Raw genomic sequence first — 121,896 nt, 5'->3', positions numbered from 1 at the left:
AGCTGAGACGCGACCGTGCCTCTTCTGAGTGCAAGCTCACAGTCTCCTGTGCCGTACCAGCCTAGACCTTTGGAAACTTTGTACTTAGAGTATTCTTCCAAAAAGTAGCAGAAACCTTGCCTTTTCCCAACTCTACAGGCCTTTTAAGCTATATGAAACCCATTAAAAGATTTTTTTATTAAATCATAGCTGTATACATTAATGCAATCATGGCCATTAAAAGATTTTTTTTTTAAGTTAAAAATTGATTGGTACTGGTGCTTCAAAAATATGTGTTTAATATTCACCTGTATGGGATCCTTAAACCTGAGGGAAACTTAAATGACATTCTCAAAGGACTGAGAAGTATGGTACAATGAGGATGTATCTGTCAGCGACAAAGGAGTTCCGTGAGGCTACTAGTGAGGCATGGAAACAGCACTTTAGCAAGAGCCATAACATTGCAAAATGATGAAGTGCTGGCAAAGGCTTTCCCAAGTCACCTCTGGGACTGCACATGCAGAAAACAGGTGCACACAGGTCCAGGCCCAAGACAAAATCTTCATGTCTATTTGTGTGGCAGGTAAAAGCTCTCACTCAGATTTGCTCAGTTAATCGTCACAGAAATTCTGCAATGTAGGTAATGTTTTCAAATTGCAAAATTAAGTTCAGACAGGCTTAAAAAACTCGCTAAGGTCACAAAGCCAGAAAGAGGTGGAGTCCCACCCATCTTCCACCAGCCTGTGCTCCTTGGATTGAACTGAATCCAGAAGCGGGACTGTCAGAAACAGCCTTGCCCTCGCGTTCAGAGTTTATTTGCTCAGGGACACCCTTTCAGGCGGCGTGGCCTCCCACTCCTGGAGGTTCCCAGAAAGGAGGAGGGGCTCGCTCGTCAGGCAGCTCGCCCAGTCCCGGGGCAGTGAGAGGGAGGGAGCGCAGTCCCCGGGAGTGGGATGGAGACCAGTAGCCCGCAGCCCCCGCCGCCCAGCCCCAACCCGGGGCTGAGCCTGGACGCCCGGCTGGGCGTGGACACGCGCCTCTGGGCCAAGGTGCTGCTCACCGCGCTCTACGCGCTGATCTTGGCCCTGGCTGCAGTGGGCAATGCGCTGTCCGTGCACGTGGTGCTGAAGGGGCGGCCCGGTTGCCCCGGACACCTGCGCTACCACGTGCTCAGCCTGGCGCTCTCAGCGCTGCTGCTGCTGCTGGTCTGCATGCCCATGGAGCTCTACAACTTCGTGTGGTTCCACTACCCCTGGGTCTTCGGCGACCTGGGCTGTCGCGGCTACTACTTCGTGCGCGAGCTGTGCGCCTACGCCACGGTGCTCAGCGTGACCCGCCTGAGCGCAGAGCGCTGCCTGGCGGTGTGCCAGCCGCTGCGCTCCCGCCGCTGGCTCTCCCCGCGCCGGACCCGCCGCCTGCTGGCATTCGTCTGGGCCGCCTCGCTCGGCCTCGCCCTGCCCACAGCTGTAATCATGGGGCAGAAGCGCGAGCTGAAGACGCCCGGCGGCGAGCCGGAGCCCGCCTCGCGCGTGTGCACCGCGCTGGTGAGCCGCGCCGCGCTGCAGGTGTTAATCCAGGTAGGTCTGGGGGGTGGGGGAGAAAGGGCGCCGCCCCTGCCCCGGGAGCGGACATTTCAGCTCTGATGCTACCCACCTCCCAGAAAGTTGAGTCTGTCCTCCCTTTTTACAAAAGACTTGGCCAAGGTGAAGCATTGACAGAAGGCGCCATTTGAATTCAAAATTAACTACAAAGCCTGTGTTCCTCCCACTCAAAGGTGCCCAAATGTTAATGAGTATAAAATTGCAGAGTCTCACTATGTCACCCTCGGTACCGTGCTGTGGCATCACAGCTCACAGCAACCTCAAATTCTTGAGCTTAAGCAATTCTCTTGCCTCAGCCTCCCAAGTAGCTGGGACTACAGTTGCCCACCACAATGCCCGGCTATTTTGTTGTTGTTGTTGCAGTTGTCAACAACAACTGTAAAAAAAATACAGATTTTGTGACACCTCCGGTCACAGCTCTGGAGGGCACCTCCCTGGAGGCGAGGTGAGGATGGAGGTAGTGTCCTGGGCCTCCCTTCCCATCTCCTGATTAGGCTCTGACCTCATTTCCTATTACACGCCCTGAGACTTGCCTCCCCCAGGCCACTGGCTGCCCTGTTGCACCCCACCACCACCCTGTGCCTAACCTCTGGCTTAAAAAAAAAAAAAAGAGAACTTTTTTCTTCTGCTCTCTCCCCTCCAACCCTTCTTATCCCTCAAAATGCTGCTGCACCCTCATCGCTCCCTAGTGCCTTCTCTCAACAACCCAACTCCTGGCATGCTCTCCCCATCTCTTCTGAACTCATACAGCGTGTGACGGACTTGTGGCACTTTGTAAAGCATTTTTTGAAAGTGATACTTTCCAGAGTGTGTGTCTCAGGTTCTGTGTGTTTCTATAAGCCAGTGCCTTCTGGTCACACAGGACTGTGATCACATGTGTTCAGCACTCGGGGAAAGTGGGGAAGGCTGAGGCAGCACAGCCCTCTCCAGCCCCTTTCTGGCTCCCCAGGAAACCTAAAGGAGCCAAGCGGGGCCAACCAGGACCCCTTCTGCCGCGGACCGCCAGTCGAATGAGTCTCAGTCCGAGGGCTTTTCAGGGCGAACGGCTCAGGTTGATTGGAAGGTCGACGCAGGATGGTTTGACAGACTACTAGACACCACAAGTGATGATGAAAGTAGCTGCAACTTTACTGAATTTTAAGAGTGTCTTTTATACATTTTTGACAAAGCATTACAAATCACAAAAGACATTTTTATGACTTGCAGGTGGTCACAAGTTCTTATCTTGTCTTACAAACGTAGGCATTCAACCATCTATCTTACACAGTGTTTTGCCCGCAAGGGGGAACAAATGGCAGCTGTGAGGTAGCTGATAAGCAGTAGTTACTTTTCAGCTTCCTTTATCTAAAGTTGAATGTGTTTTTTAACATATAACACTACTTTCTTTCATAGTTTTAGTTTCATGATTATATATAGTTGTTATGATTAGAGGTGTATTATGAATCATATAAGTGATTAAAGTGTGAAGGAAACATGAGAAATAAAAGGATATTGTATGAAAACTAAACTATATTGAAAGTGAGGTTAGGAAAGACAAGGTTAGAGATAGGGGGAAAGGGTGGGTGGATATCAGGTTGGAAACATCTTGTTTATGGTATTTACATTCTTTTGATGCACTGTATATTTTTAAGGTTTTTGTTCTAAGGAAGTGGTTTCATTAGTAACACCTGGTTGCTTCCCCTTATCTAGGAATGTCAAGGCTTGTAACTTCTCTTAGTTCTGTAATTGTTCTCAGTTTCTTATGATCTCTTTTAAAAACAGCTGAACATATTCTTTTATGTATAATACTTGACTACTACTATATATTTTTACTCTAATTAGTAACTATATTCTGATTCATAGTTAATTGTTTATTAAACATTAAACTACTCTATTGATTTGTGTTACATATGAAAATTAGTGAAGTAAGACATTTTTCTAAGTAAAGTTTTACTGCAGGAGGTGTCATGTTGGAACATCTTGTTTGCCGTGCCTGCATTCTCTCGATGTACTATTTCAATTCACTGACATTTATGGTGGGGACGTGCTGTTGTACAGGCTCTCTTGGAGCCACTGAGTCCGGCACAGCCATACTTGCTGTGTTTAATTGTGGATCAGTAAGTCACTGTGTTTATTCTTAGTTTCTCAAAACAATTAGGCAATAATCAGTCATTCAACTGAACAGACAGGTTTCAGGGTAAAAGTTTCTTAGGCTTTTATGCCGCACCTCATGACTTCCTACGTTCACTAAAAGGCATGCTAGGCAACTTATGCGCTGCTGTCGCAAGCCAGGGGGACTGGGGGCAACGCTCCGAAGAGCACTCACCGCCTTACCACAGTTTTTACAACGCGGACAGAGCCATCCCGCCACGGCTTGATGCCGGGGGTGCGGCATTTCCCCCTTTTTTGTTAATGAAACGTAGTTCAAAGAGGTCTTGGCGAACAGCCTTTAAGGAGGAAAAGACACAACGAAGGAGATAAGGTAACAGTAAAACAACACAGAATATCAGGCATCCAATAATAACAATAAACACAATGTACTGAATTCAAGATATAGGATTTAAAGACTTAAGATTGTCAGAGAGTGATTGAGCCAGAGCATCGAGAGATGTACTAGGTAGATGAGCTTCACTGATGGCAGTGATATCCTTTTGAAGGGTATGTAAGTCATGTGTAATATCATTATCCTTCCACACACCTTGTAAGTGTGCCTTTGTTTTGTTCCAAGAGGTGGAGAGGTTATAAGGTAGAGGAGTGACACAGATAGCTGGAAAAGCAGAGTGACATCTAGTTTGAAGTTTATGTTGTATGAACTTTATATCTTGTCCTAGAGCTAACACTACTTCTTCCAGGATGTTGAGTTTAGTTTTAAGTTTATTATCTATACTAGCCTGAGTCATTAAAGTTAGAGTAATGTTACTGTTTAAAGAGTTGACAAAGTGAGCCGTATGTATTTCTTGTACCAAGGTAGTTGTAGCCACTGTAAATGTAGTGACTATAGAAATTAAAGCTAAAATACCTAAAATTAATGCTGCTATAAATCTTTTAGGTCTAATTAATTCATTAACAGTATGTAAAACTTGTAAGGTAGAGTTATCATACTATGGATTGTCTTACAGATTTACAGGTAACATTACATATGAAGGTTTTTTTACAATTAACATAACATTCAGCAATCTATTATTTACATGAAATATACCAGAAGAAGCAATACAATTGGTTATTTTTACAAGTTAAAAGATTTTAAAGGAAATATATAGTTAACTGGATCACATGTAAATTCTTTCACAAATTCTCTTTTATAAGTTTCATTTAACTTGCACAGACCATCTACAAACATTCTAAACTTTCTTGAACTTTTGTTCTGCCTTTTACTTTCTTACATAACTATTCTGCTTCAGGACAAAATTTATCACACAAGATTCTTTCTTTACACAATGTCATTCTCTTTTCTGCTTAATTTCTCTTACTCTCAAAAACTCACTTTCCATCAAACAGGATTCCAGTTTACCATGAAGTTACTTATTCACTTAGCCAAACTGATAATTAGAAGGTTTAAAAGACAAGAATTTTATCCGTTGACAAAGATTCAGTTTGTAAAAATATTTTTCTTATTTATATAAATTACTAGTGGCAAAGAGTCAATAATAAAGGTTCTAAACCTCACCCTTGGGATTTCGTCAGTGCTGCTGTTTGGGGGCTGTAACACTTGGGAGGCAGGCCCGCCCCACGAAGGGCAGGGGGGCCCTTAGCTTCCTTCCCCGCTGGGTCTTTTCAGCCGTCTTGGAGTCAGTGGAAATGTGCCGGGTGCCGGTGGTTTTGTTTGCTATCGGCGAGTGTACTTTCATTTTCTCTAAGCGGCGGGTGAGATCTTGCAGCAGCCGCTGGCGTCTCCTTCTGCGTTGTCTTTTCTGAATCTGAGTTAACTACTCCTGGAATAACTTCAAAGTTTTTAGTATAATTTGAACTTTTCCCAATTATAATTCCAACTGTCCCCGGTAAGAGTTGCCCTTTTACTGCAGTGGGGATTAAAGTAACACCATCCCATTTGGATAATAAGACATTCTTTTCACTTGCTAAATTTAAACCTGCACTTCCAGGAGCGCCCCGTGAAAGGTCATGAATAGTAAATTCAGGGGTTTGAGGATTCAAAGTAGATGAGGGCTGTGTTTTACAAGCTACAGCCTGCTCTCCCTTGGGGCCTGGGCTGGGAGAATGCCCCTTTTACTAGTTTTTTGATCTCCGTACGTCCTGATCCTCAGGATCAGTGTCACCCTTGTCATTCAAGGGGGTTCCATCCTTATGAAATTTTGATTTACATTTATTTTTCCAGTGTCTGCCCTTCTTACAGCGAGGGCATAAGCCGGGTGGGTCCCCCCTCGGCTTATTGGCATGGGACTGTTTACAGTCCTTCTGCATATGTCCTGGCTTGCCACAATTGTAGCAAGTGTTAGTAGGAGCTGTTGGCCCCTTGCCTCCTTTATTGAAGGAGTTTTTCACATATGAGCTAAATTTCTGCCCTTGCATTGCTGCAGCATAAGCCATACCCTGGGCTATAGCTGGTGAGGCATCCATGCATGCTTCTAACTGTTTGAGCAACAGTGATGTGCCCTCAGACGGGGGGAGCATTCTGTTAATGGCTTCTTCCAGCCTTGAAATAAAGTCTTGGTACGGCTCCTCCGCACCTTGTTTAATAAGAAAATGTATAAGCTCCTCCAACCATTTGAGGGACACATTGAACCCATTTTTAACTAACAAATGCTGTAACATGACACTGAATATACGTTCCTCTTTGATCAATGCGTGCCTCATGGTACCTGTTGATTACTCACACTTAACCGGTCAGCCTTTACCGGCGGGACTGCAGCTCCCTGGTGAGAGTCGCCTTCAATCTGAAAAGAGAGAAAGAAAGAAAAAGAAAGATCACCTGTCCTTCAGGTCCCTGTTCGGGCGCCAGCTGCCGCGGACCGCCAGTCGAATGAGTCTCAGTCCGAGGGCTTTTCAGGGCGAACGGCTCAGGTTGATTGGAAGGTCGACGCAGGATGGTTTGACAGACTACTAGACACCACAAGTGATGATGAAAGTAGCTGCAACTTTACTGAATTTTAAGAGTGTCTTTTATACATTTTTGACAAAGCATTACAAATCACAAAAGACATTTTTATGACTTGCAGGTGGTCACAAGTTCTTATCTTGTCTTACAAACGTAGGCATTCAACCATCTATCTTACACAGTGTTTTGCCCGCAAGGGGGAACAAATGGCAGCTGTGAGGTAGCTGATAAGCAGTAGTTACTTTTCAGCTTCCTTTATCTAAAGTTGAATGTGTTTTTTAACATATAACACTACTTTCTTTCATAGTTTTAGTTTCATGATTATATATAGTTGTTATGATTAGAGGTGTATTATGAATCATATAAGTGATTAAAGTGTGAAGGAAACATGAGAAATAAAAGGATATTGTATGAAAACTAAACTATATTGAAAGTGAGGTTAGGAAAGACAAGGTTAGAGATAGGGGGAAAGGGTGGGTGGATATCAGGTTGGAAACATCTTGTTTATGGTATTTACATTCTTTTGATGCACTGTATATTTTTAAGGTTTTTGTTCTAAGGAAGTGGTTTCATTAGTAACACCTGGTTGCTTCCCCTTATCTAGGAATGTCAAGGCTTGTAACTTCTCTTAGTTCTGTAATTGTTCTCAGTTTCTTATGATCTCTTTTAAAAACAGCTGAACATATTCTTTTATGTATAATACTTGACTACTACTATATATTTTTACTCTAATTAGTAACTATATTCTGATTCATAGTTAATTGTTTATTAAACATTAAACTACTCTATTGATTTGTGTTACATATGAAAATTAGTGAAGTAAGACATTTTTCTAAGTAAAGTTTTACTGCAGGAGGTGTCATGTTGGAACATCTTGTTTGCCGTGCCTGCATTCTCTCGATGTACTATTTCAATTCACTGACATTTATGGTGGGGACGTGCTGTTGTACAGGCTCTCTTGGAGCCACTGAGTCCGGCACAGCCATACTTGCTGTGTTTAATTGTGGATCAGTAAGTCACTGTGTTTATTCTTAGTTTCTCAAAACAATTAGGCAATAATCAGTCATTCAACTGAACAGACAGGTTTCAGGGTAAAAGTTTCTTAGGCTTTTATGCCGCACCTCATGACTTCCTACGTTCACTAAAAGGCATGCTAGGCAACTTATGCGCTGCTGTCGCAAGCCAGGGGGACTGGGGGCAACGCTCCGAAGAGCACTCACCGCCTTACCACAGTTTTTACAACGCGGACAGAGCCATCCCGCCACGGCTTGATGCCGGGGGTGCGGCACCCTTCTCTGCCCACAAGCTTGTGAAAGCACATGGGGGGCACTGTGCCAGCAGGTTGAGATATACAGGGGGCAGTGGCTTCATGGGGGACACACATGCCACCCTAAGTGGGGCTCCTCCTCTTCCTGATTCAAAGCTTCCTCCCAGCTGGAAGCCTGGCCTGCCCACAGGGTCCCAGGGCCCCTCCCTTATGGTGTTTTGCTTGTTTTCCTGCTGGGCAGGCACAGAGGATGGAAGGGCCTCACGGGAGGTGTCCCCTCACCAACCTGGGTTGCAGTCCTGAGAAACCAGGAGAAAGCCGTGGGCACAAGCAACATCTTAATGTTTTGTGGGATTTCATTGGAGCCACTTTGTCCCCATTCAATCCTAGCATTCCTGGATATGTTGGGGGGGTTCTCCTGGGGGTAACCATGGCCAGGCTCCTCTCAGGTCCTGTACTCATGGCTCCTCTGGTTGTCCTGGGTCAACTAAGGCCACAGAGTCATCTCAGAAGTGGATCTCTGTACAGCAGCTTTCCAGGAAGTGGGACCTTCTTTCTACTGAACGTGTCACCTCTTACTTCCTTAAACGATCCCTCCCAGGTCCTCCCTGGCAAGCTCAGCCAGAGCCCCCGGCCCATCACCTGGAATCACCATGAGCGACAGTCTGCTGTTACTTTCTTAGGGGCCTGAGTTTCCCTATGGTCACCAGGGAGCTGGCCTCAGGTCCCCCATGGATGGGGGAGATCAAGGGCTGGGACACGAGGGAGGGGTCAAGGGGGCCAAATGCCTGGCGAAGGTTTATCAGTTTCTTTATCTAGAAAAGGAGATTGGCATTTGTTTTCCAAACTAAAGAATTTAGTCATTGTGGAGGTGATACAAAGAGGCTGGAGAGGGCTTTCATCAGAGCTCCTCTTGTTGCAAATGATAGATACCCAACTGGAAATAGTGTCAACCATAATGAAGATGTGAAGCCAGGATGTTGGGGCTGCCTGGGGACCTTGAGTCAGGGGCTCAGGGCTCCCAGGAGTCCTGGTGTCTGTTGTTCATCGTTGACTCAAAAAAGGGCATCCTGGTGTCTGTGGGTAGGGTACACACACCCAGGTTTGTCCAGGGGGCACGAGGATCGCTAATGGCATCCTCTGTGGTAATTAAATGAGCTCATGTGGGAATGCCCAGGATGTGGCGTCCTCAGTAAATGCTCACCTTCTAGTAAACGCTACAGGTCCTCAAATGGCTTCACTCACTGGACAGCTTCTCTTTAAAGTCACAGTCCATTGTTCCAGCCTCAGGGGCCAGGGAACCAGGTCAGGGGACCGTGGGAAGGCCCTCAGGCAGCTGCAGCCCTTTAGCTCACATCTACAAAACCGGGAGGACAGATGGAAAGATGGTTTCTTCACAAGCTTCAGCTTCCGAACGTCCTCTGTCTTCAGAAAGCATTCTGCCTTGTGCTGATACGGCTTCTGTATGAACTCTGGACCATAATCTAGTGTCACAGAGCTTTTAATTCAAACAAAAAGCCACCTTGGGGGATAGTGAACTCATCATTACCTTGATGTGATTTGCTGCCTATGTGCCAACTGACGGTCCCAAGTGAAGAAGGAAAAAAACTGCTGGTCTGGGCTATACCCAGAATTTTGGTTCCCTTGGAAGCCTACATTGGATCTAGCAGTTGTAACATTCTGGAGCAAGACATTGTCCCAAAGCTGCTGACATATGGGCCACAGGTTATGTATTTGGAGAACTAATAACGTTACTGGGGGAACATGCAGCTTAATGGGATGTTTGGACAGATATATTAATAATGAAAAGGCCTGGACATTCAGAAGAAGCTCACAGGCCAACTGTAGCCCCAGGAAGAACTGGGGAGAAAACGTACACTTGAGCCCACGAGACAGCATCCTGCTTATGTCAGACTTTGCTCACGACGGCCCCTGTAAAGATAATTACTCAGAACTAGCTAGGAAGGATCCCTGATTTTTAGAAGATCCACTTAGTATATCTGACATTTTTTCAGGTTTTCAAATTCTTTATCCAAATCCTTACCTAATGACAAAGGAGATAAAAACAAACCAAAAAACAACCAGCAGCAGAGCAGTACCCAGGTGAATGGAACCGGGGGACTCAGGACGGCAGCACTGCCACTAAGTCAGGCAGACTAATCCTGGCCTCCGGCCTCAGCGTGCAGTGCGCATGCTGCCTGTCCCAACGCTGGCCCAGGCCCAGCACAGCAAAGCCACAGAGCAGCAGGGGATGCTCATCTACCTCCCAGCAGCCGCATGTGGTTCTGGGCTACAGTGGAAGAGTCAGTGCACTGCAGCTCCCACCAGCCCCTGGCGTGGCTGTGACAGTGAATCAGTCGGACAGCCATATGCCCAAAGTGCCTGCGAGCCAAGTCCCACCACTTGTCATAGTGACTATCTGACTATTTTAGAGTCAGGCTTTGAAAAAAAAATAGAAAGCTCCAGGAGGGTTTGCCTCACCTATATGATACACAGTTTCCTTGACGTTTAAACTGTTCAAGGCAATGAAGCTGGGAATTACAGCAGGGCAAGCTTTTGGCATCACAGTTAATGAAGTCGTTCAGTGTAACAAAGTTATTTGACAAATAGTTTGGGTTTTTTTAATTTACCTTTTTTTTTCTCTTTGAAACAGAGTCTCAAGCTGTCACCCTGGGTAGTAGTACCGTGGCGTCATAGCTCACGGCAGCCTCCAATTCTTGAGCTCATGCAATCCTCTTGGTTCAGTTTTTCTATTTTTAGTAGAGACGGGGGTCTTGCTTTTGCTCAGGCTGGTCTTGAATTCCTGAGCTCAAGCAATCCACCCACCTCAGCCTCCCAGAGTGCTCGGATTACCATCGTGAGCCACCACGCCCAGCCTTGTTTAACAAATAGTATATAAAATAATGTTTAACTTGAAACATAAAGCATACATTAACAAAATGATCAGACTCCAGTCAGGATTGTTTGGATCCTAATTTCTTTTTAATGACACAGTGAGTTGATTCACTGTTGATATTAATCAGTGTTTTTGGTCCAAGAAAATTGCTCATAGTTTCTGAAGTTCAAGAAACTGTGTACAGTTCTCACCAAGATTTCAAAACTCCAAAGATGAATTCCTAACTTATGAATATGTTTTTCTTTCCATCTATCTTGACTAATATTAAAGCTACAACTTGATAGTAATTGTGTTGTTACTTTATAAACCTTCTTGATTCCTCAAAAAACTGAAATGATTGTCACGCGCGTCATTTGTCTTTTGCTGTTGCTGATTTGTGAGGACACACGAAGTTAAAAAAGCATGAACGATAATTCCCTGAAAAAGGGAGAACCCAACTCAAATCGTACTGATTTTAAAGTGGTATCAAAATATTGGATTTTTTTTAAATGTTTACAAAGGATAAGGAATAAAATAGCCTTAGAACTGATAAAGAAAAATGTTGTAACACATATATTTTGAATTTTTTTTTTTTTTTTGGAGACAGAGTCTCACTATGTCGCCCTGGTCGTAGAGTGCTGTGGCATCACAGCTCACAGCAACCTCCAACTCTTGGGTTTAAGCCATTCTCTTGCCTCAGCCTCCCAAGTAGCTGGGACTACAGGCGCCCACCACAATACCTGGCTATTTTTTGGTAGTAGCTGTCATTGTTGTTTGGCAGGCCTGGGCTGGATTCAAACCTGCCAGCTCCGGCGAATGTGGCTGGCGCCCTAGCTGCTGAGCTACAGGCACCAAGCCTATATTTTAAATTTTTAATATAAAACATTTAGGCCAGGCACAGAGGCTCATGCCTGTAATCTCAGCACTCTGGGAGGCCAAGCTGGAAGATCACTTGAGCCCAGGAGTTCAAGACTAGCCTGGGTAACATAGCAAACCTGCATCTCTACAAAAAATAAAAATAACTTAACTAGGTATAGTGGCATACAACTATAGTCCCAGCTACTCAGGAGACTGAGGTAGGAAGATTGCTCCAGCCCAGGAGTTCAAGGTTGCAGTAAGCTATGATTGTGCCACTGCACTGCAGCCTGGGTGACAGAGCAAGATCCTGTCTCTTAAAAAGTAAATAAATAAACAAACATTTAAAACACAGGGTATTATATAATAAACTCATTTTTCTAAGTCAAGTAATACCAAATAATAATACTACAAGGTTTGTCATGTAAAACAGCAGCCCCACACCTGCCCCTTCATATCCGATTCGCATTCCCTGGTTGGGAGACAAAGCCGCCCACTCTCAGCCCCTTGCCCTCTTTCCCTACATAATCCCACCCTTGCTTTAGTTTCCAATTTCACATTGTGTCCACTATCTTCTACCTATAGAAAACCAGCATTTCCCTCTATTCCTATCTCTGCCCCCCATATCCTTCAGGTTTAATTCTATTTCTGTGTTTGGTTAAATTTATGCTCAGTATGTACACAATTGTGACTATGTAAAGAGACTTCACTGGGGAGCCATGTTGTATATTTTTATTGTGTTTTCTTTCCAATACGACTTTTGTTTTCGTTGCAGTTAATAATGCATAATCTTGTTTTCATTTGCTTAGCTTTCTACTACCAACTTCTAATTTATCTCCAACTTCTCTACCTAAAGTGTAAATTCTGTCTCAGTATGTTCAGACGCATCCAATAACCTACCACTTCCATCTTTTGTTTTTCAATCCTCAGAGCCTCCAGCCTCCTGCTCCAACCCCACTGGCTGCTCTCCGGTGCACAGGGGACCCTCTGGGAACTCTCCTCCATCTGCTCAGGGCCCCCTGGAAGCCCTGCCATTGCTCCCCAGCTCCCCTGTTGGGTACCCTATTTTTGAAGCCCAGGTTTTCCTCTTTTATTGGCTTATAACTTTATTTGGCTGGAACATCTATTCTCATAACCTCTTGAGACCTGAGAAAAGGTCCACAGAACATAAAAAAGTTGAGAATTTGCATACGAAATTTTCTTTTATCCTCCTATTTGTCATAAAATGGCTGGATATAGGCCAGGTGTGGTGGCTCATGCCTGTAATCCCAGCACTCTGGGAGGCCTAGCAGGGTGGATTGCCTGAGCTCAGGAGTTCAAGACCAGCCTGAGCAAGAGCAAGACCCCATCTCTAAAAAATAACCGGGCGTGTGGCAGGTGCCTGTAGTCCCAGCTGCTCGGGAGGCTGAGGCAAGAGAATCACTTAAGCCCAACAGTTTGAGATTGCATCCTCTACTGAGGATGACAATGTGAGATTCTATTTAAAAAAAAAAAAAGAAAGGCTCTATATAAAATTCTAAGATGGAAGCCATTTTCCCACACACACATTGTAAAGCATTTCTCGTTATATTCCAGCTTCCACCGTTGTCATTAAGAAGTTCAGGTTTTCCATTATTTCTGTGTGATCTGTGTTATTTCCTTGGACGCTGTCAAGATCTTCTCTTTATCCCCAGGGTATTAACTATCATAAGAACGAGACTGGGGGGAATCTATTTTCAGCCATTGCTCCAGGCACCCAAGGAGACTTCAGATCTAGAAGCTCAGAACTCTCAATTTGGGGAAAATTTTCTTAAATGTGTTTTAGGCTTTTTTCATAAAATTTTGTTTTTTTTCCCCCAATTTTCTTTGCTCTCCTATTTTCTTCACTTGCTTCCTACTTTCTGAGAATTTTCTCTCTCTTACCTTTAAGCCCTTCTGTTGCTCCCTCTGCTGGTGCACAAGCCTGGGGCACAGCCCTTGGATCTGCTCCACAGCCCTCGGAATTACCTCCACAGGTGAACGTGCTGGTATCCTTCGTGCTCCCCTTGGCACTAACCGCCTTCCTGAATGGGGTCACAGTGAGCCACCTGCTGGCCCTCTACTCCCAGGTGCCATCCACCTCTGGCCCAGGCATCACTGTCCCCAGCCACCTGGAGCTGCTGAGTGAGGAGGGTCTCATTGGCTTCATTGCGTGGAGGAAGACCCTGTCCCTGAGAGGCCAGGCCGGCCTGGTGAGACACAAGGACACAAGCCAGATCCACAGCCTCCAGCACAGCATCTGGCTTCTCAGTTAAGTCCTCACTAACCCTGTCCAGCAGACAGGGGTCAGATGCCAGGGCTACCGCCACTCATCCCTGGCCTGATGACCTCAGCACGTCACCGCCTCCCTCTCGGTTTCCTGAATCCTGTGTCTCAGGGGAACCGTATGATCAACAGGGTTCCTGTAGGGTGCGGTGGGCTAACCGAAGGAAGGACTGGGAGTTCTGTACATGGACCCCCAATCTGCCTCAGGAGGTAGCACAGACAAGCAGACACCTGGCCACTTTTCAGGAAGTCTGGCCGTGTGGGTGAGCACAAGAAGTTACTACTGAGGACTGCAGATGGAAACTGCAGACTCTCAGACGGGGTGGGTCTCCAAGTCCAGTTCTCTTCTGACTCTCCACTTCCTGCTATAACATTGATCTATTGGTTTGCTTGTTTTTGAAAGTATCTGGGAAAGTGTGGCCTTGCAAGGGAAATGAAAAGGCAACAAGAAAGCAGGGGTCTCTTCAAGCACCTACTGCAGCCAGACACTTCACAGGGCCTGGGAGGAATAAGTATAAGACAGGTCCCTGCCCTCATCAACATCACGTCTGTGCATAGACAGAGACGTAAGAGTTAAGTGTGAAGTGCTGCGATAAGTTAACACAAAGTCAGCACTCGAGGTGCTGGACTTCTTTTATAGACAGTGCATGGTCATCAAAGAGTCCGTGTCCAGAGATTTGCTCTTCAGAGCTGTTGTACTCATAAGATCTTTGGAGAAGGGGTTAAATAGTACTCCTCAAATTCAAAAGCACACAGAATGATCTGCAGCGTTGTGAAACACAGACTGCAGGGCCCAATATTCTGCACTTCTCCCAGGCTCCTGCTGCCACAGGGGTCACACTGGGCTAGAAGATGCATTTGCCAGTTGTGACAAAGCAGGAGTGACAGAGAGAAGGGGCAGAAGGTCAGGAGCCTGTGGTCATAGGCCAGTGGGAAAGAGGTAGGAGCCTCTTGCCTCTTAGGACAATGGCGGTGGGGACAGGAAGGAATGGAGACACGTCAGGAGGAGGCCTTTAATAGGTTGGATGCAGGGGAACAGAGAAGTATGACCTCTGGGCTTATGTCTGGCATGTCTGGTGGATGGTGCTGCCATCGGCAATCAGAAACAGGACTGGGGGAAGGAGAGGCTTCCTGAGGCAGGAAAGACACAGTTCTGTGTATGTGGTTGGACAACCAGGTGGGAATACCTAGCCCTGAGTAATGGCCCAAAGTAATCCTGCAAGCATGCCACATCCAGGTCATGGTCAAAGCAGACAGTCACAGACAGGACAAAGCAAGTTTGTGAACAGATTCAGACGGGGTGCACCAAATGACCTCAAAGCCCCTTTCCGACCTTTGACTCTAGGAACAAGTTACAGGGAAATGCTGTTGTCACCTTGGCATCCTCCTCACTCAGAGATGGCACACCCGAGGATGTGTCTGATCTCTGGGGCTGTCTCTCCCATTGTTCTTCAGGGGCCATCGTGGCTGTGTACATCATCTGCTAGCTGCCGTACCACGTCCGCAGGCTCATGTACTGCTACGTCCCCAATGACCAGTGGACTGAGTGTGACACACACGGAGGACCCCCAGGGCTGGGCCTGTGGTCTCTGGTCTCCTTTGCTCTTCAGGGGGGACTCTCAGCTGTTGGGTCCCAGGGAACTCCAGGCTACATTCCAGCTGCCCTGCTCTGTCTGCATCCTCATAATTTCCCAGCAGGGGGTTCCCTGGGAACAAGGCATTCTCTGGGAACGTCTTTGAGCTGGTCAGGCCACATGGATGGTAGTCGGGACCATGGGCCTCCTGACGTCGGCTAGAGAGAAGCCCACGGAGGAGTGCAGGCCATGTTGTTACAGAAAGAGAGGGAGGAAGGCTCAGAGCTGTGACCCTATGACCTGACAGAGGCCCCATGACAGACGCCAGGATGTGCACCCCCTTTAATGATACGGTGAGAGAAGGGGAGAGAATCTATTACCTTCCTCATGGAAATCGCCATGCCCCTAATCTCCACAGGACCCAAACATCCAAGAGAATGGAGAGCCCGTTAAATGGCCTCCGAGGAAACAGCCATGCAGATAGATGCCTCCAGCTCGGGAGCCGTGACCAGCCCCTGTGCACGTGTGCAGCACGAGCTCATGGCAGGCCCCTCCCCTGCAGAGGGCTCTGTGACGAGGAGCACGGCCTCTCAGGAGAACCCGCTCCTCTGAGTGCAGACACGTCTCCCTGATCGCACAGGCAGCTCAGGGCTCCTGCATCTTAGCGGCCCGGGTGGACAGCCCCTGTTAATCAGTCATGTCACTTTTACCGTGCAAGCGACCGGGAAGCACGGCCAAGGCTGGCTGATCATGGAGGCTGAGTGGAGGGTTCGCCCAGGGCAGCCGGCAGGGACACAGCAGTGTCGAATTCACACTGCACTTCCTGACAACAGAAAACAGGCTTCTCACCTGCTCGTCAGAGGAGAGAGGCATCTCCAGCAGAAAGGGGACACCGGGGAGGTGGCCGGTCCTCTAACCAGGCCTTCTGGGTTTCTCTTGCAGCACACTCTATGATTTCTATCACTACTTCTACATGGTGACCAACACACTTTTCTACATTAGCTCAGCTGTGACACCTGTCCTCTACAACGCCTCGTCCTCCTCCTTCAGAAGACTCTTCCTGGAATCCCTTGACTCCCTGTGTCGAGGGCACCGCCCTGTGAAGCCATTGCCCCCAGAAGCCCCGGAGTCCCGCATTAATGGGCACAGTTTTAGGCTTTGGGGAAACCCTAGAAACCCTGGCCTGGATGAAATACAAGAATGAGGGAATACCCAGGGTGACTTTCTGCTCAGTCACCCAGCAGTGGTAATGCTCAGCAACATTGTCACTAATCACGGGAGCACTGTGGTCAGGTGGGTGCCATCACCCAGCTCTGCCACTTACTCGCCCATTTAACTGCAGACAAGTCATATAATCCTCTCAGCCTGGATTCCTTCATCCGTACAGCAGAGATAAAGAACGGTAGCCATATCTTAGTGCTGCCTGAGATTAATGTGCTTAGCATAAGAAATGCCTGGTGCATAATAAATGCTCAATATCTTTTTGCTGGTATTATTTTTGTTGTCATTGTTGTTGCATTATTATTATCACTGCTGTCCTGGAAGTCACCACATTCTTCTAGAGTTTCATTCTTAGACAACCTATGAATTTCCTCAAATGACTCAGACTCATATAAATCTCCTCAGATGACAAGTCAACTGCCCCAGAAGTTGGCCCCATTGCTGCATCCCATGAGCTGTAGTAAAATTCTCTAGTCCCTCCCCGTAAGGAGCAGCTGTTCACACAGTGTTCACCAACAGAAGCTCCTGTGGACTCTGGAAAGCTGTAGGCCACCAGCTTCCCCATCCTGCCTCTGTCTGTGTGATGCCTGACCAATGGTGGCCAGCCTGGGTGCTACAGAGCTGGGTGCTGGGTGCTGCAGAGCAAGTAACCTATGGTGGCCAGCCTGACCCATGCGGCTGACGGGGACACAGTGGTATGCTCAGTGCCACAGAGCAGGCAGGGCCCAGACACTTTGGCTAGAACAGCTGGACAAGCTGAACCTCAGTTCTTGCTGTCAGGGCAGGCTCTGCCTGCTTCACCGAAGGCCTCAGGCCCGAGCTGCCCAAACAGGGCCAGGCCCCACTCACATTGTCAGCCCTGTGCCTGGAGGCCATGGTGCTAGAGCTGAGAGAGAGAGAGAGAGAGAGACGTGTGCCGAGTCCTGAGCATGCAGGACACAGTGTGGGAGGTGGGTGAGCAAGGTGAGGCACAGGCCAATGAGGCTCAGGTCTGTGGGGCAGGGTCATGGGGAAGGTAGGCACAGCATGGGGACCAGGAAGAGGCTCACTCTGACAAACTGTGTCAATTCTTCCTGGACTCTGCCCACCACCTCCAGGGCCCATCACTCACCCTCCCACTGCAGTGAGAAGCACTGTGCATACTCATGCCACAGGACACACATGCACACTCATTGGACACTGTCGGCCCCCTCACGTTCTAGCAAAAGCGTCACATAGCTCTGCCAAGTTACAAAGAGCTAGAAGCAGCCCACAGTGCAGACGCTGGCGCAGCTGTGAGCTGGAGCTCAGGGAGCTGCGCTGGCAGGGTGGGTGGCTCTGAGCTGGCCCTGGGCTTCATCACTCAACATTAGGCTCCCCAGGGCCTGTCTCTGCATCTGAAAACTGGTGGCGGCAAAAAGCTCTTAAACCATTTAAAAATAAAAAAAATAATTCCACTCAGCAAAAACAGATTTGCGTTTAAAGCAACTTACAATCTTTGTTCATCCCTCTTCATATAAATGGACATGGGCTTGGTTATGAAGATTCTCCCCAAGCCTGCTAAGGGTTACGTAACGTGTGGAGTTTGCCTCATATTACTTTTTTAGAATGGGGAAAGCCCTGAATTGAAAACTATGACTGGTCCCAAGAGTTGTGGATAAAGGATTGCCAATCTGCAGTACTTAATAAGTTTACAATCATTAAATGAAAGAAAGAATGTAACCTCCTGACCACGGTGCCTGACACATAGTAAATGCTCAAAAAATACTAGCTGTCATTATTGTCATCGTCATCCTGGACCCCAAACTGGGCAAAAGTTCTTCACAGGAGCTGCATGACTGACGCACACCCTCTCTGCTGCAGGTCACCCAAGCACAGTGAAAAACAATAGAACCAAAACTTAAGGAATAACAGCTTGAGAGCCTGATAGATGCCCTACTTACATAGTATCCCAACATTTCCTGCAAACCATTAAACAAAACACCACGACCCCAAGAGCCAAGAAAGGCACAAGAGGAAACAGGATCAGCCTCCTTAGTTCCTAAAGGATTGACACTTCAAACAATGATGCAACATTTTATGGCCATTATGTCAACAAAATGTGTCAAGACAAGAACAAACATTGCTGTAACTGTGTGACACCCATGTACTCCTGCCTTAGAGAGGAAACTGAATAACCCAACTGGAAAGCCAATGGGCAATATACTATTTTGAAAGCCATAAAATGCTCAAAAACTTAGATCCTATAATTCAACCTCTGGAATTTTACTTTAAGGTAATTTGCTAAAGTAGAAGAGGCCTCTCTCTGGTGCACAGGGGTTTGTGGGTTTATCTGCAGTGTTCTCTGGTGCTCAGGGGTTTGTGGGTTTATCAGGTTTATCTGCAGCGTTCTTCATCTGGGCATTTACAAGCAGGCTCTGACAAACCCTGCCTAATCCTCACAGTAGCCCCCAACTGTAAATACTATTGTTACCATCAACTTTCACACATGGGGTCATAACAACAAAGAGAAGGTAAGTAAGGTTTTTATCCCACTGCTTAGAAACCCAGGGATTGGAACCCAGGCCCAGGACTTGGAAGCTCAGTGTTCAAACCATGCTGCTCGAGAGCTTAATGGCAAAAGGTAACAGATTGAAGGATCAACATCATGGAACTGGGCAAGTCATACATTTGATCAAATGAATCCTATCTGTTAGGCTGCTCTTAACAAATACAAAGGGTACGGAAACCTTATTTAGCCACATAAACATACTGCGATGATACCATGAACTAGAAAATGGAAGACAAAATCACATTATGACATTATGTACAAATCGTACAGATACGGAGAAAGGTCAGAAGGAAGAGCTTGAAAATGAAAATGGGTCTGCTGAGCAGGCACACGTGACCCCAGTGCAGGGCTGTCACTGTCACTCACTATTGAGCGTGGTGATGCTCAGAAAGGCAGCAGACACTCAGAAACGTTCGGAGAAAAAAGTAACATGTAACCTTAATTAGTTGATATAATCTAGTTTGTTTAATCTTGAGGTAAGTGACAGAAATTCAGCTCCCCTTGCTGCGGTCCCAGGACAGGAGACTGCCTCTGCCACTTATTAGCGGGGTGATTTCAGCAGTTCCGTCACTCGCGTGGGCCCCAGTTCCACATCTGTGACATAGACATCATGATAACTACCCCTAAGTTTAAAGAATTAAATGATATCATGAATATGACAAACGGCTTAGTGTTCTACCTAGGACCCAAAAGTCCAGAAATGTGGAAGACTTTTGTGACCGCGGGAAGGAGGCCTGGGAGGGAGTTTGGTTACGATGTGTGGCCTGGGGGAGTCTTGCACTAATGGAATTGTACTGTATCTTATCAACATCAGGGTGCTCATAAAGGTACACAGAATCTTTTTTGTATTCTTTCTTACAGTTGTGTGTGAATCTATAATTATCTCAGAATTTTTTTAAAGGAAGAAAGGAAAGAAGAAGTAAGATACACAGATAATCATCATTGCATTTTTGGTATACGCCTCTGGGAAAAAAACTTTTAATAGTAGCTGCCATTATTAAAAGGGGATGCTCTAGGCTCCTGAGTATAATTATCTTTATAGTTCTACATTTAAAAATGCGAAGCCATATATTTCTTTGTGTGCTTGGTTGCCTTGACTGCATGTGCGCTGCCTACTCACTCACCCAGATCAAGAGAGAGACCCCCCAAGCTCAGTCGCTGAGCCCTGAGCTCACCAGTATCTGCACCCTTGGAGGCTGTGGCTAAACTCTGAAGGATGAAACTGGCATTGCCTATCCATAACAAAGGGACACAAACTGTGCATCTTAAAACTACAGAAATTTACTCTCTCACCAGTCTGGGAGCTACAAATCTGAGATCAAGGTGTAGGCAGGGCCCTGCTCTCTAAGACTCTAGGGGAGGGTCCCTTGCTTCTCCCAGCTTCAAATGGTTCTCTCAGTAACCTCATCTTAATGTAGCTAATTACATCCATAAGGACTCCATTTATAAATAAGCTCCCATTCTGTGGTGCTGGAGCTTAGGATTTCAACATACATTTATTTTTTTTCAGGACATAGTTCACCCCCTAACACCACCCAAACTCCCCATTCTTAGCGGGCTGGATCACCACCCCTGGAAAAGACCCTTTGATAGAGTGAGAAGTGGAGTTAGATGGGCCTGAAATCCCAAACACGCAAAACAAGTGCTTGCCAAAGTTTTAGAAAAGAGAGGAAAAACTGGGCCAGTATATTCTGCAAATGACAAAAGCAGTCATAGAATTCTTGTTTCTCCTCTAGACATGGAAGCCTTTAAAATTTTGTTCTGGCCATTCCAACTGTTTTGTTAATTAAAATGCTAATTCCCTCTGAGCTGGGAGGCCTGCCTAAACAACGAGGCTAAAAAAGAAATGAAAGCCACACTGGATGCACTCTTGGTTCATGGTCTTTTCCTTAAACAAAACTGTCTGCAAACTCTGAAGCTAGATCTAGCAGGTTTAATACAAATTTGTTTATTAAAAGTGACTCTAAACCTTAATAATGGATGGCTCAGGCTCAAGATGGCGTGTGGTAAGATTATATCTAGGACCAACAATTGGGTTTCCCAGTAAGAAAATAGGTTTCTCAACTTCACTCCAAGGCAGCAGTGCCTCCAAGCCATAGTTTGAGATCGCAGAGAGCAAGCACCAGGAATTTGCCCTAGATAAGGGAGACTGAGCACATTCTTAACCTTGAGGCGAGAATTGGCCTGTTGAATTCAAGTTCAGACATCATAGATTTCAGACTACAAGCAGCCTGGCTTCCTGACACGGCTAAAACCAAAAAGGTTTTTCCATCCACCTCCTTCACTCAGATACCGGTGTGTGTGTGTGTGTGTGTCCGGGGGGGGGGGGGTTCCTCTATGGCTTTTGGCATCATTAAATAGTATATTCTAGGAACATAATTTTTGCCTGGGAAAATGCTTTAGAGAATAGCAACTGCCTTGTTTTAACCATCGTATTTGGTTCCTGGAACTCACTGGATCCCAAAACTGAGGAACATCAAAGAATGATCCATGCACTGGCACAGCCTCAGAAAACCTGAAAGAATCCCCTCCAGTGAGAATGCCCAGGCTGCAGAAAAATGGAGAGATGGGCCTTCCCACAACCCCCATCCCAGGGGATCAGCCTGGCCACAGGCCTAATGGCCAAGCCCAGTGGGTTAGAGAATAAAACACTGAGGGAAATTAACCAGGAACATTTATTCCTAGCACCTGACATTTCCTCCCACATGAAGAGAGTGTTATCAATGTAGCACTTCTGGTTTCTATCTGCTCACTCCACCTTCCCCACAGGCAAGGAGGTAACTAACTATACCAGGAGCTGGAGGTGTAACTCAGCAACTTAGCCCTCTCTCTGCTCCTACGGATCTTCCATGCTAGAAAGTTTGTAGGGGCAATACCCCACACAGCCTGTGTTGCCTGTGACCAGGCAGGTACATCAAATTCTTAATGCAGCATTTGAAAACTCGTTATTGCCAATATGGTGATACCTGCATCAATGTTATTATCAACACAACAGGTGACATTTTAGTCTTCGTTTATTTACTCTTTTGTCTTACCTCTGGATTCATAGAAACTTGATCTCAACAGGCAGCTTCCAGAAACAATCTAGGTGGGATTTTGATTAGCTTTGTAGGCTAATTTAGGGCAGTGTTGGGGCAGAGGAGGAATTGATAGTCTTAGAATATTGAATCTTTCCATTGGGATATAGTTTTCTCTGTATTTATCTTCTTTTATTTCCTTCACAGAAATTTTGTAACTGTCTTCACACAGGTCTTACAATTTTTTTGTTAAATTTAATAATGGTATTTTCTAGCTTTAGTTGCTTTGATGATTGGGAATTTTATTTCCATTAATTTTCTTTCAGTTGGTTATTGCTGACATAAGAAGTCATTTCATTTTTTGATATTTACCTTGGTTTGATTTACTATTTTGTGTTTGGGTTTTCTGCATTTAATCAAACCATAAAATATATGGAAAGAAAACAGAAGGAATTAAGTAAAGATGAAAACAGAAATTAATGAAATTGAAAACAAACATGAAAAGGAGACTTATAACCAGAGGTTTATTCTTTGAAAAATTCCATAAAATAAGTTAAGTCTTTGGCAAGGCTGAACAAAAAAAAAACTGAGAAGACAGAGATACTAAATGAAAAAGAGAATCAAAGATAGTAAAGAGACTTTTAAAATTATAATATAAAAATATAATGTTCAAATTTATGCCAGAAAATTGTTATGAAATAATTTCCCAGAGTATCAATTTTAGAACTTTAGAAAAATCTGAATATTCAAGTAAAAAAAAACTGTACAGATAGTAAGAAAAGAAAATTAGCTATTCCTTAAAAGGAAAAATAGAAGAAACTAAGTCTAGGTTATTTTAAAGAGCCAGAGTATTTTAATGTATTTATTACTCTTAACTGGTTTGGGATTAGTGTTATTTCTGGTCTTGCAGAAATTTAGATTCCTATACTTTCCAATGCTCTGGAATAGCCTTATTTTGTTGTGATAAAATACACAAAAATTTTACATTTATTGACATTTAGTATATTTATAGTGTTGTATAACCATCACTACTACCTAGTTCAGAACATTTTCTGGAATAGTTTGTAACACAGAATCTCTGGAATCTCCCCTTTGAATATTAATTCCTTTATATCAAACACGTTACTGTGTCAGTCAAATCTCATCTCCATTGGTCTCTTTTTTCTGGGAGGTGGACCAGCATCCATTTATAATTGTGGAATTTACCCATTCTAATCACATTTCTAACATTTTTTTGTCTTTGCAGTTTTTGGCCGCAGGCTGGGTTTGAACCCGCCACCACTGGTATATGGGGCCGGTGCCCTCCTCCTTTGAGCCACAGGTGCCGCCCCCTAACAATTTTTACTTCAAATATTTTATAGTCTATTAACATGGCTACAAAGTTTTGTGCTCCTTATCATCTCCTTGGGAATAATTTTGTAACTTTAACTTAAAATTGCTCTTTGCTCATTTATCTTTTTAAAATATTAAATTCTGGCTCAGTGCCCATAGCACAGTGGTTATGGTGCCAGCCACATACACTGAGGCTGACGGGTTCGAGCCCAGCCCAGGCCAGCTAGACAACAATGACAACTGCAACAACAACAACAAAATAGCCGGGCATTGTGGGCCCCTGCAGTCCCAGCTACTTCAGAGGTTGAGGCAAGAGAATCGCTTAAGCCCAGGAGTTTGAAGTTGCTGTGAGCTGTGACACCAAAGCACTCTACTGAGGGCGACATAGTAAGACTCCGTTTCAAAAAAAAAAAAAAAAAAAAAATTAAATTCTATTCTAATTAGCTTTTTTATCCTAGTCTGAGAAACCCAATCTAGTAGTAGGTAAATTTAATTCATTGATGTCTGACTATTGAGATGTTGGCGTGCGCCCTGCCATCTACTTTTATTTCTTATTTACCAAGATTCCCTGCCGTTTTCCGCCTCCCCAGCCTCATCTTGCCTCCATTGGATTCATGGATTTTGTCATTGCTGTTTTCCCTTTAATGTTTTTAGATGTTGGACATCGTGTTTCTTTCCTTTTGGCACTACAAATGTTTTTAGTTCATTTTTATATGTTCCTTTTCCACTAACATGCCAATCACTGCAGCCCCAGTGAGTCAACAACATTAGCTCAATTTTGCCATTTTCTCACTTCCTCCATCACCATGTTGAGATCATCTAAGCTACAGGAAATTCACTGATGCACTCAGTGGACACTTTGTAAGTATCCGTTGTCTGTTGACATGTGCTGGGCAAGTTTAAGTTTCAGGGGATACAGCAGTGAACAAAATTCCTACCTTCACCTGGAGCAGATTAAAAACTCAAAAATGGGAGGCGGAGCAAGATGGCGGCCGAGTAACAGCTTCCTTGCATCTGGGCACCGTGAGTCTGGGGAGATAGGACTCCAGGCATCTCTGGCTGGTGGGATCTGCCTATCATCACTCCTATGAGGATACAGGGAGTCAGCGAGAGACTTCTGGACCCCAAGAGGAGGACTAAAACAGTGGAAAACCGGCAAGTGGTCGCGTGTGTTCAATCCGTCTAAACCCGCCCACAACTGTAAGTTCAGTAGCAGCGAGACTGCAAACCAGAAAGGCCTTACCTGTGAACTCTTTTGGTGTCCTAGGACTTGGCACTGAGTTGAACTGCCTTGGGGAGAGCCTGAGCGGGAGTGCGGAGAACTTTGGCCGTTGTCTAGGGCCCCAGTCTGAGCCGCTGAGCCAGACGGAGCTAATAGTGTTTGGCGGTGGGTCACACGGAACCATTGCCAGTGATCTGCCCCGGCAAGCTCCGCCCCCAGGGTCGCAGAGCTAGAAACGGGTGGGAGCTGGTAACCCAGCAATCAAGTAGCCTAAGGGTGGGGTCTGAGCTGCCTTGCAGCCCTAACCCTCAGGGGCAGAGTGAGACCGGTTTTGGCACACTGGGTAAGTGGATAGCCACTTCAGCAGTGATTCCAGCGAGAAAGCGGGGAAAGCTTCTGCTCAGCAAGTTTACAAGTTCAAAGTGCCTTTTAAGTGGGCTGAAGAGAGACTTAGGGTGTCTACCTGCTGGGGTTTGAGAAATCAGCAGCCTCCAGTCGTATCAGAACTGTGATTAACATCTCATACCCCAGAAGACCACGTGTTGCCCAGACAATATTCAATAACATATACAAACTGCCTGGTTTTTGGTTGTGTATTTTTTTCTTTTTTTTTTGTTTGGTTGGGTTTTTTGTTTATTTTTACGTTGTTGATGTTATTTTGTTTTTTAATTTCAATCTTTTCCATACAGATCCCTTTTTCTTTCTCGATTTTTCTAGTTTAATTATAATTTCCCATTGCTGCCTTTTTTAATAACTAGAACTTCATTTTTGCTAGTGTTTCTACCGCTATCATTTGGTTTTTCACCCAATTTTATCCCCGTTAAGTTTTCTGTTTGCTTGTTTTGGTTTGATCTATAGCATTTTTGTCTTTCCTCTCTACTTGGTGGAGGTGGGGTACTGTGTCTGATCAGGTTAGCAAAGAGCTGCTGACCTCAAGGAAACCACCCAACTGGGCACCCCCAGAAGGTGGGGATTTTTAAGGTTGTGTCAAAGTACCCTACTGTACACCTATATTGCCCTGTCTCCCTCTTTCTGTGCCTCTCTTCTTTTTGCAATATTCCTTATACCCACCCCCTCTCCTTTCTCTATCTTTCTTTTTTTTCTTATCACTCGGTCCTCCTTTCTTTCATCCCTTTTTTGCTCTTCAACCTTCTCACCCTTCTGGTCCTGTAACCCTTAGTCCACAGGCACAAGAACTTAAAGAGCAAGAGGAAGAGAAAGGAAAATTAGGGCAAGGAAACAGATAAAAGAAATCACTCATGAGGAAGAATCAGCAGAAAACTCCAGGCAACATGAAGAACCAGTCCAGAACAACCCCGCCAAGGGACCATGAGGTAGCTACTGCAGATGATTCCACCTGTAAAGAAATGTTAGGAATGACAGAAAGGGAATTTAGAATACACATGTTGAAAACAATGAAAGAAATGATGGAAACAATGAAGGAAATTGCTACTAAAGTGGAAAATAACCAAAAGGAAATCCAAAAACAGAATCAAATAAGAGATGAACGATATGAAGAATATAAAAAGGATATAGCAGACCTGAAGGATCTGAAACAGTCAATTAGGGAACTTAAAGATGCAATGGAAAGTATCAGCAACAGGTTAGACCATGCAGAACAAAGAATTTCAGAGGTAGAAGACAAAGTTCTTGAGATAACTCAGACAGTAAAAGAGGCAGAAAAGAAGAGAGAGAAAGTAGAACGTTCACTGTCAGAATTATGGGACTTTATGAAGCGTTCCAACATACGAGTTATAGGAATTCCAGAAGGGGAAGAAGAATGCCCCAGAGGAATGGAAGCCATACTAGAGAATATTATAAAAGAAAATTTCCCAAACATCACCAAAGATTCTGACACACTGCTTTCAGAGGGATATCGGACCCCAGGTCGCCTCAACTCTAACCGAGCTTCTCCAAGACACATTGTGATGAACCTGTCCAAAGTCAAGACAAAAGAAAAGATTCTGCAAGCTGCCAGGAGTAAGCGCCAGTTGACCTACAGGGGCAAATCCATCAGAGTGACCGCAGACTTCTCTAATGAAACTTTCCAAGCAAGAAGACAATGGTCATCTACCTTTAATCTACTTAAACAGAACAATTTTCAGCCCAGAATTATGTACCCCGCTAAGCTAAGCTTCAAAATTGACGGAGAAATCAACTCATTTACGGATATACAAACATTGAGGAAATTCGCCACAACAAGACCAGCTCTACAGGAAATACTTCAACCTGTTCTGCACACTGACCACCACAATGGATCAGCAGCAAAGTAAGAACTCAGAAATCAAAGGACAGAACCTAACCTCCACACTGATGCAAAAGATAAAACTAAGCAATGGACTCTCACAAAATAAGACGAATAGAATACTTCCACACTTATCAATTATCTCAATAAATGTTAATGGCTTGAATTCCCCACTGAAGTGACATAGATTGGCTGACTGGATTAATAAACACAAGCCATCCATTTGCTGTCTGCAAGAAACACACCTGGCTTTTTGTCAAAAGACGAAAATTGTCAAAAGACAATTAAAGCTCCGAGTCAAGGGTTGGAAGACAATTTTTCAGGCAAATGGAATTCAGAAGAAAAGAGGAGTTGCAATCTTATTTTCAGATACATGTGGATTTAAAGCAACTAAAGTCAAAAAAGACAAAGATGGTCACTTTATATTGGTCAAGGGAAAACTACAACAAGAAGACATTTCAATTCTAAATATTTATGCACCCAATTTAAATGCTCCCAGATTCTTGAAACAGACCTTACTCAGTCTGAGCAATATGATATCTGATAATACCATCATAACAGGGGACTTTAACACTCCTCTGACAGAGCTGGACAGATCCTCTAAACAGAAATTAAACAAAGATATAAGAGATTTAAATGAGACCCTAGAACAACTGTGCTTGATAGATGCATATAGAACACTCCACCCCAAAGGTAAAGAATATACATTCTTCTCATCACCCCATGGAACATTCTCCAAAATTGATCATATCCTGGGACACAAAACAAATATCAACAGAATCAAAAGAATTGAAATTTTACCTTGTATCTTTTCAGACCATAAGGCACTAAAGGTGGAACTCAACTCTAACAGAAATGCTCAACCCCACCCAAAGGCATGGAAATTAAACAATCTTCTGTTGAATAACAGATGGGTGCAGGAAGAAACAAAACAGGAAATCATTAACTTCCTTGAGCACAACAACAATGAAGACACAAGCTACCAAAACCTGTGGGATACTGCAAAAGCAGTTTTGAGAGGAAAATTCATTGCTTTAGATGCCTACATTCGAAAAACAGAAAGAGAGCACATCAACAATCTCACAAGAGATCTTATGGAATTGGAAAAAGAAGAACAATCTAAGCCTAAACTCAGTAGAAGAAAAGAAATATCCAAAATCAAATCAGAGATCAATGAAATTGAAAACAAAAGAATCATTCAGAAAATTAATGAAACAAGGAGTTGGTTTTTTGAAAAAATAAATAAAATAGATAAACCATTGGCCAGACTAACGAGGAATAGAAAAGTAAAATCTCTAGTAACCTCAATCAGAAATGATAAAGGGGAAATAACAACTGATCCCACAGAGATACAAGAGATCATCTCTGAATACTACCAGAAACTCTATGCCCAGAAATTTGACAATGTGAAGGAAATGGATCAATATTTGGAATCACACCCTCTCCCTAGACTTAGCCAGGAAGAAATAGAGCTCCTGAACAGACCAATTTCAAGCACTGAGATCAAAGAAACAATAAAAAATCTTCCAACCAAAAAATGCCCTGGTCCAGATGGCTTCACTCCAGAATTCTATCAAACCTTCAAGGATGAGCTTATTCCTGTCCTGCAGAAATTATTCCAAAAAACTGAGGAAGAAGGAATCTTCACCAACACATTCTATGAAGCAAACATCACCCTGATACCAAAACCAGGAAAAGACCCAAACAAAAAGAATTTCAGACCAATCTCACTCATGAATATAGATGGAAAAATTCTCAACAAAATCCTAGCCAATAGATTAAAGCTTATCATCAAAAAAGTCATTCATCATGATCAAGTAGGCTTCATCCCAGGGATGCAAGGCTGGTTTAACATACGCAAGTCCATAAACGTTATTCACCATATTAACAGAGGCAAAAATAAAGATCACATGATCCTCTCAATAGATGCAGAAAAAGCATTTGATAAAATCCAGCATCCTTTTCTAATTAGAACACCGAAGAGTATAGGCATAGGTGGCACATTTCTAAAACTGATTGAAGCTATCTATGACAAACCCACAGCCAATATTTTACTGAATGGAGTAAAACTGAAAGCTTTTCCTCTTAGAACTGGAACCAGACAAGGTTGTCCTCTGTCACCTTTACTATTCAACATGGTGCTGGAAGTTCAAGCCAATACAATTCGGCAAGACAAGGAAATAAAGGGAATCCAAATGGGAGCAGAGGAGGTCAAACTCTCCCTCTTTGCTGATGACATGATCTTATACTTAGAGAACCCCAAAGACTCAACCACAAGACTCCTAGAAGTCATCAAAAAATACAGTAATGTTTCAGGATATAAAATCAATGTCCACAAGTCAGTAGCCTTTGTATACACCAATAACAGTCAAGATGAGAAGCTAATTAAGGACACAACTCCCTTCACCATAGTTTCAAAGAAAATGAAATACCTAGGAATATACCTAATGAAGGAGGTGAAGGACCTCTATAAAGAAAATTATGAAATCCTCAGAAAGGAAATAGCAGAGGATATTAACAAATGGAAGAACATACCATGCTCATGGATGGGAAGAATCAACATTGTTAAAATGTCTATACTTCCCAAAGCAATCTACCCATTCAATGCCATTCCTATCAAAGTATCTACATCGTACTTTCAAGATTTGGAAAAAATGATTCTGCGTTTTGTATGGAACCAGAAAAAAACCCGTATAGCTAAGGCAGTTCTTAGTAATAAAAATAAAGCTGGGGGCATCAGCATACCAGATTTTAGTCTGTACTACAAAGCCATAGTGGTCAAGACAGCATGGTACTGGCACAAAAACAGAGACATAGACACTTGGAATCGAATTGAAAACCAAGAAATGAAACTAACATCTTACAACCACCTAATCTTCGATAAACCAAACAAGAACTTACCTTGGGGGAAAGACTCCCTATTCAATAAATGGTGTTGGGAGAACTGGATGTCTACCTGTAAAAGACTGAAACTGGACCCACACCTTTCCCCACTCACAAAAATTGATTCAAGATGGATAAAGGACTTAAATTTAAGGCATGAAACAATAAAAATCCTCCAAGAAAGCATAGGAAAAACACTGGAAGATATTGGCCTGGGGGAAGACTTCATGAAGAAGACTGCCATGGCAATTGCAACAACAACAAAAATAAACAAATGGGACTTCATTAAACTGAAAAGCTTCTGTACAGCTAAGGAGACAATAACCAAAGCAAAGAGACAACCTACACAATGGGAAAGGATATTTGCATATTTTCAATCAGACAAAAGCTTGATAACTAGGATCTATAGAGAACTCAAATTAATCCACATGAAAAAAGCCAACAATCCCATAGATCAATGGGCAAGAGACATGAATACAACTTTCTCTAAAGATGACAGACAAATGCTAACAAACATATGAAAAAATGTTCATCATCTCTATATATTAGAGAAATGCAAATCAAAACAACCCTGAGATATCATCTAACCCCAGTGAGAATGGCCCACATCACAAAATCTCAAAACTGCAGATGCTGGCGTGGATGTGGAGAGAAGGGAACATTTTTACACTGCTGGTGGGACTGCAAACTAGTACAACCTTTCTGGAAGGAAGTATGGAGAAACCTCAAAGCACTCAAGCTAGACCTCCCATTTGATCCTGCAAGCCCATTACTGGGCATCTACCCAGAAGGGAAAAAATCCTTTTATCATAAGGACACTTGTACTAGACTGTTTATTGCAGCTCAATTTACAATTGCCAAAATGTGGAAACAGCCTACATGCCCACCAACCCAGGAATGGATTAACAAGCTGTGGTATATGTATACCATGGAATACTATTCAGCCATTAAAAAAAATGGAGACTTTACATCCTTCGTATTAACTTGGCTGGAAGTGGAAGACATTATTCTTAGTAAAGCATCACGAGAATGGAGAAGCATGAATCCTATGTACTCAATCTTGATATGAGGACAATTAATGACAATTATGGTTATGGGGGGGAAGCAGAAAGAGGGATGGAGGGAGGGGGGTGGGGCCTTGGTGTGTGTCACACTTTATGGGGGCAAGACATGATTGCAAGAGGGCCTTTACCTAACAATTGCAATCAGTGTAACTGGCTTATTGTACCCTCAATGAATCCCCAACAATAAAAAAAAAAAAAAAAAAAAACTCAAAAATGCATTCTGTTTAGTAGTTACCAATCTGGGATGGCCTCAGGGGGGAGGTGACCTATGAGTCGTGATCCAAGGGTCATGGAGGGAAGAGCTCTCGGAGCAGAGGAGACAGGAAGGCCGGAGCTGGGCACATGCCCGCAGAGGTCCCGGGGTCCTGCAGCCTGACAAGCAGTGAGGGGAGTTAGAGGTCCTCGCAGACCATGTACGTTCCTGTCCAAAGCCTCTTACGGACTCCTCCAGTGCCTCCCAGCTCTCTATTCTCTCCAGCCTGTCTGGCTATTTCACCTGCCGACGGAGGTAACTTTCCCAGATGTCTAATTGCTTTCTTGAATGTTTGGATACATTATAATCTCACGTCTCTGCTTTTTTTTTTGGTAGAGACAGAGTCTCACTTTATGGCCCTGGGTAGAGTGCCGTGGCGTCACACAGCTCACAGCAACCTCCAACTCCAGGGCTTAAGTGATTCTCTTGCCTCAGCCTCCTGAGCAGCTGGGACTACAGGCGCCCGCCACAACGCCCGGCTATTTTTTTGGTTGCAATTCAGCCAGGGCTGGGCTTGAACCCGCCACCCTCGGTATATGGGGCCGGCACCTTACCAACTGAGCCACAGGCGCCTTGACCACCCTTGGTTCACAGGACTGTTTGCTTTACAAACTCTTCACTGAGGTCACCACCTTTCTCACTGTTTTGTGTTCTTAAGTATTTTCTGGATCTTAGTTGTGTGTTTATTTCTGTTCTAGGGAGCTCCTGCTTACTTACTACGTTTACCATAAACGACTTCAAATGATTATAGGGACAGAACGTCCCGGGGCAGACAGGGGCGCCAACGGCTCGTCTACACAGAGGTCTGGCTCCCTAAGGCCCCTTCTGCTTTGCGCTGCGGCCGGCTGCTTGGCACAGGTGGGTGGAATACGGGGAGTATGATGGGAAGGGCTGCAAGGAATCAAATAGCTTTGGGGCTCCAAACTTCCTCCCCATTTTGGGACAAATGCCCCCGGTCTCCTTCCGCAGCCGCTCTGAGCTCAGCACCCCCAAACTGCCCTTCCTTTGTGGATGTCTTCTCTGCATACTTTGCACTGGCTTCCCCATATTTGTCTTTTGGTACATCCAATTCTGTCTGCTTTTTCTCCTTCAGGAATTCCTCAGTGTGTTAATATGCCTCATGCTGACGGTGATATTCTGATTTCCTTCCCAAAACTCCACTTGGTTGCACCGCGAGATTTTAAGCACATAGACCTGATGATCACCGGCCACACTGCCTCCCCTCAGAGCCACACAATCAAGCCCCACCAAAGAACCAACACATGCATCACACATTTTATTTATAAGACTGGAACAAACAAGAGTGTTAGTTCGAGGGTTTTTTCTGAGTTTAAATTAACTAACAAAATGGGGAGAATGATACAGAAGGTGCTATTTACAAAAGACAAAGCTAAAAAGGTCAGTTTTTATTCCAAAATAGGAATAATGACATACACAAAATGATCATTTTATAAACACTGATCTCAGCCTTTATGGACTTTTTTCCTTTGGGGGGAAAAACAAGATTGGCACTAACTCTTTGGGTATTATCTTTTAAAACAGTTTATCCTCAGGCTGTTATCCATTAGAGTGCTTCTATATGTCTAAGATAGATGTATAAGAACACATTCTGGGCAATTATTTTCTATCTTTTATCTTCTCTTTCAAGCTATGGGCCACTTCACAGAGTGGTATTGGGGGTAGGGGTGGAGCCCTGGGCTGTGGAGCCAGAAACGGGGAGTTTGAACTAAGTTTCTAGTTCTTTTAGCTGTGTGACCAGGTGAGGCACCCTCTTTGCAACTCAACCTTCTTGTCTTTTAAGTGAGAAGAAGAATCCTGATCACACAAGCAGAGGATTAAAGATGATCACTGTTGAAGTGCCTGGCCCTATGCCTGGGCCCCAGGAGGCCTCTAAACCAGCTGGTCTAAACACTATCTCATCAGGCTGCAAAGGGACGAGTTCGTGGGACGTGTACCAGGCGTCCCTCTCTTCTCTTCCTCTCCACTCAGGTGACATTCTCCCCGAAGGAACCAACCATTAGTAAGAGAAAACAAGCTACTTAAGGAACTGAAACTAAGCTTCAATAAATTATGATCGGAAGTCTAGTTCTCATCAACTATTTTATAAATCACTTTGGTGTGTTTGTCATTTGCTTCAAGTAAGGAACGTGGTCCTCTTTCCTTTGTAAGGCAAATTGTAGGTCAACCTCTGTAAGCCTCGTTTCCTCCTTAAGCTTCCATAGTTTTAAAGAAAGCTTCTTTTCATTTTTGCCCTTTCTAAGAGGTAGGGTATTTACCCTGTACTATTTTAATAGAATCGTATTTGCTCTGAAACAGATTGTTTTACTTTATTAAATTTGATGCCTTTGGGCTAGCTTCTAAAAGAAAAAACTTATAGGCAGTTAAATAATTCTTCTTACAAAGATCTGCTTCTTATATTTTTCCCCTCTCCAGCCTTTACAGTTAAAATGTTCCTTTGGAATATTGCTTTGTAGAAGGTTATAGGGAAACCTACTTAGCTGAATTACCATCTACTGCCTGAAATACTGGCAGCTCTCTAAGAGAATTCAAGAGTCACTGGAACTAAGAGAAACGTCTGGTTTGTCCATGGAAGCACGTGGGTGACGTGATAGGAAGCAAAACTTTGTTCTTCATGAAATGGACTTCACGACAGCCCAGGGCCACGTCCGGCCCAGAACTGGGGAGTCTGGGCTCGGTCCTGCCCTCCTCAGAGTCATCCTCCTTCTCCTGACTTCCGAGACCAGGACCTCTGGACCTCAGTGCCCCATGAGGGGATGCGCGGCAGGGTCTGGGGTCTGTTCCAGTCCAATACCCTGTGGTTCTAGAATGTCCTTTAGCCTCAACTCAGGATGAGGGTGCTGCACACTCTACTCTTCAGAAAAACTGCTGCTGTCCCCCTCAGATATGTCGTCCAGTCAGAAAAAAGAGTGGCCGGTCTTCCCTGGCATTGGCCGTCTGAAATTCATCACGCAGTCGGAACTGCCACTGGTCCTCGAGCTCCAGGCGGACGACCGTCTGGCGCAGCGAGCTCCGGTCCTGGCAGATCACACACAGGGTGGCGCCTGCACGGGTGAGGCAGAGGCGTGGAAAGGAAGGGCTGAGTTTACTCAGATGGAAGCCACACCTGGATTCTACTGACAGTAACAAGATAGGGCTCCGCTTGGAAGAGCAAAGTCCCTTGTTTCTTTTGGGACAACATACAATCTTAACAAGACAGACAGTGCGGCCAGGATATGGCGGGTGTCGCGGGGGAGACAACAGGGAGGCAGAGGTGCGGTCTGACCACAAACCCTGGCATCCTCAGATCCAACCCTCGGTCACATCCCTGCACACTCCACCCACTCTCACTGCCTTTTTCCCCCAGCCAAAGCCTGCCCATCCATCCAGGTGGGGGCAGCTCCCGCTGTCCCCTGTGCCCAGCCCTGGGAATTCTGCCTCCTCTCACCCCTGGCACCCAGCGACACATGGACCAGGTCTCCTGCAACTCCGCCCTCCTCCCTCCCCGCATGTCCAACTTTTAGATGAAACATTTCCTGACACAGAGTTGCTGTAGCACCTTCTCAGTATCTCCCAAGGCCTAACTGTTGGTGCCCATTAAATACCTTCTGCAGGGCGGGTCGGAGGGATCAGAGTGAAGAACCGCCAAGGAAAGCGAAGGTCACTTAGAACCCGTCAGGGATAGAAATACAGACTGGAAATCATTTTTTGCAAAGTCATGCAGTGGTTGTCATTCTCAACCACTCCGGTGTGGAAAGGGGACAGATTAGAATAAAAGCAAAGGAGTACACAGGCCCTCCCTGGGCAAGGGAAATGGACCCTTCTGCCAGGAGGAAGTGGCATCTAAGGGGACCAGGACACTGATGTGAAGGATTTAGGATGAAAAGAAACACAGGGTTGAAAATATCTGTGATGCCCCTGAAAGAAAAGAGAATGTGTCTTGTCTCTCCCTGAACAGGTCCAGGGAAGGGGAGCCCCTGAGTGCCCAGCCCCAGCTTTCCCGATGGTCGGGGCAGTCGCTCTCTCCCAGCGAACCTCAGCTACCCACTGGCAAGTCAGGACTAGCCTCAGGGTCACCTCCTCAGAGGGCCCGGGTGGTGACAGCCATTTGAGTCGGGGACCAGGATGAAAGTGGGCTAAATTACCTTTCAGAAAATGAAACTTTTTCAGAAAGCCAGCTCCCACAAAGGAGTCACAGAGGTACAGCAGGAGGCCACTGAACATCAGATCCGAGCAGCTGATGTTTAGAGAGTGGGGCCTGGAACTCATATAGCAGACAGAAATCTGAAAAGGAGGAGCCCAAGAGAAACATTGTTTTCTACAGACTTCTCAACAACATCACACTACAGGTTTGCATCTAACAAATTCTAACTACCTGGTCAAGCTCAAAGTATCTTGGGGCCAGAGGTCATATTTTCATCTTATTTCCAAATCTATCTCCTGAAAAGAAGCTTCCAGAACAGCGGTTCTCAACCTGTGAAAGGGTCGCCTATGACCATCCTGCATATCAGATATTTACATTACGATTCATACAGATATTTACATTACAGTTCATAACAGTAGCAAACTTACAGTTACGAAGTAGCAAAAAAAATAATTTTATGGTTGGGGTCACCACAACATAAGGAACTGTATTAAAGGGTCATGGTATTAGGAAGGTTGAGAACCACTGTTCCAGAAGATTCATCCAGATTTATCTGTTCATGAACTCATTTGAGAATGGAAATATTTCGGCATCAGAATTGGGTTTGGCTCCTAACCTCTTACATCTGGGCCACTTCGGCTCTCTCAGCCTGGATGTGACCAGCAGTAAGGGGGGTGGTGGTGAGCACTAGTGACAAAGTAGTTGTCCAGTTAGGATTCAGAACCCTGGTTCTAGCCCATCCGTCCTAGGAGTCTCAGATTTATCCCTTCCACAGAGCCCCCTCTGAAAATCACCTGAGACCCCAGATTAAGGTAACAGTCAACGGACAGCACGGGGTGGCCATGATTCTTCAGGGAGAGTGGGAAGAGGCGGTGGCTGTGGTACTGGAGGAATTTCTCGAGCAGGAGCTGGGCGGGAGCCGCGAGGAACGTGTGCTTGCTGTCAGGGGCACAGATGTACTGGGCCGGCACAACTGCGGCGGCATTCTCGGACACCTGCATGGGACGAGGGGTGTCAGGCCACCGCCAGTCACTGGTGTGGGAGAGGGCACTCCCAAGGCTTGCAGGCTGGACCCAGGGGCTTGCGGGGGGGCCCCAGCAGTGGTCACGTTGCTCAGGGGAATGACGTAAGTAGGAAACACCTACTCCAAGAATGAAACCCTCTGCCAAGAAAAATGAGGTTCTACCAAAGTTGGACATGTAAAACCTCACCAAGGCGCTCAGTAAGAATCATAGACACTGATCATTCCATGAGTCAGAGTTAGGCCCCCCATCCACTCAGAGTTTTAAATCAAAATTGCAGGCGTCCGGCTGTCTGGTCTATTGCAAACGGGAGACCATGTGGACTTTGGGAGCTCTTCCTCACACCTGGTGACATCCACCTCGGGGAGGGCCAGCTACTGGGACCTGGACATGGATGCCCACCCCCACTGCCCCTCCCCTCCAGGTGGAGACTCAGGCCAAGGGTGCTCACTCCGTCATGGGCTTGTTTTCCGTGTGCAGCCACAGAGGCTCTACTTAACATACAGAAGTAAAACTAATCAGATCCTCTGATGGACACCCTACAATGATTCCTATAGAAAAGTCTAGAACTCTCCCCTGGCTGACAAGGCCCGCCTGCTTCCCAGGTCCTCTGGCCCCTCTCCTCCTCACTCTCCACAGTGCCCTCTGCACTGAGTTCTTCTCCTAGCTTATAGGACAGTCTTGCTTTTCTCCCAAATTAAATTATAAATCTAATACAATTTTGATTTAAAACTCTCAACGGTGCTAGTGGGTGGGGAGCCTAACTGTGATTCCCAAGTTCCTCTGGAAGTGCAGGCTTTTCACTGCAAGGTTCTGCTTCTCTACAGAAGTGAGGATGGGCTTCCTTTGGCAGAAAAGGCTCTGTCCCTTCCTCTAGGGGTGGGGGTGGGGGCTGGTGCCCCAGCCCAGGGCAGAGAACTATACTAGGAGTCAGCAGAGCCCGGGAAGGACAGAGGCTGGGAAAGACAGCTGGCATCGAAACTGGCTGATAGCATCAGGGCAGGATTCAAGGCAGACAGAGAGGTGACAAAGAAAGAGGCCCACAGGACTGGGTAGACATCCAGGCAGACATACTCTAGCCTGAATGGTTACCCGGAGGACATACAGCTCTTCGGTATTGCTATGATTTTCATCTTAAATTCTCCAGTCCCATTTGGCTAGAATGGGCATAAAGGGATCATGTCTGTAGCCTCCCCTGGCTGGGCTGTGGACAGGCAGCATGGCCACAGAGCCGGCCCGCAAAGCCCTTCAGTTACTTGCCCAGCACCGTCCCAGGTCCCAGAGAAGTGTGTGGTCCTCAACCTAAGCCAGTACAGGAAGCCTTGGTGATGGTCTCGCACTGAAGAGAAGCTTACAGGGTGGGGTTAGAATCAGACAGAGGAAGAGAAACCTGATGGAGTCTCACTTCCCAGTCTCGGTGTAACCTTGCACAGGCTACCCAGTGGTCAAGCCTGCCCCACTCCTGAGAACGAGTTGCCAGGTCCTCCCCACGGCCCCCAGCCTCAGTTTCCATGCCGCAGCAGCCCAGGGGCAGATGCAGAGGCCTGCCCAGCAGTGAGGTGCTCACCTTGGAGGTGATGTGGAAGGACCTGTGCCCGCCCACCGCCATCTGCTTCTTCATCACGCTGAAACGGTTGAACCTGCAGAGCAGGAGGCCGGCGCTGTGCACCCGCAGGTTGAAGTCCACATCGTCACATGTGAACCTGCTCAGAACAGAGGATGAGCGGGTGTGAAGGGACGCAGCCCATGCCTGTCCCTGCCCCCAACACCTGGAATGTAGGTCCCATCCTAGGGAGCCGAGAGGTGGGCTCCATGCTGCCCCCAGACCTTAGTCTAGAAGATGCTACACGGCAAGGCAGACCAGGGCACAAACGAGGCCGACAGTGAGGCCTGTTACCAGCAGAGGCCACATGTACCTAACACCTAAACCACACAAGGACCACTGTATAATGGCTCCATGCCAACTGCCAGCACCATGTGAGGATGTCACCAACACTGCCCACTCTGAGCTGTCAGAAAGAAACACCACCACACTCCCAGGCCAAAAATACCAGCCACGTTTTAAATCTGAGGAAAAGGAGGCTCAGAGGTGAGTCACCTGCCTAAACGGCAAAGCCGGTCAGTGGCAGGACCCACGTTCCCAGCAGACCTGTCAGCCTGGCTGCAAAGCCGACTCTCCCCGGCAGGCCACCCTGGGCCATGTGCCTGGCACACCACGTCATGCAACAAGCACTGGTGTGCAAGTTATTCTAGATAAATCACTATGGAAATCACTTCATACTGTCCTTTAGGTGCTAAAGCCACTAAAATCCGATGGATCAAGAGCAACACATCATACAACTCACTCACTAAAGCACAGTCTGTGACGACTGACAAAGTTAAACGATCCCATGTGAACGTGCAAAATTCCAGGGCACTAAATGCTGAGGGCTGGAAGCCGCCAGAGGAAGCTCTGGCCTGGGTGGCCCTCAGGGCAGAGGGGAAGGAGCTGCCCAGGGCCAGCCTGAGGTGGCCTCTCACCCAGAGCTCGGTGCACAGGGCCCACTGCCTCCCACCAGGCGTGGTGCTCACCTGTTCTGATTGTACTGCACGTTCTGGGTCAGGTCCACATTCAGGATGATGAAGTCGTGTACGTGGCAGCGGGAGAAGGGCTCACGCACCTCGCTGCCCCTGGTCTTGCTGGACCACTTGCGCAGACCAATCAGGGCATAGTGGGTGATGTTGGGGGATGCCTCGATGTGCTGCATGATGTACTTCAAAGAGACGTTCCGCTCTGACCAGGAAAATTCCCTGTGCGAAGGAGGGAGGGGGACCCAGCGGTGACACGCAGGCCAGATGGGGCCCTGGCCTTGTAACTGCACCACAGGCACACACGGCCCAGTGTGACTAGAGCCCAGCACAGACCCACAGGGGCCGCACACCCTGCTTCCTCCATATGCCGAACACACGTACAGGCCATAATTCTGTTACGCCTCACAAGAGACTTCCAGCACAGGCATTAACAGCCCTTCCTCGAACCCAAATGGATGTCACCATTTGCCTAAAGTCACACAGCAGATAAACCCCAAGCTAGGAGTTAGCAGTTAGGCTGAGCAGTTAGGGGTGGGGGCTGCAGGTGGCAGAAAGGGGCTTCTGCAGAAGGATGACCCTTTCCTGATATGGGGGTTAGTGAAATGGGTGTGCTCAGCTTATGAACCTGTCTATGGCTGTATTATACTTCCCTTTTTGTACGTATATATCACGCTTAGTATGCAGTATGGGATTTTCTGCACAATTAAAGAACAATTTTTTCAAGAACAATTTTTTAAAATCAAAAGCAAGCCGGGCTTGAATGGGATTTTACTTGTGCTGTACCCAGGCTCTGGCCCTTGCCCACAGCATCCTCTGAGAGAGGGGCCCCTGGTCCTCGAAGAGGGACATGCTCGTGTGTCACTGTCTGCAGGGTGGGGAGCGACAAAGCTCTGGGGCCACCTCACCTGCTTCTCTCCCCAGCACAGCCAACATCCACCACATTCCACATCACACAGGAGTCATCGGAGATCACGATGAAGGGCCAGATGTCCTGCGGCCTGATTCCCAGCTCCTCCTGCCGGTTGCGCTCAAGCTCCAGATTATGGTAGGACAGCTCCTTGATGAGGAAGTGGGCAGCGCCTGTGACAGGCAAAACCAGCTGACTCAGGCCTGACCAGCCCCGCCACAGGGAGCCCAGTGAGACCCGCCAGTCAGGGCCCCCAGACAAGCAGCTCCAATTGTCCTAACAGGTGTCACCTGCCACTGACCACGGCCATCAACTCGGGAGAGAAAACTAGAGAGAGGAAAAGGCGGCGTTCCAAGTTGTGTGCCCCTTTTTTTCTAACCACTGCAAATAGGAATTAAATTGTTAACTGAACACAGAGAAAAAAGAATATGCACAAGAAAGTAAAACTAATCAAAATAGCTTTAAAAGTCCAAAACCAAAAGGCTTGATGTCACACGTTTAACTCTTTCACCTGTAGAATTTTCTCTCTTCCTGCACAGACGCTGTGCTGAGTGGAGCGTTAGCAGACACCTACCCACTCCGGCGCTGTTGAAGATGCTCGGCAGCACCAGCATGATGTGGTTGGGCCAGTATTTTTTGTAAATCGCCATTTCATACTCCTTGACAACCAGCACGTGCAAATGGCTGGCACCGTCCATCGCATGGTACAGATTGAAGAGTCCGTGTTCATGACGGCCGGTTGTTGGGGTGAACGTCGGACTTTTGATATATTCATGACTCTGCAAAGCACAGGCACGAGGAGGTGGTGTTTGTAAATGTGTTCACAGTTATTCCTTGCCCTTGAAATGCGACTCTGCAGCACACGATGGAGACAACTTCACTCCTAGAATCTGAGTTAGCCTTGTGACTTGCTTCTGCCAGTAAAGTGCAGGGTAAATGACGCTGCACGGTTCTGAGTCTAGCCTCGAAGGCTTATGCATTCCACCCGCTGAGAACCGTCACAGGGACAGCCTGGCTGGCCTCCTGGACGAGGAGGCACTCCACGGAGCACAGATGGGGGGCATCCTGGACACCCCTGCTGAGGCTGCTCCGACCAGCCAGTCCTGGCTGACCTGCAAGCTAACCACACACCTGAGTGAGAACAGCTGAGCCAGAATAACCAACTGTCTGTCCAACTGAACCAAACCTGAACTGCTAGCCCACAGAACCAAAGCTAAATCAATGCTTGTTTGGAAGTGGTTAGGCAACAGAAGCTGGCGTGTATCAGTTAGCCAAGTTCATCACCCTCTCTACTAGGATGTAACAGTGTGCTCAAGGCCCCTGTTACTCCTATATGGCTTCAATCCCACCCACCCTGTGGACACATGACAGCGCCCCCCAATCGCTTTCCCAAGCTGCCTAGATAGTCAGACACTCAGGTTGCAATGTCGTTTATGTAAATAACTAGGTTTTCTTCATCTCCTTTCTAAACAGTAAACTTATCTGGCCAAGCCAGTGTTTCTGCTCCCTCCAGATTTTAAAGCACCTGCCACAAAGCTGTGCATGTGGCTGGTGCTCGTGGCCAGTTCTGATAGGAAGGCTGGAAAGTGGGTGGAGAGGTGGAGAAATCCCCACTTAAGCCACATCAATAAAGTGTCGAGGCAACATCCCCAACCCCAGCCCCCAGAGCGGGAGACACCTTACAATAGAAGCCTATTTGGTAATTTACAAATGTTTTCAGTACTTAGTAACAGACTGCTGGCTCTGAGGCCAGCTTCAACTGCACAGGCTCCTAGCAGTCTGGAGGACAGGCTGCCTTCTACACACGGTCTGTGTTGACTGGGGCTAATTCAAGAGCAGCCAGTGGACTCTGGGACTCTGAGGCTAGGATTGGCCTGCAAGGAGTACCTCTCTAAGAATTGTGGCCACAGAGACCACAGATTATTAAGAATAATCTTTTCAAAAGATAAAGATAATATATTTTCTAGATATATGCCACAGATACCTTTATAGATGAAATACATGCCATCTGGGATTTTCTCCCAAATAATACAGGAAGAGAGGACAAACGAAACAAATCTGCCCTTAAATTAACAGCTGAGGTTTTGTGATGGCCCTAAGGGCTCACTGTCCTGTTCCATCTGCCTGAGACTGTTCACAATGCTACACAACAGAGACCACTCGATAAAAGTTAAGGGAGGAGAGGAACATCTCCCAGCACCTGTTGTCTTTCAGGCATGCTGTTAGTGCCTTCCTTACGTTGGTTATTCCAAATAATTTTTTTTTTTTGAGACACAGTCTCACTTTGTTACCCTTGATAGAGTGTTGTGGCATCACAGCTCACAGCAACTTCTAACTCTCGGGCTCAAGCGATCCTCTTGCCTCAGCCCCTCAAGTAGCTGGGACTATAGGCTCCTGCCACAACACCTGACCTGGCTATTTTTGGAGACAGGGTCTTGCTCTGGCTCAGGCTGGTCTTGAATTCCTGACCTCAAGCAATCCAGCCTCCTTGGCCTCCTAGAGTGCTAGGATTAAAGGCATGAGCCACTGAGCTTGGCCCAAATAATTTTCACAACATGCTTTTCCAAGAGTTACTATTTCCTAACTTTACAGATGGGGAAACTCAGGCCCAGAGATATTAAGTGATGAGTCCAAATAACACAACAGACAAATAGTAGAACAGGACTCAAACTTGAATCTGAGCACCTCAAATGCCCCAGTGCTACCACACCTGCTCCAAGTTCCACCACTGCGTCAGTGTCTCCACTCTGTCCCACGTGCCCTCGACTCCTCAGGCAGCTACAGACTCTAGTGCTGAGCAAGGCTCAGGGACCTTGAAGCCTCTCAGATCTGCCCTAATGGGCTCCGAGCCAGTACCTTGTCTGTGACGAGGGGCAGCCGCATGCTCTCCAGCTGGCCTCCGGGCTGGCTGAAGACAAAGTGGTGCTCCTTGGACTTGGGGATGATGAAGTGCAGCTGGACCTCCTCTCCTAGCATGGAGTAAGAGAAGGCAAAGGCGTGCAGGGTGGACTCATAGAGCTGCGGTGCGAGGGGAAGGACAGAGCTTGCCATCAGAGTCCAGCTGGCTTCCTGGAAGATCCCAGGCCCATCCTGCCATGACACCACGCAGGTCATGGCCGCCTCTGCCCCACAGCACGAAAAACCCACATGGTGGCTTCAGTGCAAAGTGCAGGCCCCCAGGTCTGGGACTGGGGCTGTATACCGAGGCCACACACAGCTAGAGACAGGGCCAATTTACCTGAGGCCACACAGCCAGTGCCTGCTCCACCCCCAATCCTGAGGGTGCAGCACCCAGCCATGCCACGCAGCTGCCAAGCCCTCTGGACTCTGGATCTGACCCAGCCCCGATGTGGGTTACCAACACAGCATTCATGCTTTAACTCTAATGAATGTATTTTCCTGTCATAGTTACACGTGCGGCAGCGTATCTGTAAGATGATAACCCACATAGGCTTGCACACTTCCATAACACCATGTACCAGCCACTGCTCTGTCCCCTTCACATGGTGTTAACAACCCAGGAAGTGCTACCGTCATCGGCCCATTTACAGGTGTGGACACTGACATTCAGAGGTCTTGGGTTCACCCCTTAGGTATTTCCTCCAGCCTCCACTTACTAGCCACTCTACCCTCTGGGTCTGTACACACACTGCCCTCGGGTGCAGACTCCAGCCCAGCTTTGCCCCACAGAGGCAGCTTCCCAGAGGCCCTCCCCGCTGCCCGCTGCACCCAGAACATGCTACACACTCCTGGGGTGTGAGGGTGGGGGAAAGCTGACCAGCAGACGGTGGCCCTGAACTCCCACTGTGGCTCTAGAGCCACAAAGCCCTTGGGGAGCAGAGATGACAGAGGAAGATTTGATTTGGGGAAGAAACAAAGGAAAATGCAACAAGCAAAGGTCAGGGGAGCCCTGAAAAGCACAGGGCGTGGAAAAGAAGGAACAGGAGCGCAAAGGTGTGGATGTGGCAGCCGGGAAGTCACCTGGTCCCCACATCCCTCGCTGGCTGGTTCCATGCCCCTGCACCTCCCAGGCGTGCCCTCTCCAGCGACGGCCCCCAAGCCTGAGCACCCCCTGAACACAAGCTGCCTCCCACCTTCTGTCAATGCAGCCCAGGGCACAACGCAGAGTCACCGCTGACTAAGGTAACTGGATGACTCACACCCTGGGTACTTTTCAATTCCCTAAATTTCAAAATCAGGAGAATGTTTTCACATACATATATTTTTTCTGCCTTGAAAGAAAAACGTTGTCTCTAAGAAAACAAGTTAGGAGAGTGTACCTGGAGAAAATGGAATTACTGATTATTTTGATCCTTTAAAACATTGTTCCTATGTATTTTGTAATCTCATCAACAGTAAGATTGTATATTTAAATATTAGTACTAAAGGAAGACAGGGCTACTTCCTTGGCAGCCAAGCCCAAGGCCAGGCAGACTTGGGAGGCCTTTAGCTGCTGTGTCGCTCTGCAAAATGGACAGAGAGGGAGGCCGAGGCTCTTGCCTGAGGCCCTTGGGGAAGTGGCCCCGAACATCAGCTCTGCTACCGGCCTCTCCAGGGGTCTGACTGGCTCCCACCGGCACCTGCTTTCTCCCTCCTCTCTCTCCTCTTTCCCTTGCTTGAGCCTCTCAGGGCTTCTGTACACCTCCTTATGGCTGTTAGACACTACTCAAAAATGCAGCTTTGCCTGGTCTCGTTCTACTCAGGGTTCTCACTGCAAAAGTCCAAATCCCTCCCCTCAGTGTCTGGGCCTTTTTGGTCTGGTCTCTGCCCTCTCTGTCAGCCATCTGGCCTGAGTCTACCCAGCCCACCCTTGGCTCTAGCGACACCCCATGCAGACCACTTCCCATGCCCCCCAGATTCTGCCCCCCATACACGCAAAGGTTGTTCCTCCTCCCTTCATCTCCTCATCCACTTGGCAAGTTCTTACTGATACTTCCAAACCCTCTCTGCTCCCTTCCCACATAGGATTCCACTTATAAAATGGGGATAATGAAGTTTTAGTGTGAAATAAGAAATCAGATGGGCCAGTTCCTAACCAGTGCATCTTGCACAGATTACGGGCATGGCTTCGGGTGACCAGCCTGGGCCCTGCGTCGGCAGCCTTATCCATTTCTGTGTCTCCTAAATAAATATTTTTTTACACATCAAAAGCCTGGGAGGGACTGACATATAAAAAGTGCCTCAGGCACACTGCTGTGCATGCAGTGGGTGCTCAATGAATGCAGAGCCTTCCCCTTATGACGAAGTTTCTATTCCCTTTCTGCTTGCTTCACATGCTTTGAAGTTGTGCTTACATGTGCCTCTCCCTCCTTGACTGAGCCTGGAGGACGGGGACAACGTTTATTCACCTCTCATCTCTGCGGCCTGTGCCTGGGACACCAGCAGCACTCAGGGAGTGCCCACAGCGCCCAGCTAACTTTGGGAACCAACAGAACTCAAAGACAATGATGCCTTCCACGGTCACGAAACCTGGTTGCCGATAAACCTTCGAACCCAGGAGAAACACGGTTCTCTGGTGTCAGCAATGATTTCAGGCAGCGGAAGGGAACCAAGGACGCAAGCAGACCAGAAAACAGGGCTTCCAGAGCCCTGCAATGTCCCACGCTGGGACAAAACGTGAAAGACCAGGGGACAGATGACCTGGGCCGAGGTCCGACGCCTGGTGGGAGCCCCTGTTAGTGCAGCCAGGGAGGGCTGCGCCAGCCTACCTGGCAGCGGGGGTGGAAGCCCATGTACTGGTGGCACTGCTCACAGTGGTGGTACGTGTTGTACGCCGCGTACTTGGACAGTCTCATCCTCGCTGTCTGACGCCGCACGTACAGGTCCTCAGGCTTCCGGGGCATCCCTCTGTCTGCACCACGTTCCCCAGTGTGAAGAGCAGCAGGAAGCAAAGAAAATATTTTAGCTCCTACCTGCTCAAGCCAACACTAAGTGAAAATGCTCAAAATGACCAATCATAGGCATCTGCGTGGTCACCTGGGCCTTGGGGAGGCAACTGATCAAAGGGAAGGACAATGTCTCAGTGGGATAAACTAATAGACTGTCACAGGGTGTCTTACTATGAACCTGAAAATGTTTTATAAACTCCTATTTAAGGATCCACCGCATGACAATTTAAACCGATTTCCAGCGTACTATGCAAATACAGCAATGCAGGTAAACTGCTCCCATTTTTTCCAATGACTTGGCAGAATTAAGATTAATACTAAGTTTTCATCAGAGACCAGCCTATGAGAAGGACTCCCAATGAAAGGGATCTATTCTGAGAGCAATTTATTTTGCTTTTAGACAAAATTGTTGGTTGACGATGGAGACTGGTGAGTAGTTTTCTTTCCTGCTGCATTTGCCAAACGTTCCTAGGGTACATTGATAATCACCCCAGCCCTGGAACACTGCAGAGCATTATGCAGAGACCGTATCATGGAAGTGGGTGAGGGTCCCTAGGAGGCAGCAAGAAAGCCAGAGACTGAGGGAGGAGGGGAGCATGTGTACCCACTCTGTTACAGCAACTCAAATTCAGAGGTAAACATACATCTTCTATCCTCCCTTAATCTGAGCCTTTGCAATATTCTGACCACAGTAGGTCAGTGAGCATGTTGTCATCACCACTCAGCACCCCCTGGGATGCACATCTTTCTTTCATGGGTTCCACGGTGGTCCTTTGCCATACCGGGAGGTGTGATCTCAGTTCTATACTAGGCATCCCTGGTTAAGGCACCACCACCAGACTTGGCTCCTAACAAACTCAGTTCATCCCTTTCAGAGACTACGCTCATATACTTTGGAAAGGGGTGAAACAAGAGAGGCAAAAGTCTGACCTTCACACTTTATGCTCTGATGGTGAGAACAAATCAGGCTGGCATCTTCATACTTGGGGTCATGAATGACATAGTCAAAGGGCATCTTCTTGAACAGCTCCAGGTCTGGCCAGGAGTCACTGAGCTGCAAATAATGCCAGTCTGGTTCTTCTCCGAGGTCTACAAGGTTGGCAGAAACACAACTGTGTGACCAACTAGGAAGTAAAAATGATTTACCATCATGCACTGCTTGACAGGACACATTCTGAGAAATGCATAAATGATGTTGTCGTGTGCAAACAGCATGGAGTGTGTTTACACGAACCTTGACGGACAGCCTACTACATACCGAGGCTACGCACCTGTACAGCACGTTACTGTACTGAATACTCTACATCACTGCAACACAATGGTAAGTGTCTGTGTACCTATATAGAAAAGGTATAGTAAGACTACAATATAAAAGATAAAAAATGGTACACCTGTTTGGGAAACTTATCATGAATGGAGGTTGCAGGACTGGAAGTTGCTCTGAGTGAGTGGTGAGTGAATGTGAAAGCCTAGAGCATTACTATGCACTGCTGTGAACTTTACAGACACGAACATGTAGGCTAAAGGGTTTTTAAAATTCTTTCTTCAATAGTAAACTGACCTTAGCTTACATTAAAACTTATTTTTTTAACTTTTGATTCTTTTGCAGTAAAACTCAGCTTAAAACATCAATAGTACAGCTTTACAAAAATATTTTATTTATATCCTCATTGTATAAGCCTTTTCATATTAAAATCTTTTTAACTTTTTAAACTTTTTATTAAAAACTAAGCTAGGGCACAAGTGCACACATTAACTTAGGCCTGCACAGGGTCAGGATTGTTGATATCACTGCCTTCCACCTCCACATCTTGGCCACTGGAAGGGGCAGTAACATGCACGGAACGGTCATCTCCTATGATGATAATGCTTTCTTCTAGAATACTTCCTGAAGGACCTGTTTTTTATCATTTTCGGTTTTTTGCATTTTTGACCGGGGCTGGGTTTGAACCTACCACCTCCGGCATATGGGGCCGGCGCCCTACTCCTTTGAGCCACAGGCACCGCCCAGGACCTGTTTTTTTTACTATAACTAGAGTGTAAGAGTACACTCTAGTAAAAAGCATAACATAGTAATACGCTGTGCTCTATAAACCAGTAACACAGTCATTTACCGAGTGTCATGTCCTGTGCATAATCGTATGGGCTGGACTTTTACATGACTGACAGCCCAGTAGGTTTGTTTACACCAGAACCACCACAAACGTGAGTAAACAGGTGAAGAAATTTTCCAGCTTCATTATCATCTTATGGGATCACATCTATATATGTCCTCTGCTGTTGGCCAAGACATCGTTACGTGGCACATGACCACATTTTAAATGTGCACAAGCATGATGCTTGGGGTGGGGTTGTTATTACGTCTAGAAGTCACTGGGAAGTCCCACTGTATCTCGGAGGCTTCTGATTCATATTCCATGTTCAGGATTGCTCCAATGAGGCAAGAAAATCATTTGGGTCTCTGCCCAGAGGACAGCCTCATGCTCCGTATGCCAATGGGGTTGCTCGCCTGCCCCTTACTCCAACTCCTGGCCCAACAACCTAAGCCCTGTGCTTCCTTCCAACACAGCAGGACCTATGGGGCTTGTGTTGCTTCCTTTCTTGCCTCTAAATATCCAAATGCTCCCCAGCCACTCAGCTCAGCTCCTGTCTCTCCATTTCTGGAGAGCTTCTCAGGTGTCCCGGCCCCTTGGTATTCCTTTCTGAACGCCAACACCAGCCGTGGAGCAAACAACACTTTTATATTTGCCATGTGTCATCACCTGCTGTGACTGGTCTGGTCTAGGGTGCTCACTGACTGTTCCAAGTCAAATTATGTAACATATTGATTATATCAAAGGGATGTTTATTGCATTTAATAAGCACACAGTGCTTCACGTTGTATGGCATTGAATCTATACGACACCCTATAGGACAGGAGTCATTCTGTTTAACAAAGAGCGCACTGAGCTGATGACAGAGTATTTAAGAGAATGGGCCCTGACATTTAACTGTTGGTTCAAATCCTGTCTTGGAATATCCAAGAAAGCAAGGAGACAGACACCAGGCCTGCCGGCTTTTGTCTGAAATGTGGTTCTGAGCTGTGGGGAAACCATAGAAAACTCAGCTGGGCTAAAGAGCCTCCTCTTTCCCTCCAAGAAACATGGAAGGCTGGAGGGGCTCCATAGGTTCCCAAAGTTCCCCAAGTCAAAACTCAAGCACAAGGTGCTGCGTGGACACCAGCGCAGCCGGGACCCCTCACACACACTCTCTCCCAGGACAACAGGTTCAGAGATGGGACCAAGTTTACCAGCCACTGGGAGGGGTGGGTGAAGAGGGACAGGGTGCCTCCCGGTGAGCACAAACGGGCCATCCAAAGAGAGGCTTGCCTGAAGCAGGGTTGATTCTGGACAGGATTTTCCAGGACAAGATTTTCCCCACATCTCGGTCCTATTTTGCCCCCAAGGTATTGACCTAGTGCTCAGTAGCCTGGTAAGAAGCCTTCTGAGGGGTAAGTGTATTTTCCAGGGGCCAAGTCAAATCCAATTTAATTCTGGCTCTGCCACCCCCCAACCCTGGCCTGCCCCGGGGCACATGGTCCATAGGAAAAGGGAATAACAATGTCCTCGCCATGGTGGGGCATAGTGGCTAAGCGTGGTGATTTACGTGAAGTATCTAGTTCCGTGCTTGGCCTGGGAAGGTACTTGGCAGTCATTACCTTAGGGCAGTGGTTCTCAACCTTCCTAATGCCTCCTAATGCTGCGACCCTTTAATACAGTTCCTTATGTTGTGGTGACACCCAACCATAAAATTATTTTCATTGCTACTTCATAACTGTAATTTTTACTGTTATGAATTGTAACATAACTATGTAATATGCAGGATGTATTTTCATTTTTACAAAGGCGTTGCAGCCCACAGGTTGAGAACCACTAGGCTAATGGGCTGAGTCTCATCATGAGTCTCAGAATTCTATCTGGAAAGTGAAAGACACTCGGCAGTCACTTGAGAAAGCGATTAAGGCTTGGGCACCCACATGTCACCAAACAGGTAACTCACTGATATTGATCTCCTCTTCATCGTAAACGTCCACCTCTGTCAGCCGGATGAGCATGCGGGACAGAATGCTAAGGAACTGCAGGTAGGCGCCTGTCTTCCCAATCTGTGAAGATGTGGAAACAGGAGCCTGCGGTCAGGAAACCTGGCCCGGGGGAGTGCAGGCTGACCACCTGCTGGGCCTCGGGCAGTACACCTCACTTAAAGAACCTGTCGTTAACACAAGAGCCCCGTGGACGCACAGACGAGTGAAGGGAAACATGGTCTAAACCAGCCTGCAGGTGGGCAAGCAGGTGGACTCGACAGAGCCGGAGGCCTGTCTGCTTGTAAACCACTACAGATGTGTCCCTAGATTTTAACCAACCATGTTTCTTAAGCTGTTAGAAATAGGACTTTATCCTAAGCTGAAGAAAGTTTGCTTCAAAAAATAAAATGAATTGACAATGTAAAACATAATGTCTCAAGAGCCTTAAAAATTGCAAACTGCTAGATAATAAAATTACTAAGAAAATGCCACGAAAGCTATGTTGACTAGTGTGATGAAAATGTGTCAAATGGCCAATGAACCAAGTGTATGGTGCCCCATGATCATACTAATGTACACAGCTATGATTTAATAAAAAAAAATAAAAATTCTTTGTACAAGAAATAAAAAGTTGGCATCTCATTTTTGTCCTCCTAAACCCAAGAAAAGAACAACTTTTCTCTTCTTCCTTCTCTTTCTTTCTCTATCACACAGCCCCTTGCTCCCTCAGACCAGCACCAAGTCAGTGTATTTACTATGAACCTTCTTCCTTCACATGGGTCACAGCTGAGTAAAGAAGTACCCATGGGCTAGCCCGGGATGTTCTAGCACCAACTCATAACACAGTTACTCAAGGATACACTTGCCAAACACAGAGCCCGATGCCTGGGTTTCCAGCTGGAAACTCAGCAAATGCTGATGAATGAAAAAAACTAACATTAAAGAGGAAAATCCGACATATAACCAGGGGTGCAGGAAAGCGTCAGAAAAAATATTTACAATACACATAACAAGCAAAGGATGAAAATCCATAAGATCTGAAGCTCTCCTACAAATCATCAAGAAAAAGCCAAATGGTCTGAAGAAAACAAAACTTTCTGCCGCTCCCACAGTGGAGTCTTCTCTGACAGCCCAGGCTGGGCAGGTAGGAGCTGGGTGACTTCCAGCCAGAAAAATCACTGAAAGAACATTGATAACCAAGAAATACTTTTTAAAAATGTTAAATCTCACTAATAAACCTGTAATGTTACTATTGTTCACCTATCAAATAATCAAAAAATTTTAAAGCCTGATAATATCCAATCCAATGTGAGGAGTGATGGAGACTACCTGTTAAGAAACGCTTTCTTTCCTTCTCATTTTTTTTTTTGTTGTAGACACAGACTCTCACTGTACCGCCCTCGGGTAGAGTGCCATGACGTAACACGGCTCACAGCAACCTCTAACTCTTGGGCTTCCGCGATTCTCCTGCCTCAGCCTCCCGAGCGGCTGGGACTACAGGCGCCCACCACAATGCCCGGCTATTTTTTGGTTGCAGTTTGGCTGGGGCTGGATTTGAACCCATCACCCTCGGCATATGGGGCCGGCGCCCTACTCACTGAGCCACAGGCGCCGCCTCCTTCTCATTTTTTAACAGTTATATACTCATTTGACAAGTTCAAGAAACACAATAGCAGCATCCCAAACCCGGAGCCCATCTCCCAGCCACTGTTTGTCCAAAGAGCTAAGCCCGATCCACAGTCTCCTCCTCCTCCTCTTCCTTACATGCACACCACTCTGGACACTCGTGTCCTTGAGGTTCTGCCACTTTGAGAAGTAAAAGGATTTTCACAGGTAAGGAACTGCTATGAGCTGGAGAGGGCCAAGAAGGGAAACAGAGCCCCCAACTCCCTGTGAACATTCACCAAACCCTCCCAGGCAGAAGGGAGAGTCGTGTTTCTCCCTGTTAGGGCGTGTGCACAGCACACAGGGCCATGTGAGAGAGCTGGGAACAAGAAGCACCTGGAAATGTCCCCTCTGTCCCCTACATCACACAAAGGAGAAATGGAAATCACCCAACTCCCACCTGCCCAGCCCGGGCTGTCAGAGAAGATTCCACCATGGGAGCGGCAGAAAGTGAGCATGAGTCTGGGGTTGGCGCTGGGGGCACACACCTGCGGGGGGCCACTGAGCAACAGCCTGCGGGGGTGGAAGCCGTCCACGCGGCCCTCGGCCCGGTTGCCATAGTCCATGTGGCTGGGCCGCGGCACTGTCCACTGCCGGTAGTAGAGCGACTGCTCCGTGGATGTCATTGTCTTGCTGAGCAGGGGCCGGAAAGAGCTGGCCCACATGACTGAATGGGAGGGTAGAAGCGAGGCAGCCTTGGGTAGGCCACTGCCATCAGTGGACATGACCATGTCATACATGAGCTTGGGCAGGAAGACGATGGGTGGCTGTGGGCAGGCCTTGGTCAGGGAGCACTGGGAGGCCTGCAGTACGAGCGTGCCCGTGGCAGGTGCCCCAGTCAAAGAGGATGAACCTGAGGAGGAGGACAGCTGGGAGGACGATGAGGTGGCTGACACCTGGACGTTCTTCTGGCCGGGCCTGGGGCCACAGTCAGGCTGGGGGACCAGCCCAGGGCTGTGCCTGCTGATGACTGATGGCGTCCCCTGGCCCGCTCGGGGCCTCTGCTTCTCGCCAGGGGCCCTGGCCTCCTCTGATGGGCCGCAGGGCTGGGGCGACCTGGCCTGCTCCACCTGGTGGGGCCCTGTGGGCTGGGCTGAGGCTTCGCCAAGGAGCGCTGAGCCTGAGGAGAGACAACCTAGTCAGGCACATCTTAGGGGGACCTGGCCCCAAACATACCAGCTACTCCTGTTTCTGCTCCATGCTCCCTGTGCTATTTTGGGCAAGCAGATACCGGGGGCTACAGCATTAGGCTTTTCTGACTGATCCTGAACCTATGAGTCACAGCTCTGGGGCAGGTCAAGGGAGGCCCGTGCTGACCTCATCAGAGGCATAAAGGGGAGGCCCCACTGCCGGGCTCACCAGTCCTGGGCTGTGTGAGGTGAGGGATAAAGAAAGGCTGCCCCAGACACCCCCAGGCCAAATCTCCTGTGGCACTCTGACCTCCCATGTTCCAGACCACAAGGCAGCTGCTCCCCAGCCACAACCAGGCCCACCCGCAGCCTAGCACTGGACCACTTCCTGTACCCAGGCCCCACACACACTCACACCCTGGGTATCTCTCTGCCCGTGAGGCTTCTTTGCCTGAAATACCTTCTCCAAGGCCCAGGCCAGATTAGCTATTCTCTAAAACCTGTGGTGACAACACCCATCCCAAAATCTGCCCTCCACATGGGACAAAATTACTTCTTTATAGGAACTGCAGTACTTCACGTGTACGGATGCTACTGAGAACGATAAATTCCTGAGGCCAGGGTCTGTGTCTCATTGATCTTCCAATGCCCTGATTCAGATCTGAAGTTGGCTCTCAATAAATGCTTTTGGCAGAAAGATGGAGCATTATTTCAAGAACTCCGGCTATAAATGCTCGTGGAGACCAAGGGGCACCTTGGGGCATAGACACACGAGGCCTTTTATCCACACTGTCCATTCGCTCTGCCAAAGGGCAGTGCCAGGCACAGAGTCACACACTCTTGCTGCCTTTTCTTGCTTCTCCCCAACCAAGTCTTTTGTGTCTATGTCCCTCCACAAGAACACCTCGCCCTCAGTGCCCCTCCGCAGGGGCAGAGCGATTTCTGGAACTACCAGCAGCATGGGAGCCCCAAGGGAGGCCCCCAGCCCGGCCACAGGAAGGAACAGAGTCTTCCACCTTCCCCTGAGACAAGGGCAGCTGACCCCTTCAGTCCTGCCCAGAGGGTTCAAGTTCTCAGATCCCAAGCTGACCAAAACATTACTCTCCGGTGAGTCTGGTTCTTCAATGATTCCTTCTTTTTCCAGTTCTAATGGAAAATAGAGGATCACATTTCTTTTCATTCTCAGATCCCTCAAAAAACAACAGCAGCAACACAAACAAACAAAAGAAAAACAGTCCATCCGATCTTTGTTCACTCAGGAAGACTTACCAGATGCCTTGGAGGAGAGGGACGAGGACGCAGAGTCATGGGAGGAGGACCGCTCCCTTTTCACAGGACTTCTCTTCTCTGAGGTGGAGCCTATTTCCAACACATATGCTGAAGAGGGGTTGCAATTCCCGACCCTCAGTTTGCCAAGCCCTTTACGGTTGGTAACATGTGCTCACATGCATCATCTCTCCCCTCCCATTCATTCAGCTGCCCTATTCAGCTGCCCTATGCTGCACCCAGCATAGGGCACTGAGCAAACAGGTGGTTGCCAGCCGGTGAGGTGCAGCTGGAGAGAGTGGACCAGGTGGGGCAGTGGGCCTAGGAGCCCAGAGGCCGGAGCAGGAGAACTCCTGGAAGCTGTGCCTTCTGACCCAGCCACCACTGTGAATTTAGCGTGGGCGAGCCACTGTGAGGCAGGGGCTGGTGGCTGAGAGGTGCAGACGGTGAAACTAAAGGGAGGATGGTGAGATGCCAGGGAGCATGGAGTCGTGTTGCTGCAACAGAGAAGCGGGAGCATCTTGCATCGGGGTTGGGCTGGTGTCTCTGAAAAATGGCCGTGGGGCAGGTCACTCTAGTCTCCTTTTACAGATATACAAGCTGAGGCTAGGAGAGGGCCCATGGTCAGGAGACAGAGGAGGGAGACCACAGGCCTGAGCTGTGACGACGTCCCTCTCTCTCCACCCCTGCCACATTCCACAACTGCTTCGTACTTTTTGTATTACTGGCTTTTTATTTTTCCTCTCTACACTGTTGACTATGTCCAGATGCCTCACAATGTTCTCATTCATGTGTCCTATTAAAAACATGGTGTCAGATTTTAAGAGTGTGCAAATGAAACTGGCCTGTTTTCACAAATCTCCATAAAAGTAAATCTCCTATCGAGTAGGAATTCCACCAACAATGAGTAAAGCATGGACTTGAACTATAAGAAATCTCAATTTTTTCCCCATTATTTAAGAATTCTAAAATGAGGAAGAGCCTACAGGGATTTCTATCTTCTCAGTCCACCAAAAAAGAAGGGGAAGGGAGCAAAATCTGAGTTCATGAGGGCTCCACCCTCTCCTTCAGCAAAGACCAGGTGACTCTCAACACACAGCGGCTGCCGGGCAGGCAGGCCTAAACCCCTGCCAAGCTGCTGCTATCAAAACAGTGAGAACCAAGATCAAATGTCCCAGAACCTCCCATACATGGCCCATGAGCAGGCAGCATACACAGTGCCACTTGCTGAAGTGTGCTGTGGCCCAGTGGACAGAACCAGGCCCATTGATGGAGGTGCAGATGGCTTCGGAGATTAGAAGCCGAGGAAGACGCACCAGCAGGAACTCCCGGCTGAAGCCCAAGACACCCCTCACCTTCTGTCCCCAGCTCCTCATCCTCGTTGTCGGTGCTGCTCAGCTTCTCTGCATCACTCTCCAAGGCCTCGTTCCTAGCCCCCTTCTCCAAGGGGACCTCACTGCTCACAAAGTAGGCAGCCAGGCCCAGCTCCTGCTCCAGGGCTGTTCTCACCAAGCAGGAGGAGTTTATCAGACGCAGGTCACAGTACCGCAAAGACCTGGAAGGACAGGGAAGAAGGCATTCACCGCATGCCTTCCACAGACAAGGCGCTGCGTGCGGTGCTGAGGGCAGCCGTCACCAGGACCACATCCGCCTCCCTCACTAGGACCCTGTACTAGTGCGAGTACAAAAGCTTTGGGCATGCACACTGTGCTTTTAGTCTCATGCTGCATTGACTTCCAGCACAGACAAAAGCAGGCATTGAAGCCCAGCACGGCCACTTCCTAGTAACAGAAACTGCAACAGGATGCATAACTTCTGAGGCTCCGACTTTTGTTCTCTGAAAGATGGGTATGAATAATGGCCATCTAAGTGCACTGTTGTGAAGATTAAATGCCATAAGTGGACATTTAATTATTCAATCAACATTAGCATGCACTGGGGTACTAGATGCTGGGATATGAAGGCAACCGAAGTGACACTGATGAGGAATGGTATCTGTGAGCTGAGGAGGAAGGCAGCATTGGGATCCTACAGCAGAAACACAACCAGAGCACAGGGGTCAGGGGCATAGGTGTGACCTCCAGCAAGTGACCTTCCATTTTCTCAACTACGAAATAGGATAGTCACAACACTGCTTGGAGGGGTGAGTGCTGTGTTGGAAGACTAGTGTACAGCAGTGCCTGGAACGAGGAAGGTATTCTGTAAATGCTGAAGTGTAAAGAAGACTAAGGCACTCCTAGTCCTCTAAGGAGCTGAGGACTAGAAGAATTAATTCCTGTGAAATAGCAACAACCAAGGTCAAATGTTTTGAACCCTTCTGTACCTGGCCTGTGAGCACACAGCATGCTCATGGCTCTTGCTTAATTGTGATGTGTCCCCGTGGAAGGAACCAGGCCCACAGTTGACCAGTGTACTGGCTTAATCTCAGTAAGTCTGTTTCTCCAATCAGTAATGTGGGATCGTTGAAATACTCCCTTTCCCCCAGGGTTAATGTGAGAATAAAATGGAAGAAAGCATATCAGAAGAACCTAGGACAGTGTCCAGCACATAACAAGGACACAAACACCATCTGCTCTTAAAATTTTGTTACATAGGACAGTTGTGCAAAGCCCCCACAGCAGCCTGCCTGCCTGCCCCCATGGTAAGTCTTGGAAAGCCTCCAATCACTACTAATCCCAGCAACCTCCTGCCCTGAGTGGCTGCTTGTCTGTGTGGAGACTACCAGAAGACGCTGAATGGACATGTGGCTGAGTTCTCCAGCACCCTGAGGGCTTTGGAGGAACATAGCCTTTGAGAGAGTCCCCTCTTTGTGTTGGAACTGGCTTTCCGCAAGCAACAGCAACAGTAGTTGTCCCTCTTCCCAAGATACCTCCTAATCCAGGCAGGACCCCACTACAGCAGAGACTGTAGTCCTGACCCCTGGAGGTGATGTAATACTGTCCTCAATGCAGTTAGCCTCCCCGAACATACAGTCAGGCCACATGGACAGACTGATCCTGGAGACATTAATCCTAACTGAAGCTGCAGGGCCTCCACCCATGAAGCTGGCAACAATCCCTGGATGGGCCCAAACAGTGTCCTTCTGAGAATCAGGCAAAGCTGTTTGGGGCTGAGACCCTTTTCAGTGCTCTCTGCAGAGAAAAATCACAGTAAACATGCAACCTACAGTGCCTGTGCATAAGAATAGTGCCACCTACCGTCAAGTGGCCATAGCCCAGCCTGGTACACTTGCCCGCCTCTGGCGCCCTCCCTCAAACCCCAATAAGCCCCTCTGCTCACCTAGGCAAGGACTCCCCATGCGGGTCCATCCCACTGAAGATCAGGATGCAAGGCAGGCCCTCCAATTCCAAGTACGTCTGAGGCCTCCACTCTGCGTCCTCAATTTTCTGCCACATCTGCAAATAATTAAAAATAAAGCCCTGAGACCGCTGACTTCCCAGCTTGCCCAGCTCCGGGGACCTTAACATCCTCCCACTGACTTAAAGCCCTCCAGGTCAGTCCTTTGTAAAAGGGAAAGCTCCTTTTTTTTTTTAATGAAACAAGTTTATTTTTATTGCAGTTTTGGCTGGGGCTGGGTTCGAACTCACCACCACTGGTAGATGGGCCTGGTGCGCCCCCTCCTTGAGCCACAGGCATGGCCCAAAGGGAAAACTCTTGATGCTGCAGGTTAGCCACCATCCATGACACTACTATTACCTACAGCCCAGTGGTATCTGTTAACGGGCTGGTTCTTTGGAAGAAAGTGTATGTCTTCAGGTGTCCTCATGCCTTTTACCGTTTTCTGGTGGCTCCTGTTCATTTATTCAATATTCTTTCCCTAAGGCTTTAGCATATTCTTGCACCTGCAGGCTCAATGAAAATCCACTCTGGGCCAGGCACAGAGCTGGGCTTTGTGGGGTTGTGATCTGTGAGGGTGGCCCTTCCCTCCAGGGGAGGAGCTGGGTGACAGGCACGGATCGGCACTACCCCAGGCAGGCTTGGGGAGGGAGCTTCCCCAGGGGGCAGAGGTGAGGACAGAGGAGGAGAAATGCGCCCCAGGAAGAACGAAAACCATGCTGCCCCCCAGAGGACAGGAGTGGCCAGGCAGCCTGAGGTGGGCGCAGGTGCCGGGGCTGCCCTGGCAGGGAGGCAGGATGGCCAGGCCGCTGGCTCAGTTAAGAAATTGGGTGCTCCTCCTCCCTCCCCCCTCGTGGTCCCCTGGGTAGCTCCCAGGCTATATGATGCACTCTGGCCCTGTGCCCAGTGCCCACCTACCTTGAGCTGCTTCACGAAGTGCTTCCCCACAGTGATGCTGGAACTGGGGGTGCCCAAGATGATCTCGAAGTGTTCCTCTAGCGCCAGCCGTGCGCGCACGTGTGCCAGCCGCTCGTAGGCCACGGCCGCCAGCGGCGAACAGGGCACACGCAGCAGCACCATGAGCCCATGGCCGCAGGGGCACTGCTTCGGGGAGCTGAGCAGGTTCTGCGTGATCTCCAGCGTCTCCACCGACGTGTAATTCTTCATCTGCGGGAGGCCGCTCACAGCCATCAGCGCGGCTGCGTAGTGCTGCACGAGAACAAAGGTCCTGATCACCGCGCTGTGCAGGCGGGGGAACCTACAAGGAACACAGAGAGACCAGGCCCGTGACGGCCGTGCCCACCGCAGACCCACCACGGCCTTCCCAGACCCTGCCCTGCACTGCCCACCAACACCAAGGCACTGTGGCTCTGGGAGGGGCAGCTCCCAAAATAGGAACAGTGGCCTTCATAAATTGCTTTTTTTTTTTTGAGACAGAGTCTCACTTTGTCACTCTTGGTAGACTGCCATGGCATCACAGCTCACAGGAACCTCAAACTCTTGGGCTCAAGTTGATTCTCTTGCTTCAGCCTCCCAAGTAGCTGGAACTATAGGCACCCACCACAATTTCTGTCTATTTTTAGAGACAAGGCCTTGCTTTTGCTCAGGCTGATCTTGAACCTGTGAGCTCAGCCAATCCACCCACTTCCACCTCCCAGAGTGCTAGGATTACAGGCATGAGTTACTGAGCTCAGCCCGCTTTTTTTTTTTTTTCCTCTTAAACAGAACCTCACTCTGTCACCCCGAGTGCCATGGCATCATCCTAGCTCACAGCAACCTCAAACTCCTGGGCTCAAGTGATCCTCTTGCCTTAGCCTCCCTAGCATCTGGGACGACAGGTGCCCACCACAATGCCCAGCTAGTTTTTCTATTTTTTTTTAGTAGATGCAGGTCTGCTTTTACTCAGGCTGGTCTCAAACTCCTGAGTTCAATCCATCCTCTGAGGGCGGTGCCTGTGGCTCAGTGCACCCGCCCCATATATCCAGGCTGGTGTATTCAAACTCGGCCCTGCCAAATTGCCACAAAAACATAGCCAAGCATTGTGGGGGCTGCCTGTAGTCCCACCTACTGGGGAGGCTGAAGCAAGAGAATCTCTTGAGCCCAAGAGCTGGAGTTTGTTGTGGGCTGTGGCATCACGGCACTGTACTGAAGATGACAAAGAGACTGTCTCTAAAAAATAAAAAATCCATTCCCTGAGCTCAAGTAATCCACCCATCTCTGCCTCCCAGAGTGCTAGGATTACAAGCACGAGCCACCAAGCTGGGCCAACAGCTGCCTTTAGAAGCTGGGTGCTGGAAACCCAAATTAGAAATCTTCCTTAGAAACCAAATTATAAATTCCTTTGTTTTTTCCTGGGGAAACAAACCATGTTTGTTGCTGCTGTTGTTTCTTCCATGTTTTTTTATTTAGCACTTTGCACTTGGTAGCTGCTCAATAAATATTTGTTCAAGGAATGAACGATAAATGAGTGACATAAATCCTGTTTAGTCCATGTCACCCCCTGAGGAGGTAGTTAACTTGCCCCAGGCTTCCTCTGCACAGACGAGCCCCACCAGCAACCGCTGCCCCCAGATGTGGAGACACAGTTGTAAATGCACGTCACTGTTTTCATTTCAACGATAGTGAGTGATTAGAAATATAACTAAATGGCCAGGCACAATGGCTCATGCCTATAATCCTAGCACTCTGGGAGGCCAACGCAGGTAGATTGCTTGAGCTGAGACATTTGAGACCATCCTGAGCAATAGCGAGACCCCGTCTCTACTAACAATAGAAAAAACTAGCTGGGCGTGGTGGCAGGCACCTGTAATCCCAGTTATAGGGAGGCTGAGGCAAGGTAATCAAATATATATATCTAGCACCAAACAAGGTAAAATTCACAATATCTGACATCCTTTCCAAAAATTACCAGGTATGTAAAGAAGCAGGAAAATATGACCCAAAACGTGGGGAGAGGAAGAAGCAATGAATAGAAAATGACCTGGGAATGACGCAGATGATAGAGTTAACAGACAGGAATGTTAACACAACCATAGCTCTGTTCTGTATGTTAAGGAAGCTAGAGGGAAGACTGAACATGTTAAGTGGAGGTACAAGAAATACACAAACGAAATTCTAGAGATGAAAACTATAATGTCTTAGAAAGTAAACCTTGAATTCCCAAGGGAGCTATTATGTTTGTACATGTCCTTACTCTGCCGGCCACAGCAGATTGGTTCAGGTGTGGAAACCCAAACCAGCATTTTTCGAACTATTCAAAAGAAATCAGTCTCCCTCTAGAGGCTAGAGAATGCGGGGTTTAGCACCCAGCAGGGGTAATGATTTCAGCAGACGGAGGCAGCCAGTGTGCAGTAAGACACAAAAAGCCAACAGAGTGACACTGCGCACTTCCAGTACCTTCCAAGAGAGACACGTACCTTTTTCCTAATGCAGTGACCATGGCCTCAAAGGAGCTGTCATATCTGAGCAAGGGAAGGCTGTGTCCTGAAAGGGTAGATTCAATAAACTCTGATAGCCCAAAGTACTTCTTATTTTCATGATATAAGTCCATTCCCTATAACAGAGAAAAGTATTAGTTGCTCAAACATTGCATTCACAGGGATGGTCAGAGGTTCACATAGTAGACCTGTGGACAACCTGGATTGGCATCTTGTTCTAAGTTGTGCTGACTATGAATGGCACTTAAGAAATTTCTTTTATCTGCAGACCCAGGGCAAAGAGCATTCCCTCCCCCGCCCCCAATGCTTTAAGGAGGATGCATCCCCATCAGTCTAGAGTTTTCCATTCATTTAGTCCCAACATCTTTACCAAGAAGGAAATTAACCTTATCTTTTATTTTTACATGCAACTTTCTTTGTTAAAATTGCTTCTTTCCACAGTCTTAAGCTAGTGTTAGGGTAGGCAAATCAGTTATCTTGCATTCATTTAGTACTAAAAATCAATAGGAAAAGGCATGCTAATCTACTAGCCAATTTTACTCACAATGACATAAAATTCCAAAGTTGGGGAAAGTTATTGAAAATGCAAAAGTATGCACTCTACCCCCAAATACCACAGTGATTAAGGGAAGAGCCCTGGAGCCAGTGGCCTGGATCATCCCAGCTCCACTTTCTAGTTGCCGGGCCTCCAGCACGTGACCCAACCATTTTCCCCATTTGTAAATCTCTTCCTAGTACTTGCCTCTGTATGAGTTCATAGCACAAAGCACTTCAAACAGGGCCTCCCGGCTCATGGTAAATGCCTCATACACACAGGCTGTCATCTCAACCTGTCTCAGGCTATCAGGTGGAAGCCAAGTATCAGTTTGGGGGGTTTTTTGTTTTATGTTGCTTTTTCTGACAGAGTCACACTCTGTTGCCCAGGCTAGAGTGCTGTGGTGTCAGCCTAGCGCACAGCAACCTCAAACTCCTGGTTTCAAGTGATCCTCCTGCCTCAGCCTGCCAAGTAGCTGGGACAAAAGGCACTTGCCACAACGCCTGGCTAATTTTTTTTTACTTTTAGTAGAAATGAGGTCTTGCTCCTGCTCAGGCTGGTCTCAAACTCCTGAGTTCAAAGGATCTTCCTGCCTCGGTCTCCCAGAGTGCTAGGATTACAGGTGTGAGCCCCTGCGCCCACCTGGCCCAAACATCTGTTATTTTTAAAAAGTTCCTTAGATGATTGTGAGGCACTCCAAAGAAGTCCAGAATTTTATGTTTATTCCTTATGTAATTAGCTAGAATCCAACCACTCAGAATTCTCAGATTATCAGAATTGGGTTAGCCTGTTTTGTTTTGATTAGACAATGCCAAGTGATTAAACTCACCATGCTTTGAGGATGTATGCTCAGTTTGAAGAAGGAGATTTTTAACTCTGCTGCTTAAGGATGCAGAGACAGGACAAGCGAGAACACTCCTAAGGTTCTAGATACACTTAGAGCCATTCCAGATGGAGCCCAGACCCCACAACCCTCAGAGGCCCTCTATCTTCCAACAGCCTTATCCATGGCCATGAGAGCAAAAATTCAGAGTGCTGCTCAGACAGTCACAGCCACAGGAGAAATGTCAAACCAACCTCACTGCTCCACAACTTCTGAGATGGGGAAGCCAACTGGTGTATTGCAGGAAGGTTCCCAAAAAAACAAAGAAGGGCTTAAATCTAATCCTGTGTTGAATCGAAGATCCAAGAAGCTGGAACCCCTGGTCCCCAATCAAGCTGCTGTGGATTTTTACCAAGCGTAATTTCTCTAGACTCAAGCATCATGCTGCACCAAGGCCCGCCAGCCCCGTGGCACTCACGCTGCTGTAGGATGCAGGCCAGTGGATCTCGTTGTAGGGGCTGATGAGGGTGTGCTGGGTCTGTAGCGCGTACGGGAAGGATGTCACATGCAGCGTCACAATGTTGGGGGCCTCCTTCACCTCTCTGCAGTTGAGCAATCTGTCCACCCAGCCCACAGATGGGTCACTTTGAGAATAGAGATTATGAACAGCACTACTGAGGGGGGAAAGGAGAAACAATAGGTGCAATTACTAATCTTGTTTTATAATTTTGCAAGGATAAAGCAGTTGAATAAATAACCCTCAACTTTGCCAACGACTGAAGACTATGGCTCTGCCCATTGCTAAGGAAACAAACAAACAAAAAACGACTAGACTTCAGGTACCTGTCAGGGACTCCCCCTGATTCTCATTCCTTATGAAACATTCACCTGGCGGACAGCACCTGAGGAACAGCATCTCTAAGGGATTTCTTACAAGGTACACAAACCATTGGCTCTTCTAGAATGGTGATTTGTAACCAGTTTCACCTTTGACCTGATTTGACTGTGTAGTTATCTCCTTAGATTCTCTCCCCTAAGGTTCTTCTGACCTTGAAAGGACCAAAGAAGATATAAAAACGTAACTTCTATACTAGACTTAAAGGGCAGCAGTAAAGTACCAGAAAGCATTTAGACAAAGGCTGCAGAGGGCAGGCCTGGCACAGCCTTTCTCCATGGAGCAGTAAGTCAGTGGCCTTAGCATTCTCTTCTGTAAATCCAGGGGCGAGGAAAAAACGAAATCAGTGCCAACCTTTTGGATGGCAAGAAACTACTCTGAGAAACCTCCCCCCAAGATGCATATTCGCCATATAGCTCTTTCTAGAATTTCAGAATGTCCACTTTCCCCAAGCCCATACAAGGACCCTGGATCGTACACCCTTTCTCTGGTGAGCCCTCAGACCTGGCCAGCCGTAAGCATCTATGAATCTGTGACAATCAAAGGCTTTCTCCGTGATCTGGCCCACCAGCCTCCTCCTTCCTCACCTACATCAGTGGCACTGTCTATAAATGCACAACCCCAAGGCCAGTCTCACAGAGACAATCCTGGTGAACCACCAAAACCCTGCTAAACTCCTGTCTGTAAGTCACCTAGGTTTATATTTGCTTTAATTGAGTAAACTCACCTTTGAAAAAGGGCAGTTGCCAGCAGTGACCATGGTACTGGGGCCAAAGGAGCCCTCCCAGGGAGGGGCTGGGCTGAGCTGCTCACATCAGGACCCCCCACGCTCCGCCCCCCAGCAAGGCTCCCTGGTGCTGAGCAAGCTACAGAGAGCACACATCAGGTGGTGACTCAGGGTCCTGGGCTCTAGGCCCCTCGCTGCTGCCAATACCCACCCCGCCCCACTCTGTGACCCCAAGCGACATGCCTCCCTGCTCCAGCTCTGAGTTTACACAGTGGTAACTTTCAGAGGCTGCACTAGATGATCCCTGAGATAACGTTCAGCTCTGAGACCCTGGAAAACGTCCATGGCCTGTGCTTACGAATATCAAGCCCTGGAACCATCCACCTTATCAAGACTTGTATCCTCAGCCCCAAGTAACATTCCTATATATCATTTCAAAGAAGGGAAACATCAACCCGTCATATACCAAGTCACTCTAACCTCACGAGATCCCAGTGGGCATGGTCATGGATTAGGACGAAAAGCGTATGTGGATTCTGGAAGGAGTTTTGCAGAAAGGACTTAAATTTTGTCTGTGCCTCTGCATCCAGCTTCAGAACGTACTGTTCTACCCTCTGCTTGGTCACGTGCTCCTTTTCCAGGCCGAGTTCCAGTAAAACCCCTGCAAAAAAATGCACCAGTAACCCCATAAACACCCTCGCTAGTTTTCATCTGCTCAGACATGAGCATTTCCTACACAGCAGGTACCGTCCGAGGCCTGAGGGTTCGGGGACACACCCAGCAGGGAGGAGACACCTGCACAGGTGACAGCCCCTATAACTGCTCTGCACAGGAACTGGGCCAGAGATAAGCTGAGCTTCGCCAGCTTCCTGGAACAGCTGACCCCAGTCTGAATACCACAGGGCCCTACCCTACACTCCAGAGCCAGTCCTGCCAGTTAAGACGTTGACTCTCTCTGTGTTTCACATCTAAACACAACACTCTTGAAAGAACAGGAAAAACGCCCTCAGTGACAGCCAAATACCAACATGTAGTTAGCCTGAGTGTAGCATAGCAAAAATTTTAAGTCTTGGCTTTACAAACTTCACCGGTTCTAAAATCTTGGGCAAGTCACTGTCTCTGAGGATCAGTTTCATAAACTACAAAATGGGAGCAATAATACTTGCTCTATCCGCTCTACAGCAAAGAACGATGTTAACATCCAAATGTGAATTTAGGCAGATTGAAGCTTCTCCAAACAGGCCACACAGCTTGTCCCCAAAAGGCCGCATACCTGAATTCCAGACATGGAATAGAGTCTGCTGGTAGGTCACTTCTGATGGTGGAATGCAAATTAGAAAGTCCACCTTCTCGAAAGATCCCAGATCCAGATTTTGAGTGCTGGAATCCGCAATGGAACATACATGGGAAAGGAGCTTCTGTGCCACTGCCAACTGGAACGGCCGAATGCCATGTGGCTCCAGATGGTAGCCTGGAACCAGACCCCGGAATGCCAGGTGAGCCCGAGAGCCAATGCCCAGCCCTCAGCTGCGGAATCAAACAGTGAGCCCCAGTCCCAGTAGGAAACAGACTCATGCACAAAGCAGGTCAGGGAAGAAAACAACTAATTCACCAAGTGCTTGCTTTCAGGCACCAGGCAGTCACTTTACACAACTTTCTTCACTTGACAATTAAGGTACAAATCACACATTTGGGAAACACAGAGGTCACAGTGACCTGATCTGCTTGGAGGGGCAAGGAGCCCATCCCAGGGGAAGTGTTGCTGAGATTGGAATTTGGAAAAGGGCTGCAAGTTCTCCAGAAAAGAAGAAGCCATCATAGCACTTCAGGAAATCATTATGAATAAAAAAAATGTCGGCAATTCATTTACAGGTAGGAAATCAGCTTAGAGAAATGTACTGTGGCAGGAACATTACAAAGATGTACAATTTGGGGATAAAATGAGATTGCTGTCAATAAAGACTAAATGTAAAATTAGGCATCAGGACGACTTTGTAGGAGATGCCCTTACTAGAACACATGCCTCTGACACTGCTACCTTGAGCCCCCAACCTAGGATGCTGCTGCCCTAGGCCCAACCCAGGTGCGTACCCCCCTCCCACTCATCAGCCTCTGAGCACACCTATCCTCCTCCTACTCATCACCCCCTAAGCACATCTGTAGCCTCGACTCCCCCCCCCCCCCACTATCTGAGCACACCTATGTCACTCCCAGTCCCTTGCCTGGCACTCCAGCACCCTGAGCAGCTCCTCTCACCACTCACTTGTGCACACCGGGGCTCCACTGACATCCAGGGATCCTGCTTTAGTGACAGAGGAGGCAGGGAGGGAGGAAGAAATATGGCCTTGATTTTCCTGATGAAATTTGTCCAGCAAAATGTCAATGTCACCCTCTGCCCAAAACATAGAGAATAACCAGAAATGGGTTTTCCATCTCAGTGAAGTTCAGCAGACATCTATGGAACAGTTAGCAGGTGTCAGGCACTGTCCCACAGCCTGCAGTAATGGACGTACAGGTGACAAGTCCTGTCCTGGCAGAAGGATGTAGACACATGAACAGAGAGAGTTCACCAGCCAGGGCCGGGCCTCAGGAAGAAGGAAGGAAGGAATATTAGAGGGCAGAGAGGAAGGTTCCGAGTGCATCTGGGAAGCAAGGGGCCAGCCCACTTTCTAGGGGATACCAGATGAGTCTTGAGAGGTGAATAGCCAGGCAAGGAAGGGGTGAGGGCCCTGCAGCACTGGACACATGAGGAGTGTCCCCAGGGGACGAGGAGCCAAGCAACTCAGAGGGGCAGAGAGGGAGGGGTGATCAGTGAGGAAAGGTTGAGAGGAACAGGCTCCAAGGCTTGTGTATCTTTAAAAGACAGAACCCACAGGTTCCCACCACCACCAGAACTGTACAGCCAGCCAGAAACCAAGCCATGTGCAAGAAAAGACGTAAACGCCAGTGCACAGAGCCAGCCACAGCAGGTTGCAGGCAGGAGAGGACTGAGATGACTCTCCACGGCACCAATTCTGTCTCATGTAAGCATTTGACAACAAGCCTACCTGGACAGAGAGTGCTAAAAAAGGCCCCCAGCGAGTCCACTTTCCCTGTAAGCAGCTCATAACTGACTTCCTTCTGGTACTCTGCTGGGGAGAGGAGGCTCTCAGAAAGAATCCGGGCTTGGTACTTTCCTGGAAGACAACGATAACGTTCCCTGGGACCTCTGTTGAGAATTAGCATAAACTCTCTGATGACAGGGTCTGAGTCCGAGCCACAGACGTCCAAGAGGGCCGCAATCTGTATTTGGTCTCTGCCTCCCCACAGGCTGGAAGGATGCTGTGCTCAGCGGGGCTTCAGGCAGTGTTTTGATAATTAGTAAACTGGCTCAAGAACCCACACAAGGGATCACAAAGTCACTGTTTTTATCTCCATTCCGTGGTGGAAGAAACTTAGAGCCACAGTCTTGGCCTGAGGGATCAACCACAGGGCCAGGGGCACGGTGCACGGTGGAGTCAGATATTCAACCAGGTCTTTTCAGATTCCAAAGCTGACCCTCGTCTGGGAGGGGAAGAAACGGGAACTGCCGCCCGCCCTCGCAGCTCAGGACAAGAATAAAACTGTAACCAAGACATTATTCAGGCTCCTACAGAGCAGGAACGGCAGGTCCCACCAACCCCAGTCAGTCCACCCTGCCGAGAGGGGGCGCTCACCCGTGACGGCGATGCACGAGTCGATGGCGGCGCTGCGGCACGCGCAGATGATGACCACGTAGTTGGTCTTGGCTAGCTTGCCCTCGATGAGCAGCCGGAACATCTCGGAGAGGCCCTCGGCCAGGGAGTAGGCGCACTCGATGACATGCACGCTATCGTTGCAGGAGCTGGCGGCCAGGCTGGCCAGCCAGGGCAGCTGCGCCGAGGTCACGGGCGCTGCGGGGCCGGGCGCGGGCGGGAAGGGCTGCGGCGCCTGCTGGTACTGCCGGATCTCGGTCAGGTGCGACTCGCGCCAGGAGCGCAGGAAGATCTGCTCCAGGTCCTCCATCAGGGGCACCTGGTCCGCCGCTGCAACACAGGCGGGCGGCCTGACCTAAGTGTGGGGTCCACGAGCCAGGCGAGTTTAAAAGTAATGCAGCCTCCATGACAGCTGTTACCAAACAGTGCCTGGGACAGCTGGGGAACATGGGAGGCATAAAATCTACTATCACCTCACCATCCCGATAGACCTGAGGCGACCTCTGGGTAGTTCTGCCTTTATGTGGACAGAAGGTGCCAAGAAAATGCATACACACATTTTACGAAAGGAAGAATCTGTATTAAAATTATAATAGTATATACTGATGAATTTACCTTATATAGTGTATCTCATACCTCTTGTAATTGTACAAGTCAAATGTGACTTGAGTGTTACAATTTTAATACAACTTTTTTCTTAAAACATGGGTATGTGTTTTGGGTACCTCTGTGTTTATACATGTATGTGTGTATACACACACACACAGAGGTTTTAAACAGCTGTGATGACTGTGGGCATACAGCTTGGTCTTGCCTTCTTTCCTAACCATTACCCTATAATAATGTTTCCCTGATGTTTCCATCTTCATAAAGACCACTGTCCGTAACATCCCACCACATAAAGACATCATCATTTACTTAGCAAGGTCTCTACCGAGGATCCTTTAATTTCTTCCAAATATTCACCTTTCTAAAGACTTCTGTAATACACATCTTTATGTATAAAAACTTACTTCCTTTGTCTAAATTCTCAGAAGTGGATCTACAGAGCCAGCAAATGCATACCATCAGCTGCTTCCAAATAGCCCAAATGTGTCTGTTTGCCCCGTTAACGGTGGAGATAGTGCTGATTGTACTGCACTCTGTTCCACTGGATACTATCACTTGAACTGTTATTAACAGAAATACTTGTCTGATGTATTAATTTGCACCTCTTTTTATGACAAGCAGGATTGAATACTTAGCTTCCTATGAGTATTTTCTCTTTGATGAATTGTCCAGCTCGTATGTCCCAGATTTTCATTTGATGAGTGGGAAGAGCAAGCTCTAGATCAGATTTGGAAGGCACCCCCCAGCTCTCCCAGCACAGCTGTGCAGAAGTGAACACCCTCATTGAACAGCTCCCTAGTCTGTGAACTGGAGCTCACAGCCCCCTCTTCAATGGGCTGCGCCAGAATCTGATTAGCTTATATCTCCATCTTTGATTGGGTTGATTTGATCAGGATTAGCTTTTTGAACTAGCTCATCAAATTAGAATGTGACTGGATTCATTGTTCTCTCTCATCTTTAAAACTTTCCCATGAGCCCATGTCTGCTTCCAGAACCCCAGAGCCATCACCACCCAGCAGAGCTCCTGAAGAGAATTGTCTATGCTCGAGTGCTTGTTTCCCTGCTCCATTCTAACTCACTCCCATATGGCATTTGTCCTCAGCCTCCTCAGACATCACTCATCATGGCTGCCAATTGCTTCCAGATGGCTAAACCCAGCAGTCAACTACCAGTCTCCCCTCCATCCAAGTCTCAGCCATTGTGACGCAGTTGATCAGTTCCTTTGTACCAATGTTCACCCCTTCCCTCCACCTCTCCCCTCTGAGCGTCCAATTCAGCTGCAGGTGCTGCTGGACGTGCACAAATAGAAAGGAGCTGGCTGACCCTTCCCGGCCTCGTGGAGCTTGCCTCCTACCTGGGGGGCACACTGACAGTGAACAAGCATTCACAGACTATGATCTCTGTGTGTGGTGATGCCCCAGAGGAAAAGACAAAAGGGAATAGGACAGAGGGCCCCAGCGGGCTGGGGGCAGGGAGCTGTCCTAGACACATTGACATAAGGCTTCTCTGAGGAGGTGACACGAATGATATAAAGGAGCAATGTAGCAAACATCTTGAGCAAGAGCAACACAGAGAAGGGACAGCAAGCACAGGACACCCTCACGGGACCGGGAGGTTGCCCAGGGGACAGCAGACTAGAACAGAGTGAGCAGATGGGAGAGGCAGCAGGCCGGTCACAGGGCTGGGGACAGCAGCAGAATGAGCACGTGATGGGGAACAAAACCGCAGACGGGCTCCGAGCAAGGAAGTGATGTGATCGGATTCCCAGTTTTAAGAGGGTAGAGATTGGACGACAGTGGTGCCCGGGTGAGGGGCCAGTGGCAGAGAGGAGGACAAGGTGGCCTCAGGATAGAGCATCACCGCACCACCCAGCGCACACCGCAGCCAAGGTGGTCTTTTTAAAATGAAAATCAGATCATATCCACCCTCTGCCTAAAAATATCCCAGTGGCTTCTCAATGCGTCTAAAACACAATCACACTCCTGACTGTAACCTGAGACCTGTCTCCTCTCTGACCACACCTCTCACAGCCACACTGGCCTCCCCACCAGCCTGGACACTTCATGCCCTTCCCACCTCAGGGCCCTCACCTGTCCTCATCCCTCAGATCTTCACAAGCCTGGCTCTCATGGTCAAGCCTCTCATGGTTCAAGTCTCCACTCACAGTGGCCTTTCTTGATGACCCCACCTTAACCACACATACACACACACGCCCATCTTTACCTGCCCACTTCCCGCCTGTTTATCGGCTCTCTCCCACCTGAACAGAATCTCCCTGAGAGCCATGTCTTTGTTTTATTCCCTGCTATGTCCCTTGTCAGGAATGGCAAGTAAATAGTTTGGGAACTGTCTCCATCAAGTTCTACCTCCTCTCAGCCCTTCAGTGTGGTGAGCATGCAGACAGACCCTCATGCTGTCCTCCCAGTGGGGCTATAAGCAGCTCCCCTGTATTTCACATCCATCAGCCCCAGTGGGGTTCCCCAGGGCCCCAAGCGAAACGCACCCAGCTGGACAAGATAGTAGACGGTCAGTAGGAGCTGCATCTCCTCTGAGATGGGCTGTATGGTTGAGGCGCCGTACTGCTCATATGCCCTGGAGATGGACTGGGAATTCTGGTAGCACGTGTACAGGAGGGGGCTGACCACAATGTCATTCAGGTTCCCACAGAGGTAAGGGAAGTTCCCGTGGCCTGTGGGAGAAATAGCAGCTACTTGGCAACTGGCCTCATGCACCCCTTACTCCTGACACATGTGGGTGCTCTGGGTGCGAGGGAGTTAAAAGAGATGGTGAGCTGACCCAGGGTCACTCCAGTGCCCCCTGCCCAGAAGTCTTGGCCTTCCAGCCCTTGCTGGTCTATTGCACCTGCTGCACTCTCCTGGGCCTAGAATGACAGAAGTGTGACCTTTTATAACTGACAGGCAATGTAGCATGTTGGTTCTTTTCAAGCTAAATAAAGCCCAAGGGGAAGAGCCTTGCCCTGAGCCACGCAGCCATGGCCTGTCACTGCTTTGGCACTAACAACAGAATGCCCCGTGTGCACAGCACCTCCTGAATCCTGTGGGTGCTATCTGCCTGCCCTGCACTCCTCAGGGCTCTTTGGAAGCTAAAAGTAAATCACCGGACAGACTAGAAGACTCAGAAAACTGACAGACCCTGACTAATGTTTTAGCAAACATGAGATTCATTCTGATGACGACTGTCAGAGAAGGAATTGCTGAGGACAGAGGTTCAAGGTGCTTCTCCTCCCTTCTTTAGCTGTGTGACCCTAAACAAGAAGCTCAACTCCTGTAAGCCTCAGTCTCTGCATTTATAAGGTGGGGATAATATGGGTGAAAATGTCAAATCCTCATGGGGCTGCTGAGATAACAAAGGTGGAGTGTGGGAAATGGTATCCTATACTAAGAAGGTACTCCAGTTATTCACCAAAAACACACTTTCTGAATCCTGCTGCTTGCTGTGGTGTAGGCATCATGCTACCCTTGGGGATAAGTCTGGTGCCTGAGACACAGGTCACAGCCTCAAGAGGAGCTGCATCTCTAGCTTGGATGTGTGAGAGGACCCCTGGACAGGCTTGCTGCTACACTTGCCGGCCCCACCCCAGTGCTCTGAGCACACTCGGGCCCTGATTCTCACAGGGCTGTGCGTTCCCACCTTCATCAGCTCCCAGCTGTGCAGGCTGTGCTGCACCAGGGCCCGCAACTTGGGCAGCGCTGCTTATAACCACCGTGGTGTGCAAGAAGCAACAGAAAGAGTTACTGCACAAGAAAGGATGTGGTATTTGTCATCAAAGAGGTGCAGAGAGGCTGCAGTGGGAGCCAGATCAAAGGGGACTAAGATGGCTTCGTGGACTGGAAGCAGGGGTGGGGTTTGGGCATGTGGCTGTGGAACAGGAATGAAGAAGCAAGGACTTTACAGAGAGGGGTGCAGCTTACACAGAGGCAGTGGGGAGACAGTGTGCTTGACAGCAAAGATGACAGCCTGCATCGGAGATTGTTAGAGTGAGACACACCTCTGCTTGGCTCCTTTGTTGAGGCTCCTGGCTCACAGCAGGTGCAGGTGAAGCCCTGCCCACGCCTCTAAGCCTGGCCGCTGTCCTAGCTCAGTTTCCCCAGCTCTGTGTTCTCCGGGCCTACCACAGACACACAAGGGCCAGGCAAAGAATGCCTGCGGCAAGACTGAATGTGGGCCTTCCTGTTAGTTATCCAGTGGGGCCCACGGGAACCACCTCAGTCATTGCCCTGCCTCAGGCCGTGGGCAAACCCTGGATTGGCATCCTATTCCCTGAATACCTGGTACATTTTTTTTGCTTTTGTTTTTGAGAAAAAAGATGGACGTGTCCTTTCTTATTTCTTAATTAATAGCAGGCTGCATCTCCCACTTTCCTACCTCCCACCCTCTCCAAGCATGATGCCAGATGCAATATTAATTTATTTAAAGGCCTGAAAGCATAAGTGTCTGTGTGTGTGTGTGCTGTGCCCCCGTGTGTACATACGTGTGTTGCTACATGCCAGCACACTGTACCACTGGGTACCATTATCAATCAAGTCCTCACACGATTTCCCATTTCAAATCGTGTGAGATTTCTTTAGGTGAGCCAAAATCTCCCTCCACATGGCATCCAAGAGCCCTCTGCACAAAGCAGATCCAATCTAACTTTGCTTTATGCTTTCACAGTGGTGATTGTGTCTATCATTGCCCAAACAGCAGATTTCACAGTCAAAAAATACTAGTGGCTTCTGGTGACCCCAGGACAACTCCCCTAACAGGGCTCCCTGAAGCAAAGGACTGATTTATCTACCTCCTGATCCGCAGTGCCCAGCACTGGCCTGTGACTGTGGCAGTTCATTGAAGTTGAGTGGGTGGATGAAGGGGGAGTGGACAAGCCCTGGGCTCCATGGAAGGGAATCATTTCACTTGGACTCACTGTGGGAAAACTGTAACAAGCCCAATGATTTCTGGCATCTAACCAGGGGCTAAAACAGTGACTGGTTCCACCTGGTTCTTTCATTGCCCCAGAAAGAATTTTAGGTTTGTCTCAGCAGGACACCCTTGGAATCAGACTGGGATGAGGTCTCCGTTTTGCGTGTTTGCTGTGCCTCCTTCTATACTATCCTCCCCACAGGACCCAGAGCACTGCTGTACTTGCCTTTAAATATCACTGGCTTGGCCTTACATATTTTTAGCAAGTTATCAGGAACAGACACTGGTTCTCCAGAAGCCACAACAGGAAAAGTGACTGAAGCTGGTCCCACCAAGCCCCCCTGGGGCACACAGGACATGTTCGTACCTTCTAAGAACAAGACAAGAGTGTTAGTAAAACATATCAGACAAGAGGACCATCTCTGGCAGACATCAGGCAGACCAACAAATCTACTATCAACCTGACCCATATTCCTGCCCATGAGAGCACCAAAGTCTTAGAGGGACAGATTCCCAAAGTCAAAGTCCCCTTTAAGTTCGTTCACTCCAACGCTCCCCGCCTATGACTTGGTCTCTTCCACTTCAATATCCCTGCCAAGTGACGAACAAGCCCCTTTTAAAATTTCTCTAGGATCTGAGAACTCACTATTAAACAGGGATCTCAGGCTTTGTGAACAGCCCTAACATACAAGAAAGGGCTCCTCTCATTATATCAAAGTCTACCTCCCTAGACCCTCCACTTGACACACACACACACACACACACACGCACACACACATGCACAAACATGCATGCACAAACACCACTAGTACCCAGGTCTGGGACTTTTGGCAAAGGCTGTGGTCACTTACCATACTTGGCTCTGTTCCCACCGCTCTGGGGATAGCCACCATCTGCAGCTGATGGAGAGTCCGGAGACCACCCTTTGTGGCGTTTTTTGGGAGGCCCAGAGTTTGACAGAATACCTGATGATATTCAGAGTACAAATTAGGCTATCACTAGGAAAGAGCTTCAATAAACTTTTCCCTTGGCTTGAAGAACCCTTATCTGCTATTTTTTTTAAATTGCACTTTTACAATAGGTTTTAATTATCTCGTGAAGTGTGTAGGCATAAGGAAACATCCCGTCAATTTCTGTAAAGGTTTGGTTCCTAAGTTGGCTGTGCACATGTTTCAGCCTTGTCTCAAGTCTGAGTTCTTTTATTTATAAAAGGGGATAATAAAATCTCCTCTGAAAGGTGGTTCAATCGGGACTAAAGAGACTATGTGCAGAGCACTCTGTGCAGCACCTCACAGAGCGTTTGGGCCCACTAAATGGAGCCCATGATCATCACCATCATCACTGTCATCTACAGAATACTCCTAAAGAGCTGGGAGACGCGTGTTTCTCTATAGACAAGTAGCAGCGGCATTGCCACAGTCCCACCATTTGGGGGCAGTACTGATCCACCCTGCTCTCCTCCCCGCTCCAATCTGGAAAGCTCATTTCAGACTCAAAAAGCTCAGGAACGGAGGCTGACACCCACTGCTGCCCGTGAGTCATCCCTGCCCACTCCAGATAACAGCAGGCTCATGACTCAAGCGATATTCGTGAATGGTTCAAAATATCAAGAACTGGTTGCCGTAGTTTCTAGGCCAATGTGACTCAAAATTTCCCCTATGTTTACAGCTGCACACTGCAACACTGACCGCACATTAAGCTCGCTCAGAAGACTTCAAAGTCTGTCTAGAGGCAACCCCATCCCAGGCAACCTGCAGTCTGGCACATGGGTGGGGCCCAGGCATCCCCACCCCTTGCAGTTTCAAGGTGGAGAACCACCAGCCAGAGCCCTGGGGAGCCGCATGGAGCCAGCAGACCAGGATGCACCCATCCTTCCAGCCCCACCTGAACCACAGCCACGTGTAAAGCACGCTGCAGCTGGAGAATAATTGCTTTAGAATCCTTGAACGTAACTCAAAAAATAGTTTCACCTTGTCTGTAGACTGAAAGTAAATGGAAAGTTCAAAGCATAAAACACTTTATTTACAAAGAGTTTTCAAACTGCTGTGCTCCTCACCTTCCTGCAGCCCCAGGCAGCTGCTGTTTTCCTTGCTGTCCCCCACTTTAGGCCAGGCCTGTGACTCTACATAGGTCAGTCCCCAAGTACAGGGGAAGGGCTCCTGCTAGACTGAGCTACCAATAGGGACGGGTTACAGAACTGGGTCTGGGACCTGGAAGATCTACAGGTCATCTCTCATGTTGAGAAGTTCATCCCAAATGCTCCTACATGGACTCTAAGTTTCCAAAATGATGTCCCCAGAGCTGCCCCTGTGGTCCCAACATGCACCAGCCATTTCTTAAAATATCTCATGGTGGGGAGTAGAGTGTTATGCTTCATTTTAGGGGGCCTGCTTCTTCATTCTGTAGCCAACTATGAGGGACATTCAGCATCCTGCCCACTCCGTCCACAGCTCTAAATGCCAGTCAGACCCCTTGTCCGGGACAAGTCCTTCCTTTATCTACACATTTCTCTCCCCCCAGGCTCAGCTCTTCCCCACTGAGAACCACTGAGTGACAGGCTTCACGCCTTCATTAAACACCCCTTGTCCTCTTAGAAACAGGTTTTTAAAAATTGATTTTGAATCTTCCCAAAGCAGACCAGAGGGCTCAGGACTCCTGACACCTCAGCTGTGTTCAGTGCAACCCAATTTGCCCAGCGTCCTTGGGCCCCTCTGGCCAGGTCCATGGCAGCCCAGTGCTGGGGGTTCTGAGACATGCGTGACCACAGCCCTGCCCTGGGAACTTTATTGCCTAGAGAGCCCCTGGGCCTGACAGCCACAAATGGGACTGAGGCTGGGATGCCTGGGAGCCCCACTACACAGAGGGTACCCCCGAGCTAAGCTCTGGAAGGCATTTTAACAGGGCATGGAGGGAGACATGGGTGCAGAGACAAGCAGGAACAGGGCATGCAGAAGGGAGCTTGGGAGGCTGGGGTAGAACTGCCCGTGCGGCCCAAATAGCAACGAATGAGGTGGTGCCGTCAGGTAAGGCCAGACTCCAGAAGGGCTAAGTACCCCTAGGGAACAGGGGTGGGCCTCTCCATCTCCTACATCCCTCCATGGATATGGCAAGGAAAATCCATTCGGTCTCGCCCATAAGAAGTACCAGAGCCACCCGCATCAAGTCCCAGGCTAAGGGAGGAAGCTGGGTGTCCACAGACCTTGGATCACAGAGGGGGACCCAACAGCACAGCGTCACCCTCCCCAGAGGCCCAGCTCCCTGGCCATAGGGCTGCTCCTAAATTCAGCACTTGACAGAGAGAAGGCTGACATAGGCTACAGAATCGTTCGGGCTGGGAAGCCTTGGATTCAATTCCACTTCTCCTTCAATGAGAGTTAGATATTCACAGGGTTTTCATGGGGGACATCCTCCACCAGCACAGTATAATGGGGGCAGAGGGACTGGACTCTGGGGGCCCCAGCCTCTCTGACTCAGTCCCTTCTTCTGTAGAGAGTGTTGGCCTAGGAGATTTCTAGGGGTTCCTCCAGGTTAGCTGTGTGCATGAGGGAGGCCGGGAGGGACAAAACTGGCTTGTGAAGTGGCTCTAGGTAAGCAACTCTGCTATCTTCCTCACACCCTCCTCTCACAGGACTGCTCAACCTCTCACTCACCTCTCTCACCTACAGCCTCACCTCGTCCCTCTTTGCTCACTGCCTCCCACATCAACTTAATGCTTCCCCAACTTCTTAGTTGCAGCTCAGTTGTCACCTCCTCCAGGAAGCCCTCCCTGAACAGAGCAACCTCAGCAATGATAGTGACACAGTTGACAATATCTGGTATCAATTAGTGAGCTGCCAGATGTGCCTAACCTTACATACAGCACACCTCTTAAGTACCCTTGGAGCAGAATTCTTTTTTTTTTTTTTTTTTTGCAGTTTTTGGCAGGGGCCAGGTTTGAACCCACCACCTCTGGCATATGGAGCCAAAGGCCTACTCCTTGAGCCACAGGTGCCACCCAAAGCAGAATTCTTATCCCCAGATGAAGAAACATTTATTGAGACTTGGCCATGTTCCTCCAATTAACAAGAGACAGAGCTGCATTTTGAATTCAAATTTACCTGATTCCATGTTATATTCTCTGACAACATCAGAGCATGTTATATTCTCTGACAACATCCTGCCCCCTACTGCTCCAAAACTCTCCAGCCCTCCAGTTGCATGGCCTATGAGACATGTCACTTGCTGTCACCATGGATGTCGCACTGCTTCTTGGCACATGCAACATCTCCCAAGTGTGACTCCAGCTTCAGTGGTGAAAGCTGCGACCACACACAGCACCAGGGCCTGGGTACAGACCCACAGGCCGGGTGGCACCTGTTGTCCCCCAGCCTGTCTCTCATGGAAGCAGCACTGGCTCCAGGAGGCACAGCAGCCCCAGCTCAGTGGCTCCCGTACAGCCTCTGGTCGTGGCTGGGACAAGAGCAGGACCCCCGGGGGCCAGGTCAGGCAGCGCTACCTAAGGCAGAGGGCCGCGGCAGGGCTGACAGGGTGCTCTTTGCCAGCTGTTGGTGCTTCGGGGAATCTTTGCCGTTGAAAACTGCTGGGCCCATTGCTGTACTTAGCGAGGGGTGATCAGAGGCTGGTCCTGAAAGCAAAGAAGAAGATGGAAAAGAAGAGAATGCTCTGTGAGCCAGGCAAGTGGGAAATGACTTTTCTTCCATTTTTAAAACTGTCTTCTCACAGGTAAGTCTCATCCAGAAGTCAGAATTCCCGACACAGTGATCTTGCCCCACTGAGATGTGCATACACACTCCTACACGCCCACACGTGCACAGCCCTGCTCATGTCCCAGTGAGCACAGCCTGGGAAAGAGAAGGGGCAGAGGGATGCAAATGGCCAGGGTGTGGGGGCTCCCTGAATTCCAGAACACGTCTAACAGCTCTGCCTCTTTCTACCTTCTCTCTCGCCCCCGGAGCTCAGGAGAGTGTCCAGGTGTGCAGCTCACAGGGCCCAGGGCTCCCCACGTCTGTGGGTGATTCTGGGGGCAAACGTGGGTTCTGGTCTCTGGAAGACGGTGGACTGTATAAGTTGCCCGTGTCCTTCAGAAAGATCTGGAAGGTGCTCAGGTCAGGAATAGAACCAAATGAGGGGTTAGGAATGTGGCTCTAGAGCCAGAGAGTCTGTGCTTAAGCCCGCTTCCACCACGCCAGCTGTGTGACCTTGGCTATGCTCAATGTTCTCATTTACAAAATGGGGTGACAATAGTCATGGTGCACAGCCATGACTGTCCTCCCCACTGTGGGGACAGCAGGAGTTATGGGGAGAAAGTGCATAGAACTGTCCGGCACGTAGCAGGCACTCCGTGAGCACTTGCTAGCTCTGGGGTCTCAATTCTCACAACTGCCCTGCAGATCAGAAGAGATTTCCCCCAGTTTCACGGGTGAGGAAACAGGGTTTGTAGGGTTTGAGTGAGTGCCTCCAAATCACTCAGCTAGAAGTCGGCAGCGCTGGGGCTCACAACCAGGTGCCCTGGGGGCAATAGTGGGCTCCCCTGACCCCAGCAGCAGTGGTGCGGGGGCCTGGGCCGGGCCAGGCAGTGAGGACCACAGCAAACACCACGCAGAAGTGGGGCTCAGCACCTCTGGGGGATAGCACATCCCCAGCCCGGTGAAGAACAAGCCAGATGGAGACAGCAGACGAATATCATCAGCCATCTTTCAGAGCCCCTGGAAGGCTGGTGCCTGCTGTGATAACAACCGCTGTGCTGGCAGGTCTGTGCAGTGTGGTGAAGTGCCCAGCACATGAATCAGAAATACCCCTTCAACTCTCGCCTCCACCTCCTCCTGCTCGTGAGGACCCAGGCAAACATGCTGCTCAGCAGCCTGATTCCCGGTCAGCTGGCCAAGGAGATCACACACAAAGCCAACCACACAATGAGCGACAGCAATCAGGTCTCACCTGCCCCTTCCAACACTGACTCAGATCCTGTTACGTGGAGACCTCTGTGCTCTGCCGAGTGCAGAGACACTAACACACCAGCCCCATAGTCAAGGGGATGGTAATATGTATCAAACAGGGATGTGGAAAAGCTTTCCCAATGGAAAACATGACATTCTTTGTTGAAAACTGTTACAAATTCAGGAGGAGGTGTAAAGGCACTGGGAAAAGATAACATACAAAGTATGTCCTTCCTTTGTTCTGAAGAGGGCCTGACACACAGTCGCCCAGCACGCTGGAGACACTCCAGTCTGTGGATCGCACCTCTGGCATTCACCACCTCACCTGCCTGGTGAGTTCCCATCAGGACGCCGGGGTTCATGCCGGGCATGGGCTCGCTGGGGAAGGAGGCTGGCGGCCCCAAGCTCTCCAGCGGCGGGAAGAGGAGACTGGAACTCGCACCGGTGGGGGTCTGCCGGCTTCTGAACTCTGAGGGCGCAAGACACAGGCGTGAAAACCAATCTGCTCTCCTCCAACAGTTACAAACAATATTCTAGACTGGAACTGTCCTATGGGAGAGCGAGATACGTAGATGGCCACAAGAGATGCCACCACTTTCTAGTCCTTGTTTCAGTGTGTAGCTAGTGCCAGGGGTACAACCCTCCTGGGGCTCCACACCCAGGGGTAGCTCTGTCAGGAACAGGCAAATAGTGAATATTCAGAAGAAAGAGACAAATTATGCAAACCAGCCCTCCCACAGCTGCCCCTGAAGTCCAAGCAGAGAACTGAGTGTTACCAGAGGTGAAGGGCCAACCATCTCTTTCCCAGTGCATGGGAAAGGCTGACCCCAGTGGCACATTGAACCTGCAAGAGTCCTGGTCATAGCAAGTGACTCAAGATGGTGAATTGGCCCCAAGACGGGCTCAGGAAATATTTACTGAATAAAGAAAAGAGAGGGGGGACGGAGGAGGAGGAAGAATGGGATGGAAGGGGTTTGGGCAGAGCCACCTGTCCTGAAGCTGGGAGGTCCCAGAAGGCCTGATGTGCACAGATGCAGGCAAGGGAGGGACAGAACGATGCCCCGGCCATTGCACCGGAGAGCCCTCCCAGAGGGACAGAATGATGCCCCGGCCATTGCACCGGAGAGTCCTCCCAGAGGGACAGAACGATGCCCCGGCCATTGCACCGGAGAGCCCTCCCAGAGGGACAGAATGATGCCCCGGCCATTGCACCGGAGAGTCCTCCCAGAGGGACAGAACGATGCCCCGGCCATTGCACCGGAGAGCCCTCCCAGAGGGACAGAATGATGCCCCGGCCATTGCACCGGAGAGCCCTCCCAGAGGGACAGAACGATGTCCCGGCCATTGCACCGGAGAGCCCTCCCAGAGGGACAGAACGATGCCCCGGCCATTGCACCGGAGAGCCCTCCCAGAGGTGCTCCCCTCCCCCGGCAGGCCTGTGCAAACAGACTGTGGGTTTGAGATGCAAGGAGGCAGAGGGGCTGGGGAGGGTTCCTCCTACAGCTTCAGGGGGCTAGAGCTCCCAGCTGCTTCTGGAGCCAGTAGGTGAAGCTGGTCCTAGTTAAGGGGGTTGGGGGCAGGGCAGGGGCACATTATTTGAGCCAAGCTTTCCCCAAGTCAGGTCTCTCAGCCCAGGCACCACTGATGGGACTCTGGGAGTCAGGGACTGTCCTGGGCCTTGTAGGGTGTTCAGCAGTGTCCCTGCTCCCCACCCCTGGGTGCACTCTCCAGTCATGACAATCAAAAATGTCTCCCGACATTGCCACATGTTAACAGTGGAACAAAAGCCATCCCTGTTTGGGAACCATTGCCCCAAATACTTCCCACAGGAAGCACAGCACAGTGTGGCCCTTGACCCATCTTTAGATGCCCCATCCAATTGTCACTATCAACCAGCCAAACATCTATAACGCAGAAAAGCATTTTCAGGTTCACAGGACTGGCCTTTTGCCTGTGATCTGCACCCACATCACACTGACAGGCACCACAGTCCACCTGGGGGACACTCCCAGTGCCCCCTGCCCCCGCACACCCTCCACTGCCAGACTGCTCACCTGAGCCTTTCCAACAAATCAAGGGTCCTTTGGTGAGAGCCCCTTGTGCATTACGGACCAGGTAATACTTCAAGTGTTTCTGCTTCTTGGGCTGGGTGGTCAGTTTCAAGTTTATATGATTGGAGAATTCTGTGAAGTAACAGAAGCCTTTCTTCCCACAGCCGACACAATTCCCAGAGAAACCTGGAGAAGTAAACAAAGCTTGAGCATCTTCAACACACCTCCAAAGTTCTGTTCAAATAAAACACAGTTCATCAAACCTCCAAAGGTCCACGTCCATGAACCAATCACAGGGACAGAAAGTGCAGTGTCTGATCCCCGGCCCCGGAGGCTCAAGTCCTCCCTAGAGCCGGGCATTTGAGGCTGCCCAGGTCTCCCCTCCCACCTCCAGCATCAGTCCCGTCAGAGGGCATCTGAACGTCTTCCTTGGTGTTTTGCAGTTATTGAAATTCATGTCTTTTCCCATCATCATCCCTATCCTTCAAGGGGCCAGGCCGCCAGTGTACACTGAGAGGGATGGAGGAAGGGAGGAAACCAGGCAGCGAGAAAAGGAAGCACGTGGGGGTTCTGCGTGATCGTTTAAGTGCGAACCTGATGTTTTTACTTCTTCATTTGTCTCCACCCTGGGAAACCTGAGATAAACAAGGCTCAGCTGCCACCTATGGAGGAGGCCCTGAGAAACCTTCAGAAGAACTCTCTGGAAGGAATGCTAAGACTAGTGCTAAACGATGGGTGACCAAGAAACAGAACTGCAAGGCCAAGGATGCTAAGAGCAACTTGCCAAGCCCAGTGCCATTGTCCCTCTCCAGAATCAGCTACATAGGTTACAGGCCATTGTCACAGGAGCTACGTGGGCTGGGGACCATTGCCCCCGACAGAGGCACTCACAGCAGGAACGGTAAGCACAGACAATGGGTGGTTCAGAATGAGGGCAGCACCCTCCATCTCACCCGTACAGCAGATGTTTAGGGAGCTGGCAAGCAAACTGCTCTTTTGCTTTGGCAAGAACTTTCTGGTCAGGAGACTCAGCCACTCTCCTGAGAGGTGGTCCTGGGAGATGGGCCCAGCAGCACAAAGCACTCTGGCTCAAGGCATGAGGTAAGCCTCACTCTTCAAGGAATTATTCATATGGTAAAAGAAGTTTTTATGAGAAGGACTAAAATAATGAGCTGTTCTCTTGAGACATCCACCTTAGGACTTAGAAGTCTATAAAGATCTCTTAGAAAACCAGCCTAGAAAGCATAGGATCCAGGCAAAAAACCTCAAATTCCTGCCAGGCACAAATATGCAAAGTGGGAGAAATGACTTCAATGAGAGGCCACGGGAACAGTCCTGAACATGAATCCCTCTGACTGCACAGCCGCTGTGTGCCTTTCCCGCAGGTCTGGCTAAGCAGCTGCAGGCCGCGTGTGTTTGAACGTGTGTCTGTGTGCACAGACTGCTGAGCCGGCCCTCCCCTGTGCTGGGAGGACAGCTACTGTCCACTCCCTTGTGCGGGGGAGTGTGCACAAACCTGGACGTCAGAGGTCCCTGGGTTCACATCCTGACTTGACAAGTAAGTGACTCTGGGCAGGTAACTAACACAACTCAGCTTTGCTTTCCTCATCTGTAAACCAGATGACCATACTAACATGCCAGCTTAGCTACCAAGTGCCAGGCACCATGTCACAGACCTTATGTCATAAACCTTCTCACTTAAACCTCACGAAGCCTTACAAAAAAACTTCCTAGCATACCCCCACGTTATAGATGAGGGACCCAAGGCAGAGAGAGGGGAAGTAAACACAGAGGTGCAGGGTAGGAAGCGTCAGAGTTGGAACTTGCATCACTCTGCCAAGCCATCTCCTCCCCAAAATCCATCTTGTTGGAGCACCACAAGTGTTAAGTGTCTACAGCATGTCTAACCGCACCCCCAAGGTGTCACTTCTCCTCTCTCAGATTAAGCTGAAGTGGGAAGGAGCTCAGTGGGGTCAGGAAACACATGTGCCCCCAAGGAGGCAGCTTCACAGCCTCCTCCAGCGCAGTGAGACAAGAGAAGTGGCTCAGTTCCTCCAGGCTTCCATTTCCCAACCATAAAAGAGAAGGCTAAGACTAAATGGGCCCTGTGCTTCCTTCCAGAACCAATTGTATGATTCTTCTTAGAAGCTTCCACACATGGCTTCCTTTAGACTCTGTATTCTCTAAGCACTGGGCTTGGAACAGGCTGGAGGCAGCCCAGTTACTGCCGGGGCCACCCCTTTGCAGAGAGGGGTCCTCCCAGCAAACCTCAGGAGGGCTCTGGAAGCCCACCAGCACCTGACCTTTCCTTGGTGACGGGCAGCACACCAGACCCAAGGAGCCACAAGCCAGTCCTCCAGGCCTGACACCCCCACCTGTACTTCCCCGGGAGTGCGGACACTTGGAAAAGCCTTGCTCTAGGCCACCGTCCCTGCGCAGACAGCCACTTGGTCTGAGCTGTCAACCCTCTATGAAAAATATGCAAATATGACAAATACTTTTAAGCATGAATAAGTTTGGAGCATTCAAAGAAAATTTGCTAGGAATTAAACCAGGTGCTCTGAGCAAGACATGCATTAAAAAAAAACACTCGTTCCCCGACTGTAAGGAAGAAGGAATAAGTACAAATAATCTCACTACTGAGGCAGTGATAAGTGCCAACCAGAAGTACCAGTGGTAACAACAGCAGTTCCTCAAATCTGGGCAGCATTTTAGAGTTGATAAAGAACATCATATAAAGAGCTCACTTACACCCCAAACAGCAGTGAGGGAGAGCACATGTCCTCTAACTCAGAGAGAGGAAGCAGATCTCTGCTAAGCTTGGACTTGCTTCTCCCACACAATGTGCTGGGAGGAACGGGGAAGCAACCGGAGTGACTCAGGAAGACGTCCTGGCAAGTGGCACATTGACTGGGCCTTGAAGAGAAAGTGGGACTCGCAGTATCAGGTATCACCTCTGTGCTCCTTACAAGGAATGAACCTCGAAAGCTCATGAGGGGCCACGAGCCACACCTGGCGAGCTAAGTGGCCACCCTCCCGGGACCAAAATAGGGTCATCTGTGGCTCATTGTAGTATATTAATTAAAAAACCAGAATCAAGTAACATATCTAAACTGTGGTTACCAACTTTGAAAAATTATTTTAAATCCCCATCTGGATGGTGAATGGAAAATGGAACTCTAGATAGTAGTGTTGGCTCTGTAGGAACGCTACAGTAACGCACCCAAATAAAACAGAATATTGACTTTTGGATAGTGGGATTTGGGCAACTTTTCCTTTTTGAGTTTTTGGATTTCTGTTATTCCTGCCACTGTCCTGTCTGTGGAGATAAATATAGCCTAACAACAAATGAGAAGGGGGAAAATGTCTCCAGAGCTCCTGCCTCGGTATTTTGGCCGACTCCTGAGTAACTAGAAGTGACTCACCTACGTTGGAAAGTGTAAGGAGCCATATCAGATCCCACATGAGCCAAGAGCTGGCACAGGGGTCCCCGGGGAAGGTGGGACAGACTCAGGGGTCATAAATCATATGGTGTTAGGTTTGAAACTCACAACCAGCAGGCCAGTTACCTGGAATCCTGCAATAAGAATTTCACTAGTTCCTCTCAGTTTCTCCCTTTCAATAAAAATAAATGAGGTGTGTGACCACTAAGATCTTCCTAAAACACAAATTAAAACATAGTTATCATCTTATTTTAACACTCCAATGTTCCTCAAAAATATAAAATTACGAGGGTATAACAAGGAAGGAAAGACATACAGATAAATGAAGACTTAAGAGACACTTCAACCAAACGCTCTGGGAGAACCTTGTTTGGATAATTCAAATAAACCAACTACTAACAAAAAAAAAAAAAAAAAAAATGCAAGAGCCAGGTGCAGTGGCTCACGTCTGTATCCCAGCACTCTGGGGGTAAAGGTGTGAGAATCACTTGAGCTCACAAGTTCTAGACCAGCCTGAGCAACAGCAAGTCCCTGTCTCTACTAAAAATAGAAAAACCACCCAGGCATTGTAGTCCCAGGTACTTGGGAGGCAGAGGCAGCAGGATCACTTGAGCCCAGGAGATTGAGGTTGCTGTGAGCGGTGACACCATGGCTCTCTACCTGGGGTGACAGAGTGAGACTTTGTCTCAAAAAAATTAATTTATTAAAAGGGCAAGATAAAATTTGAACACACGGGATATTTGATAATAGTAAAGAACTGTTAAATGTTTAGATATGATTATAGTACTGGATTTGCAGCAAAAAATCTCTTATCTTTTAGAGATACGCACTGAAATATTGACAGAGGAAATGGCACAATAACAAATGATTTGCTCCAAAATAATCCCTAATAGGGAGACAAGCAGGGAGTTATAAATGAAACAAGAGTGGCCCCGTGTTGGTAACTGCTGAAAAGGAAGGACAGATGCTTTACATCACTATTCGCTCCCATTTCCATGTTTGAACATGGCTTCTTGGGTGTCACAGCGCTTTCCAAGCAGGACCCCCAAGGCCCTGCTCTAGCCTCTGCCATGCATCTAGCTCTAGCTTCTGGGAGTTTTGACCACTTCTCCAGCAGGCCATGCCCTGTCATGCACGTGGTTCCCTCTGCTGAGATGCCCTTTGTCCTCTAGCATCTGAGCACCAGAGCCAGATCATTGGGTTCAAATGGCCGGTGGCCCTGAGCAAGTCAGTTAACCTCTCTGTGCTACTTTATATATAGGAACACTAGGTGATAATGCACCCAACTCATTAGTTACCTAACTTCAAGCAATTTCTGGCACATGATTAAAGCTCAATAAACCTTGGCTGCTATTAGTGTTTAGTGGCTGTTGTTGTTCTCCAATTGGGAAAATTCCACTCATTTTTCAGAACCCTACTCAGTCCAACACCATTCCCATCACTGAGAGTCAGCAAGTGCTTCCACATCCCCAGAGCACGTTAAGCCCTTGCACAAAGACTTGTAAGATTTATCAACAGGGTTGTTTGTTGTGGACTTCTGGGCGGATGCTTGGTTTGTCTGCAATTCCCCCACAGATGGGGAGCCACTAGGGAAGGGCTGGTCCAACTTGGCTTTGGGGTTCCAGGCATAGCCTAAGGGTTTGGGGTTATATATTCAAAAAATGCATTAAGCAATTGCCTGCCGAATCAACAGGGGCTGACTTGTTTCCATCTAAGAATTAACAGTGTACCAAAGTATGTTTTCTTCTCTTAGGTCTTAGCAATTAGCAAAGTAAGATAAATTACCAGCAAAAAACGAAAATACATATCTAGATTTTAATCTTCCAGATTCTCAGATAAAATCTCTGTTGATTCGAAATCACTAAAATAAGCATCCTAATGCCATTGTTTACTGCAAGAGATTCCACAGCCTTCGTTTTATAGGTCCCTAACCCGGCCACTGCCTGGCTATATGGGGGCCACCTTGTCCTGTGCAGCCATCAGAGTTAATTACAGGAAACCTAAACAGTGTTAAGTGTGCAAGCTGAGAGCATAAAATTATTTTAAAAGAAGAAAGCAATGGTAACAATCAACCCTTGTTACCCATTTTAGATGGCTTTTTGGTGAGCAATTAACAAAGCTCCTACTTCCTTTGGCTCTCCAAGCGGTTACAGGGCTGCCATGAAGGAACTAAAGCTTCTCCTCCCCATAGGCTAAGAGGCAGAAGCTCCTTTACTACCCTCACAATTCCTTTACAGTTGCAAAGTGGTGGAATTCAGACAAATCCCCGCCACCTCCAGATTAAACACTAAAACGGCTATTGGGCGGCGCCTGTGGCTCAGTGAGTAGGGCGCCGGCCCCATATGCCGAGAGTGGTGGGTTCAAACCCAGCCCCGGCCAAACTGCAACAACAAAAAAATAGCCGGGCGTTGTGGCGGGTGCCTGTAGTCCCAGCTGCTCAGGAGGCTGAGGCAAGAGAATCACATAAGCCCAAGAGCTGGAGGTTGCTGTGAGCCGGGTGATGCCACGGCACTCTACCGAGGGCAGTAAAGTGAGACTCTGTCTCTACAAAAAAAAAAAAAAAAAAGACGGCCATTTACACACAGTATACCAGCTTCCTCTGGGAAGCCTTGGTAGGAAAATCACTCTGAGACTGAATTATTCCATCAGCTTCTCTGGTATAGTCAATCTTCTGTGGTTCTCATTTTAACCAACTAGCTGTTAATAAAATAAGTCCATGGATCTGCCTAGAGAGAGACTTGGCTAAAACTTTCTCTCTCCCTTCTCTGTCCCAGGGTGGTTCTGTCCCTCTCCTGTGTCGTCCTGACTGTGTCAGAGCTGACACACAGGTGTGTGCCCTCACTGCCCTCATGGCAGGAGGAACCATTTCCTTCTTCCCTCTGGGGTAATCCCCACTCTTTCTCCTCTCCATCCTTCATCCTTCACATGGTGCCTCAAACATAAAATGCACTCTGTGAATATCCATCAAAGTGGGTTTGCCTACCCAGGTTTTGGGACTATATCAAATACAAAGCTGGAGGCTTAAATGTTGATACGCACGAGAAATATGGATGAGATTCTGGGGGTTAACCCATAAATTCTCACAACCAAACTCGCTTCTACAATGAAGAGTATTCCTGAGGCTACATCTGACACATATCAGGACTAGTCCTTCCACCTGCCCAGTCTTTCTCCAAAGAAGTTGCCAGGCCAAGTAGAAGGACCAGATCCAAAGTCACCAGACAGAAACTAACTGCTGAAGGGCTGGGGGCTTGTGTGGAAATCACCTCCCCACTTCACAGATGAGGGCGCAGGGGCCGGAGCCATGCAGAGACCTTGTGGTCAGATGCATGGTTGAAACCCAGATCTCTTTTGGTCTCCTGACAGGGGGAGTATGCTGAGTGGGGGGTTGGCACAAAGGAAGGGCTCCAAAGTGTCATCTGAGTAAATGGAAGCCAGGCTTGGCAAGGGCCTGCCGCAACTCTGCACTGAAGTCGGGGCCTCAGTGGGCCATCAGTGGTTTGAAAGATCAAAGGCCAGTGGTGCCCAGTGGCTGGAAGGGAAAGTCTCAGCTCCCCAGTGCTGACTTTGACCATGACATGGTCAAGATCACATGGTACAGTGAAGGGCAGAAATTAGGGCCAAGAAGATTAGAATTTGGACCTGGCTCTGTCTTTCTCACTAGTGAGCCCTTGGGCAAGTTTGTTAACAAGTCCAAGCCCACCTATAAAACTGGGGTAATACTGACCACCTCCTGAGAGGAAGCAGTGCCCATGGGTACCTAGAACAGGAAGGTTCTGGAGGCAGGAACATAGCCTGGTTCCCCTCTGCCTCGTGTCAGCTGGTTTCTGAGTGTCTGGGACAAGGTTTATAGCCCATTCCTGACACAGGTGGGCACTCAGGCAGGTTTGAGAAATAAATATATGAAACATTTAACACTAAATAATGGGCTTTCTACAGAGAGGCAGTCACATTCTAAAATAAATCTCATTTGCATTCCATTCCACAAATAAATGATCTCCCAAAGGACAAGCTGGGCTGCACGCCGTGATGAACAGGTCCCAAAGATGGCCTCCGTTCCGCCGCCACCAGCAGCTGAGCCCTCCCCATCCCTACCCACCCACATGCAGACAGAGCCACAGAGAAAGGCAAAAGAGGAACTTACCAAGCAGAGCGTTGTGACCATTGTCATCTGGCAAGAACCTCTTGTCAACAGCACACACCAGGAGATGGTCTGGCAGGCTCGGGGCCTTGGCCCCCACGAGGAGAAAGCCGGTGGGGACATCGATGGGCTCATTGGAAATGGAGATGAGGCGCAGATCCTTCCCAGCCTGGCAGAACCCTGGAGGGGTGGACAGGGCTCATACACTGCCCAGGGCTTCCCAGAGCCGGGGGCTGCAGAGGGAAGAAACATTCTGGGTCTTGTGAGGAGCAACCCTTTCATCTGGGTGTGGATGACCTAACACTCAGTTCAAAGAGCTAAAACTACACTCCTAGTTCTTCACATTGGTCATTTGTCCATTGGTGCCACCATACAATAGCCGTTCATGTGCAAATGAACTCAGCAGGAAAAAGGTTTGAGGCAAACGATGACAAATTATAAAGTATAAAAGATAAATCCATAAGACACTGAGGGTGATGTGATGTTTCTTGCATGCTGTATTCGACATGGACGAGAACAGGCCAACCTGAAGAGCAAGGAGGGAGGAACTAGCAACACCAGTTTCCTCAGTGTAGAGAACCGGAGACCAGGACATGCAGAAGGCTAAGAGCACAGAGAGCCGGCCACTCTAGCGCTTCTGAAACTTCCATGTTTTAGAGCTTTAAAATATATTTCTTATTCAAAAAAAAAAAAAAATAAGTTTCTACAAATATCTGGGGCAAAAGGATAAAGAGGGAAACAGCTGAGATTTGCGGAACCCTTTCCAAGGTTTTGCTCCTGGTGAGGGTGCCCCCAGCCCCACCTCCTGGGCTTCCTCCACCCTCAGCCACAGATAGACTGTGGAGCAAACATGTAGCCTGAGGGCCCCAGGCTTCCCTGCACAGCAGTTTGCACAGGGGTGTTTAATTTCATTTGTGTGAGAGTCTTCCAAAGTTCAGAAGACTTTCCTCCTGTGTGCCAGGATTCAGCATTTGCTCCAAGGTTCCCTATGTGCCCCCAGACAGAAGCAGGAGAAGGGAAGAGAAGACAGTGCCTGCAGGACCCAGAGGCTTGGCAGGTGGGAGGCCAGCACGGTGGCCCCGTGCTAGGCACTGAGCCAAGACAAGGGCTGCAAAGCTCTCACTGCATCAGCTGCAGGAAAGTGTTACTGCTCCCAGTTTGGAGAGAGGGAAACCAAAGCTCGGAGGTTAAATGATTTGCTCACAGCTGTAGAGGTGGACCAGGAAGGGAGGCAGGAGACTCCTGGGCTCAGAGTGGTTCCTCATAGGGACTTGGGGGAGGTGAACCAGCTCCCTGAGGTCCAGGGCAAGCACTCAGCAGGTCCCCTAATCCCATGGCCCCTGCCTTCTGAAGAGCTAGAGGAAGATGGGCCTGAGTTGGAAATTCTGTGAAAATCCCTATTAATGACCACTGACGAGTCCTATCATTTAGTTCAGTGGTCTTTTGACACTTGGACACTAGAAGTTCTGCTCCATAAAGAACCACTGTACTGACTTCCCTTTGCCTAGAAGAACAGCACAGCAAGGGCTGAGTCCCTCCCCTGCCCGCCACCTTGCCAAGGTTAATCCCAGGCCTCCCGGTAGGGCACATGGGATCTCCACAAACCTCCAAGCCCAGCCCTGCATGCTCCAGGCCCTTACCTAAAGAACTGCTAGAAGTTCCCCAAATGGGCTCTATTCTCACCCTTCTAAGCCTTTGCACGTGCTGTTCCCATTGCCTGGGATTTCCCAGCTTCCCCCACTGCCATAATGGCAAACTTCTACCAATTATCCAAAACCCAGATAAAGGACTGTCTCCTCCAGGAAGCCTTCCCAAACTCCACCAGTGCTAGAGGCCTGTCCTCTGCTCCCATGCACCCCTGCCTGCCCCTACCCCAGCACTCTCCACACTGTGCAAAGCATCTGCCCCCCCCCCCAGATAGCTCCTCATCAAACCAGGTGCTCTCATACCATTTATTTCCATATTTCCAGATCAAGGACTCGATAATTAATTAATGCTTCCATATTTCTAGACTAAGGGCTTGATACTAATGCTTTATAATGAATTTAAAATAATTAACACCCCTCCCCCCAAAATGCTATGGTGTCAGCACAGGTGAACTTACTAACAGTCAGAGAGGCCATCGGCTAGTGGGTGGCGAAGCAAGGGCTCCAGCAGCCTGAATGCAGAGCACAGCTCTCAGCATAGGACTGAGCTGCCACCCCAGCCAGCTTCCCCAGGCCTCATTTCCTCAGCGGCAAAACAGGAATAACACCATTATTTTGCAGGGCGCCTGAGGTAACATGTGTGTTCTTGTTCAACAATAAAACACTGATAAATGTGAAAGATTATTCCTCCTGATCAGTTCACAGTTAGACACGCCATGCAAGCAAGCCTGGGTAGGGAAACATATTCCAGTCTTCAAACAACCAGCACAGAACAATGAATGCTTGCCCCCCCCACCCCCAGTTTGCCCTCATAAACTGAGGCTGTCCAAAGAGTGGCAGAGAGGCTGTGGGCCTGCTTGAGCACCCCCTGGCGCGGTGTCTCCAGAGCTGCCCCTTCGGACAGGCAGGCCGCAGCCCACAGCACTGCTCACTCCTCAGGGGCATAGTGCAGGAAGCAAGGACCCAGTAGCACACAACCATAGGCCTGGCCACTGCCGGGCTGTGCCCCCCAGATGGGGACTCTGGGGGTGCCCAGCCATCTCACCGTCTGTGGTGCAGCAGCCCTCGGGGGGAGGGTGCAGCTGGCAAGGATTCGGGAGACTGTTCGGCTCCAGCCCTCCTTCTCCTCCTTCCTCCTCGTCCTCATTGTCTGCTCGGCCACCACCTAGACGTGGAGATGAAGAGTGATGAGCGAGGCAGGGCCGGCCACTCTGGGGGATCCTCGGGCTCAGGAGGGCACAGGACCACGGGAACAATCCAGACAGAGTTCCACTCACAGCTGACAAGCACTTAGCCAATCCTAGCCAGTAAACAACTGGTCCTTACAAACACCCCGTCGGGGAGGCATTATCATCCTTCTTTGCTTACTAGAGGGAGAAGCTGAGGCTCACTCACGCGGTACACAGACTCAGCCTGGCCTCATGACTTCATGTCCAGGTTCATGTCTGTTTCACCGCCACAGCTGCACGCATGCTAGGGGCTCATACATACACAAGTGCTCCGTAAGGACTGAGCACAATGGCTGCCCACAGTAGGCCCTCCAGAGGTATTGGTGTGGGAGGCCCCACGGTGTATGACACAGACTGTTTTTTTATAAATTAGGAAACTGAGAATCAGAGAGACCCAGTGACTGGGCCACAGCTCTTCACCTAACTGCCCAGCAGCACAGCCTGTCTCCTCCAGGAAGCCTTCCCAAACTCTACCAGTGCTAGAGGCCTGTCCTCTGCTCCCATGCGCCCCTGATCCCATGTTGTGTCTGATGCCCGAGCTGATGTTCTCACCACTGAACTGCACGGCTTAGTTTAGGAGACAAAATATTACCATAGGTGCCACAAACTGCCTTTCCATAGTGGGAAAGAGCCGTCAAACTGTAGGTTGCTGAGCATCTGATCCTGCATCTTTAAGACAAGGCAGTTAATCCAAAAGAATCCTAAGGTCACTGTGGGCTGTGATAGTCTACATGGGAAACACGGTCCTCAGAGTTGCACAGGGTCCCAGATGTGATTTAAACAGCTCGGTGCACCAGGAGTGTAGCCTCACAATGGCTGCCTGTGGGCCAAAGAGGCAGAAAACAACACTTCAAGCAGGTGGGGATGGTGACTTTGGGAGGTCGCAGCGGAAGCAAAGCAAGGATTCCTGATATCTCAGCCTTTCTGGGCCTAGAGGACACAGAGGTGACAGGAAGACTGTAAAAAGATCACCCACGGGAGGGAGACAGGATAAATTCCTGAGCCTCCCTCCAATGCTTTCTTCCTGTCATTAAATGCAGGCGCCTCCAGGTTTTAGCAAAAAAAAAAAAAGGTGACCCCAGGCGCCAGCAAGGCAATGCAGGGCCCCACCTGGGTGGCACAGAAGACTGTGAAATCCACTCTCATCTCTGGGCCAGGACTCCAGAGACTCAGAAGTGGGTGGCCTAGACACCAACAGTCAGAGTGAAAAAAGGAGAGAAAATCTGATGGCAAACAAAACAAGCAGCCCTCAAAGCCCCAGACTTCAGAGCTGAGGGTGCACACGGGAATGCCTGCGCGTTATTCTGCTAAAGCAACAAGAACAGGAATTCAGACTCTGAGAAAGAATGAAAGAGGGGAGTCTCAGGCTTCAGAAAGTCAAAGAAAGAGCTGGACATCCAGTCCGTAAGGAAGCAGGATTACAGGTCAAAGGTCCGCATCAGACATCCCCAGGCCTTTGATGGGCCCCAGCCCCAGAGCAGACTGAACCAGGCGTGTTTACTGAGCTCTGCCCACAGGATGAAAGCTGTAAAACTGCATTAGACAGAATCAACCAGCTTGGGAGCTGAAAACCATAATAATAAAACGCAGAAACTCAGAGCCCCTGACTCCACAAAGTATGTACAAGGCTAGTCATTTTAAAGCTTACATTCAACTTGGTTCTCCTTCCTTGAGAAGAAACTGCAGGATCTTCTGAGTGGGTGGGATTACAGAAATTTACCTGTTTAATTGATATATTTATCCCAAAATGCTGGGGTAGTTTTTGTTTCATTGGTCTTTCTTAAAAAAAAAAAAAAAAAAGGAATCAATAATGTACAAAAGGTCCTTCCCCTAGAAGGAGGTAGTGGGTAAGAACTCTAATCCAGAGGACAAAGTAATAAGACCCCCGCTAAATCTCCCTCAACAAACACATGCCGTGTTAACAGATCCAAGGGGTGTTTAGTATACTGGCACCCTGGTCGTAAAAATCATTAATGGTATTGTCTGAGGAAGGCAAGAAATAAGATAAGAGACCCTGACAGACGGACAAAACGAGATAGGGCCTAGACGAGTGCCAAGTTTTATGCCACAGAAACAGGGGCTCGGGCTGAGTGCTTGGTTTATGACGACATTTAGCAAACCAAAAGAATCTGTCCCTTCCCACCAGTCCCCTAAACCCCCTTCTTTTCCTGCACTAAAACAACCAAAATCTCAGGGGATTTCTATGTGCTAGACAAAGGGGAAAAACCACAGAGCGGGCTTGTTTGGTTTACAGACCAACGTGGAAGCTGAACAAGGCTGCTGGCAGCTGGCAGGGAGCCTCCACAGCCAGCAAAACAGGGATGTAGAGACTGAGCCTCAAAGCTGTCCCTGGAAAGTGCCATCATGTCAAGCAGCAGAGAAGGGCATCCTGAGCACTCAGACAGCCTCCCAAGGAGGAGGTGAGACAGAGGAGGCCTGTCAAATCTTCAAACAGGAGCAAAAGCTGATTAGGAGTCCTCAGAGTCTCCCCTGCTCCCACTCCCCAGGTGGGCAGCCCCAGCCCACTTAATCACCAATCCGCCTCCTTTTTATCTCAGAGCTGCCAAAGCTGAGCTGCAAACATTGCTCAGGCGCTTCTGTTACACTTCCAGCAAACCAGTCTCAAATCCTCCCAAATCATGGGATTTAATTACTTTGGGGGTAAAAACACTTTGCTGATTTTAAGGTAACATCCAAAGGCACTAAATCATCATCATTACTATTATTAATTTACCATTAGCAACAAAGCTTTTGATACCATTAAGAAGTTAAGGATGGCCACACACATCCCACGAAAGTCTTACAACCCGCCCAAACCACAGGCTCTCCAGTCATTTTTTAACTCCCCACAATGTCACAGTAATGTGTTCTGTGCCAGAAAACATTAGCACTTTCAATGTGAATACCAGAGAATTATTACTCTTCCTAGTTCATAGTTTTGACCACAGTCTCATTTCTCTCAGACTCAGATCCAGTCCTGCCAGGTCTTTAGAGGGAATATTTGCAAGGTTGATTTAGAAAGGACATTTTAAACAGTTACACAGGAATGTCTCCCTGCTAGAATCAGGAACTGTCACACGTCACACGAGCTGGAACACAAGCACCACTGTGCCTTTTTTATGCTCTACTGTTTCCCACACAGTCACGTGCACTCACATGCTCATATGGACTCACACACTCATGCCCACTTATGTGCACTTGCACACATGTGCTCACACTCACATGCACTCACACATGCACACGTTTATGCATTCACACTCATACACTCACACACATGCACACATTGATGCACTTGCACACTCATGAACACACTCACGCATTTGCACACTGATATGCACTCACACACATGCACATACTCATATGACCTCATACTACGTACATGCACACACATACAAGATCATCTCTGGCATCCCGAAGGCTTTCTTGTTTAATTTGAGTTAACTAACCACGGCCCCTTTTCACTTCAATAACTTCAATCATAATAGGTACACTAACAAAAAGAACTTCCAGAACAGGAGCTGTCTCATACCACAGATAGCTGAGAGGTTATATGTACATACACGGCTATAAAAAAACATCATTTTATTCTCTGGATAATTAAGTAAACCCTTAAGTCGTCCCCATGCCTGAAGGTATTTTGTTTCTTCTTGGAATATGTTCAATTCATAAGGGTTTGCTCTTGGTTTTTAAAAGTTCCTAGAGGGCTTCCGTACCTGTTATCACAAAGAGAATTTGCCTTGACTACTTGGCAAAGATATGGCCATGAATCACAGGACACAAAGAAAAACTATATAGCAGGGGCCAATGCATGTTAAAATTTCTTGCTTATCCAAATGAAAATATCAAACCTCCCACTAGTAAGAGTGTAAGCAACACCCAATTCAGAAAAATTTGCTCTCCTTCATTTCTCCTGCTAATTCAATGAATAATTTTTTTCCTCGCAACTTTACAACAAAAACTTATTTTAATTTCACCCAAGTAAGAACTTGTATGCAACTTTCTTTTTCTAAGAATTCTTTTATGCTAGACTCAACATTTTCTACACAGAGCAGAAGAGCAAATAACTTCAAGCTCTGTTGCTCACATCAAAGTGCACACAGTAAAAGAAAGAATCAAAAGAAAGAAAAAAGGCATCCTACCTTCCAGAGAGGCAAGGTGCTGCTCAGCTTCCAGGTACAGCTGGGAGAAGATGGGCCTGGGTACCAGGTTGTTGGAGCGCAGGGAGGCCTCAATGGAGTTGTGCAAGACCTCTTCAAACCGGGTCGTCTTCAGCTGTCCAGCATAAGAATTCCCCATCTTCTAAAGAGAGGATGGAGCCTGCTTTTTAAAATGGCATTTCAGTTTTGATGAAAAAGACTGACGCCACACACAAAGCCCAATGTAGAAGGAAAAACAGCTGCAAAGTGGAAGGGCCGTGTGGCCTCCACTCAGCAAAGACCGGGAGAGGGCGGCTGTCCTCAAGCTCCAGTGACTGCCAGGCAATTACAGGAAGTTATGTAAGTAACAGCTTTCTCTCATTTAGCACTCAGCATGGCCCTACACCTTTCAGAATATGCCTCTGGAAACTGCCTGTTCACCATCCTCCAGTTCACGAGACACCCCCCTCTCCTTTCCCAGAGACGCGACCCTGCCCCCAAGGCTCCCAGAGAAATGGCGTTCCATTTTCCATGACCCGCAGACCACATAGGATGTTTGTGAGGGCAACGGAGCAATCCACGGCAGCCAGTCCCCAGATTTCAGGGTCACAGGAGTCAGCCTCCCTCACTTTCTCAGGAGGTGGGCTAGCAGATTTTTCATCATTGCCTTTTCTGGTAAAAGGCTGATTATGAGCATTCTTCCTTTAAAATGTTTCTTACTGCCCTGCGTGTTTCCATGACACAAGTAATGCAAAATTACATCTGAAAAGCTTGGAAATGTGGAAATTAGAGAAGAGGATGGGAAAGCAAGAGAAAATCATTGATATTTCTAACCCCTAAAATAACCATTGTGGGTTTTTTTCCCCAGAGCAGCTTAGTTAGTAAATGATTTACTGTCATACAGTCAATTTCAGAACACTTTCATCACCCCCAAAAGAAAGCCACGGCGCATCACTGCCTAGGGCAACCCCTCCAGCCAGAGGCAACAACTAATTTATTTTCTGTCTCTATAAGTTTGCCTATTCTGGAACATTTTGTATAAATGGAACCATTCATGATAAGGTCTTTTTGACTGGGCTTTTTCACTTAGCGCAATGTTCTCAGGATCCATCTGCACTGCAGCATGAATCAGCACTTCATTCCCTCTGATGTTCCGCGGCTTTCTTTCCAGACGTCATTCTCTTCTGAACTTGCGGGCAGAAGGGATGGGGATTAAAGTCTCAGAATTTCAATCATTCTATCTAATACATCTTTTCACTTGGCATAAACATTTCATTCAAGTACTTTTAAAACTGTTGTCCTGGCTGCATAATACTCCACGGGATAAAAAACGCTAATAGTTGCTCAGATATTTCCCTAATCATATGTACAGTTAGATTTCTATCTTCAGGCCTTCCCAAGAACAGGTAAAAAGATGTACATCCCTAATGCTTTCTGTTTATTTTCTATTTTGTTAAGTGTAGCTCTATTTCCTTTTGGTTTGATTTGTTGTACATTTTCCAGACTTTTTCAAATAATTACTTTATTATCACCTTTACTTTTCATCTTAACAACAAAGATGCTGAAGGCTATGCTATGGGGCATAGGGTTAGTATAAAGGGTTCTCCTTTTCATTTCTGTCTAGACAGATTATGATCTTTCTTCCTTTTGATACTTTCTTCCATCCAATAATTAACTTGGAGCGTTTGTTTAATTCTAAATAGTCAAGATTTGGGCAAGAGGTGGGGTCAACCTCATATCCTTTATTTCTGCTTTCATTATAATCAAGGTCGTGGTCTTTAGAAACTCCACTTTTTACAATTGTAAGATTTCTTTTTGCCATGTCAGCCAGAATTTTGCAGATATGAGAAAAGAAGATATCTTCAAGGGATGGAAGGAGATAGATTATTCAATTATTCTATATTCTTATATATTTGCTATCTATCATACTATTAATTTTCAAAGCAGCATTCAACTTATAAAATAACACAAGATGTGTTGCCCACACTGAAATAGCCACAGGATGTCGGTTTTCTTCCTCTTCCGCCCCACATACGCTGCTTATGTGGCTGGCCCCACCAGCCAGGCAAAATCTCACACACTACCTCAGCTCAAGGCATGTGTGATATATCCCCCTCATCCTTGTTCTGCTGGTGGCAGGGCAGTTTCAAAATGTCATCCTTGATGCCCTCGAGGAGCTCTGGTTTGCCTCCTGAAGGTACAGGGAGCTGGCGCTGTCACACTGATTCTCTGCCCCTGTTGTAAGGAAGGGTCAGCCTTACCTCCTCCAACTAAAAGTAAATGGAAACCATTAAACCCTTCCTGAGAGTGGCCATAGGGCCCCTTGGCCAGACTCTGCCTACAGCCCCAGGGAACTGAGCTGAGTTGGATTGCTTCAGGAATTAGCCTCAACAAAAAGAAAGTGCTGCTGAAAGAAAGGGGGCAGGTGGGGGCAGGGAGGCCTCGGGGCCCTCTCGCCAGCTTTTTTCCTGACTGCTGTACACTTCACCACACCACTGAGGAGTTCCTGCCGCACGGGGGGGTATGTGCGTTGCTCTCGAGCCAGACACTGTGGATTAATGACGTCACAGACACCTCCTGTTTCTACAGCACCTTTGTTTGAGGAGCTTAAGGCACACAGGAAGAAGCTGTAAGTCAGGCCCTATGGAATTGTGCCCTGTGAACAAAAGAACACAGTGGGGCTCTTCGGACCTGTCCCAAGGTCCTGTCCAACTCAGGTGCCCTCGGGACTCCATGGTGGAGACACACTGGTGTCTAACGTAGACAGTGCAATGAAGGGGAAGAAGTAAAACTAAGTCATCATCGGGCCACTGTGCGCAGGCGCTGGGGACATGCCTCACTCAATACGTGTGGTACCCACAGGGGGCAGTGTTATGAAGCTCATGTTCCAGATGATAAATTCAAATCACAGAGACTCATAACCTAAAGGAACTCTTGTTGAAGGAGAACAAACAGAATGGGGTCGGGGGGAGAGAAGCAGAGTGGGGGAGAAGCAAAAAAGACCACAGCAAAGAAGAGATTCCACACTCAAAAACATGGAAATCTTGTTTTATAGCCCTAAGCAAACATCAAAGTTTTAATTCCATACGTGAACAGTGCCATAGGAAACATGCCAGTTTGTGTATTGCGACGCAGGTGAAATCACACCGTTTAAGTACACCCTGGTAAATAAGAACAAGGCTGACACGTGGAAAACAGCACTAAAAGCTGTGGCCTGTTTGTTATTACCTATTGGACTATATCCAAATAGTGTGGTACACGTATACCACAGTTAATCCATTCCTGAGTCGATGGGCATTCAAGTTGTTTCCACATCTTGGCAACTGTAAATTAAGCTGCAATAAACAGTCTGTTGCAAATGTCCTTATGATAAAAGGATTTTTTTTCTTCTGGGTAGATGCCCAGTTGTGGGACTGAAGGGTCAAATAGGAAGTCTAATTAGAGTTCTTTGAGGATTGGGTCTTAATTTCAGATGAGGACGGGACACTAGCTGTGTGTCTTCAGACAGGTCCAATATGTAAAAGGGGGATAAAGAAATAACTACAAGACAAAGCTGGTGCCAGGATTAAATTAGATAATTCTTGTGGAAATGCTTACCAGGGTGTTCTTTCTTGGATACCAATCCGTAGTCTGCCATGATCTTCAGTTGGGTTCGCCGGAGATTCCATACAATGTCCACTGTCCTATTCTTATACTTTATGTTTTATGTTTTATTTTCTTTAGGAACATAAAACTCAAGAACATCTTGAGTAATAAGCAGTAGCTACTATTTATCAGAACCACTCGGTGCACTTTTCTTTGTTTACATTTGTAGTTTTCTGTCACTCTCATTACAGCCCTAAAACATAGGAATTAGGTTCTCGTTTTGCACATCAGGAAATTGGTGGTGAGTGACATGAAAGGGACTTGTCCAAGGTCACACATTTGGGGCAATTTTAGACTATCCCATGATGGCCCTAAGTGTGTGAATTTTTACTTTCCATGAAGCTGGTGACTTCAAGTTGTTTTTTTTAAATCATAGTTAGAAGCTACAGTAAAACTTTGGTTAGAAGGTTGTCTCAGACTATTTCTTAATGGTGCTTTACCCAAGGGGACTGCCATTAACGAGAAAAAAGACACATCTCTGGCCAGGCAGAGAAAACTGAGAGCATTCTAAGTCTGTGGCCTGAAGACCTGTCCACAGCACTGAGGCCAGTGAGCAACCCTGCTCTGCAGGAGGACGGCAACACAACGCCCGGCTCCTCCTGGGCCTGGGGCCGCCCAGCCTCCCTGCACCCCCTCCCACTCCGGCCCTAACACCCAGGGGCTCCTCCCTGGAGACTAAAGCAGGAGACTTCCCACTCAGCCCATTCAAAGCAAAATACTCCTGAAGTGATCTTTTCCCTTTTTCCTTCCTTTCTTTCCTTCCCTCCCTCCTCCTTCCTTCCTCTTTTTCTTTCTTTGCTTTGCTTTTCTCTCTCTCTTCGTAGACCATGTATAAATACCATAGAATAGAATAGAATGTCCAAAGGCTTACCCAAGAGGTGGAAAATTCATTTGTCTTAAAAGCTTGCCCAACACTTACAGGAAACTTAGCATTATATATCCCGTTCCAATCTAGGTCCCTAATTACTTCCGTGCACCTCTCACCCTGTCTCTTATCAATCAAGGAGGCACTTCTGTCTAAGCCCCCAGGCCCAGTCTGTCAACAACTGGGATTGAATTCTTGGAAAGGACTGGAACTCACTTCCTGAGATAATCCTTGGCTCTGGGTACTCCTGAGGGCTGCGCACTTACCATTTTGCTCTAAATAAATAAATAAAGCCATGACCTACCTCTGTTGCATCTACCTCAGATCCAGGTCCTCCCCTCCCTACTGCCCACAGAAGGCTCAGTTAATTCCTAGACAGTCACCAACACAAGAACATCCAGTACCACACATCACTGGTTCAACCCCGGCACACATGGCCACTGAGCCCGACAGTGTGCTGAGACCACATTGCCCCACAGTTCTCAGTCCAGTTAGATCAATGTCCAGTTAGGTCAAAGCCTACAGGGCACTCAGAGAGGGCCCTGTAGGTCCTTTTAAGTTAGAAGATAATAAACCTCTCAGTATCATTAAACTTTATCAAATTCAAGAAATTTTTCAAACTTGGTGCCTTGTAAAGTGCTTATAATGTCTGCTATTATGGTAAAAGCAGGTACTTTGGAATCAGACCATATGGGTTTGATTCATGGTTATGTTTCTTTCAAGCTGTGTGTTCTTGGGCATGTTAATTAACCTCTCTGAACCTTCATTTCCTCATCTATAAAATGGGGATAATAAGAACAACCTTACAGAGTTGTAGTGAAGACTAAATAACATTCATAAGAGAGCTGACATGTAACAGATTACCATAAGTTCTAGTTTCCTCTCTAAAATTGGCACTGGCCAGGCATGGTGGTTCATACCTGTAATGCTAGTACTCTGGGAGGCCCACAAAGGAGGATCACTTGAGATCAGGAGTTCAAGACCTGCCTGAGCAAAGTGAGACTCCATGTCTACTAAATACAGGAAAAAAAAAAATTAGCCAGGCATTGTGGCACGCACCTGTACTTCCCAACTACTCAGAGGCTGAGGCAGGAGGATCGCTTAAGCCCAGGAGTTTGAGATTGCTGTGAGTGAGGCTAACACCACGGCATTCTAGCCTGGGCAACAGAGTAAGACTCTGTCTCAAAAACAAATAAATAAATAAAATTGGAATGACTGCTTTTAATTCTAACTTCTAGATGCTAACCAGAGACTTAATTATTAATCTTAACTTAATCTGCTTAATCTTAATTTTATTCCTCATACCCCAATGGAAATAAACTTTCAGCTTCCTTATGAGTAACCACTTGCAACAGGCCTCTCCAAGTGGGTATCATTCAGGCTCTTACCCTTCTTTCCTCTTAACCATCCCCCACTCCCCAACTAAACTTAAAGGGATTATTCTAGTTACCTCTTTATTTCCCATGGTGCCTGGGACATGGCAGATCCCCAGGAAATAATCTCTGGAAGAAGAAAAAGAGGAAGACCACCTGTCTAAGGTTATGATGAGAACTATAAAGAAAGTGTGGTCCTGCTCTTGACAGGGCAGACGCTAAAGCCACACGTGCACCCAATAAACACATCTGAGGTTTTAGTTAGGGCCTCCAGGACGCCATCCCTATTATACTTTCAGAAAACTTATTAGCTGATTCCCCAGGTCTTACCTAAACTCACGTTATTGGTTCTGCTGCAATCAAAGTCAGAGGGAAGCCCTTCCTACAGGCATCAAGGTACAAGATGTGCACTTTTCTTCTTTCCGGGTGAATACACCGCTGCTCAGAGGGCCCCGTCTGTGCCCATTCTTTCCTCAGCTTATACCTAAACCAAACAAACTACTCTCGCTTCTGCCCCTCCCCACACACAAACACACAAGTGTTCTCCGTGCACCTCCCTGGGCTCCGAGTTTGCTCTCTGAGACCACAGAGAGCATATCCCTGCCTATGGCAGCCCCAGAGACTGAGCCGCTGGATGCAGCGAGGAAGCCCACTCATCTCCCCATGCTGCCTGCTCCCCGCCAAGGCCAGAACAGCTTCTCACAGGAGTCCATCTGCAAGGGACCAGCTCAGGCTCCTGGAGCAGAGACAGCTGTGGGCCTTTTGGGGGTTGGGGTCCAAGTTCAGATAGCCATATCTGTCCCAAGCCATAGGCCAACAACTTCTGGCCTGTTCTGTGCCTGCTCTGTGGGAAGAATAGAATACTCCTCTTCAGGAATCATGATTTCGCCTTAAACCAAATTAAACACTTACATAATATAAGTTGGATACGTGGCAGAAATATTTCATTCTCACTTGAAGCTAAGAATGAAAGTGAAATAGACCTGACCCCTGCGCTGAAGAACCTCACGGTTATCCTAGAAATGCAGGTGGGCAACGTCATGCAAAACACAGTAGCATGTGTAGTAGAAGGGAGAGGAAAATTCCATCAGGCCAACCTCAGAAAGGGCTCAACCTCACAGGACAAGCACAGGCTTGCCCACTGCGAAGGAAGAAGGGCCTTCTGGGCACACGGTGGACATGCATGCAGGCTTGCCTGGGGCGACACCTCACTGTACAGCTAGGGACACAAGTCCTTCCAGATGCCTAAGCATGAGTGGTATGGGGTGGAAGGTTGGGGGTGTGGGTGGAGGGCAGCGAGGGGGCCAGTTACACCTAAAGCGTTTGGAATTAACCCTATAGAGCCACGAAAGCATTTTCAGCAGGACTGGTGAGACTGTATGCGAGACTACTTAGGCTTTCTGAGGAAGGCCTACAGGAGAATACTGCCCTATGCTAAGACTCGGGGAGGACAGAAAGACTGCTGCTTATGGAGGATGTGGGACAGGATGGGCCAAGTGACTCCTGGCTTTGGAAAGAGTAGGATGTGGTAGTGTCACTGAAATACAGAAAATGACAGCATGGGAGTCTGAGGAGGCAGCTGGTGAGTAGGGTAGGCCACGTGTGCAGACCCTCCAGGCTGGCCAAGTGTGCAGAGCCCCAGGCCAGCCACGTGTGCAGACCCTCCAGGCTGGCCAAGTGTGCAGAGCCCCAGGCCAGGCCCATGCTAACCACTCATTCACTTCCAGAGTCCCTGGAGCCACCTCTGCACAAAGCCTCATGTGCTCTGGTCCCCTTACCTAGAGAAGTAGCCGTGATAGGAACAGCCATGCTCAGGGTCAAGGCTGCAAGAGCGCACCCCTGGCCTCGGAGTCAGGCTGCAGGAGCGCAACCCCAGCCTCAGTCAGGCTGCAGGAGTACATTCCCGGCCTCAGAGTCAAGGCTGCAAGAGCGCACCCCTGGCCTTGGAGTCAGGCTGCAGGAGCACACCCCAGCCTCAGAGTCAGGCTGTAGGAGCGCACCCTGGGCGAGTCAGGGTGCAGGAGCACAACCCCAGCCTCAGAGTCAAGGCTGCAGGAGCGCACCCCTTGCCTCGGAGTCAGGTTGCAGGAGTACACCCCCAACCCTGGGTTCTTGGCAGGCCTCCCTTCCCTTCTGTTCACCCAGCTCCTTCTATTCTGGATCACATGCAAAACACACCTCAGACCCTCCAACCTAAGGCTCCATCTCCATTTGCAAGACATCTTCCCCTAGAAGTGGACCTGCTGACCTGGGCCTTTCAGGGCCGTGCAGGAACGTTACAGACACCCCATTTCTCACCAAAACACCCCAAACTCCAGCCATCACTGACCCCTGCTTCTTCCTCTTCCTTCTACCTCCAGCCAGATCCTTACAGGAAGAATACCCTAGCCAACACACAAATACGGTGACTTATTTCTAGTGAGCCCGAAGTTTCAAAAAATAAAACAGAAAAGCAATGCCTTCCCAGGACTGCTTCCTCAACATCACTGTGCTATTCCCAGCAGCACCAAGAATGGCACTGGTGGCACTCCAGTAATGTAGGGACAGTCAGCCCCCCATATATGATATGGCAATAAACTTTGAGACTGCAGGATGGGGTCCTATAAACTCTTTGACGGTCCTCCTGGCAGGAAACGAGGCATTCTAATGTAGATTTCTCTGATCTTCCCTAGAGGAACTCATAAACTCCACAGGTGTTTTTTAAGGAAGAAAAGCTGGGCTGAGAGGTTGACAGGAGTGTCTAATCTGCTTGTCTCTCCAACTGAGACTGCCTGGCCTGCAGCCACAGCCCAGCCCCGACCTGCTCCAACATCTGTTCCCAGAATGTCAGAGCTTTTAGAGGATGTCTTTAAGTGCTCTCGAAAGGAACTACAAAGCAATCAGCTATGTCCCCTCCAATTTCAGTAAGAACTGAATGGGAGGGAAGGACATTCAGAATAAAGCCAGTGAAGAGTTTCCAGGAAGAAGAAACTACTGAAAAACTTCTCACCAGAACCATCCAGGCAGGGTCCAAAACGTGTTCTGAATCTCCTTAGCCTGCCACCCACAAGACACTCGCAGCTGCTTTTGTGTCCAACTCGTACAAAGCTAATCATCTGCTACCCCTTTAGATACCATTGCAAACGATAAAAATAAAGATGCTAATTCATGTAGTGGACTTCCTCAGTTCACACCTAATTAAGCCTAATACTTTCCCATTAGTTTAATTAACACAGGCCACAGCTGTCTTCATATTAAGCAAAAAGCCAACACAGACCTCTCCAACCCCACAGCGGGTGCTCGCTCCCAAAGTCAGATGCACCATACCTTACCAAAAGCTGGTCATGCCAGGCACCCCCTGAACCAACCAGCCAAGAGCAGCTAAGCCCAGCAAAGGGGAAAGTGTGTGGAGCTCCCGCCTCCAGCTGCGCCTTTGATCTGCTGCAGGAGGACGCGTGGGGTGCGGAATGCCCCGCTGCAGCTGGCTTGGGTCGGCCTGACACTGTGGCTCGGCAGCTCCTGCCAAGCCAGTGGGGGGGAAAGGGTGCAGAGCTAGTGTGTGCTCAGCAGTAGCCTTTCCAAGCCAAGCTTCATCTGCCCCCAGCGCCTGCTGGGTCAGATGGCAAATGCCACAATCATGTATTCTTGGCCCTGAAGTGTTTTTCTGGGTCAGAGTGCTCTCCACACAGGTACATACCAATCCATCTGTCTAATCACCAGCAGTTAAACTGATTTTTTTTTTAAACAACATGAAAGTTTTTGTACTTTGAGTGGAACCATGTACCCTCGTGCAGAGAACAAAGGGTCAGGAGAAGAACACCACAGGAGGTGGTCAGCTTCAGCCTGTTTTGCCTCCTAATGACCACGGGCACAGCGCTGATGGATGACGGGAAAGTAAGCACGCGCCCCTCAACACAACCACTTCCATGAAAACTCGCCTGAGAATCGCCGGACATATGTTCTTAAACTTCTTTCATTTAAATCATTTTACCACTATGGAAATCGTCAAGAAAGCACCAGCTCTTATCCAGAGTTTTCTATATCTGTAAGAGTTGCAATCAACTCTTACAAATCCAGGACTCCTGATCAAATCCTAATTGAGACAAGAAAGAAAAGAAAATGAGAGCCCACTCCATTTGTGCTAAATACCTTTGATTTATATCTTCTTGCTAGGTTCTGTCCTGCGAAGATGACTTGAATATGACCCAGGGGTTCCCAATTTCATCTACCTTTTGAGACAAACGCTAAATTTATTTTTGTTGGTGTCCAGAAATTCTCAGCTATTTCTGGGCCAAGTGCTACAGGGTAGAAGGAAGAGCCCCAAGTGGCAGACCTGTTCCTATCTAGGCTGAGCAACGTCTCCCTAGAAAGAGCAGGTGGAGACCCCCCTGCCCCTTCTTAGCCAGGGCTGGGCCAGCGCCCCCTAGTGGCTTAGCTTGATCTGCAGTTCAGAATCTGGGACCAACATCAGCCCGGAGGACACGGGGTCCAGAGAGAAGGGCCACTGCGTACTACCTTCTGCTCCTCAGAGCGCTGTCTGTAATGGTAGGAAAATGGAAACTACGGAAATGCCCCCCAAAAGAAGGTTTACTGCAGTCTGCCATATCCACGCACACAAAAGCTATGTGCATGGAGAGTTCGTAAGTGACAAATATACTCAGCATTCAGCTAGGTACATGTACGCATAGGCAGAACTTGTAGATCATTTTATATTGTTATATGTGTACATACATATATAAAATATTACATAATGTGATTTACTTTTTTAGAAAAGGGGAGAAGATAGGGAGTTTAAGCAATAGAGCTTTTAAAAGGATGGGCTCTTGGCCCAGGCTTGGGTTTGAATCCTGACTTACTGGGTATTAAACCTTACTGAATTGTTAAGTGCCTCGGTTTCCCCAATCTGAAAGTGGGATAAAAATACCTGCTTCTTCAGATTGCTGTGTGAATTTGTTGAATTACTACTCATAGGATGCGTAGACCAGAGCCTGGCATGTATGTAATATCTGCTACCCACATCAGAATAACAGTAACAACAACTATCATTACTAAGCTCTCTACCTAAGAGCAAATAAAAAGTGTAGAAGGGACTGAAAGAAAGTGTTAAAACGGTTTCCTCTGAGTGAAAGAATTCAAGGGGGTTTTATGCTTATTTAATCTGTGCTACAATTTGCTAATGTTTTTAAATTGATGTGAGTTGTTATTACCATGAGGAGAAAATTAGTGAAGATGTGCTTTCATTAGGTCTGAATTACTATGGCTTTCAACTGACTATGTCTTCCTATTAGTGACAAAATAGACTTTTGATGTGAAAATAACATTGAGGTACCAAAATAGGGGAGACCTCATCCCCAATGTTAGCTCTGCATGAAGGTTTGAGTGTGCATCTTCCTGCTAAAGTTAAAGCTAAAACTCTTGCTCAATGGCCATATAGCTCCTTGCCATAAGTGCCTTTTTTTTATTCCATATAAAATGCCATTCTCCCCTGGCCAAACCCTCTGCACATTAAACACAACAATTGCAGACAGACACAGCTACCAAACAGATGGCCAACTGTAGTCTTGGAGGCTGAGATGCATTGGCTTTTGTTTTTTGTTTCTTGTTGTTTTTGTTTTGTCTGACCACAAAAGCTACAAGCATTGACTTTCAAAATGCAGAAAAGTCTCTACCTACCCAACAAAATGTTCTACAGATCATGACAAACACCATTAACAAATAAATGTGCCATGGCTTTTACAAAATGTTTCCCTGAGAGGTTTCCAGACCACTCTATAAAGGGAGACAAAGCTTTACGGAACACATTGTTGATGGTGCTGCCGACCAGGCACACTTCCACATCTCACAGTACCATCTCTGCACACGCTGTGTGCTCCGTCGGCTGAAAAAGCCCTTACAGCCCATTCATGACATGAACTCCTACTCATCCTTCAAGACCCAGTTGAAGCACCTCTTCTCTTGGGTGGTGGTCCTGGCCTCCCTAACCTCCTCTGAGCTCTTCTTCCTTGTGTCTCTGTCATTCCTTGTGCAGGTGACCATGCTTTCATTTCTCTCCCAGAACCACCAAAGCCTGTGTGATTCCATCTCCCCTACTGCGGTGGCATCTCCATGAGATCAGAGAACGTGGATATGCACCCAACACCACTCACAGTGCCTGCCAAATATAAGGTGTTTGATAACAGTCTACTGGCAAAGTAGTGCTTGCGTTTTATTGAGAAAAAAATCAAAGCACTCAAGGCAACAAGAGGAAGAATACAAACACTTCAGATATCTAGATCTAGGCAAAATATAGAAATCCTACAGATTTAGTGGGAATAGCCAGGAAGTTGGGAAAGGTAAAGAATTCAGCCAAACCATTTCAGTCAACAAATGCATTATTTCTCTGTTATTTATTTATCATCGTTGAGGAAGGATGATTGTTTGAGGCCAGGAGTTCAAAGCCAGCCTGAGCTAGAAAAACACCCCCTTTCTACAAAAATACAGAAAAATGAGCCGGGTGTGGTAGTGCACACCTATAGTCCCAGCTAACTCGGGAGGCTGAGGCAGAAAGATCACTTAAGTCCAGGAGTTAAGGCTGCAGTGAGCTGGGCTGACACCATGGCACTCTAGCCTCAGCAACAAAGCAAGACAGTGTCTCAGAAAAGTGGGGGCCGGAGGATGAAACCTAAAAACAACACCCAGAAGAAGAACAAAAGAAACACCACCAAAGCAATCGGAGAAAATCCATGGCTGTAGAATTTTTTGAAAACCCTAATTACTGTCCTCAGAGATTGGGGTCCACACTCTTATTTCCCACCCAACCCATTCACTGAGGAACTCTCAAAAGTCAGAGGGGCAGACCTTGCAGCCAAGCCAGTCCATCCGGCGTTACTGCTGAGGGACTGGTGGCGAACCTGGAGAGCTGTGCAGGGCAGCAGGGGCAGGGGCACGCACTCTCCAACAGAATAATAGATATTCTATTATGTTCCCATACACAGGCCGTTCTGCTAAGACGGGTGTTTTCAAACTGCATATTTGTACCAACAGGTTGACACATTACAGAACATTCTGGACACCTTGCGAGTTTTGTTTGTGCTCAGGAGTGATTTCCTCTGCAAGAAACACAAAGGTGAATGCAAAAAAAAAGTACCAGTTGTACCTGGTACCTCGTGAGCAGTGGAGGCATGTACAAAACACACACACACCACACATACCACACGCACCACACACATACACACACGGCACACTCACGCACACATGTGCACATGCACACACACACCCCCAGCTTCCTCCAGTCACCGCTCATGTGATCTGGTGTGAGGCATTTCCATGGGATTCCAGACCTTCCAGAACTCTGTTCGTCTCTGAGTTTCCTGCACTTCGCTGAAATGCACAAGTAACCACCCTCCTATCCCTCACTTCCCACACAAAATTCCAATTTTCTTAGCAAGGTAAATTTACCGCTGTATTTATGTTCTTCTTAACCATTTAGCAAGTTTAAAACTGTGCTACCCTTTTCATTAGATTTTTACTTTTAAAAAAAGTGTCCTTAATACAGTTTATGAGAGGGGGGCGCCTGTGGCTCAAGGAGTAGGGCGCCGGTCCCATATAGCAGAGGCGGCAGGTTCAAACCTAGCCCCGGCCAAAAAAAAACCACAAAAAAAAAAGAATACAGTTTATGAGTGTTACGGCCTTAACTCCATATTCTCCATAAACCCTGTGGGTTTTATTGCATAATCTTGCATTGTGCAATGAAAGATTCCTAGGAACACACATGTCATGTTACAGCAGAAAGTGACTATTTAGCTACATTTCTGCACACACGTTAAAAAATGTTTTAGGACTTCCTCTGACCCCTGGGGCAGGGAGGAGCATGGAGAAGTGTTCCTAGGCAGGTTAATTTTCAAGCAATAAGGAAAAAAAGAGAATCAATATTTAACTTTCTAAGAATAAATGAGCACTTATCACTTTATTCTTGCTAATGTTGACTCATTAACAATGATAGTTTCTACATGCTTAATGGTATGCTGATTCTGGTTTGGAAAATATGGTCCCCACAAATGAATGTCACGCAATCACTTCTAGTTCATCATTTCTGGCTCCCCCAAAACTTTCATTGCCTGCCTGGCTTTTTGCCTCAACTGACTGAACTGGAACCTCTTCCAAGGGTAACACCAGTTGTTGGGTTTTGTTGCTATTAAAAACATCTGTATATTATCCATTTCTTTTTCCTCTGTGAAATACAAAGTAAAATCCAAACATAAATAATGAAATTTTCATTCCTGGCTTTTGTTTATGAGAAAGTAGCCAAGTGCCAGAGAAGGCATGGAAGGGCCCACATGCTTGGGCTCCAACGGCCCCCTCCTCACCCACCTGTTAGCTGCGTTCCTTGGCCAGGCTCCAGTTTCCTCAGCCCTAAATTGAGATAACAATGCTTGCTTCAAAGTTGACTTCATGAGGATTAAATAAGATAATGTAGTTAAAGCATTTGGCACAGTGACTGGCACTTAAAAAGTATTTTTCCACTTACCTCTTTTTATTTTTTGAGGACTAGTGATCTTTTGCTGGTGATAAACATATTCCCTCATCACTCTGGTGTTAGTTGCCTACACTGAAATCCTTTCCCCTCTCCTCCTGATCTGTTTGAATTTGGGGCTTAAAAATTGCAAAAATTAATCAAAACTTTTTTTGTGTGTGTGGTTTTTGGCCGGGGCTAGGTTTGAACCCGCCACCTCCGGCATATGGGACCGGCGCCCTACTCCTTGAGCCACAGGCACCACCCGGTACAAAACTTCTTAACACTTGGCACAAACTCTCTGGGCTCATGTTGGTGTCTCTTTTTGCCTTTCTCTTCCACTAGTTTGCAATCATTCATTCCTTCATTCATTCCTCCACTCAACAAACATGCATCGGCTCCTGGTATATACTGGGTAAGTCACTTAACTTCCCCGAGCTTCAGTTTTCTCAGCAAAAGGAGAATAAAACACTTTTTTGTAAGGCTGTTGGAAGCCTTTAAATGACATCAGGACTCTAAAGTACCTTTTCCAATGCCTGGTGTACACTGGATGCTCCACAAAGGATCACTTTGATCTGTGTCATCAGGATGAAAATGAACAAACCACAACCTGCCATCACAGAGCTTCAGCCCAGGTAACGTAAAGACTCTTTCCACTGACAAGCACATTCGCTGCTGGAAAGATCTGCAAACCTCTCTCTTCCCACATACCCAAACTGGCTTGAGCAAATGTTTCACTGGCTACAAAACAATGAGTCTGATTATGGATGCATATAACTGAAAAAACACCAAGCTTGCTTGGGTATGATTCATCATTGTCTGCCGCAGTAATTAGAAGTATTTTGGTTGGTTCTAGGTCAGAATGACCCAGTTACCACGCTTTTTTTTCACTGCTAAAGATCATAGTGAACCTTCTAACAAGAACTAAAGGCTTAGGAAAAGATAACTACTTTGTGGCTTTTGCTCAAAGTACAGATGTCATCATCTCTGCCCTGAAGAAGTGGGCCCTGATTAAGGAAACCATTAACACTTGTTTTTTTTTATTTTATTGGACACAACTGAACAGAGTATAATTTTCATGGACCTCCCCCTCAGGACTGATCTCCTAGAAAGCTGTCTTACCCTTCTGTTTCCGCAGCACCTATCACAAATAACTACTGGGGTTATTTTATTGATGAAGTGTTCCTTGGTAGGTTAACTTTCAAGCAATGAGAAAAAAGAGAATTAATGATCCCAAATATCTCATCTTTACTCAACTCTCCAGAAATAAATTAACATTTCCCACTTGATTCTTGCTAATGTTGACCCATTAGCAATGATAGTTTCTACATATTTGACATATTCGAATGACAAAACATAAGAAATAAAAGTAGAAAGCAGAGAAAGTATACATAAGGAGAGTGGGCTATATCATTCACAGCCTTAGCACCCCACCTAATGGTGATTTTTTTTTAAATGCATGTAAAGAAAGACTGGAAGAAAATATGCTAAAATGTTAACAGTCGATAGTTTAGGAACTAAAATTATGGAGAATTTTCTTCTTCTTCTTAATCTTCTGTGTTTTTTTAATTTTTTACAAATGATCACATGCAGTTTTTATAAAACAGCTTTTTGGGAAGAAATTATAATCATGAAATTCTATCAAACTTGAGTCCACTTCTATGGGAACAGTTGAAAGGGCCTGACTGCTGGAATGACACCAACCTGGCTCTGCCAATCTCCAGCAGGCAAGTCACCTAACCTCTAAAAAATTAGCCTTGGGTCAGGCTCACTGGCTCATGCTCATAATCTCAGCACTTTGGGAGGCCACGTCAGGAAGATCTCTTGAAGCCAGGCATCTGATACCAGCCTGAGCAACATAGTAAGACCCTGTCTGTACAAAAAGTAGAAAAAACTAGCCAGGCATGGTGATACACAACTGCAGTCCCAACTACTCAGGGACTTGAGGGAGGAGGCTAAGGGGGGAGGATCACACAGACCCACTTGCATTTTCAAAACAAGGACCACATCACTGTCTTCAAAGCCCTCTAGTCCTCTTCATCTGTCCCAATCCCCTAGAAACCAGCATTCTGAATTTAATGTTTATTGTCCCCTTTTCTTCATAATTTTAACAAAATTTTCACTCTAATTATAACTGAACTTTAACCTAAAGTTAGATTCTTTAACCTCAAGAATCACCTGAGTGTCTTATTAAAATGCAGATTCCGTTTCAGAGGGTCTAGGCTAGAGCCCTTCAGAAATTTAGCATTTCTTTCTTTTCTTTTTGTTTTGAGACAGAGTCTCAAGCTGTCGCCCTGGGTAGAGTGCCATGATGGCACAGCTCACAGCAACCTCAAACTCTTGGGCTTAAGTGATTCTCTTGCCTCAGCCTCCCAAGTAGCTGGGACTACAAGCGCCTGCCACAACACCCAGCTATTTTGTTGTTGTTGTTGCAGTTGTCATTGTTGTTTTAGCTGGCCTGGGCTCGGCTCGAACTCTCCAGCCTTGGTGTATGTGGCAGGAGCCCTACCTACTGAGCTATGGGTGCTGGCCCAGAAATTCAGCATTTCTAACAAGCTAATTACCTTTACGTTAATTTAACCTTTAACCTAAGCAACATGTTGTTCCATTTTTACATTTCTGAACTTTATGTGAAAGGACTCATACTGCACAATTTTCCTCAATACAATGTTCCTGATGCTCCTCTGTGATGTTGCCTCTATCTGTGAGGCATTTGCTTCCAATAGCATTTTATTGTGTAAGTATGCCTCAATGTATTAGTCCAAGTTAATTAATGGCTATGTGAGTTATTTCAAGTCCATTTTCTGTGTTTTTACAATACAAATTACACTCCTATAAACATAGACCATCTTCTGTTATGTGGGTCGCGAGACTACCATGTAACTCTAAGGGGCGCCCTTCATGCTGTAGGCTACGTAAGCAGTGTCCTCTAAAGCAAAGGGGTTGGGCCAACCTGTGTCCTATCATTGGTTAAATAAATGTTCTGGTTATTCCGCAACCATACTCACCCTTCTTAGACTTTTTAATTTTTGCTAATCTGGTGGGTATGAAAAGGTATCTCATTGTTTTAACTTGCATTTCTCATGTTCATTAACTATTTCTTATTCTCTTCCAAATTCCTAAACTATCCTTTCAGTTTATCTTACCAAACCAAAAGAAATTTCTGTGGTTATTAATATCTCACCTTTACTTTGTTTTTGTCCCCAGCCTATATATATTCTGATTTCTTTTTACTGTTTTGTACAGTTTTTCCCCCAGTGGGGCTGAGGGGTACCCATCTCTCTTCACAAGTATAACACAGATTTGTCAATGTCACTACTTTCAATACTTTTTATAATTTCTTTCCATTATTTTCAAATTAGGCATATTCTTTGAATCCTGGTGAATGGAAACTCTCAAAGCCATTGTGGGCAAAACATATGTAAGCCAAGAGAAAAATGGAAATAATTAAGTCTTCTATTTTTTGAAAATAATAAAATTGTATACTGCAATACAATACTGCACTTCTAATAACCACAATTGCATTTTAATAATGTTGAGAGCTGCCAAAGCCAGCTGGAAAAAAAATGCCAAGGGCTAATTCTTTATTCAGTTTAATTAATGGATGACTTCTAATCTAAAAAAGTCATTCTTTTTAGAATAAATGTTTATGGGTAGCAAAGATAAAAGGTGAAATTTAACAAATGTACATCATTTCATAAGAGTATTGACATTAAACTGTCATTTATGTAAGGTCTGACAATCCAGTTCATAAACCAAGCACTGTGAGCTTACATTGCTTACACTGTACAAACAAGTCAGTAAGGTTTCATAACCTTAGTATATCAGTATCTCACAGCTGTGTCCATGCTGTGGTAGACATGTGGTAGTGTCTTGCTGAGTCGTGTTCACTATTGCTGTTACATGTTTTTGCGTTGTACAATAACAGTTCTAATAGTCATCCAGAAAAAGAGTTCCAAAATTACTTTGAAGGGGTGTGGACTAGGCACTGGTATCAGAGCATAGTCTCCCAAGGGGAATACCTCAAAGGGGACCACAGTGATATTCAACAAAGAGGTATGTAGCATTTTCCAGGATGAGTTTATGAATTTAATTGCAAGATACTCATGTAATAAAGTCTTCTCCTTCATGGATAGATTTGAAAGAGATTTCTGCCACTAACTTTCAGGTGAATGTGGATTTGAAGTAGACATAAAGTGACAGAAAGGCCTCCATCCTTGAAAAGTCATCATCTTTCTGTTCTATCAGAACAGTGGACCCCTGAGACTTTGTAATCTGCTCCACACACACAGAAGCAAACACATGAATTCAGGGCCCTTTCCCATGTGGACAACCAAAATCAGGAGTGCCCAGACATTGCTGTTTTCTTCAGTATGTTTCACATCTAATGAAATTTGATTTTACAATCTGAGAAAGACTAATCTGAGATCTTGTGTGTTTATTCCACAATTATTTGTCAATGTTACAAGAAAATAAGGCTTCAAAAAAGTTACAGGAAAGGAAAATTAAGGGACGTGGGGATATCTATAGATCTTAAAGCAGTTTTGGAATTTGTATTAGCAAAAAAATGTGGCAGACTTTGTTAGACTATTTTTAAAATCAGGACTAGGTAGTATGCCCTCTGAGCCCATCCTACACTTGCCCTTGGAGCATCCATCACACCAACAATTCGTGCTTCAGGACCATGAACTTCTAAGGGCAAAGACAATAACTGTTCTGTTTATTACAGAATCTCCAGAGTTCAGCCAGTGCTTGGCTGCCTCCAGTAATCCCTCCTGATGGAATGAATGAGTGCAGACCTGCTATTTAGACAGGCTGGTCATCAGGAAAGATAGTCCAAGAGACATGCTATCCAGCCAACTCACCAGGTGCCCAAAGTATCAAATTTCACCACAAAGCATTTTTAACCCCATTAGCCTGGTTCCTAATGGTCACATTCCCAGAGCTGTGCTGTAATACTATCTATTACAACCTTGTTCTGCTTCCAAAACTATTATGGAAAATAGCCCTATAGAACTGGCTTTGGAGTTTGCTAAAAAGAAATTTAAGTCCACCATATTATTTATAGGAGGTTCACAACAAAAGTTAATCTTGAGAATTTAATGTCAAGGGGAAAACGTTCTTTCCCCTGAAGAACGGGCACGCTTCTTCCTTTCTGATAGTATGACTTTTAGCACTTATAACTTCCTCATTTTGTTTTGAACACCAGATAGTGATAAGTGCATATAAAAAATATGCAATTGGGTCTAACTTCATCCTTTTGTATGTGGCTATCCAGCTGACCCCAAACCACCTTTTAAAAATATTATTATTTCCACATTTCATTGTCTTAGCAACCTTGTCAAAAGTCAATTGACTGTAAATATGAGAGTTTATTTTCGGAATCTCAATTCTATTCCATTGACCTGTAAGTTTATCTTTATGACAGAATTATACTTTTTGAATACTATAGCTTTGTGGTATGTTTTGAAATCAAGAAGTATGAATACCCCAAACTTGGTCTCTTTTTCAATATTATGTTGACTATTTGAGTTCCCTTGAATTTCCATATGAATTGTAGTTTGCTAATTTCTGCAGAGGAGCTACCTGACAAAGTCTTACTTTATAAGCAAGGTGGAGTGCAATGGTGTCATTGTAGCTCACTGTAGCCTCAAACTCCTGGGCCCGAGCGATCCCCCATCTCAACCCCCTAAGTAGCTACCCTGTTTCCCCGAAAATAAGACATCCTCCGAAAATAAGACCTACTTACAGGAAAGATAGGACGTCCCCTGAAAATAAGACCTAGCGCATCTTTGGGAGCACACCTTAACATAAGACACTGTCTTATTTTCAGGGAAACAGGGTAGAACTACAGGCACGTGCCACCATGCCTGGCTAATTTTTTTTTTTTTTTGTACAGACAGGATCTCAGTTTCATTGCAGATAAAATTAAGAATTTTCTTAAAAAAATATGCAATTAATAATTTCTGGTAAAACAAAAAGCAACTCACAATGAAGGAAAACTAATAGAGGTAGAGTGTATGGCTCAGCTGTCAGAGTGCTTACGTGACTGTAATGATATATACATTGAATTGAGCTATCAAAACTATAAATAACTGGGCAGTTATTTATAGCATGTGTATTCCTAACACTTTGGGAGGCCAGGAGTCTGAGACCAGCCTGGGCAACAAGACCCCATCTCTACAAAAAAAAAATTAAAAAATGAACTGGGCTTGGTAGTATTTTTTTTTATTATTAAATCATAGCTGTGTACATTAATGCAATCATGGGGCACCATACACTGGTTTTATAAACAGTTTTGACACATTTTCATCACACTGGTTAACATAGCCTTCCTGGCATTTTCTTAGTTATTGCGTTAAGACATTTATATTCTACATTTACTAAGTTTCACATGTACCCTTGTAAGATGCACCACAGGTGTAATCCCACCAATCACCCTCCCTCCACCCAACCTCCCCCCTCACTCCTCTCCCTCTCCCCCTTCCCCCTATTCTTAGTTTATAACTGGGTTATAGTTTTCATATGAAAGCCATAAATTAGTTTCATAGTAGGGCTGAGTACACTGGATACTTTTTCTTCCCTTCTTGAGATACTTTACTAAGAAGAATATGTTCCAGCTCCATCCATGTAAACATGAAAGAGGTAAAATCTCCATCTTCCTTTAAGGCTGCATAATATTCCATGGTGTACATATACCACAATTTATTAATCTATTCGTGGATCGATGGGCACTTGGGCTTTTTCCATGACTTAGCAATTATGAATTGTGCTGCAAGAAACATTCTGGTACAGATATCTTTGTTATAATGTGATTTTTGGTCTTCTGGGTATATACCTAGTAGAGGAATTATAGGATTGAATGGCTGATCTATTTTTAGATCTCTAAGTGTCCTCCATACATCTTTCCAAAAGGAATGTATGAATTTGCATTCCCACCAGCAGTGTAGAAGTGTTCCCTTTTCTCCACATCCACACCAACATCTCTGGTCTTGGGATTTTGTGATTTGGGCTAATCTTACTGGAGTTAGATGGTATCTCAAGGGGCTTGGTAGTATTCTTCACCTGTAGTCCCAGCTACTCAACACCCTGAGGCAGAAAGATACCTTGAACCCAGGAGTTTGAGGTTGCAATGACCTCGGATAATGACACTGCACTCTAGTGTGGGCAACAGAGCCAGACTGTTTAAAAAAAGAAAAAATAAATAATTATCAGCCTACTGGGTAATATCAAGTGTAATAACAAAACAAAACAAAACAAAAACTATAAATAACCACAGCTCAGCGCCTGTAGTTCAGTGGATAGGGCCCCGGCCACATGCACCAAGGCTGGTGGGTTCAAACCCAGCCAGGCTCTGCTAAACAACAATGACAACAATAACAAAAAAGTAGCCGGGTGTAGTGGCAGGCGGCTGTAGTCCAGCTACTTGGGAGTCTGAGGCAAGAGAATCCTGTAAGCCCAAGAGTTTGAGGTTGCTGTGAGCTGTGATGCCACAGCACTCTTCCTAGAGCGACCTAGTGAGACTCGTCTCAAAAAAAAAAAAAGGAAAAAAAACTATAAATAACTATATTGAAGGATAGAGGGCAGGATGTGGCATCTGGGGAGGATGGGGTGTGTGTGAAACAGAACAAAATCTTTACCTTCCATATATTATGAAGTTAATAAATATTACCTAAAATTAAAAACTCAAAAAGTAGCAAAATATTTTATTTAGAAATATCAACATACTTACCAAAGGAATCATTTAAAAGGAGTGAAAGGTTTTACCGCCAGACAAAAATAAAAGAGAGAAAGGAGTAGGTAGCTGAAGACAGTATGACTGTATTTCGTATTTAATATTTAATATCCTATTTAATCTTCACCAGAATTCATATTTTACTAGTGAGAAAACTGAGGCTTATAGATATTAAGGAATCAAGATCACATAGCTGGTAAGTAGTTAAGCCAAGACTTTAATGCAGGTTTCCTGGAATGCAAAATCCGTGATCTTTCCACCACATCATCTATCTTCTCTTATTCTCCCATATCAAGGAAACTAGTAAGATATAAAGGAAGAAAGCTGAGAGCCATATTATCTCACAAAGCATCATACGATACACAGAAAGAAAGAAATGCGGTAACAATGAATGAAGAAAAATGAAGGGCGACGTTTAAAACCATTCATAAAACTAGGGTTCTGTTGGTAATTAATATGCCTGAGCTCAAGCCCTCCACGGATCCTTCTTTCACTAGAACAAGCTAAGTTCACAATTATAAAAGTGAGCCGTAGAGGAAACCCTGCCAAATGTCTGACACCCCTGAGCAAAGCTGGGATAAGCCTTTGGCAGCACCATTTCCACGATGAGAGCGGAGTCACTGTGTCCCAGGGCAAAGTTAAACCCAGAAGGGCATTTCACTCCAACGCGTGCAAAGCTTAACGGCTAAGGCTCAGTCGAGGAGACCTCAGAGCCTGACGAGGGAAATGATGCGGAGAGTCAGGCAGAAGGGGGGCAGGTAAGCCGTGGATGAAGTCAGGGTGAGGAAAATCTAATAAAAGTTCTAAGTGAGGGACCCTACCCCATGCCACACCCTGCGGGGCTAGTCTGTCCCTGATGGGGCAGTCTTGGCGGGTGACACTGTGGCTGCACCCCCACCTGGAGCTTTCCCCTCCTGCACAAGAGGCAGAATCTCTGCACGAGCACAGCCTCCTGTGTCTTGGCCAAACAAGGCCCACTCTGAAGAGTAGCTCGTTCTGAACTGAAGTGGGCACAAGGGAAAGGACATGCCCTGGACACCTTTGAAAATGCCACATTAAACATGTTTAAGCTGATCGACTCACGTTGGCGCGAGTTCAGGGAAGAGCCCGCATGCCCATAATCACACGTGCCTGCAAGTAACTAGAATCTAATCATGGTGGTTTAACCCAGGTGGGGTCTATTCTTCCCATGTCATAAGAACTCTTCAGTGATTTCCTTCTTCTGCCTTTTGGAAAGTGGTGACTGTAGTCCACGTTCCAGACCAGAAGAAGGATGAAGGCAAAGAACAAAGGAACATGGCCTCTCTGCCAGGAAAACAACAGCTTCATTGTGAGCCCCACCTAACAGACTTGTGCGGGCAAACACTGGCCAGAACTTACATCTAAGGGACCCTGGGAGACTGAGTTTTTTGCTGGGCACTTTGCTGTCCTTAACAAAATCAGGGTTCTGTCTGTCAGGAAGGAGGGGGATGGGCAGCGTGGTCTGCCACAGGTGGCAGAGTCCAGCGTCTGTTCCACCAGTGATGAGCAGATGAGTGATATGTTTTGGAAAGCACAGTATGAAAAGTAACAAAAAGACCAAAACAGAGCAAGGCCAAATCTGTCCCAGACAATAAGGTCATGCTGACCTTTTGGGGAGAAGAGGATGTTCAGATAGGACATGGTACTGCAAGGCAAATGCAGAAATATCAAAGTACTGTTTTACAGTCCTGCAGAGGTGGTTACTCCCACCTAAATATGGCACACAGCTCACCCTTCAAGGACACTCCTGCCAGCAGCGTACATGACGCTGCCTTTCATCTTCATACACTCCATGAGACAAGTGGGAGAGGGAACATGAGGTCCAGAGACACTGGGTAACTCACACAAGGCCACACACTAGCACAGGGCAGAGACAGGAGAGGTGAGATTTGGACACACATCTGTCATGCACCCAGACAGCGATCTCTCCATCTTTCCCCTGTCCGGGTCCATCTTCGGGACACTGGACACCGGCCTAAACGAGCCCCTGTCTCTTAGAGCTCTAGATGCTGAGACAGACCAGGGTGCCAGATCACAGACACCCTGCTGTGTGGTCCTAACGGCCCATACCCATACTCTGACCCTGGCTCCGCCTCAAGAGTCACAGAAACGTCCCCTCCATCCACCTTGCCGCTCAGCCTGTGGCTGTAACCTCTAAGGGACATGCTTAATTGTTTAGCCCTGCGACCTGCCTTCTGGGCCTGGCCTGGCCCCAGGCAGCACAAGACCCTACCCTGCAGACCCCGCCATAGCTCTTTCCTCTGCGGGCCTTCACCAAGTCTTCTCAGTAGTGTCAAGCTGCCATCTGCAACTAACACCTTCTGCAACTAACACTTTCTGCTGAGAGGAGGGAAGGGGAAAAAGGTGAATTTCCTATTATTTAACAATTTCCACTGGCAATGTTTACTGGTGTGTGTGTGTGTGTGTGTGTGTGTGTGTGTGTGTGTGTGTGTGTGTGAATAAAGAGTTCATGGGCTGAGCCTGGATAAGCCCTGAGAAAAGACTTGCCCCACTGTGAATTCAAGGACACCATCCACTTAAGAGCAGTCGCCATTCTGTACCGGGCACTCTGAACCAATCTAAACCAGAGAGAGAGAGATATCACTGCCATGGACCCCCAAACCATGGGCTACAGCAACTGTAAGCAGAGCCAGGCAGGGGCAGAGAAGGAGCTAAGGCCTCCTGTGGCTGGTCCGTGAGTCTGGAATAGGAAGCAGGAAAGACATTGATCAGACATCCTGAAAACAGCAGGCTGTTGGCAGGTCCTCCTGTCTTTCTGGCTTCCATCTGAATTGCAACATTAGGACTTCTGCTTAGGAGACCAATCATCTATCTAAAGCATACCTAGTGCCTGAGGATGCTGAGAACACAGCAGATCCCTGAGTGGAGGAGAGGGTACCCATCTGTTGTATCCAAGGAGACAGAAGCCTCTGTGTGGGCTCATGTTCCAGTCAACAGGTTTTTGTGGACCACCCGCTATGGCATCCCCAGACCAGCAGCAATCAGTTTCCAAAATACACAGAGCCTTAAAACATAGAATCCACTGAACATGATTGTTTTCTAACTGGAAGATGTTAGACAAGGAGTGTAGGCTTGATGGCAGGATCTTAGGAATTCTGGTAGATGTGCTGAAAATAGGAAAACATCGTTTCATGCCTGCATGGGCACAGGGGAAGGCACGGACAGAATTTAATCACCATGATGACACCGCTCAAGTATAAAATCCTACCTGAGGACGCACGGGTCTGTCTGTCTGTCTCCCCCTGTGCTCCTTCAGAAGTGGATTTGCTTATGGACTGGAACTTCCCTGGGCAGAAGTAGGACCACGGCGATGAGGGTCAGGCCACAAGAACAACACATTCAACAGCTGCCCCCTTCCCAGCCGAAAGCCCGTAGGACAGGACCACGAATTCTCAGTTCCTGCTGAGTCCAGCGCCCAGGGCGGGGTCTGGCATAATAAACCAGGCAGAGTCACAGGCAACAGCTTGATGAAACCAGTTGAATTGGACTTCCTCAGCCTCACTCAAATGAAGAGGCTTTAAAAGTATCTGCTGCAAAAAGCCTCTGCTTTAATTGTCATCATGGGACTTATTCATATTTAGAATTAATGTCAAAACATTAAAAAATATACTTGAAACGCTTAAGACGCAAAGTCACACGTACAAATGCGCAGAGCCCCTGCAGCTCGGGAGTTGTGTAGGTTGTCCCCAGGAGTGATCTGTGTCCCTCCTCCTCTCCCCAGGCACAAAGGAGGAACAAACTGCACCCTGGCAGTTGTATTTTGAGTTTACAGGGCCCAGGAGATTAATGATATGTCAAGAAAGGAACCCAGAGACCACAATGTGCAGATCACGGTTCACATTAGGGCATCTGGGGGAATAGTGCCTGATGCAACGGGGTGTATTGTACAAGGATGAACTGCACCAGTGCCACACACAAAACATTTAGTGGCAGTAACTACATTGTGGTGAAAACTGGTTTGGGACACTTACAACATGGCACAAAGTAGCAAACAAGAAACAGTACCCATTATTTTGTATTTTATAAGATTTTCAAGTAGTTCTATTTACATGTTAATGTTAATTTTGAATCTGCATTTGCAATGACAAGCAGGAGCTTTTGTAGCTAACTTTTTGAGTTTCGATATTTGACAGAGCAGCCTGGCTGGGTGGCATTAAGGAACATGAGCTGAGTGGAAGTGGAACCCCTGGAAGCCTTTCACCTCGACAGAGGCTGCAAAGACAGATGTATCTGCACAAAACACAAATTGTTTTAACCTTTTAAACTTTAGGAACTCTCATATTCCAACCTTTTTCACCTTAAACAT

General features: G+C 47.3%; 2 protein-coding genes across 2 annotated transcripts; one reads left to right on the top strand and one right to left on the bottom strand.

Moving 5' to 3' along the window:
* The first annotated feature begins 877 nt into the window (after window positions 1-877).
* Window positions 878-16,901, top strand: NTSR2 (neurotensin receptor 2). The gene is given in 5 exon segments (XM_053587303.1): window positions 878-1,556; window positions 13,604-13,877; window positions 15,348-15,438; window positions 16,409-16,583; window positions 16,585-16,901. Coding segments are annotated over 5 exon segments (1,296 nt in total). The 5' UTR covers window positions 878-932; the 3' UTR covers window positions 16,717-16,901.
* Window positions 16,902-32,780: 15,879 nt separating this feature from the next.
* GREB1 (growth regulating estrogen receptor binding 1) lies at window positions 32,781-95,692 on the bottom strand. The gene is made up of 32 exons (XM_053587290.1): window positions 95,464-95,692; window positions 91,141-91,260; window positions 88,453-88,629; window positions 80,869-81,051; window positions 79,140-79,283; window positions 77,374-77,502; window positions 73,730-73,843; window positions 73,105-73,248; window positions 70,462-70,647; window positions 67,332-67,679; window positions 66,684-66,812; window positions 65,900-66,028; window positions 64,910-65,107; window positions 64,117-64,297; window positions 62,493-62,688; window positions 60,636-60,772; window positions 58,138-58,477; window positions 57,163-57,278; window positions 55,239-55,438; window positions 53,887-53,976; window positions 51,976-52,607; window positions 49,801-49,903; window positions 46,693-46,851; window positions 45,583-45,725; window positions 42,731-42,892; window positions 40,449-40,653; window positions 39,873-40,047; window positions 38,968-39,186; window positions 37,964-38,099; window positions 36,169-36,369; window positions 35,376-35,514; window positions 32,781-34,295 (listed from the first exon to the last, which is right to left on the bottom strand). Exons 1-32 carry the CDS (start codon window positions 95,618-95,620, stop codon window positions 34,132-34,134), a joined length of 5,856 nt encoding a protein of 1,951 aa, XP_053443265.1. The 5' UTR covers window positions 95,621-95,692; the 3' UTR covers window positions 32,781-34,131.
* Between the last annotated feature and the right edge of the window lie 26,204 nt (window positions 95,693-121,896).

Source organism: Nycticebus coucang, chromosome 4 (genome assembly GCF_027406575.1).
Source record: "Nycticebus coucang isolate mNycCou1 chromosome 4, mNycCou1.pri, whole genome shotgun sequence".
Lineage (NCBI taxonomy): Eukaryota > Metazoa > Chordata > Mammalia > Primates > Lorisidae > Nycticebus > Nycticebus coucang.
The sequence above is the reverse complement of the archived record's forward strand: the minus strand, read 5'-3'. Positions and strand labels throughout refer to the sequence as shown.

What these genes read in the sequence shown, in the direction of transcription:
- GREB1 (XM_053587290.1), bottom strand. Translation starts at nt 95,620, where the DNA reads ATGGGGAATTCTTATGCTGGACAGCTGAAGACGACCCGGTTTGAAGAG. An exon ending in CAAGCCAGTGATATTTAAAG is followed by an intron (nt 70,648 to 73,104) that starts GCAAGTACAGCA and finishes TTTCTCCCACAG; the next exon opens with GCCACGGGAACTTCCCTTAC. An exon ending in CTTCAACAGCGCCGGAGTGG is followed by an intron (nt 40,048 to 40,448) that starts GTAGGTGTCTGC and finishes TGCCTGTCACAG; the next exon opens with GCGCTGCCCACTTCCTCATC.